We start from the raw sequence: 144,179 nt of genomic DNA, 5'->3' as shown, positions 1-144,179 counted from the left end.
CCAGGCTGCTGCAGCCATGCTCTCCCTACGACGATGGGGAGACACTCCGAAATGCTCGGGAATTGTAAGCCCAAATATACCTCTTCCCCCAGAGAAAAGCATCACATCCCCTCCCCCAGTAGCAAAGGGTAGAGATGGTGAATGGAGAAGGCTTGGAGCCATAGTGGATGGTGCTCAGTTGGTGTCCAGCTTTTGGAGTGTAGGATTACAGCAGCCACCTTGCAGGATTCCCAAGCCCAAAAACTAAGGGCACAGCATGAACAGACTGGTGGGGGGGTTGGGGGGGATGTAGCTGTGGGCTCTGAGCTGTGGTCGTCATAGGTTTACCCGATGCCAACCCTTGAGTGACCTACAAGGAGGCAGGCACTGGACTCCCAGAGTCCCAGTTATTGTCCCACCCTAATTATAACCACCTAGGTGTGGTGAGTCAGAAACTATAGGGTTAAATGGCTGGAAGAACCAGGTTTAAAAGGCACCTTCAGGAATTGGGCTGGGTGACTTTAGAGGTGCTTAAAACATGGATGGGGAGGTGCCAGGCCCCAGAAATGGCATGTGTCCCAAGTAGCTACAGCTTCCTGCACGTGTGGTCGGTCACCTCCCACACCCCTGTGCCACATCCTCCCACTCAGCTCCAGGTAAACAGAAGGAAGACACAGAGTGCCTAAAGGAGACGAGAAGAGAGAGGTGTTGGTGGCCATGTCTCTGTCCTACGCTGCTGCAGGCCCGCACTGGAGAATGCATTTGGTCCTCACTGTATGCTTGGAACAGAGGTTCTGTGATTGCCCCTCCCCGCCCCCCAGCCATAACTGAGCGAGTGGCAGAGATTAGATCTGGCATTTTGGAAGCTCGTTCTACATTTCTGTCCCCTCCCCCCGCCTGAGTATAATAGAAAGTTAGAGATGTAGAGGCGTAACCAGGATAAATCACCAGACTCTAGGCCCCAGATTGCTTCCTCTGGTGTTTCCAAGTAAAAATAACCCTAGGTTCTCCAGTGACTAGATAGACTGGTGTGGGGCTTCTAGAACTTCTGGAGCACAGTAGAGGCAGAACAGAACCCTAGGAACCTTCTCATACACATGTGCATATCTGGGCATGTATGTACACACATGTACCTCCCACTTCTCCTGTGTCTGGGCTATAGGCACAGACCTTGACCCCTGGAACCTTAAATCTACCATTTTATCATGGTTAATATATATATATATATATATATATATATATATACACACACACACACACAAGTCCTCTTAGCCACTTTTTAAAGAGTACAGTTTATTGGTGTAAAGTTTATTTGTTCAATTTTTATTTCCTTATGTATATGTCTGAATGCTTTGCCCACATGTATGTCTATATACCATGGGCATTCCTGGTGCCCATGGAGGCCAGAAGAGGGTGTCGGATCTCCTGGAACTGAATTTACAAATGATTGTGAGTTGCTATGTGGGTGCTAGAAACTAAACCCCAGCCCTCGGAAGAGCAGTGCGCTGCCCCATTGAACCTTCCCTCCAGCCCCGGTACTGTAACGTTTAACTGTAGTGTTAGGTATCCAACCTCAGAACACTTTCTTCTTGCCAAAGGAATCGAGTAATATTCGTCTTCTTTATACTTCTTATCTCTTGAGAATAGCTCTGAGTTTGCCTTTGCGGCTAGGTCGATAGGGAGAGAGTTCTTAAGGTTTGAGAAGTGACATTCTAGAGGGAAGTTTGAGGGTGTAGGGAGAGATTCTTGGCTTCTTCAGTGTATCCGTTTTGATTCCTTACAAGGGAAGATTTTAAGAATCCTCAGTGCTTCTCTGTGCAAACAGCGGAATGCTGAAGTTTGCCAAACACGCCTCTAGACACAAAGAGACTTGAGCAAGGAAGGAGGATGTAAGTAATAGAGTCACAACACTACTGGCTTCCTCCGGTGAGAAGAAGGAAGTAGGATGTGGCCAGCCCAAATGGCCCAGTTTGTCAGTGACAACCCAGTGGGAAGACACGGGGTTGCTGGCCGTGCTCCAGGCTCTCCAAAGATGTCTTCACCACCAACATTATCTTCTCCATCGCTCAGACTTTAAAATGTGGTGACGCTGAGCCCTGGGGGTTTGTGGGGATGTGAAACAGAAGCCGACCTTCAAGTTCAAGGTTGACCTGAGGTCTGAATCTTCTTTCTTCCAGCCTGACCTCAGTCATTTCACATGCTCAGAAACGGGGTGCCTTGTCTACCCCACTCACCCTTTTGGTTCTCTTGTGGACTGGTTCTCCAGAAAATAGACATTGGGGTGAGTGACTGACGGAGGCCAAGCTCCCAAAGCCAAAGCAGAGCAGAGAGGAAACCAGAGAGGGCCTCAGAAAGCCTCGGAGGGCTTACCTGAACCACTGGGACACACTTGAGCCATCCCTGCTGTGGGCCCGTCGCCCTTAGCAACCTGCTCAGGAAACATCTCACTTCTGTGGTCCATGACGGTAGGTTCTGTGGGTCTGGAAGTACTGATGCCCAGGAGGGGACATGTTCATTAGGTACAGAGCTCCTCAGACCCTTAACCTGTGGTAACCAGGGGTTTCTGGGGGCTTTTCCATCAACAATCCATCAGGCCAAGATAGACTTCTCCTGGGAACTAGGTATAACTAGTCCTGAAGGGCAGAGGGAAGGTAGAGCCCTGATCAGACCTGGATCACTTCCGGAGGGAGCAGCCAGTGGACATTGAATCAGCCAGGTGGCTAAGAGGGCAGAGAAGGGAGAAGTATTTTTGCCCCAGGGGAGCCACAGCTGGTGAAGACTGACCTCCTTGCTGTTGCCAGTGCCTAAGACAAAGACCTCATAGAAGGAGAGTGGGCTCATGTACAAAGTGTGAGGGAACAACCCCTGGGCCCCACCTAGGCCCCCTTGGGCCACTTTGCTGCCTGTGTTTGTACCTGGTGGCAGTGTTCTCTGCTGCCCGGCTCACCCTTCATGCCAACTGTCCTAACTCCAGGCTTGCCGTGTGGCTGGGCTGAGAGGAGAACAGAGCAGGTCAGGTCAGGGTCACAGGTCCCCATTCCCAGAATGCAACTCCAACCTAATCCCATAACCCTCCTGGTAGGAATGAAGATAATCTATTGAGAACTGTGCCCTTCCCTCCGGCTATCAGATATTGAAACAAATGACCCCAAGATCGGAACTTCCTCAAGAATCTGATGCTGGGAGAAGAGGCTGAGGCCTCAGATGCCAACCAGAGCAGGATCTCATCCCCCAGAAAAATATTTCACACAGTAGCAAACCATCTAACTACCTTACAGAAGAGACGGAAGTCAAGACTACGATGGTCAATGAGAAACTGGCTCACACCTTGGCCAGTTGTATGCAGCTCTTGCCCTGTCTTTAAACCCAAGTCTCATGTGGGGACCCTGAAGGCAGACTTGGAGAGGACCACTGGGCCCCTCTGTCTCCACTTCTTCCTAATGTGGGCACCCTGAATAAACCTCCTTTCTCTGCTTTCTCCTTTATCTGTCTGCTAGCTAATTGGCCTATTGAATGAAGCCAGGCAGGGGTTGAGGTGGATGGGGTGACACACATCTTTAATCCTAGCAATCAGGAGACAGAGGCAGGTAGATCTCTGAGTTTGAGGCCATCCTGATCTACAGAGTGTGTTTCAGATCAGCCAGGGCTACACAGAGAAACCCTGTCTCAAAACAAACAAAACTCAGCAGTAGTAACAGTCATAATCATAATTAATAAAACAACAACAACAACAATAATAATAATAATAATAATAATAGGTCTCTTAAGGACTAGTGACCAAGCAGGGCTGATGAGGGACACCAGGGTCCAAGCTCTGACCCTAGGAACTCAGGTAACAATGACACAGGTGGAGGAACGCTAAGGTATATATAGGTCAGGCTTCTGACCCACAAGTAGCTCCAGAGACCCCACCCCCACTCCAAATGCTGGTGTGTGTCAAAAATGGACAAAAGGTGGAAGAGGGCCAGACAGGGTGCTGACATTTGTAACAAGCTTAATTGCAAGGCTGGCTTTCTTAAGAACAAGGGTCAGCAGGAATAATGGGCAGACTTTGACCTGAACTGGACAGGAAGGAGCCGTTCATTCAGAAGGGAAGGGATCTGAGACAGTCCTCCTTCTAAAACCCTCCCTCTGGCATGGGAGAGAAGAAACCACTGGAGGCCTTTTCCAAAGCACAGCTCAAACACCCCCCAGACAGTAAGGTCCCTAAACCCAATAGGACATACACACCCCATACCAGAAAGAGAATTGAGATTCAAGACACAAAGAGTTATTTTTCTTCAAATTACACTTCCTTGGGTTTTGCCTGGGCTTGGGGTTGTTTTGAAGCTGGCTTTAGAGAGCTACCTTGTTCATTAGTGAGTTCATTCACAGCTTCCTCAGGCCACTTAGCCGGTCTGGAACCCTGCTGTGCAAACAGGCCTAGCACGTGCAAGGCCCGTGCTCCTCCCCAGCACAGAGAGGAAGCAGGCCTCCTTGATCATCAAATCAAGGCAAACATAAATGAACAGGAGAATGTGGTTTGTGGTGGGTCCTGGAGTCCTGTGATCCTGACCAGTAGGGAAACTGAAGGAGCTGATTTCCATCTAAAGAGGTGTTAAAAGGGGGAGTTCAGGCCTGAAAGCTAAGTCTGACTGGAGAGGGGATGGCGGGAGTGGCCTTCCTGGGCAGAGAGAGCAGCCTGTGTGCAATGCTGGGATTGGGGACAATGGGGGCTGATCAGAGAATCAAACTTAAGCAAACAAACAGAGCTGACTCCAGTTTCCCGTGGGGCAGGTTCTGTGTGAACACAATGAGGATGTGTCCCTAAAGCAGCAGGACTGGCCAGCCTGGGCACTGTCCTGTGTCTGACACTTGAAACAGGCAGAAATAATCCATAGTTCTGATAAATGATGAGGCAGCAGAATCCTAGGGGCCACAAACAGGCCACCACGTGGATAGGATCCCCATGAAAGGCTTCAACAGAAAACTAGGGAAAGAAGAGACGTTTGTTTGGTTGTTTGGTTGTCTGGTTGGTTGGTTGTTGTGAGTGGGTGCTTTGCCTACATATATGTGTGTGTACCACATGAATGCCTACTGCCTACTGTCCTCAGAGACCAGAAAACGAATTCTGATCCCTTGGACTAGAGTTACATCTGTGAACCACCATGTGGATGCTAGGACTGAGCCCCCAACTTTCTGAAAGAGCAGCCAGTGCTCATAACCATTGAGAAAGTGTGAAGGACTAACTGTGGTGGGGTCCGTACAGGTCTCACAGTAGAGGAGGTTGCGTCCCCAAGGAAGTAGGATAAGTTAATTCGGCAAAAGGTGGGTCGGAGTCTGGAAGAGGATATTCTAGGCATTGGACATAAGCAACACTCCTGTGGTAGGAACATCAGAAAAGTTAAAAATTTGGAGTCTGGGGTACGGAGAACATAGAGAGCAAGGGGATACCATTAGATTTAAACATGTCTTACTCCTTTATGGGAGATTGTCTTAGTTAAGGTTTTACTGCTGTGAGCAGACACCATGACCAACTATTATAAAAACATTTCATTGGGGCTGGCTCACAGGTTCAAATGTATAGTCTGTTATCATCAAGGTGGGATCATGGCAGCAGCATCCAGGCAGGCATGGTGCAGGAGGAGCTGAGTGTTTTGCATTTTGTTCTGAAAGCAGGTAGAAGACTAGCTCCAAGGAAGTTAGGATGGGGAGAGGGTCTTAAAACCCACACCCACAGTGACACGCTTCCTCCAACAAGGACATACTCTCTAATAGTGCCACTCCCTGGGCCAAGCATATTCAAACCACCACAGAGACAAACTGAGCAAACATAGAGGCTAGTGAAAAAAAAATGCTCATGAGAGCTTGTGGTAACCTGGACCAGGGCTGGGCAGTGGGACCGGGGAGATGTGCTGGGCTTGAGATGTGTTTAGCATATAGGTTGGCAAGGAGCCAAGAGACCAAGTGGGGCATGGATGTTAACAGGAAAAGAGAAACTAAAGGCTGAGACTAAGAGAATCCATGGGTATTTGGAGCTATTCATCAGTTTAGGGTACCTCAGAGAAGAGAGGGTGACAGCCAAAAAGTGGCGACTCAGATTTCAGACAATTTGCAGAATGGGTTCAGGAATTAAACCTTCTTGTTAGGCAGTATAAAACACACAATCCACGTATTTTACTTACAAGCTGTAAGCCTGGGTTGAGCAGGTTTTGGAGCTGTTCTAACTTACATCCCAGCCACATGTCCCTTGTTACCTGCTGTTTCTCCTGACTACATGCCCACGGTCCATCTCCTCTCATGGCGACCTCCTCCACCTCCATGTTCCCTTTTCTCCCCTTAGTCTCCTCTGAGACTCCTCAGTCGATCCTCAAGTCTGACCTTTCTCCCTCCACTGCCCAGTCACAGGCTCTAGCCTTTCATTGACAGGTTAGAATGGGGAGGGAGGTTTACATAGTGTCACCTGGTATACTTGAGGATCTGCTTGTGGGAGATTTGGGAGCCAGTACTTAGCATTAAATATATAGCAGCATCAGACCAGCCCACTACATTTCTTTTTGTCTAAATAAAAAGGCTCTCTCTTATAGTAATAAACAACATAGAACAGAAACAATTATGAAAACTCTTAGGTAAGAATTACATTTTAAAAAATCTAGTCTGTTTGTATTTGGCAACTCAGGAGAAAGTATTTTATTATCTATCCTATCCTGGTGAGTTTAGAGTTCTGTATCTAAATTGTTTTCTACCCTAACTTGTATTACCATTCTAAAAACAGCTTTAGACCTAAAACATGTCTTCTCATTTCTTAAACATCTTAAGCTTAACTGTGAGACTATAACTATCTAGTCTTCAACCCTATCAAAGACTTGAAAAGCAATAGATATTATCTGCAAATGTAGAAAGGGCAGGCAAGCACTTCCAAAATTATAAAAATGACAGATAGTTGGCTGCCTGAGAAGCTGCCTAGTATTCTAAAACTTTGGAACATCATCTTCAGCCTTTTGGCCCAGAATACTTGACAGACCTTTTGTGAAGCAGGAATTATGAAGGACCTGTTTTGACAGAGCTTGGCAGTCAATTTCCCTGTGTCCAGTTGTCGTTTCTGGACAGCGTTCTGCCTGCAGAGAAGAGGAGGGCATTTTCTTTGCCTAGTGACCAGGTCGTCACAATCGAAGCCATCTCCAAGTGGAAATCCTTCAGTGTTCATCATCTCCTCCCAAGTCAAATGGGTTGCTGTCAGAAGCTGACATGCCTCGATGTCAAGGAAGCTTTAAATTAACTTTTTAAAAAATCTCTAAGTGCCATATTTTGTGAGTCTCTGAGGTTTTTGAAGACCATAACTATTTGTAACCATCCCCTTAAATGACAATATATCTATAGCTCAACTTAGAGAAAGAGGACAACAGTCTTTTTGTATTTGTTTCTTGTTGAATTGGAGTGAAAAATTCTTTTTTTGGGGGGTGGGGGCTGAAAGAGATTGGGAAAGTGTTTAAGTCAAAAGAAAGCTAGCTAGCATTTGTCCATCTGTGGATGCTGTGAAAGTTCATTAATTCTTTATTGGATCAGTCTGGAAGGCTGAGCAAACTGAGGTCACCTGGGTCAGTATCCCTCCCTGAAGCCATTCTGAAAGAAGTCTCTTAAAAAATCAGCTTCAGGACTGGAGGGATGGCTCAATGGTTAAGAGCACTGACTGCTCTTCCAGAGGTCCTGAGTTCAAATCCCAGCAACCACATGGTGGCTCACAACCATCTGTAATGGGATCTGATGCCCTCTTCTGGTGTGTCTGAAAACAGCTGCAGTGTACTATAATGCGTAAAATAAGTAAATAAATCTTTAAAAAAAAAAAAAAAAGAAAGAAAGAAAGAGAACTTGTTTCTTAAATAAATAAATAAAGGAAACATTATGAGAGCTGTGTGAGGCGGGCCAGGCATCCTCAAGGGTCACCTTGTCAGGGCTGTGCATTTAGCCAAAGATGATTTTTCTGTTTTGTGTTTGAGTAGATGAAAGACATTTGTCTTTTTTTAACAGTTAGTTTAGACTGTATACCAGATTGTAATATAAATTTTCACCTATATCATTTAAAAGAATGGTATGAAAAGTTGTAGGCTTTACTTTTTCAAAATCTACTTTTAATAAGGGTTCTTAAATGCTTAAACCAGCCTTTCAGACCACCGCTCATCAGAGGTAGTGAAAAAGAAAGGTTATTAGGATCTGGGGGAAGTAAACCTATTTAGAAATACTTATTTGGAGTAATCTGCATTGCCGGGATATCAGCCGTTGGGTTCACACAAATCGGCAATGGCAGCTCGATCCAGAAGAAGTATCAAGGCTCTGTTTAGAAGCAGTTCCTTGGGGCAATTTCAATCTCCAACTGTCAGGACACCAGCAGTGCAGCTCAGTAGTGTGAGGATTGCAAACATGAATCAGCAGCAGTGGCACGGCCCAGCAGAAACTGCCAGGCCTCCACCAAATCCAGATGAGTCAGCAGGAACGGGACTAGGAGGGACTCCAGAAGTTCTCTGCCGTGCCTCTCAACAAAGTGAAGATCTTTAAAGACTAAGACTTGAAATCAATAAGCAAGTCCGCCATCACTGTCACTGGGTCCTATTTATACTCCCTCCAAACACCATGTGTCCTCCCACAGGTCTTGCCTCAGCAAAACACCATGTGAGTCTGTCTTAGCAAAACTTCACTTGAGTCTGTATCAGCTGACATATTCAGAAACTTCCACTTCGCTCTGCCAATTAGCCTGAGTCAGAACACCACCAGAGGATTTTTTTTTTTTTTTTTTTTTTTTTTTTTTTTGGTACATTTTTTCTATGAAGTCAGGACAAACGATGACAATTAAGAAATAATAAGGCAAACCGATACCATCCAGAGTCATCCATTGTCTGTTGGGTAATTTTATATTTATATCCCTTTTTAACATCATGCATCCTTTCGTGTGTTTAGCAAAACATCCTTTCACCTGTGTGCCCCAGCAAAGTATCATTTGCCATAACTGACTTCCCAAAGAAAACAGAAGTTTCCACTTCAAAAATTCCTGAGAATTTTGTAGTCAACAAGATCTATTGGTTTTGCAAAGACATTTTTCATATCGTATCTCAGCCAATCTCAGTGCTGTTCTCAAATTGCAGGATCAGTGCATACATTATCTGACTTATTGATCTTGCCAATCTCCCTCTTTAGTCTGTAGCCAAGACCTTCACAGGGGTCTTCCCCAGTCAAATATTATTTTCAATAATTTGGATGGAAGGCATAGCTTTTCTCTTTTGAAACAAATGTAAAATCTTCCCAACGAAACAAATTTCATTTCTTCCATCCTGTAATTAGGACTTCAGTGGGCTGATCTAATTCACCAGTCCTTTCTGAAAACCATTGGTTTTTAACAATTGTATTTACCTGTCTTATTGATTTTTAAAACAGTCGAAACCATCAAGGCATCCTTTAATCTACCCCTAGGATATTTCTTATTCCTCTTTTATTCTGTAAGCATCTCCTTTAAATTTTTGTTAGATTTTTTTTTACATAATGGCTTGACCTGTGGTTAATCTATGGATTGTATGCTATATCCGGAATGGGTTTTATGCCATAATGTCTATAAAATTGTTGTATTCTAATGGACATATAGGCCTGAGCATCATCAGCTTTGATCATCAAAGGCATTTCTAAAACAGTCAATAAGTGTGCAACCTCAGAATCACCCTTTGGAATTTAAGTCAGAAGCCCATTGGAATTTCAAATAAGCACCAATAGCATAATGAATCAACATATGTTCATATTTCAATTCTTCAAACTCTACAAAATGAAACATATTTTATTCATGACATTGTTTTAAGGCAGTGTTCATACAGAGATTCTGGATTTTTAATTTAATACACTGCATCTTTATGAGTTGTCATTCTAAATTATCAAGCCTTTGCACATTTTTTTTTCCAGTCTGGAACTACCTTTTTTTTGTTGTTGTAGGTCCAAGATCCTCTAGTCTCTGTTCTATGGCCTGTAATCTAGTATCTAATTTCTCAGTTTCTTTCTTTTTTAAGTTTGTCTTATTTTGATCTCTTTGTAATAGAATACATAAAATTATAATAATTGTTCTTATGGAGAAATAGTAAGATTATACATGATCCAGATGACCTGTGGCATTGTATCTCCTTTTTATTTTTAACATAGAAGATATTTTTAATGAAATTCTGTATTTAGTTTAGAAGTTTGAGACTTTTAAGTCCCCTTGTAGCTTTGAGAAAAGGTTCTATTGGCCTGTAGGCTCTTTAGATCAAATATGTGCCCATGTTATCTAACTCCGCCCCCTTAGTTGGAGCTGTAGACGTTTATCCTCTGACTTTTGCAGTTCTCAGCTTCTCAAATTGGGCTGGGGGCCATCATTTTGCCTGACTTGCCCCTAAACCTCAGCGCCAGTGCCAGGGGAAGGCTTGAGGAAGTGCAGCTTTGGAATTAGCTCTGAGCTACCCTGCTTGTGGTTAGATGACAGTCCCAGAGAATTGCAGGTCCTCTGCAAGGTACAGTGTGATTGCATTCCTAGGAATGAATTGGGAATCTGTGGTTGGAGGGAAACCCCCTGCCAGCTCTGTTAAAAGGCAGTGGATTCCCTTTATGGAGCTCACCTCCAACAGCTAGAACCCATTGGTTCGTTTGTTTGCTTTGGTTTGGTTCTTAAATCCTGGCTTATGTCTCATAAATGAATATGGAATTTAAAAGTTTGGGTTTATATCCTACATTGGGTGCCAACAGCAACAGGAATTAAACAGTTTTCATAGCCTGTATAAAAGACACACAATCCAGGTATTTTATTTACAAGCTGTAAGCCTAGATTGGGCAGGTTTGGAGCTATTCTAACTTATTTCCTGCTCAAAATGTCCCGTGTTGGTTGCTGTTTTTTTTCGGGCCACATGCTTATAGTTCATCTCTTTTCATGGCTGCCTCCTCCACCTCTGTGTCCTCTCTTCTCCCTCTGGTCTCTCCCGAGACCTCTCACTTGATTCTCCAGTCCCACCTTTCTCCCCTCACTGCCCAATCACAGGCTCCAGCCTCTTGTTGACCAGTCAAACTGGAGAGCAGGATTTACATAGCATTTCCAGGTATACATGAGGATCAGTCACTGCCGGATCTTGGGAGCCAATATTTAGCATTAGAATACATAGCAGCATCTGACCAACCTATTGCACACCCCACAGAGCAAATAGAGAAAAGGCCAGAAACCCAGAAGGGAGATTAGAACTAGAAATGCTGACCTGGGGGCTGGGGAGTAAGCATTTGTCCAGCATATGTTCACAAGCATAAGGACTTGAGTTCAGATCCCTAGAATCCACATAAAAAGCTGAGCACAATGATGTACCTCTATAACCCCAGTCATGACAAGATAGGAAACAGAGACAGGGGATGTCTGGAAGCTCACTGATCAGTTTGTTTAACTACTTGGTGGCTTTCTTAGCCAATGAGAGACCCTGCCTCAAAAAAAAATAAAAAAAATAAAAAAATTACAGGTACCTAAGAACCAATACTGGAGGCTGTATTCTGATCTTCAAATGCATGTCATGCATGTGAGTCTGGCTCTCACACATGTACACTGTCACGCACACACACAGAAAGAGAGAGAGAGAGAGTTTGGCAGTCCCTGTTGGTGTGGGGAAAGTGTGACATATAACTGTGGATAGAGATGTATCTAGGGGTGGGAAATAAGGGTTGGGGGATGGGTGTCATACAGAGGCTTGAGCAGTTATGTTGGTTTGGAAACACTGTACAGATACCCTTAAACTGACTTCTTCCATGCAAGACTCCTCAGAGCTGGTGTGGACGGAGCAGAAGGCCAGTAAGGCTGAGGGCTTTCCAACGGTGGTTGCACATTCAGAGATTCTAAATATTTCTCTTGTTACAGAACATGCCAGGACATGTCATGTACTAGATAAATCCTCCTGACCATCTGAGGTGTTAAGCAGAGCAGTCCCATCACCTGAACAATACATCATACTTAACTAACTTAACGAGACGCTTTTGTACCGTCGGAGTCAACCCGAAACGATCCGACAGAGGTAGACTTTACATCTCCATCCATTCTCAAGGCTCAGACATGTCTCACCAAAAATGACTTCATTTTATCATTATTATTGGTTTGGGAATGACTCTGTTTGCAAGTATTGAATTTTCTCCTCCTCCTCTTCCTCCCCTTCCTCTTCCTCCTCCTCTTCTTCTTCCTCTTCTCGCTGCCCTTTAAAGCTGTCACTTCACTCTTCTTTGGCCCCCATTGTTCTGCTGAAAAGTGTTGTATCTCTGCACATGCTCTGTTGTTGGGTTTCACTGAAGCTGCATTCACAGTTTTTGGTTTATGTGGTACGTGTGAATGTCTGTTTGCATGTTCACATATGTGGGAGTGCAGGCGTGTAAGCATGTGTGTCTGTTGCAGAGACCTAAAGTTAAGATTGAAGTCTTCCTTGGTAGCTATCGCATTTGAACCTACCTTTTAGTGAGTCTGGCTAGACAACTTGCTCTGAAGACCCCTTGTTTCTCTCTGCCTTCAAGTGCTGGAAGGCAGGCCCTCACACCTGCTTGGCACTGGAGGTCTGAGCCTCTGATGTGCAGGTCCTCTCCCATTTGCAAGGCAAACATGTTAGTTCTTAGGTCCTAAGTTTTCATTTGACTCTTCTCTTAAAAGTCTTTGTGCAGGCCAGAAAGTTGGCTCAGCAGTTAAGAGAATTGCTTTCTCGCAGAGGGCCTGGGTTCAGTTCCCAGGACCTACATGACAGTTCATAGCTGTCTGTAACTCCACTTCCAGGGATAAGACATTCTCTCCTGTCCTCCCCATACCACATATGCATGTAGTATACTTACAAACACGCAGGCAAACATACATACATATAAAATAAAAACAAATAAGTATTTTTAAAAGACTATATACAGGGGGTGGGGCATAGCTTAGTGGTGGAGTGGTTGCTGAGCATGTGTGAGAACTTGAGTTCAAGTCTCAGTATTAAAAAACAATAAACTCCTTTTAAAAAGACATATACATTCATGTGGTATAAAACAACATATATATAATGTGACCTCAAATTATAATGAAACTAAAAAGTTCTCTTCACTTGGTGTTTTTACTACATATCTTCTGTTTAGATATGCTTGGATGAATACATATGTAACAATCATGTTATAGTTGTCTACAGTATTCAATATAGTAGCACATTTCTTGGATTTGTGGATTAAGAACAAAAGGTTGTACCATTAGCCTGGGGGAATAGCATACTGTGGGTGAATTCACCTAATAATCCAATGGTTATTTCACTAAAGTGTCCCCATTATCACATAACACATGACTCTAAATTCTAATACTTTTCTCTTGGTTTTCAGTCATTTGATCTGAACTCTTAGTGTGCCTTGTAATGAAAGGCAAAGTAATTCCAGAGACTGTATGAAGAAACACAGTGATAGCTCAGGGCTGTCGATACGATCTCCCTCTAGACAAGATTTACTTTTGTTTATGACAGGCGGTTCCTAACAGACCATCTCCTTTAATTTAACCTGGAATAGAATTCTCAGCTAATAGACTGGGGCATTCACTAGGTTCTTGGCTCTTCACAAGAACTGAATGCTATTTTTTGTTCTTCTTAGCCCTGTAACACAGCCAAGAACTGCTACCTTGGTAATCAGTGTCTCTGTACTAACATGGGATCAGCAAATTCTTCATGGGGAAGCTGCACTTGCCCACCTGTCCACCTGCTTACCTGTCCACTTGCTCACATGTATACCTGCTCACTTGTCCACTTGTTCAACTGCTCATCTGTCCACATGCCCCCCCAACCACATGCTCACTTATCCACCTGCCCCCATCCACCTGCTCACCTGCTCACCTGTTCCCTTGCCCACCTCTCTACTTGCTCACCTGCTCCCAATCCACCTGCTCACCTACCCCATCCACCTGCTCACCTGCCCCATCCACCTGTTCATCTGTTCCCTTGCCCACCTGTTCCCTTGCCCACCTCTCTACTCACTCACCTGCTCCCCCATCCACCTGCTCACTTGTCTACATGTCCCCCTGTTCACCTGCTGCATCTGTTCATCTGCTCTCCCATCCACCTGCTCACTTGTCCACCTGCCCCTCCATGCAATACTCACTTATCCACATGTTCCCTATCTACCTGCTGACCTCTTTGTGTTTCTTCCTTTTAATGCCTCAGACTTGTCTTATTAGTTCGCTGGGGCTTCCCAACTGATGTTCCTCACGTTTTACAATTATGTCTTCTGGCTATTCTTGAAAGGAGATCTGATTAAAATTAATCCATAATGGCCAGAAGCAGAGGTCTCCCTCTAAAAAAATTAACCAGTGTGTTGCTGTTTCAGGTTTCACTTTCTGCCCTTTGGTAACTTTATTTTAAACCTCAGCTTCAGTGACTATAATGAAAATTCTCAAGGTAACAAAAATAACTGAGATTTATTATGGTATTATTTTTCAAGCCTTGAAGTCTTTTAGAGGGTCTCACTCTATAGCACAGGTTCTCCTAGAACTTCCTGTATATCCCAGAATGGCCTCAAACTCACAGCAATTCTCTTGAGTATTATAGGGTTAAAGGCATGGGCTACTATGCCTGGGTCTGAAAGCTTTTTTCAATTAATTTTTAAAATTAGCATGCAAAATAATGGTTTAATTATGACACTTTTATAAATGTGCATAATTATATTTTGTTTATATTCAGCCTGCTTGTTCTCCTTCCCACAGCCCTTTCCTCCTCCCAAATAGTTCCACATAAGTTTTCATCATTCATGCACACGTACACACACACATAAACACACACAAAGGCAGGCACAAACATACATACAAATTCATACTCACACATAAACACACACACACACAAAACCACTCACACACACAAACACGATCACACACACATACAAGTATACATACACACACCATATGAGCATAACACATTAAAGAAAACTAGCCCTGAGGCTATAGCTCAGTTGGTAAAGTATTTGCCTGGCATGTTCAAGGAGACCCTGGGGTCAATCCTCAGTAGCCCCATCCATACAAATAAAGATTCTGTGCATAAGAAAAAATGTAACATTTGTCCCTACTCCTATTGCCTTCTTTTGTTCCCTTGTCCCTCCTCCCAAACAACCCCCTTTTATTTTCATCACACACACACACACACACACACACACACACACACACACACACACGCGAGCACACATATGAACACACAGAGGCAAGCACAAACATACACACACACAGAGTCAGGCACAAACACACACCAACCCGAGATTCCACATATGAGAGAAAGTGTGATAGTTTTTGAAAACTTAATCATTAATAAACTGTGGTGTTCTGAATGAGAACAGCCTCAATAGGCTCACAATAGGCTCATGGATCTGAATATTTGGTCTCCAGGGAATGGAACTCTTTTTATAAGATTTACTGAGGTCATAGTGTCTCTTCACAGCAATAGAATACTAGCTAACACACAAACTAGCACATCTGGCTTATTTTATTAAGCAGTATCTCATAATGCTTAGGGCCAGGTATGGTGGTGCAAACCTTTGATCCCAGTACTCAGCAGGCAGAGAGGCGAGTTTGAGACCAGCCTAACCTATACAATGAGTTTCAGGACAGCTAGGGCTGTTACACAGAGAAATCCTGTCTCAAAACCCAAACCGAACCAAACCAACAACCAAAATAGTACTTGTGAGTGTTTAACTCTGGACCAGGTAGCATCTCATTATGCATGAATTAATTTATTTGACGGAATACAACCAGTGGACTTTGCTCTCCATATTCATCAGTTCCAGAATTTGTTCAAGGATGGGTCATAGATAAAAGATGGCATATGATTCGGCACACAAAGCCAGTGCCAAAGAGAAGAATTTAGGTGACAGTCTTATTAGGTTCTCAGATTTGATGGAACATAGAAGCAAAAAAAGCATATCTCCACGCCCTAAGTATAACTCCAGTGGGGCCACTAGCATGCATCGGCAGACACAAAAGGCTAAGAGTGGGCATGATTTCCTCCAGCTGCGGACTTCCTGGTGGCGGTGCAGAAATGTCTAGAGCAGGGAGAAGCAATAGGAGGCTGAAGAGGAGGAGAACAGGGGACGCTCGGGAGCTGGAGTCAGCTGTCTTTGTGTATCTTGATGCTTTATCTGGATTTTGCAGACACCAAGTAATTGCTGGTCATAGAAACTATTTGAATGGCAGGAATAAAATCAAAAAGAAACAAGATTGATGCCATGGTTAAGGACACTTGCTGTTCTTCTAGAGTACCACCTACTTCACAGCACCCATGTAGGGTGGTTTATAATGACCTGTAACCCCAGTTCCAGGGTATCCAACACTGTCTTCTGGCCTCCACAGGGATACACACTCACACACACATTCATACACACTCACACACACACATACACACACTCACACACTTACACACACACATTCATACACACTCACACACACATACACACACTCACACATACTCACACACATACACACTCACATTCACACACACATACTCACAGACACACAAACATACACACACATTCACACTCACAGACACACACACATACTCACACACTCACACACACAGACACACATGCACACACTCACATACACACATACACACATACTCACAGACACACAAACATATACACACACTCACACACACATACACACACTCACACATACTCACACACACATACACACTCACATTCACACACACACATACTCACAGACTCACAAACATACACACACAGACACACATGCACACACTCACAGACACACACACATACTCACACACTCACACATGCACACACACACGACTGACACACACCCATAAACGATTTTTTTTTAAATTTAAAAAGGGAGAAGGGAATGATGGGTGGCCCAAGACCCTGCAAAGAAGACAAGGACATGTAGACGATTGCACAGAAAGGTACCGAAGCTAGGTATGGAGCCCAGGACAGTCATCCTACTTCCACTGCAGCTTTCAGCCAGACCCTCTGTGACCTGGCACTACTCCCTCTGCACACTCCTCCAGCGCAGGCCGTGAAGAGTGTGCACTCTAGTCTAGCTACCGAATGAAGTTGTTACTCTCCCTTTGTACTCCAGAGAGTTGTGTTTCCTCCAATGGGCAGCATGAAGTGGACTAGGCATAAGTACCTCATGGATGTTGGCAGCAGTTATTTAATTCAGGGTGTAGACACAATGTTATTTATTTCAGGGTGTAGAGACATTCTCTTGTGTATGGTATAGAAGCATCGCCTGTCAATAAAAAGCCGATTGGCCAATGAGCTGAGGCAGAAAATAGGAGGTGGGATTTTTGGTAGAGGGAGAAGAATTCTGGAATAAAGTCAGGCACGGGAAGAGACTCACCCCGAACCCCGAGGAGTTGGGTGCATGAAACTGGTAAGAGGTAACCAGCCATATGACAGAATAAATGGGTTAATTAAATCAGGACCTAGTCAGAAAACAAGCCCCAGCTTATGGCCTAGGCATTTGTTCATATATAATTAAGTCCCCAGAGTTATTATTTTGGGAACTGGGGCACAGATGGGAAAGCCCAGGGTTACATCAGCGTCCTGGGGTGTGTAAGTAGGTCTTACCTAGTCTTCATTGATGAGTGGTTCCTTGGATATATGGATATATGAAGGGATATAAGTTCAATCCAACGGAAGTGGTGCTTTATGGCTGGCATCCAAGCCGTGAAGGAATGTTCCAGAGTACATGGATGTGGAAGGTCATTAGCAGAGTGGCTGTTTGCACCCCACCCTGGGAGGAGCTAGGCTCTCCCAAGGTCACTGGAAGTCAACTAGCCAGAAACACTGGGGCTAGATGGGCTTAGGTTGGTCATAAATGAGGTGCCTGTCCACCCTTAAAGTCAGAAGTGCTCCTCCTCAGAGCACAGTCACCATCGTCGTCATCATCACCATCATTAAAACCTCTGCCCAGTAAAATAATTAAGGCAATGATTTAACTCATAATGTATTATGTCACCCCACATACATACATTGTGGATTTTCTTCACTCTGGAACCAAGTCTTGTGCCTGCACAAAAGCCAAGATGAGACTGGACAAGCAGCCATCTTATGTTCCAAAAGGTTTCAACCCAGTTCCAGTTCTCACTGGCTGTGTGGCTTTGGGTGGTCCTGTTTCTTTACACTGTCCCTAAAACTCTTGATCAAGGACCTTCAGTGTCCTGTCCAGGTCTAAAATGTACTATGCATGGCAGTGGTTTTAGTTAGAAGACCTGAAGTGAGTCTAGAAATTCCCACTCATGCCTGATGCATCCAGCTTTGAAACCACAGTATCTGGCTCAGTTCTCCTGAGCCAGGTTCTGGGGTGCTGGTTCCCCAGCCCCACTCTGGTCCCACAGTGGAGGTTTCTCTAATTCCTTCACTTTCAGACCCTTCCCTGATTCATGCTGCTGCTCAGAGCAACAAAGACAGTCTAGAAACTTCCCTGCCCTCTTCCTCTTCCAACTGACTTATTTTAAACTGGCTCGATCCCAAGCATTTTGTTCTCCACAGCATCCTATATGTAAAAATACCCCAGGCCCCACCTCCCCTGATTGGAACATGGCATCAGCTTCCAAACCACTGGCCAGGTCTTTCCTGGTGGGCAGGAAGAAGGCTGCTCTGTGAAGCCTGGAGTCTAAGTAAGTACTGAGAAAACAAACCATTGGCTTCAATTTTAAGCTCTGAAAATAGCAAGAGCCCAGGATTCCTGCTGGCCTGAACTATGAGATTTGTCTCCCTCTGCCTATGGAGTGGGGGAGGAAAAGACTTACCGGACCTCTGCATTCCGAAGCAGAAAGAGAGAGAGAGAGAGAGAGAGAGAGAGAGAGAGAGAGAGAGAGAGAGAGAGAGAGAGAGAGAGAGAGAGAGAGACTCTCAAGTCCCAGGAGACTAGGTCCCTGCTTGGCACCATCATCCTGATTCTGGAATGAACGGCACAGTTCTGGACCCTGTTGAATGTTCCTCCGGTTATACCTTTGGATGGATGGGTCTGGTCAAAGCTGAAGCAGTCTCTGAGAAGTCAGCAGCATATGTCCCCATTCTGTACACAGCTGATCCTGACAGATACCAACAAATGGAGCCATGCAAACAGAAGTTCCTGCAAGTTCGCTGGATGTCTAGCTGGCCCTGGGCCACTCGGATATTAGCCCTGCTGGTGTCTTCCAGCGACCTCTTCTCTTGAATGGAGGGAAGTTAACTTGTAGGGACATCCTGGCATGGAGATAACTTGCCATACCAGTGGAGGTGTGTTTGAAATTGACTATTGGCTACTCACCTCCTCCCAGCTCTTCCCCTTCCACACGTGATGACCAACCATCGCCCTCGTTGAACAATGGGGCATAAGCCCTACAGGACAGGGCTCTATGGCATGTCCCCTCTGCTGTGTGTTTGCACAGTCCCTGGGATGAAGAAAAGACTAATAGACAGACAGAAAGGCTGGGGGTCTCTGATGGAGAAGCTGCAGCACTCCAGGAGTTCGGCGTACTTAGAGTATAGCTAACAAGAAGGTTGGCAGGAGCAACAGTACCATAGACAACTGAGAAGAGAGCTACAGCGGACATTTCTGCACACTCTGGCTGTCAACGTTAGCAGCTGGACTGTGGCAGGCTTTGCTACCTCTCTGAGCCTTACCTGGGAAGATGCTCCTCCCATGGGGCTGAGGCCTTGGTTCTTGACCTGCATCGACAATTGCTCATTCACCCGGGACCAACTCCCCAATATACGGTGCCTGGCCAATACACTTTACAGCATCACGTTGCCGTGACCTATGTGCAGCATCCTGGGGGAGGCATAAAGCTATGATGCGGAGTAAGCCAACTGAGCTTAGTAGAGAAACTGACCCAGGCTTGCATGTGCATGCGTGAGTCTGCACAGAATTGGTGCTAGACCTGCAGCAAGGTCTCTCAAGTTCCTGTGGTGTTCCATCTACTGCCCCTGGGTAGCCATTACAATGAAGAGAAAGTCAGAGGGCATGGGGGTTCTGCGTTCTTCCTGCTATGGCTTTGCAACAGTCTATCCATGTTGGCCAGGCTATCTCCTTCCTGGAGACACCTCAGGTTTCTGACTTTCCTCAGGAGCATTGAACTGCACTGCAGTTTGGATTTGAGCTCCTACTGCAGCTAGCTACCTGTCAAAACAGCTGCTGAGGGGCTGGTAGCCAGGACTGAGGAAAACGGGGGTCAGGCCAGAAGACCCATAGCTGTTTAGTGATATGGTGCTTCAAAGAGAGATATTCAGCCTTGGGGACCCCCTCTCTTCTCTCCTCTTTCTTGCTTCTCTGATGCTGTGGGGGACAGAGCTGCGGGAATACTGTTGACTCCCCAGGGTGCCTCCGGTCCCTGGCTTCTTTATTTTTCTGCACCCAGGAGCCTGACAGCTGATCGTAACTACCCTCTAATAAGTCTTTCTTTGATGAGCCTTGATCTTGTGACCTTCCTGCTCCAGCCTCCGGAGTGGCTGGGGTTAGGAGTAGTAGGTACTGTTACACCCAGAAAAAAAGTCGGAGGCCAGACTATGAGCCACAGCCACTCTATGGGACAGACAGGAACAGACAGGGACAGACAGGGACAGACACTGGTACAACTTCACACCAGACCAAAGCCCAGCCCAGAGAGAAGGGAGTGTCCACAACATTAACCCCTGATCAAGAAGCAATCGGTTCCTGACAGAAAATCAGGCCTGTCAACCACACTCTTGGGACAGTCATCCAACACAAAACAGACATCATGATGTGTGTGTGTGTGTGTGTGTGTGTGTGGTGGGGGAGGGATGGCTGTTGTTATAGTTTGATGTTTTTTGTTTCCTTGGCGTTCATTTTGTTTTGGTTTTGTTTGTTTTATTTATTTTTTTATTTTCGAGAGCCAAAGAAGAAACACAGCATTGGGTGGTGAGCGAGGTGGGGAGGACCTGGGAGGACTAGACAGTGGGGAGGGTGGAGGGAATGTGATAAAAGTATATCGTATGCAGAAATCTTAAGAATACTTTTAAAATGCAGTTGGAAAAAGTCCTGCCTGTAGACAAAGGGGTTGGGGCTGAGGTACACTCTCCACCCCGGAGCCTCACCCTGTGGGTAACCGTCCCAGCCCTGACTGTACTTGTGGAGATATATCTCAATGTGGCCAAACCAAACCACAGAGTCCCCATTTGGAAGATCTCCTTTCCTAACCACCCTGGCCCAACATCAATAGCAAACATTGCCCCACAAGTGGCAAGCCATTGGCTGTAGGAACCAGCCAGGGCTCACAAACCAAACTCACACAGGAGGAGGAACTTCCCCCTGGAGAGGAAACCCACCATCAGACAAAAAAAAAAAAAAAAAAAAAAAAAAAGGAAAACAAAAGTTCCCAGCTTAAGTTTCTTCCACTGGGGCAGGGCTCCTCCTCACAGCTGGGAGGCTTGCTTCCTCCTTCCTGGGCTGGCCCTCTCATTAGGAGCTAATGAGCCCCAGATGTGCCAGCTTCTGCTTGGCCTTGTTAACCCCTTGATTTCCTTGACCAAAAAAATACAGGGTCAGTCACTCAATTTTGCACAGGACTCATCCACCATCTAGTCAGTGGGGTGCATTAATGGGTTCTCCCGGGGAGACTTGGGGATGAACAACTGGTTCACCATACTCTCTCCTGAACCCTGAGGTGTGACGTTTCTCCCTTTGAGGCCATGCAGCCAGAAATGAAGGTGGGATTTAAACTTGGCTCTAGGCTCCTTTGGGCCTCCTATCACTTGTTTGGGTAAAGTTAGATTTTTTTTTTTTTTTCAGTGCCCAGATCACAAAGATCAACACCCTTGCCTGGTGCACATACTGCAAACTTGAAAAACGGAATTCTGGGTTGAAAATAGGAAGAATGTAGAAAGGAATTGGCTTTGGACCTACACCAATGTCTTTGAACTTCAGCCACCTTATCTTCAATGTAGAGCAAGAAAAAGTATCTGCCTCCACGCAGGGATGGAGCTCAGCAGTGATGCTTGCCCTAGGATTTATGACCCAAGTTCCATCTTCAAAATAGATAGAAGAGAGGAAGGAAGGAAGTCTCTCGAATTTATTTGAAAACTAAATAGATTTATTTGGGGGACAGCATTATAAACTGTGGAGCCTCCTCAAGGACAGGGAGGTTCTGTGACCCCTGATGGATTCAAGCACATTGTTTGAGTGACATTGGACGTTTCCTTTGTAAGAAGCAGGCTCTGAGAACTTCAGAAAACTGAAACTGGAGAGTATTTTTTCCAGAAATGGTTCATCATGACTAAATCCTTTATGCCACCTGAAAGAAACCAGGTCAGGAAAAGTACACGTGGTTATGTCTCCGAGCATGTGGTCCTGCCTGGGTCACGCTTTCTGGGTTTCTAGGAGGAGGTGTGGGCGTGTCCTGGGTGTTTCTACCTGTGTTCGTTGGGGAGGGGCATCCTATGCTGGTGGGAAGGCTCCTTTCACAGTTGTTTCTGTTCCTGGAGTTCTGGGAAGAGCCAAGTAAGCCATTGTCAGAGGTCCCAGAGCCTTAGGCTAAACTCCTAAGAGAGAGATCCTTTGGGTATCAGACTGTATTACATGGACTTCCAAGTGCTCCTGATGTGCAGAAATCTTGCTCAATAGCTGAGTGCTGTACTGTGGACAAGAAGAAATAGAAGACATGGGAAGGCAACCCGCAAGCCACACTAGACCCTAGAGCCAGGTGTGGACACGGGACTCACCCACATCTAGTGACATGGATCCAAATAGAAAAGGGGACATGAGTTTTCTACTGCTTCCTGTGACAAATTGCCACCAACCCATGGTTTCCTACCAAAACCCCACACAAGTCATTGTCTTATGGTTCTGGTCTGAAGACCAGAGTGGCCCTCATCAACAAGGTGGCAGCTTCCTTCTTCTAGAACCGGAAGCCAGCCTCCAGAGGCCACCCTCATTCTACATTTGCTGCTCCACCTCTATCTTTAGTATCAATATGGTGGCAAGCCCTTCTTTCACTTGCCTTTCTTCTAGTTTTGGCTCAGGTTCTGAAACTCCACTTATGATGACAGAAGGTCTTATTTTTAATTGTTAACCCTTAATTTCCCATTGCTGCATGACCAAACATTTACGGGCTCCAGGTTTAAGACATGAACATCTTATCCTACAGAAACCCAAGTAGACGGACACTTTTACCTTTGATCCCTGAGATATCTGAACTTTAGTGTACTTCAGGATCTTGGCAGGAGATGACATTGAGCCTCTGTTAGATTTTGACTTTGCTAACCCCCTCACTCCTTCCTGACCCTCACCATTAGACACCACACATGTCATTGAATTAGGAGTGAATATATTTTAGATACCTCATTACAAGGTCTGTGATCAGGGGCTTATTGAGAAATCCTACTGGGCTCATAAATAGAACAAATCTTGGCAAGCTCCTATCATGTGCCGCTAGGCTCGAAGGCATTCACGCAACCTCTCCTTCAATCCTCATGATAGCACAGATAAAATAAATCTCCACCTCTGCTTTGGCAGTAGAAACTCAGGGTTTAAGTAACCTACTAGCAAATAGTAGGCCCTCAATGAGTACTCATAGGGCAAGTCAAATCATAGGAGTGTGTGTGTGTGTGTGTGTGTGTGTGTGTGTGTGTGTGTGTGTGTGCAGATTAGCTCTAATTCTTGTCAGAATCCTCAAGGGAGATGTTACCTGTGCCCCCAGGAAACAGACAAGAGAGTTAAACAGGGAGCTAAAGCCCCAACGATCACAGCTGTATATGAGGTCCCTGTGCCTCTCACTACAGCCCAGGTTGCAGGCCATCTGTCCTCAGAAAGGGCTGGCTGTCTTTTCATCTCACAGAACAGTTGCTATCATAAAATGACCTTTGGTTTGAATTCTATTGTTATCAGGCGCTTCTATTGTGAAGGACCTAATTGGACTACATCAGGCACGTGTGGTGCGCACCACTCAGGGACAATGTTTGTATTCTTCCAGAGGTGGACCCAGCCTTGGGCATAGCCAAAGGAGGAGGCCTGGATCCTTATGCTAAGGGAGGCATAAACAGGGCAATTAAAGCTTAAGCTACCCCAGTAGCTCTCTTTAATTACATTCTTCCTTAAATACCAACAGGGCCAACAGGGCCACGGGCAGGAAGTGGTCCATCAGGGCCCAGCCTGGAGATAGCAACATCAGAGGGGACACACACACACACACACACACACACACACACACACACACACACATCACCACCACCACCACCACCACCACCACCACCACCACCACCACCGCCACCAAAAGGACCTTTTCCCTTTGTTATATTGGTGTTTCAATCTGTACCCTGCCCCTCCTCCCTCCAGCTTCCTCTCTGCATCAGGCAGCTAATCCATCTGGGCCACTGGGATGATTGATTAATATTATCAACTTGACAAGATCTTGAGTCACCTAGCAGATAAACTCTGCCCATGCCTCTGAAGGATTATCTAAGTCATGTAAACTGAAGTGGCATCCCATCCTAACTTGGGTGCCCTCATCCCAGACTAAGTAAAAGAGGGTGTGAGCTGAGCATGCTCTCCCTTCCCTCTCTGCTTCCTGTCTGCTGATGCGCCGTGACCATCTGCCTCATGGTCCTGACACCATGCCAAAACTGTGAGCCCAAGGAAACCCTCTCGTCGTTGGGTTGTTTCTGTAAGGTATTTTATGACAAGGATGAAAACTAAATGATGTAGGCATTTTCTCAGTTGAGGCTTCTTCCTTTCCAAACTAACAGAAACTTACCCAGCACACTCGGAGAGCATGGTTGTAGTCGACAGAGCCAAGAGAAGAGATACATCACTTGATGTTCTTTCCCAGGGCACTTAAGTCTCTTCAGTCTTGATCCACAGCATGGAGAAAGCCACCTGTGAATGTGGCTCTCACCAACAGAGCCTAGAAAGAAAAGAGGAGGAGAGGGACCTTACAAACTAGCTACCTCTCATTCTTCATTAGTATCCAATCAAAGAGTTCTAATGGACTCATTAATATTTGGTTCATTTTACTATGCGTTTAGAATATAACACTTACTTAATTTTATGAGCATTGATTGGTGTTTTTGCCTGCATGTGTGTCTGTGTGAGGTGTTGGATTGCCTGGGACTGATGTTCTAGGCAGTTGTAAGCTGTCATGGGGGTGCTGGGGACTGAACCCCAGTCTTCTACAAAAGCAGTCAGTGCTTTTAACTGCTGAGCCATCTCTCCAGCCCCCTTTGTAGAGTAAGAATTATCAATTACTCATGGAGAGAGGGTCTGCAGGCATGAGACTTTGATGCAGGGTTTACTCGAAACTTGCTGAAAGGGTAGACAGGCTTCTGGGCACCCTCATGGCATCCCTGTGGCCTTGCTTCCATCTCACCAAGGATAGTCGTCATGCTGGGGTCCTGGTAGAGCCAGGCTCAGTGGATCCTGTTCTAAGGCTGACCTCTCTGTTGACTCTAGCTGTGCGTCCCACAGAGGTGTGTGGCTTGTTCCTACCCCAGCTTCTTGTCTAAGGCAGCTGTGTTGCCAACTTGCAGGGTAAGCAGTGAGAGGGTCTTGTAATTTCTCCTTTGGAGGAGTAATGTCTCTTCCTTTTGGGAGCAGGAACCAGTGAGCGCCCGGGTGCTCCTGGCTTTGGGAATACCTTGCTGAGCTTCTGGAAACAGGCTGGCTCTGAGGGCTGGTGGATAGTCTCCCCTTTCCCCCCAGGAGTGCTCAGCTCTCAAGCACAGCAGAGTAAGCTTCCACCTGCTTGTGCAATCTTGCCGTGACGAGGTCTGCACGTGTGGTTCGGAGCCAGGGAGACCAGACAAGTTTCTTCTGGGGTGATAGCATCCCTCTGGAATTCTGGGAGATGAGGAAGCCCAGCTGTGAGGTTAGGCTGCTGGCCCAGAGGCCATGCAGTCCAAGCTGGTGGTGTGAGGAGGAGGAGACTGTAGTCAGACAGGATGGACAGGTTGCCAGCCAGAGACTTCCTTATGTGGTAGGTGACAACCTAATCACTCAAAATAGCTTCCCCATCCTAGTAGTGTTAGGTGACCCTGAAATGTCTCTTAAGTCTTCCACCCTTATCCGTGACTGTCCCTTGATACCTACTTGACCCTTACCTTACCTTAGGTGCAGACTTAAAGAGGTTTCCAGTATAGAGGGAAGCACAGCTTTATACCTGTCCTTTTAAAATGCCAACATTACGTTGGTGAGAAGAGAGACTCTCCTTGTCAGTGTGTTGTGCACTGGTTGGTCCATTGGAAGACAGCGGGGTCAACTTCTGTCAAAATTACTCATGTGTTCCTTTTGGTTCAGCAATTCAATATTTGGGCACTGGTCTTTCAGAACTTCTGGGACATGTATGAGCCAACACATATATGAAATTTTTTGTTGTAGAGCTGCTGAGAACAACAATGGTTGGAGTAATCCAGTGCCATGTCAGGGGAGGCCGGGTTAAGTCAATTATGATGTAGCAACACAGCAGACGCCTGATGGGTGTAGTGTCTCACAGAGTAACCAGGATGGGAATCCTTCCATTTCTGCATCGTACCTTGTGTTACTTCCCCCTAGCTAGCTTTACATTAGCACATACTATTTGAATTCTGCATTTCTCGCTTTCCTTTTTCCCCCAAGTTCAATAGATCCATTTATTATACAATCTAGGGTGCAGACATAATGGAGAACAAAGGGAACTCACCAGCCGTCTGTGCAAAGCCAGTATGCATGAAACTTATCAAGGGTCTATTTCTACTTGTTGTACTTTACAGTCAAATAACTCATTACCTCAGGAAGTTTTAGAAAGTTGCAACCCTACATGACTAAAACCATGACTAGCTTAATGAAAAACAATCATCACTTTCTGCTCACTAAAAATTTCCAAGTTGCTAAAGGTCAAATATACCGTATCACAGCAACTCACAAGACTGAGAGGAGCCTCAGTAGGAAGCCACAATTTTAGGAAAAGCACTGAACCACGCATTTCATTTTCAGTAGCACTCACATATAGTGGGAAATCTGTACATCCGACTCTAAGTAGCCAGTTAAACGCTACATCTTCCAAAAGCAGGGACAGTATTCTTAAATGTCTTCCTCAGGCTGGGTGGAGATAGGTCCCAGAGTACAGTCTGCTCACCCTAACAGAGGTGTTAATCCTCTGACAGGAAATGAGGTACCACACGGCCCGCCTGGAACGGTGCTTCCAAGGGTGAGCACAGCTTTTGCTTCTGTAAAGACTTATTTATTTTATTTTATATGAGTACACTGTCGCTGTCTTCAGACACACCAGAAGAGGGCATCAGATCCCATTTCAGATGGTTGTAAGCCACCATGTGGATGCTGGGAATTGAACTTAGGACCTCTAGAGGAAGAGCAGCCAGTGCTCTTAACCACTGAGCCATCCCTTCAGCCCAGCTTTTGCTCCTGATGCCTTGGACAACTGCTTTTATATTATCAGTCTTTCCCTTAGGTCGATGACTTTCTGTTGGAGGAATGTGATATCAAAACCTTCAAGTTTCTGGACTAGAAAGTGCAGAACGCTCCCAAGATCTATTTTCTTTGTCAAAGGCATCATCTTGAAATGCAAACGTCTGTTTCAGTGCATTAGATACTAAAGACACCGGATCCCATTGTGAACTCTGTCCTTAACTCTTCCAAGGGCTCTACCACCTGCTGACCTTTCCACAGGCCGCCGTTTGACCTTAGTCATGTCCTTTAGAACATCCAGCATGTTGGGAACATCACCAACCCTCCGGCTTTTTGAATGATGGCCGTCATTGGTCTTCTTAAACCTGTCATCTGCCTTTTCATTTCAGTAGCCAGATTCTCTATCAGAAGATCCAGGTTGCATGAGGAGAGAACTTGGAGGCTGTGGAGAAAACTGAGGAGGAAGAGGTGGGGGAAGAGGAGGAAAGGCATCACACTTAGAATGTGGTCTGGTTCCACAGTCAGACCAGCGGTCGCCAATGACGGTGGCACTTGCTCCGTGCTGGGTCCATCACTCAAGTCAATGAAGCCAGTCTCTTTGCTCTCCCTCAGGTCCTGCATTGCAGCCATCTGAGACCAGAGAAAAGTCAGCTCATCTTCAAGGGTGGCTATCTTTTTAATTGCAGCTTCACTTACGGGAAGACCATCTGTCACCATTTTGTTCTGTCTTAGAGCAGGTGACGACAGATCGCAAATTAGTTTTGAAGGATGAAAAAGAGCAGCTTCCCTTCCTCCTTCTTCCTTTCCCATATACTATGTCGAAATCTGAGACAACTGGCTTCTTCATTTGCTACACACAAAACATCAGCAAAAGATGGAATTGTAAGTTCATGACCACCAGACTCCTTAGAGTTCACGTGCGGGATCAACTCAAAACGAGGTCTTCGGCAAGGCTCTAAGGGAAGCATTCTCCCAATAATACAAACAATACTGACCCATAGTCTTTATTTTTGACAAATCAGCAAATCCTGGTCTATAGGAGCACCAAAATATGCCAGCATGTTTCCTAATATACTCAGAATGAAGGACATTGGCGAAGCAATATAAGTACGTAAGATTATAAAAGTACATTTGCAAGTGCATTTGATATGAGCATTTTCTCTGTATTTTCCCCATGCATTCTTTGTGATTGTTGTTTTAATAGCTGTATAATATTCCTTTGTTCAGATCAGGCTCTTCCTTATTGTGGCATCTAAGATGTTAGCAGGGAGAAGTTAAGGAGACTACAAGGACACAATGTTGCCACTGCAGCTGTCATTTGGAGGTTACATAGTTGCTGTGTGGTGGCTTCATTATTCTCTGTTTCTAGTCCCCAGTACCTTCTCCCAGCGTATTATCTGATCCAGTCTTAGAATCAAAGCCACTCTACCTCCATGTTTTTAAAGCTATTTACAAGAAATAATACGTGCCTTCCATAGTTACAGCAGTATATAGTGAACCAACGGCTCACAGAAACCCCCTTGCCTTCCTTCCCCAGACTCAGCCATGTGTCTCCTAAAGTCTAGGTCACAGCCTCTCACCTTGGCTAGAAAGAGGGACATGAGAGACTGACAGTTTAGTCTTCTGAGACCTGAGGCAACTTCCTCCTCCCCTTTGACAGGCCACAGAAATGGTACTTCTCTGGGTGCCATGTTGTTATGGCTTCTTATTTGAATACTATCCTATGTTCTGCCAGAGTGCAGCCGAGGCCTGGCATCTCTAGAGGCCAGCTTTGTTCACTCTTCACTCTGGTGAAAAGTGAGGCTCATTGGTCTGGATATTTTGACAACCCGCTTTTCCTTCTTGGAGTTTCTTCTGCACACTAAGTCCCAAATATGCCCACTCCTCACTCTCCTGAACCAGAAGCCTCCACTTGTGGCCTGAGTGATGATGTCAGCTAGAATGCCCAGCCATCTGTCCTTCGGGCCATCTGTCCTGCTTGCTTACTGACGTCTGCTGGTCCAGCTCTGGTTCTATTGCGTTCCACTCTTCTGTGGCACTCATGGAACTCATTCACTGAGGGACTCAGCCAGGGCTGGGCCTGAACATTCACCCAACTTACTACGGGAAGCAGGATGTGCCAATCCAGAACAGGCACCGGGCTCTTCTCTTCAGACACAGAGAGGCACGTTTGCTGCACCCAATCTTCAGAGGCAGTAAAAGCAGCTGAGCCATTAGCATGTGCCGGACCCTAGGCAGAACCTCAGCATGCACACAACTCCTTCAGGGTTTCATGCTCACAGCATGAAGCATCTACTTCCTTTTAAAACTGTTATTTTTTAGATTTGTGTGTTTGGGCACCATGTGCACATTTGGTACCTGAAGAGTCTAGGTGTTGGATTCCCCTGGAACGAGAGTTACCATGTTGATGCTGGAAATCAAACCAGGTCCTCTTGAGAGCACCCGGTGCTTTTACTCCTGAGCCATCTCTCCAGAACCAACTTCTACATTCTTCTTAAAAAGATAATTTATTGAATTTTAAGTGCATTGGTATGAGGGTGTCAGGGCCCCTGGAACTGGAGTTACAGTTGTGAGCTGCCGTACTGGTGCTGGGAGCTGAACCTGGGTCCTCTGGAAGCCAGTGTTCTTAAACAGCCGAGACCTCTACGTTCTTGAAAAGGAAAATCTTGAGGAAATTGTGTGTGAGTGGGGCTTTCGGCCCAGGGCCATTGCTCTCTTCACTAGAGTGGACCCCATGACTGTTCCCTCTTTGCTGCTATGCCTATTCCTGGCTGAGCTGAAAGATGCCCAGAGCATCATGGGCTGCTTCCCAACAAACCCAGCTGCCTCCCTTCCTCCATGATTCCTACGAGTGGCCGTGTGTTTGGCAGCTCCATTACTGCCCAGAAACTCCATTTTCCTCTACTACTGTTCATTAAACGGCAGCTCTGGTACCCATCCAGGGAGCCTTTGATGGCTCAGAGCCTCGCTCAGGCTATCGGACTAGGAACTGTAGTAGAGACCCAGATTTTCCTTTTAAATCAGATGTGGAAGCAGGGCCAGTCACCCAGCCCTGGGTCTGCATTGGGGCAGAGCAGGGACATCACACCTAGTATATATCACAGCCAGGGCTGGGGCCAGGTCATGGTTCTCTTGGGGCTGTCTCAAGATCTGGCTACTGCCACAGAGACTCAGCGATCATTAAAGGGATTTAAATTCACTGTTGGCTGCATTCTGGCCTGGCTTTGAGAACTCAAGTCTGGAAGCAACTGGCAGTAAATGTCTCATCTTTTGGGAACAGAATCTGGATGCACAGGTAAAAATGCCTCTTCGAGTTGGATGCCAGGAGATGCTAAGGAATTTCCCTTTGTAAGGGTTCAGTCATGGGAGAAGAAACAGACTGAAAGTGGGGCTTACCCTGCCTTTTAAGACAGCTCACCTCAAGGGCCTGACTTGTAAATCTTCTATCTCTTTAAACTGGAATATGAATCACTCTATGTCTTGGGACCTTTAAACCAGTTCCTGGATTTTTCTTCCGAGTGCAGATAATTTTTATAATCTAAGAACTAAAGAAACTACCCAGACATCTAAGGATAGTTTTACAATGCTCTGTTTCTCCCCTACAGTCCTGTATCAGGCAGGACTTAGCACTGATACAGTTGGTGTTACACATTAGCACCAGAGGCCTGGAGATGGTGTTCGGTGTTCAGCATGTGGAAGGGCCCTGATGTTGGCCAATGGTTATTCACTGGACTCACTGGAGGGGGACTTCTTTAGGGCCAGTCACCCCATGAAAACAGAGTCTGATTCCTGCCTTCATATTTAACAGTTCCTCCGGGGCTCTGGTGACACCACACATCAAGCCCAGCATGAACAACTCTGTAGATGTGTTTTATTATTGTCTGCAGGTCTATGGAGATCAGGAGCGGGCTGGAGAGGAAGTTTACTAAGTTCATTCAGTTTCGAGGACAGGCCTTGGCCCCTCCCACAGGAAGACTGCCACACAGACCCAGCCATTTCTTTCCTGGGGACACAGGACAATGATGACAGACTCGCAGGCGTGAGATATAGAGTGTCATCAAAGCTTTATTTACACGCGTCATCTCCTTTACAAACTAGATTATGGTTTTAAATGGAATACACAGGCAATATCTACAAACGCACCTCCATTCCACTGGGAAGGGGCAGATTCCCAAATCAAACTGGTTTTGATCCTCGAGGAGAAAGGCGGCAGGGCTAATTCATGGCAATGTATGGTTAGACAAGGTCCTCATACTCAGAGTGCAGCCTGGCAGTCTCTGCTTTGGAAGGACGAAGGACTGCTTCACAGGTGTTTAAATATGGCCATGAGCCACACTGAATTCTAGTTTATGTGGCACAGAAGCAAGAAATCAAAACAGGCCATTCTTACAGATACTGTATACAGAGGTTGTTTTCATTCATGCAACTTCTTTTCCTTTAAAAGAAAAAAGTTAAACATGTGAAGCCCAAATGCACAAGACATTTCCCAATGTTCACTGATTCTTTTGGTCTCCTTCACACCTGCTCACATTTCCCACATAGGTGATGTGCTAGGGCAAGCACACAAGAGAAGGCCGATGGCCAGACGATAATTGTAGAGGAAAAAGTGACCAGACACACGCTTTTTAAAAAAAGCAGTTGCACACATGTCCCTAGAGTGTGGAGGAGGTCTTGTAATCATTCATGAAAGAAAAAATATGAATGAGCAAAATTGAACAAGGGAAAAGTACTCCACCCATCTAATCCGTGTGTCACACACTTGAGATTTGGTTCAACACCACTTACGTCTGCCGGTTGCTTGGGCATCTGCTCTCAGGTCCCGTTTGACGGATGTGAACCCACAGACATGTCTCTCACCTCATGCCCCGTTCCCCCTGCTGCTACCACTTCCAGAACTGGCTTCTTTGTACCCCTGTATTAGTGATTGCTTTTCTACAAAAGGTCTGCTTTAATTTAAAAAAAAAAAAAACCAAAAAAATGGAACATTATTCCGCCTAATTGTGATGGTCCCCAACTGCGTGAAGAAAAAGAAAACAAAAATCAGCTCCTATTACCTTTCCTTTGCTTTCAGAGAATAGGTAGCATTTTGTTTCCCCTTAGTCTGGGGGGACAACGGAAGGTTTGCTTTCTCTTTGCCTTATTCCTGAAGCTCTTTCCCAAGAGATGCAAGTGCTGCTTGTTCATTCGGTGGATGGAGTGCTTTAAGAAATGCTAAAGTTGTCTGTCCCTACGAACTTTAACCTGTATATGGGTTTAGAAGTTGGCTGAAGTCACACCCGAGATGGGGTGTGCCTCTCCTCAGGCTCATGCTGATCACCAACCCCCAAAGTCTGCTTTGTGCTACACCTGGCACACGCTCCTCCATTAGCAGGAGACGGAGAACAGTTCTATGTGCTTCAGCCATCATTAAGTTGCAGAGGGTACAACAGAGAACACGCCTCTAATGCAGTCACAGTTTGCCGGTGTGCTGAGCCCAGTCAGTCCGAGTGCTAGGGCAGCGGAGGCTAGCCACACGCTCTTCTCTATCTTTGGTACAAGGTTCTAGAGTCTGAAGGAAACCATGGAGCCCAAGAGAACTTCCGTGTCCGACACGGGCCTCCTGTGTTCTATATTCCTGTCACAGGTCTAAGGGCTCCTCAGGAAGGTTCACCATTTCTTTCTCATCAGTATCCCAGGGCTGGTCCTAAGCCTGGGAAGCCCACAAGGTCATCTGCTCAGATGTCTCAACAGAGCAATGGTTAAGACACCGAGAATGCTACTTGGTGACCCTGAAAGCAGGGTTCCAACAGAGGCTATACCTCTGTCAAGTCTGACTGACACAGAATCGGGCTTAGTAAGCAGCTTGGCCTCTCTGTGTGGGGAATCTGAGGGTGGCTGTGCAAATGCCCCAGCAGGCATCACTATTCAAAGTTTGCCTGAGCCTCTCCAGGGCCCGGCAGACCTTAACTCTCCACACGTTCCATGTGTGGACTCTGTAGGATTTTTTTAAAGTAAAGTAAATCAAAACATTTTGCCTCTGCTTTTCTCATCTGCTGAGGCTACTCTGGCCTCGCCTCCCCTGTTCCCACTTGAGTTTATAATCTATTTCTAGAACATTCTGTGAGACTTGGTGCCCGAAACCCAACAAACACCGGGAAAGAAAATAAACAAGCTGTGATGCCTGAAAGGAAATCCAAGTTTTAAAATGAGGGGGACACACTGGAGGGTGGCCCTTTCCACTCCCAAGGCCTGTGAACTGCACCAAGACGCTACCTTGTGCACTGGGCTGCGTCTCTCTGAGCTCAGGGCCCTCGTGTTGGAAGCCCTTGAGGTTCTCCCTTGTACCTGAGCTCTCCCTGCTCCTTCAGCTGCCACCCCAATACACCTCCCCAGGGAAGCAGCACTCTGAGAAGCCAGAAAGCCAGCCCTCTGCCTAAATGACAGCTGACTACTGAAGAATCAGGGTGTGGCTAGCATCATCAAGGAATGGAATAAGCAGTATGGGCTCACTGGCCAGCACGTCACATGACTACACGTTTTCAAAACTGGACTTTAAAAAAATGAAGATTATAAACATGTAGCAATTTGGAAAAGGCAATGTGCTACGGGCCTACCAGGACCACAACTGCATGACAATGTACAGAATCCATAAAAGGCAGGGTGAGATCAACAGGGCCATTGCTCAAACACGAGAATGCAAGCACGGCAGGAGAGACAGGTGACAATTCCAAATGGAACTCTCATTATGCGAGGGGCCATGATGGCCATCATTACCGCCCCCAGAGCCGTCATGAAGCAAAGGTTGATGAGGGGGCCAGTGTTGAGGGCAGGGGGTTTGGTGGCACCCCTGGGTTGGTGTCCAGGGCCATGGTGCAAGCAACGGCGAGAACTCAAGCAGGAAAGCGTGTGCTGGAACATTAGCCCACATTCCTAACGCCATGCACAAAGTCCCATTTTTGCACTGTACATGATAAAATCTACTGTACACACTTATGTGCCTAATGATTTTGATGCAGAGAAGAGTCTTCATATGTCACTTTGGAGAAGTATATGCTGTGCTGATCAGAGCATCGCCACACCTGCCCTTCACCTACCAAGGTGTTCCCAGCTATGTCACAGAGTCACCGACACACTCACTCTGCAGGTTGAACAGAAAGCACCTATAGAGTAACCGACACGCTCACTCTGCAGGTTGAACAGGAAGCACCTACACAGCACCACAACATGTGGGAAACAACAACAACAATGAAAATGAGATCCACAGAAGCGGAAAAGGTTTTTTTTTTTTTTTTTTTTTTTAAAAAAAAAAAAAAAAAAAGTTTAAATTGACTTATCCTGTATTTCCATGAATCACTTGAACAATTACAAACTAAGCCTATATATAGATGTATATATATATCACCTTTATGCTATTGCCTGTCACTCATACATCTAGAAAGATCAGCGTACACACAGCAAGGTTGAAAAAGAATCAAAAGATATGTATGTTTCCAAACCAGTGGCTTTGGGCCTGCGAGCGCAGCCGTGGTTTGCTGATCTCACACGCGGCTCACTGCACGCTTAACAGCTCACCAGTAACTGCACGTCTTCTAGGAAGCAAAATACACACACATTTCTTGTCTCTTTTCTCCTTAAAACTAAACCCATTAGTGGCATTTGGCAACGAGCAGAGGCTGAGCTGAGGCTTATCCTGAAGAGGCCCTAGGTCCTAGGAGCAGAGCAACACCGTCTACCGCTGAGAATGGCAGGAGGCCATGGCCCCGCGGGCAGGGCGGCCGGAGAGCGGGCACTGTGGTCCCCATCCACCGACCAGAACTGGAAACTACTGGGTCAGACGCCTGGCTCCGTTTGCTTCACCTACGCATAGTTCAGTCCTGGACGGCACGCAGGGCAAACAGTTGTGCCATTGTTCAGGTTTTAGAAAAGGATAATGTCCTACCAAACAAAAGAGGAAAGAAACCCCCCCTTGAGTTTATGTAACGTGTTAAGTTTGTGGGGTTCCACAGGCTCAAAAGCTCGTGATGCTGAAGGCCAGACTGGGAACCAATACAACACCTTCCTTCTGCTTGTAAGTGTGCTAGGGAAAGGACAGCTGACATTCTTAACAGAAAAATACTGCAGGTTACATGTGTAAAAAAAAAAAAAAACAACTCAGAGGGTTAAAGAAAACAAACACAAAATAACACTTAAAACATCCCCTAAACCATCCTGATAGCAAAACACTAGAGAATCGCCGAGGGGCTCCTGTGCTCTGAAGGGGTGGGGTGCTGATGGGTGCTGTCCACGCTGGCAGGCCACTTGCAGATGAGTTAGATTTTGCATACGTTATAGAGTTCTGTTCCACGGGTAAGGGCTTCACCCAGGGCCAGGGCTGCTAACAGTCTCGTCTGGGTTAGGAAAATGCTGTGGGAGTCACGAAGGTGTCAAGCTGTAAACGCGATCACTGTCCACTTGCTGAGATTTGGCAAAGGGTTTTCTCTGTAGGTCTTCGGTCAGTTTGAGGGTCTGAAAGAGAAAAGAAATCCAGAGTTATTGAGGGCATTCAGAGAGCAACAGGGAGGTCGCTAGGGGTTGGTCAGAACCTGCCTGTCTGACCTCGGAGCCCAGTCTGTACACTGATGCTATTTTGCGAAGTATTTCAGGTAGGAAATCTAAGGGTAACAGAGAATTAATTGTTTACCTTAGTTCCTATTATAGCTTCCTAAAGTTAAAAAGCCCAAAGGAAATGTCATCTTGCACTTTGGGATGATGATCAAGAAAGGCACACTAGGGGTGTTGTTGTTGGGTTTTTGTTAAGGGTCAGCCAGGTACAGACTGGAGTTTAGTCTACGCTTTGGAATACAGCATGCTTAAGATACGTAAGCTGGTCCCCCAAAGTAGACAGTGGTACTTCTGTGTTCTCCCCATCAGCCCAGGGGTGAACTGATCTTGCTTGGCAGCCAAAGCTTAGTGAGATTCCATGTGGGATCTTGGCTTTTCCACTGTGGAAGAATCAAGTCTTAGGAATTAGACTGTTATAAAAAGTCTTGGATTAAAAAAAAATCAATAACCATGCAATACATATAGATACTCTGATCAGTATTTTGCTAATGACATGTCTCCACAGCTGTCACAGAAGTCTTGCCACAGCATCTGAATCCAGGGAGCTCAGACAAGTTAAGAGAATTAACACTAAAAAGTATAGCCAGAAGGTCTGGACAGACAGCTTAGCAATTAAGGGCGCTGGTTGCTCTTCAGGAGGACCAGGGCTCACTTCCCAGCACCCATGTGGCAGCTCACTCCCATTCCAGGGGCTCTGATTCTCTTTTCTGACCCCTACAGGTACCACCCACATGGTCCACTTACATACATGTATGCAAACTCCTAACACATAAAATAAAAATAAATTTTTGCAAAAAGAAAAAAGTACACTCAGAGATGAAGCTACAAGAATCAAGCTGAGGGTGTAAAATCTGTTGTCTGTGGTGATCCTGCTGGTTGTCCTGGTGAGCACAGCAGGGGTAGGCATTGGAAGCAACACCATAAGGTCACCCTCCCAAGGGACACGTGACTGTGACTGAGTAACAGAAGACTGTAAGCTCTGGCTGCTCAGTGTGGTGCGTCCACCACCTCCTCCTGAACTCTAAGACTCTTCCTGTGACCTTGCAGGACTGAGTATCCTGTCTTATCTACTTTGGTGACAGCACTAGAAAGCAGAAGGAAGGTTGTTTTTCATTGGCGGTAAGAACTATAAACCGGGGAAAGAAGGCCCTTCTCTTTCTCTAGACCCCTGGTTTGGCTGAGAATTTTTCCTGGGGGAGTATTCTGTTTTGTAAAGCCACTAGACAATCTTATTTTCTGGCCTGTAACTTTGAGGGAGAAAAAGCTAAAAACGAACAACAAAACCAGGAGCTTGGCCTGGTAGAGATGACACCACTCTAAGTTTTCCATGTGGGTCCCTGAACGCATGACCCAACATGGCCTCCTTTCAAAAGGTTTCGGTCCCCGGCCCCACAATAAGGCTAATAAACCACAGTCTAACATCACTATGCCATTAATCATCAGGGGACTAAGTTCCCCAAGTCCCAATCCTGACTTTTTCTGAGTGCCTAGGGAGAACTGGTAAGGTATTACCTAATTCAGACCCCTCCCCCATTCCCTCTGGTGCCAATTACTCTGCTGTGAAAACCAGTGCATGATGGGAAGATGACACACTTCATTCCTAAAGAACAAAGGCTGAATGTGGTTCACTTTGATCCTGGGGCTGGTACAGACTGGGAAGGAAGCATCCAGGGTGTAGTGAGGTTCCCAACATGTCATCATCTGGTTAGGACTGGCCTTGGCCTTGAGATTGGAACAGAAGCCTCGCCATAGCAGTCCAAAGCCACACCAGCTACAATCCCCCGGCTGCCACACCCCCATTCCCTCAGTAAAGCCTGAGCATCTTCTGGGGAGTCATCATTAAAAAGAAGAGGCAGTAATCATCGCTCTTCCCTTCTGGAGAATGGGGTGGGGCCTCCTGTGACACTATGTGCTGGGGTTCCCTCAGGGTCTCTGGCGAGGCCCTTGGGAGGTCTGTGCAGGAAGCTGCCTCTGTGCCTATGGGCTGAGCCAGCAGGGCCAGATCGAGCTCCTACAGAGGGCACACTCAACAAGAAACCCTCACATCACCCCTTACCCTCCCCTTACCCTTGGGACAGAAGGAGAGGCGCCATTAGGGACCCAGAGGAAGATAGAAACAGTCACCCTGGAAAGGCAGGCATGGAGGACTCAGGGGAACAAAAGAGTCAGTCCCTTTGATCCTCAGCAGCTTCTGCTGACACCTACCTGTCCATCGCACAAGAGAAAAAGTCGGGAAGCAAAGGGACAGATCCAGCCTCTGGGGCTTGGATTGGTGTGAGTTTCATGGGTTTTATGCACACTCACATTGATTTGGGTGTCTGTGAGGCTTCTGTAAGGGTTGAAGTTCCCAAACAAAAACATCAGCAACCCCCCTCCCCCCAGCCAGCCTTTAGAAAAGATGCTGTGACCCCCCCCAAGCTTCCCGATGCTGCACCTCTGCAGTCACTAAGCAAAGTACCAGTTTACCAGACACAATGTCCCGCTTTCACTGTTGACCTCCATGAGGAGGAGGAAGACACCTCCTCTCTCCTAGATAAAGTTTAAACATTCCTTGCTGAATCAAGGGAAACGAAGTAGGAGACCACAGAAGTCAGAAGGTACATTCTAAAAATATCGGGGGATGCTGTCATCTGCCAAGAGGTAGTCCCTTTGTAGCTCTGGCATCCATGGGAAAGGCAGCTTTCTGCCTAATTATCACCATGAAGTCACACGATGTTCTAAGAAAGGGAGATACCTCCGAAATGATGCCAAACAGAGCAACCCAATCAACGTGGATTGGACTCCCACTGCTGTCCTCCCACAACCTAACTCCACCACGCGAAGCAAGCCCTGTCAGCAGCATTTCTATCTTCTTGGCAGAGAAGAAATGAAGACCCTGATAGCGAACATGATCCGAGAACTGGGGAGGAGGGCTGGATGAACTCCACAGACCCACGAGGCTTAGTTAACAACTAGTCCGTGGCTGGAATTTTAATTGTCTGTGGAAATGCAAGGTTAAAGTGAGACACTGTGGTCTTCATGCTTAGAAACAGATCATTTCAGGACAGCCTGTAACTCCAAGGTCAAGCGGGGGACCAAGCATGGAACATTCGGGACAGACAGGGTAGAGAGCCTCTGACGGGCAGCCTCTCACAGATTCAGAGAACAGTTGTGGGTTGCGGACTTAATGTTTTTTGCTGGAGCGCAGTGGCAGCCACATCTATTTTTTTTTTTTTTTTTTCTTTTCTTTTGAGATAGGTTCTCAAGTAGCCCAGGCTGGCCCTGAACTTTTTATCCTCCAGGGCCCACCTCACAACCTGTCACTGTGCCCAAATGCTACACCATACTTTGAAACATTCTTGTGGAGTTCAAGTCCAAAGGTGAACACAACGCACCACAGGAAAAACCATGGGAAAGCTGGGAGGTATCAGCTTAGCTTATCACATTCCATCCCAGACCTAGGACTGCATACAAGGCTGGCAGAGAGGGGACTTAGGAGGTGCCATCTGTAGAAAACTCCACCTTGGCAAATGCTGCTTTGCCAAGGCGCTGTGACAGGCAGCAAGGACTCTGAGGGACAGGCAGGCAAGGAGGTTCTAATTGCAGGGGAGGGAAGGTTTCTATTTGGTGACAAAGCTCTCCAGAAGGAAACCTGGACATTGTGAAACCAATCTGTCTGGAGGAATGGGTGTGTTCTAAGAGAGGTTTGTGCTGTCTCTTTGGCTGACTATTGAGAGACTGGACCCCAAGAAATTAAAATCTCCCCAGGAATCCCTAGGAGAGAAAATGCCCGAAGACCCTGGGGTCAGTCAGGGAGGAACCTATCTCCAAGAGGAACATTTCCAGGCTGGTCAGAGACATTGCAGGGGAGACTTGGCAATGAGACAATCCTGGGTAGGGTCCAACCCTGACTGGGCTGCCGAGCAGTACTTCCTGTTTGAACCCTAGCTCCACTGTCAGCATCCCCGGGGAAGTCTCTGGATCCTTGGTCCCTCTTCCTAACATGGCTTCAATGAATAATCTGCCCCTTTCTGCTCTTTACTATTATTTGTCTCCACTAGTTGGCTTGTTGAGGACAGATGGCTGAACCAAGAGAGTAAACAGGAGGAGGATTGTAAACCCGGGGAAAGGCACTGATCCACACACACCAAAGACACACACTTAAAGACAAAAAGCACAGCTTACAGAAAAGCAAGCGAGACTTGTGACATGCTGGGCTGGACTGTGATGTGCTTTAGGGTGTCAGGGAAGACTTCAAGGCTGGGAAGGCCAGAGACAGGGCCTTCCAGAGCCTTTGGCTTCCAGGACACTTGATGCCCAGACCTATCCGGTTAGCCAGCCTTTGTACTGAGCTGACAGAATGCAGCTGAGGAAAAACTGAGAGGAGCAGCCATCTTTGGACTTCACAGCCGAGGACAGAGAGCTGGAGGAACCAGTGATGGCTGAAGAGGGCAGAGGACACCCTGCCTTGAGGAATGGCAGGAACCTCTCCGTGCAGACAGGACAGCAAAGCCGCAGACTGCACATGCTTTTGATTCTTAGATGTCTCTGACTCATAGAATAATATGCAAAGTTTGGGATTATAGTCTTTTAAAGAACCACTTTTGCCAAGTGTGGTGATCCACGTACTTAAATCCCAGTACTGGGGAACAGTGGAAGGCAGATCACGGAGTTCAAGGATAGCCTGGTCTACGTTGCAAGTTTCAGGCCACCTACATACTGAGATCCTGTCTCAAAAGCAAACACCACCAACAAAACCCAAGCAGACCAAACAAAAAGAACCACTTTTTGAGGGGATGTGGGAGTGGTAGGAGTTAATTATCCTCAACCATCATATCCAAAGTTTAACTGACAAAGACCTGTGGGAATTGTCCACTCTCCACGTGTGCTGAGCATAAACCTCAGTCACCGGTGGGTGACCTCAGGGACACTTTGCCCAGCCTGCTCTTTTCCTATCCAGGTGACCCTCCACAGCCTTTGCTCTGTCTCCCCGGATGTTCACCTCACAGCTGTGCCTTGCATCTGGCACATAAGCCATTTAGCGCCCAGAGTGCCTACCCACACTTGGAGCACACCTTTTCACTCTTTATGACTGTTGGTCTGCGTCGCTTTCTGATCATTTCCAAACATACAAAGGATCAATGGATACTCCAGTGAACCACCGGGCCATGTTTATGATCGGAGGCCCCACAGAGACAGTTAGGACTTTGACTCTGAACCTAGGTTTAGGAGAGCCTATGGCTGGGGTCTCCTTGGCCATTCACTTCCCTAAGGAACCAAGTCAAACACTCCGCAGAGATAAATATTTAGCTGGAAAAAAAAGAAAGAAAATGTACGACCTGGACTGTTTTCACCAGTGAAAGAATGGGAAAGGGGAGGAGGAAAGAGGGAGGAGAAAGGAGGGAGGAGGGGAAAGGGGGGACACGCAGCACAGAGAACGTCAATCAGCCAGAGACCTACAATTAGAGCGTGTTCTCTCCAAACACTGGAATTACTTGGAGACATCATGACCAAAGACTCTTGCCCTTCAACAAATGAACACCATGGGCTTAAGAGGTCACTAAACAAATAGAAGACCTGGGGTTAGAGTAAGTGCCACGTTTCTCCCTGGGAGGGGAGAAAACAAAAACAGACCAGACCCTTGCAGCCCAGTTCCTCAGTCCTCAGAGTGGTGCTCCAGGCCTTGTGGAATGGTGCTCCAGGTCTTGGCCCACACTTAGCACTAGGCAACACCTGGAAGACAGCCTCACCTCTCACACGTTCACTCAACAAAGACCTGCCAGAGCCACAGCATGATAACTGGATTTCCTGTCATTCTATGGTGAACAAGTAACCGCCAGCTTTTAGAGCCAGACCCCCTATGAGTATCTGCCCACCTGAGCCTTTCTTTCTGCTTCCATAAAGGCCCCAGGGGGCTGGGGTGCCTGTCAGGATGGGGAGGACGGCAGATCCAGGTTTCTTTCCTACAAGCTGTGGACTAGCTCAGGAAGGCAAGGTTTCTTCCATAGTGAAGACCAACAGAGGCCTAAGGAAAGGTGTGGCCTTGGGCACTCCTTTAGAGATGCCAAAGAAACACTTTGGTGAGGCCCAAAACCTCACTGGTCCATCTGTGGCAGATTTTCTCTTTGAAAGTGGAAAATACCAGCCTCTTTGATGTGTACCCCACAAATGGCAAGCAGGGCTCTAAGGGCAAAGCCCCAGAAGGCAAAAGGTTTACCAAAAACAGGCACAGAAAGAAACCCAAACTAGTTTTGGTTGTGAAGGGAAGCAGCTGCCTTCTGCAAACAGTGGAAGGCTGACTCAGTACTTCCTGTGGGCTGCCTCAATTTATGGGACCAAGTGATGGCCCTTAGAAAAGCCGGCTCGGCAGGGGTGGGGGGGGTGGTACAAATGTTTGCCACACCAAGCCTGGTGAGCCAGGAAACCTGCAGCCTTCTGGGAAGGTCAGTCTTGTCTGCCATATCAAGGAGCCCAGGGACGATGTGCTGATGTGGGTGCTCAGCTGGGAAACTGGCCCTTGAGAGGCCTTGCTGGACTTTATCACAAGGAGCCGGCCTCTGGCTTCAGCCTGACCTTTGACCTTTGGAGCTCCCGAAGTAGTAGAGCCTTTATTTTTATGCTCAAAGTAAAAATAAGTGGAAAAGATGTAACGATGAGATTATCAGCAGGGATGGCCAAGAAACTCCAGCATGCTACGGCAATCAGTCATCTAGCATGGGTGTTTAAATTCATACCAAAGGCACTCTGCCAGGGGATAAAAGGTTATTGCTACCACTGCCTCCTTCTCATCCGGGCCTGCAGCCCTGCAGGGAGAGACCCAGGCTGATTCACCTCCTTCTCCCAGGAAATACTCAGAAAACTTCATCCAGTGTGTTCCGGCTGTTCTTGACCCTATATAAGACTGACCACACTGCAGGGCTGAGAAAGCACACAGTGTGCCAACACCTAGCAAGTACCAGGAGAGTCCACTGTCTTCCAGACAGCTGCTGACCCCATCAGAAACACCCGCGGGTAGAGTTTTCTAGAACTCTGGTGCGGTGGTTTCCTCAAAACAAAACAATAACAAAAGATTCGATGCAAGATACTGAGGACACTTAGGAAACCTTGAATAGTTCTTAATTTACCTTTACTGTCAACACTAAAGATCCAGTAGCTAAAGATCCAGTAGAAGCCGGGGGGGGGGGGGGGGGGTGGCAGTGGGGATGGCATGTGGCTTTAGGGGGCAGAGGCAAGTGGACCTCTGAGTTCAAGGCCACACCACACAGACCAGCAAGGCGAACTCCTGGTATACTACATACAACCAAGGCACACACCAGGGTTCTTTCTCCACACAGCACACAATAGATCTGTGTTTGCCCTATGCTAAACAAAGGGATCAGTGTCAAAAAGAAAAAAACACGCCACAGCCAATACTGACTATGTACATTTTGTTAGAATTATTTTCTCCCAACATACATGTTAAAGGCATGACAGAATCACAATAATCATTAGTGTAACTCCTATTTCTACACACGCATAGCTCTTTCTAGTGCCACCCTCGCTGTTCACCTGAGCAGGATCATTTTACAGACTAGTTAGGTTTCAGGTTGAAACTATGCGTTTTCCACACATTTCAAAATGCTCCGATTCTGCTTTCTGTGGGCAGATAACAATGTAATATCCTAATAGATAGGGCGGTCTCTCCTATCTCCACCTAGCTGCCCCTAGTGGATGTTTTCCAGTTTTACCATATAGTAATTGAAATAAAAAGCTACATTCTGAGTTCTCCCCAAATGCTAACGGATGAAGAACCTTGTGACAACCATGGTGAGAATAAAGTAGCTTTCGTCTGCGACAGGATGCTTGTCAAACTCAAGAAGGCTCACTGGAAGCCAGACTACAGCCAGACTACTCCCACTCCTGTACATGGCCAAGTCCCCAAGCTCTCCCCACCCAGGACCTGACTCTCCAAGCACATGCTGTGCTTCTCTGCAGGGAACTCTGCAGCTAGAAGGTTTTTACCCAGGCCCTAAAATGCTACACCTGAGACTCCCAGCTCTTCAGAGGAGCCTGTCATGGAGTTTCTCCAGCAAGATGTCACCTGGTCAGCACTGCAAGTGGGGCCACATGACTGTGGGTTGGCACACTGCAAACCAGTCTGGAGAGATAACAAGGCAGAAGCAAACGAGGACAGGGCTTGGGAGCTGGGGTGACTAGTCAAGGAAGGTGAGGCTGAGAGTCTGCCTTTAGGCTTCTTTTCCAAATTTAAGAGAAGCCTGTAATAAAGTGGAAACAAGCCAAGCTTCAAAGTTAAAAAACAAAAAACAAAACAAAAACAAAAACTAAAGCTAAGACCAACCCCTAGTACTTTTGGGGTCACACTGTGCTCATGATGGTCAACAGATCCATCTAAAGGAAAATGAAAATTATCTACCAGGAGACAGGGTTCCCAAAAGAATCCTCTTCCCAACCCCACCCCAATGTTCCTTCTCCTGCCCTATGACCATCCCAAGATGCACTGTTCTCAAGAAGATTTGGGAAATTTATCTATGGTCTATTTTGTTTTGTAGAAAGGGTCCACTATGGACCTCCATGTTGACTTTGAACTCTTGATTTTCCTGCTTTAGCATCTCAAGTGGTGGGATTACCAGTATGCCGTAATTTTTACTTATTTTGTAGCCCTATTATGTTTTATTTTATTGTGTAAGTTATTTATTTTAATTTTAAGTGTATAATTATGCAAGTGTGGGCATGAGTGTGTTACTGTGAGTGTGGAAGTCAGGACAACTTTTGGGGGTTGGTTCTCCTCTTCCGTTATAGGTTCTGGGGCTCCAGCTCAGACCCCCCGACTGTCTGGCAGGCACTGGTAAGCCATCCTGCCAACCCTGACTTTATGCTAACAGGAAAAATAAAAGTCCTCTCGAATCCACCTCCTGTAAAATGTCCTAAAAAGCTGTACAATAACCTGAAGTCCCACTGGGTATAATGATGAAATGCACTATCCCAAAACAGAAACTCATCACTAATAAAATTAAAGGCCATCATAGATTTAAATCTCCCTCAGTAGATTTTCATAATTAAGTGCTTGTGCATACACACACATGCTAGCAGAAACATACATGTGTACGCACTCACAGCATGCTATTCAAATAGAAGGAACACCCAACTGAAACAGACAAAAGCTGACAGTAAGTTTAGTCGGGAAGTGGTCTCTATTTACGTCAGGAACCACAGCCACAGTTTTCCTCACTGAAGACAAACCTGAGTACCTGCCTATGTTTCTAACGTCAATCCCCCAAGCCCATCCGGTCTGGGAGTAATCGGCCAATGTGACACTACTCAGCTTCCTTTACGGTCTTCTCCCGGCTCCAGGCTATTAAAGGTCTACAGTGAGGTCTTGGCTTCCACTGGGAGCCTCCATGTGCTTGGGAAAACTGAGATGCTTTAGACAGGGATCCTCTGACATCCCCTGGACAGCTACCCAGGAGGGCTTCAGTGAGCTCCCCATAGAAGACCCTTGTGATGCCTGCACCAGGGAGGGTAAGGAGAATGGGTGGGGTTTCGGGCTTGGGGTTCCTTTTCTCTTTTGTGCCACCTGAGGGACGAGGGAAGTACCTTGCCAAGACTGAAATGAAAAACAGAAGGAAACAGGAGCTAAGGGTGCAGAGCCTTTAACACCGGGCATGTGAGGCACACACTGAAACAAAGCAGTTGGCAGAACAGCCAGATTGCTCTCCCCAACCCAGGACAAGAGCTCCCAGGAACCGTCCACCACTCGCACTCGCGCTCGGTCCAGAGCGCCTTTTTAAACCATCTACAGAAAATACGCATCAAGCCACGTAAGACGTGTCGTGTGTGGGACAAACTGTGTGACCTGGGCAAAGTGCTTAGCTCTGTGGTTCCCGGCTTCTCATTTGTCAGCCAGTGTGCTCACTCAGTGCCTTTGGTGCGCTTCAACTGGGGTGGTTTACAAAACCCTTTCACACTCTTCTGTGCACCCGATTCTTGCAGCAGCTGTACAGACAGCAGGACCATTACCCCCACTGTATACACTGAGAGACTCAGGAGCTAAACAGCAAGCCCATCACTGCAGCCTGGACTGGACCTTCAGGGCCTATGTAGCCCAGGCTAGCTTCAAGTGCTCTGCCTCCAGGTGCTGGGATTATGGGTATGTCCCACCTGTCCAAGTCCACGGCTTTTTCTCACAATATCTCCTTCTATTACGGCAGCATTAAAACACTGCCATTTAAGAAAAACTGCCATGCCCTTCCCATAATTCCTCATGTCCTTTCTGCAAAGGGTGGCAAGAAGAATCCTCTGCTAGCAATGAGGTGGTGAGCTAAGAACATACTATTACCACTTTTCTAGGGCAAAACATTACTTTCTTAGGGGGTGAAGAACCATCACACAAAAGATTAAACCAGTGTGCTTTATGTGATAGATGTGAGTCTGTAAGAAACTCCTTGGGCTGGTATGCTTCCCCGTGACCTTTGACCTATGACCCAAGCGTCTCCCTTCCTTATCACCCACCCCCACACAAAGGTAGGCGTCACGGCTCTGTGAGGCAGAGGATATAAAGAGTGAACTCTGAGTATTTGAGTGTTCTTTTTATTACTGATAGCTGTGAGCCCTGCCTCGCTTACAGGTCAAGCTGAAGAACAGGCTGGGAGTCAGGACTGCTGTCCGGATGGCAGATGGCCCCGCCCCCTCTCCACCCCGCCCCGCCCCGGCCCCGCCCCGGCCCCGCCCCGGCCCCGCCCCCGCCCCGCCCCGGCCCCGCCCCCGCCCCGCCCCCGCTCCACCCCACTCCACCCGCAATGCTCGCACATGGCACTGGGCACTGACCTGCTTTGCCCATTTCCCCTTTCCTCAGTGATCCTTCAGCCTGGCACCCAGCTTTGAGATGAGGCCTGCTTAGCACCAGTGAAGTTCCCCACGTTCAAACCAACAACGTTCTGTGTGGAGATGAGGGAGTCAAAGTTAAAATCCAACCCGTCAGCATCCATGAGTTCACTACGAATGATGGATTCCATGTCACATTCCAAGCTCCCGTTGAACATGTCCAGGTCCAAGTCACTGGGGAACTTATCGTGGCCCATGACAGGAAGGTTTGCACTAGCTGAATACAGTGAGGAGCCTGAGAGAGAGTCCGAGAGGGTTTGCATAGACTGGCTGACGGGAGATTGCTGCTGGTGTTTGGCTGAGCCAAGGCTGCTGGAGTCACTCAAGCCCATGCTGCTGACAGAATTTGACAAGGCACGGCTGCCACCAAGAGCGCCCTGGGTTTGGTGCTGGTGGTGGAGCAAGTTCTGATTGACCAAACTCCCCTGGGTAGGCTGGGCGGCGAAGGACATCATTGGGTCGTTGCGAAGCATCACGTTCCGGCGGGCATTCTGGGCGGACACAGCGGTGCTAGCCTGAGACATCAAGGGGTCTGACTGTGTCATCATGACATCGCTGTGGCTGAGGGAATCCGAAGTGAGCAGGTCTTGGAGTGTCTGGTTGCCGTAGTGTGACACGGAAGAAAAGGTGGCTGGTCTGTTCTCTTGGATGGTCTGCATGGGCGACTGGCGCAAGGAGTTGAGAGAAGAAGGTCCAAACACGGTACTGTTGAAGGAGCTGGTTGGGGAGCCCAGGCCTGAGCTCTTGGCGGTATACGGGAAGCTAGAGCTCCGCTGCATAAGTCCCCCAGGAGGGGACGGCTGGGACGCCGGGAGCGTGATGTTATCCAGCAGGTCATCCATGAGGTTCTCGGCCAGCCCATCGTTGAGATTCATGGTGCCTGCCATGTCGGTCAGCCGTGGCAGCTCCACGGTACACGGCTTGCTTACAGAAGGCGACAGGCTGGCAGAGCCGCTGTAGAGCATGGGGGAGAGGGGCCCGTCACTGTCCTGGACGTCATCCAGCTCCGTGCTCGCCAGGATGGGTGACAGGCGGCCGCTCACTGTGCTGGCGTTGGAATTGGTGCGCGAGCGGAAGTCGGTCCACGCATCCAGCTCGTCGCTGCTGCGGGATGTGGGGCTGCCAGGCCACTTGGAGAGCTGCGAAGGGCTGTCGTCTGCCGACTCTGGGGCAGACTGCAGGGCTGCCTTCTTCTTGGCCGCCCGGCCTCGGCTCTTGGTGTACTTGTTGCTGTTGTCCATGGAGACCGCCCGCCGCCTGGGGGCCTTCCCACTCTTTCCCCCGTCGGGGTTGATGATCCACCAGGAGCTCTTGCCAGTCCCTTCATTCTGAACGCGCATGAACCGGCTGTGCAGTGACAGGTTGTGTCGGATGGAGTTCTGCAGAGAAAGGGAAAGGGACATCGTGAACAGGAAGGTCCAGTCCAAGACAGACACTCGGATTCTTCAGTTCTTAAAGACCTCTCAAGTTACCTCTAAAATACAACCAACTGACCTAAGAAACAAACAATATTTCTTGTGATTTTGGGGAGGGAAAGGAAGGTACCACATACACACACCGTGACAGAGGACAGCTTGTGGGAGTTGGTTCTTTCCTTCCACCATCAGGTTTGGCAGCAAAGGCTTTATCCACTGAGCCATCATGCCAGCCCCGCTTCAATTTTATAGGCTAACACTTTTATTTCTTTTAAAGGACAAACATCTTTCTGAGTTACGGAAAGCTTCATGGGGCAGCAGAGACAGTCCTATGAAGGAATTTTGGGGAATGTGGGTGCTCACGGACACTGCCCAAGTTCCCAGGTTATAGCGTGCTTTCTGTAATTCTATTTCTTATTCTGCAGTTCACACTGATAATTTATGAGCACACCACCCCCTCTCCATACTTTGCAACAAACTTCCCAGCTCTCCGAGAAACTAGTCACCTGGGTGTAAATACAGAGCCAGCAGCTAGCTCGTAAAGGCTTCTGTCAGAAAGTGTGACGTTTTACCTGTTCCCTCCAGGGAACCCTGCCACAGTTTCACACTCACCATGTAATTTTGGCAGACAGGAGTTGGGCAGGGCGGACTGTCAGGGACAGTGAAGGCACAAGAGTACCCTTTAGAAGAACTTGCATCATTTACACACTGATCTCTTCAGGAAGTGTGGGTTGAATAACTTCCTCCCAAAGAGTACAGAAGGAAGATGGGAGAAAGAGTACCGTGCAGTGGAGAAATCTGAGAGATGCTGTGTTGCCTGGGTGACCAGGACCAATGTTAACAGTGACCAGCACGTTGCTAGCGTGTATCCTAGATAAAAATGCATGGAAAGTGGCAACTTTTCCACCAGTGTTTTCTTCCAAAACCCAAATCCCAGATAAATCATAAGAAAAACATGAACTCTAAGTAAAGGGCATTTACAAAAGCTGTTAGGTACTCCCCAGAACTGCTGCAGCCAAGGAGTGGCCAGGAAGGATAATGGCTGAAGCTAATGCATCCTGGACGAGATCCCATCACAGAAAACCAACAAACAAACCAAATAAATAAATAAGTTGAAAAAAAAAATCTGGAAGCCTGATTAGCATTATAGATCTTCGCTTATAATAATGATAATTAATTACTGGCTCATCCGCGCTGACACTCACACTAGGGCTGTAGGATGTTACCAGGGGACACTCGATGGTGGATCCATGTGGATTGCTGCTAATTCCACACATTTCCTATATATCTAAAACAATCCTTCTCCCGTTAAAGTAGGACAAATCCCCTTAAGAGTCCTAATAATCTGCACCCACTGCAAAAATCTTCCTCCTGGCTTAGCAGATATATCCAGTTGTCAAGGATAACCAGACTCGGACTTCTCTCTGCCACTGGCCAATCCCATGAACCCATACAAATCATTTCGTCTGTCTGCAACAACAGCTGGTTCCCATCTTCATTATGGTCCTGATAAAATCCAACCACCCCTCCCTGCTAGGATGATGTAACAGTGATGAATGATAATGCTTGAGAAGCTAGTCAGGCTGTCAGCCGGTGTTTCTCTCCTGTGCTGTGCAGGTCCACTGTGAGGAGTGCCCGGAGCCAGGGAAGGCCTGGTCTAGGCTGTGAAATGCCTTCAGTGAAGCAGGAAAAGAGCTGACCATGTTCCCCACATCTGGAATAGCACCTGCAGGCCAGATGAGTTTTTATTGGCAAGTAAAGATGAAAGACGGTGCCTAGTGCCTCATATTAAATAGGAACAATTCTAAAAGTCACATTTAGAAAGAACTGGCAACCATCAACTGTATTCATGTAGAAGGCACAAGTACATGTGTTCTACCAGATTGTTTTTAAAACACAGAGTCAACAGAATTTTGTCAGAAGTAAACTACTTAAAATACAAAGTATTCCTGATATACATCCCTATTCAAGAAGGGGCTGCAGTTCAGGCCGGGCAAAGAACACCTGCAATTCTGGTCACAGCTGTTATTTTCTACAACTGCCTCCAAGCCAGGTAAGATGGAGACGCCAGTACCTGAGGACCCAGTGAAGCAGGTGCTGCCCAGGAGACAAGCACCGTTTCCCTCTTGTGTTTGTTTGTTCAGAATGGTTCAGAAACTGTTTCTCTGAAACAGGATGCTTTCTCCACGCTGTGGTAAGAGGCACATTCCTAACATGCACTTGGCAGAGAAGAGCAAGGCCCACTGTGAGTACATAGATAATTCGATGTATTTAGTAAAATGTAAAGACAAACTTTAGGGTGAAAAGTAAGCTGGTCCCCACCCCCTAATTATTCCCAACCAAGTGTTCATACAAACACCAAACGTTTACAAAATTGAGCAATCTTACATATTCAGTGATCTTGATCTTTTAGGGAACAATATTTTTTAAATGTATTTCACTGTTCCTAATTCTAAGCCTACTAAAAGACAAAGGAAATCTTTTATGAGTTCTCTGATAGCCATGTAAATACCATGACTCTATGTCCCCAACAACACATATGTATAATTTTATGCAATTGCAAGTAGCTAAAATTAGAGACAGATACCAAGCTTCTGCAAGGGCCTGAAGCACCTGGCAGGGAAGGCTAGTCCCCAGGGAATCAGCAGGAATGGTCACGAAGACTGGCCTCCCGCCCAGGTCCCCAACTGCAAAGGGAAGATCTGAAGGTCTGCCAGGTCATAGCACTGCTGGCTCCTGAACCCTGGGCTGTAAGTTCACTGCCTCTAATCCTCGTAAGGCGGCCAGGCAGTGTCTTGATTGCGCATGTCAAGTCTCAGGGCCAGAGAGATCAAACAGCGCAGGCCGCCGGCTAGTGCACAGCCCTGACAGCCCAAAGTCGGTCTCCCAGCTTCCGTGTGACAATTTTTCTATAGCTCTTCTCTGGCCAGTTACTCAGATGTCACCATTTAATGTCTTTGTGAAACAGTTTAAGAAAGATACCCCCAAGAAACACACATAGAAATAATCTTGTGATTTTATTTATTAAATACTTGGAAATTTAGAGGCCTTTCCCCAATTTTTGTAGAAATTTTGTAGAAAAGTATTTTGTCCCTCCCAAGGAGAGATTATCGTCCACACTGATGATGGGACCACCACAGGCTCTTGCACAGAGCCCACCTTAGGAAGAAAAGTCTCCACTGGCCTCTCATTTTAGAGGGTTATTAGTGGTGCAACACAGTTCCGAGGCTCATTATCTACAGCGCTCAGACAGGTCTTGCCAGCTCCTAAGACAACATGAAAACTGGGCCACCATCTTCCCGACTGGCCTCAGGCCCAGCAGCCTCTCTTCACGCAGACTGGCTGCCGTAAAGTTCACAATCTGAAGGAGGGACAGACAGAGACCAGTAAACACAGCTCACCTGTCTGCCACCACCTAAGTGCCCTGCAGAGCACACACCAGCCATAAAGTATTGCTGTGTTCAGAGGCCCAATGTCTGGCTTTTCCACTTCAGTTTTATTGAAAACAAAAAAGTCAAAGAAGAGGAAGGAAAGAAGGAAGGAAGGAAGGAGGGAGGGAGGGAGGGAGGGAGGAAGGAAGGAAGGAAGGAAGGAAGGAAGGAAGGAAGGAAGGAAAAGAGAAGAGCTAGGTAAAACACCAGCCCTGAGATAATTTTCTCTACACCTTTTCTGGTAGCAAGTGAAAAGGGAGGCAGGTTCTGTAAGACTCTGCAGGGTCCTCCCCAATTTCAGTCTCTGGAAAACCACCATTAAAAATATCCTGCTGTGCTGGGGGAGGGGGAAGGGTGGTACAAGCCTTTAATCCCAGCACTTGGGAGGCAGAGGGGAGCGGATCTCTGAGTTTAAGGCTAGCCTGGTCTATAGAGTTCCAGGACAGCCAGAGCTACAGAGAAACCCCATACTGGAAAACAAACAAAACAAACAAACAACCCCCTTCCAAAACTGTGTCTTTCCACTAATTTTATGTCATCACCCTAAGAAATAATCTAAATTTCTAAGGTGTAAGTGGAGAATGATAGTTTGGTAAACCTCTAGTTCTACCAAGTACAGGGTTACTAACCCTACTCACGTATACACTTGAAGTCCACCATGAAGTTCACTTGGCTAGAAACCCATGCATTTTCCTCGGCTGCTCTGTCACCGAGGTTGCCCATGAGCCACCCCATACAGACCTTGTGAGCAGCTCCAGTTACTTAAGAGTCAGGTCTAGAAGAAACTGCTGCTTCACGTGCAAGCACACCGACTTCCCTCAGCTCAAACTCGTATTTATAAAACCTTGGGAAACTCCTACAGCTTGTCCAAAGTGGGCAAAGCTAGAAACAATCTCCCTCTTTTCCCGTTACTCGTCTATGAAATAGCCCACAGTGAACAGGTCTGCACAGGGGCCGAGCCCCCACGAGCTGTGGTTAATTAGTAACCAAGCTGGCAAACTTGATTGCGGACCAAATTAGTGGCAAACCATCCGGGAGCTGTGCAAGAGGTGTGTGGAGGAGGCAGCCTGTTGGGATTGACATTTCAGTCTTGCTGACTTCACTGTGTGGGCCACCACCTAAAGATCCCTTTGCCCCCGGCCCACTTAGAAGACATTAACATAAAATGACTGATTAGAATTTGAAAATTATTTTCTTCACGTAACGAACAGGTTTCTGTTACAAAATGCATTCACCGCAGAGGCTATGTATCCATGACCCTTAACTATGCCATACCATTATGAGGACAGGTGGAAACAACAGAATGGGAGTCGGTGAGAAGCTGCCCAGAGCTGGAGAGAACTCTGAGACTCATTTGCAGAGTGGGTGAGTAATAGAGCAAGCAAGGGAGGGTAGCCATGGAGGAGCCGGCCACGCTGAGTCAGGCCTAGCACTGTGTGATCTGGACCTCAGCCGCCCTTTGGGGGAGGCAGGATCACACGCACTCTCTACACCTAGGACTGGAGGATGCTCAGAATGCAACCCTACTTAGCTGAGGGCCAAGTACAGCTCTCGGCTACAGATCCCACACACAAGCAAACATCTCGGACCTTAAATTACCGTTTTCCAAGCACCGTTGTGCTTTAAGTCAAAAGGTGAGAGGGTGGTGCCTTCCAAGAAAGGATTACGAACTTGTAAACGTTTTTTAGGGTGCAGTGCCAGTAACGGAGACTTCTTGACGGCTGTTTCACTGCATCTGCTTCAGCTCCTTCCGAGCCATGTTTACCCTGTGGAAACTCTACTAACCCAGACACCAGCTGCATGTGCTCTCTCTGGGACACAGAGAGGGTTTGTCTGGAAGTAACATGTGGTATCAATTTATCCTTCTCAGCAACAGAAAGAGAGTCTACTCACTTTAAAAATAAAAAGGTTGTGCAATTTAACTCTTAAAAGCCCCGCCTTTTTTGGGGGGAGGGCACAAAGACAAGTCCGGTTCTTCCTCCTCCTGTTTTTTAATTTATGTGTATTTCCCGGGCTGTATAGAGAATAAGAGAATATGTAATGGTTGTCACTCTATGAGCCCATCATTGCCCACTAGACTCAGGAGACACTGCAAATGGCTGGTTCCCAGCTCAGCGCTCACCTGCCTCGCATGCAGAGCCAGTGTTTTCCGTTTGTCTCAGCGTTAGACTCGTTTAGACTCGTTGACGACCTAGAATGAAGCTGTTCGATACCTGGATTCCATTATTTGCTCCTGGTGAATTACAGGTGGCAATGGTTGCTTGGACCATTGCAGATGTGTAAATGGTCAGTCTCTGGGGCCGCAGAGGTTGGCGTGCCACATGCAGAGGCAGTTACAGGAAGAGCTGGTTGGGCTGACAGGGCCTCTCAAAGGTTTCAGACAGGGCTTTCTGTTTTTACTCAGAAGCAATTCTATAGTGGAGCTGCCCATCTGATTCTCCCAGGGGACATTTTCCTCACCCACGTCCCTTCCCAGAGTTCTGGTTGAATACTTATGGCGAGGCCTAGGTATTTTACTCTTTTTTTTTTTTTAACTTTTGCTTTCTCAAGACAGGGTTTCTCTGTGTACTCCCGGCTGTCCTGAAACTCTCTCTGTAGATCAGGCTAGCCTTGAACTCAGAGACAGCTGCCTCTGCCTCCAAGGTGCTGGGATCAAAGGCCTGTGCCACCATTTTAAGTTGAGGCCTGGGTATTTTAAAGCCCCCCCCCCCAAGTTATACTAATTAGTATTCAAGACAAACCCCACCGAGGTCCCCCTCCCCCTATAGCACTCCACTGACTTGAGTCTCAGTGCCTCAGGTCTGGTAACAGTGCATTGACTTCCTCTGAGTCCAACACTGAGAAGTTAAGGGCAGGAACGGGGGTCAGAGGGTTCAGTGGGGAGTTAAGGTAATTGAGAACTGAAGCCCAGATTGTCTTTATTTAAAGTGTCTGGGTATGGCGAAGGATCGTCCACCTTGTTCTGGTGGCTAGCAGCAAGAGAAAAGCCAGAGTCTCACCCGACACTGCCCCCACGCTGCAGGAGACCAGTCTTTGGCTGGCTCTGCCCTTGCCTGCATTCATCTCCAGACTCTATCTCCTCAGGACTAACACCATGAGTAAAAGCAAACACTCGTGTCAGAGCATAACCCTGACGTGTGACAGCAGGCCTGAAAGTTGAAAAACATTTTTCATATGTGCTATGTATAGGGGCCAAAACCCAAGCCTTTCAGCTTGATAAAATGTAAATAAACCTTCATTAAAAGTATTACACAATCAGCTCCAATGTGCAAGAAAAGCTTGTCTGTTTCTAGTCTTACTCTTGTCTAAAGTCTTAAAAGTTTAAACCATTAAAGGGCCTTGAAAAACAACGATGTTCTAAAATAAATGTTGTTGGGAACTTGGCTGAGGGGTTGTATTTCCAGCTAGAAACAAGACTTCCCGCTAAATTTGCTGACAGTAATTCCCTACCCACAGATGTCCTCTGGAAACATTTAAGTTTTCATGCAGACAGCCAGTGACAGCAGGATTAAGACAGTCATCAGATGAGCAGAACAACTGTCCGTTTTCATCCTCGACACCCCCCTCGCCTTTCTCAGGTAGCAGCTGGCTGGAGAAGCAGCCGAGAGAAAACCCCAGCTGTGGAGCAAATTCTCCTCACTGTGGAACGAGCCCACATGCCGCTGCATGGTGGTGTTGGGCTTTCTAGTGTGGACCTCACTTTAATACAGTAATGATAACATACATTAGTTGCTCACCAAGCAATCGTTTTTGCAAGCTATCCCACAGCTGTTTCTGCTCTCGTAGGGCAAGAGGGAACATTCCATTCCTCCCAGCCAAACTTGCACTTCCGGCACACACAGAACCCTGGCAGCCTCACAACCTCTGCCCACACCCACTGCTTGCAGCCCAGCCCTCCTCCTCCCCCCAGGCCTTGTACTTCCCACTCCACGGTCCAAGCCCCAGACTGAGGAAACAGCCACAGGTACACAGGCCACATGACTCCACAGAGCAGGTTAGACAGCAGCTTTTGGCCTGCCCTTCTCTTCAGTGTATTCTCCCCTGAGGTTTTCAAACTATTTCCCTCTTCCGAGAGAGACTTGATAAACACACACTACTGAAATTCCCGTTAAAACCAAGCTTATCCAGCCCATATAAAAATCAATGTATCAGAGAATTCAAAGCCAAAGGCTCACAGAACATTCTTGAAATTTATTTTGCAGTGTTTAACACGATAATTTTATTAACCTAATCTTTACCCAAGATTTTTAAAAAGCTACATCTTCTTCCAGTTTGGAAACGTACTGTGTATAGAAATGGATGAAAAACAGACATTAGAAATTCACATCCAGAATTCAGGGGACATACCAGAAAGTTTAGAATCACTTTAGTGACCTTACACAAGTGATCAGGGCAAGAAGCTTGGTATAGCATAGGGGAAATATGATGCCAGGAAACGTAGACATAACTCTATAGTGCAAGAAAATGAGGACGAGGCCATAAGGCCACACTTGAATTCAGTCAGCCAGTAAGTGGTAACAGGGCTGAGGCAAACTCGTATCTCCTAGTCTTGAGGCATAAAGGTAATGTCACCCACCCACCCACCCCATCCATCCACCCACCCACCCTACCATCCCTCCCTCCCTCCCTCCCTCCCTCCGTGGGACCTGGTCTACAGTGAGTACTCAAACTGCTTTCATTTAGTCACGGAATCCACGGGAAGGGGGCAGGAAGCACAGACAGGTCTGAGCTGCACTTCAGGATGAGCTGTGAGCGGGCTGTAGAGTAAGCATCCTTCTACTGGGTAAGGTAAGCAACACTAAGGTTGCTATGGAGTCCATGGTCTCACCCAGGGTATTAGGAGATGAGACACATGCTGACCCAGCAGAAAGTTCTGGCAGAGCGATGGGAAGACCAACAAATGGACAGGGTGTAGACTGATCAGTGGTGCAAGACCTTGGCAGGAGGCAGCTAAGATCTAGCTGGGATGGAGTTTACTCTAGTTCATCTTGCAAGGCTTTGGGGCCTTCACTACTCACTCACTCACTGGAAATCACAAGTAACAACCTTGGCTCCAAGCAAGAGCACATGAAGGGAAACCCACAACTGCGTGTATTTTACCAACAATCTGAAGGAAATGCATGGATTTGCGGCCTGCCAGGACCTGTGCCCGGCAAATCTCATTTTCCTCCCACAAGCAGGAAGCTAAGAGGTAAGGAAGCTTAAGAATGTATGTGGTGAGCATTGGTGCTGTGAGTCTGGCCTGTTGGCTCACTCCCCAAAGCTCTTCAGCCATGTGTTTTTCCCAGTTAGCACACCCACTGAGGAGGGAGGCCAAGCTGACAGGGTGTCTGGCGGCTTCTGTGCTGAGGGAAACTACCCACTGAGTCCAGGCAGTATTACCTGGCTGTCCTTGGGAGGTCGAAAATCAGGTCCTCAAAGAGCTGGTGTGATGCCACATTTCTCATGCCAGACACGTCAGGCAAATGTCTGCAAGTGCCCTGGACCGCTAGGATGAGTCTTAATCTGAAACAGGGACCCTACTTTATACTATTTAAAACATCTAATTAGCCTATTATTAAGCCAGAGAGAGATTAGCCTGTTTCAAAATTACGTGAATCTTAAAATATGATGTCTTCTGCTTGCAAGTGAGAACAGACAGGGTGCTTCTGTTTAACCTCACTCAAAAACTCCAGAAGAAAACTGTTAGTGTTGCAAATGTGACGACTCCTCTTTCTGCAGCAGCAGAAACCACTGAAGTACAAGCACACCAAAGGGATGGGTGTGGGGTGTAGGGTAATGGCTTAAACCTGACAGCCCCATAGCTCAAATCCAGGAAAACCGATTCCTGCTCTGTTTGCCATCACTCCCTTCCCGGGAAATCTGCTGGCTTTAGCACCCCACAAACACGACTGTTTCCAGCTTTTTGGATGTCACAACTCAAAAAACCTGTTCCCTGATATCTTGTTATTTCAGAAGTAATATGCTTTTTGGAAGCTCTGAAATACATGCCAACGTGTGGGTTCAAACAGTTCCACATGCTGGAGAGGCAGAGGGAGAAGGCAGTTTTCTGAGTTAATTATTCTAATACCATGAGTTCAGGTGAAAGAAGCTGTGGACAGAAACCAATACCGCATCCCACATACCAATGTGACAATTACAAACAAGCAACTGAAGAAGTTCCTTCATAGAACAAGGAGTCCAACCCGCCAGTTCTGCAGTGACTCAGGCCAACAGCGTCCCAGTCTCCCCACTGAAACTCAGCTAACGTGGAGCCTCTGGGGAGCCGCCTTCCACACTACAAGCTCACCTGTATGTGCAGCTTGCTACTCCCCACACTACAACCTCACCAGCGTGTGCAGCCCCCACATACACACCATAACCTCACCGTGTGTGCAGTGCCTCACTATACTGGTTTAACAGGATTTTCTCTCACGCAAAACCACAGGATGCAAAAGCGGCTGATGACCAACATAATGATATTGCTAAACATTCAAATGAATCAGCCAATGAGCCCAGGGCACTGCTGGGTACCAATTACAGACAGAAGAGCACCAGACAGCTCCAAAATCTACATTAAAAAATCTCCAATGAATAGATTAACTACACATTGGCATTTCATCTTCTGTAAGAGTTTCCACTTCAAGTCTAGGATGTCTAATATGAGACTGCTCCCTGGGCTACGATGAGTTAGGAGGTTGAATGTGCACGGGATTAAATCAGTTTCTCTAGACTACATTCAACAGAGGGAGCTATTTTAGTATTAATATATACTAGGTCTTAATCCATTTCATGTACTGTAGAGTAAACATACGTTCCTAAAACGAGAACACCAGCAGTAGTGTACTATCTGTTGCTTGAAGGGGGACCAGGAGAGTTGTAAGAGAATCCACCAAATAGAAACATGATCCTGCACATCCTTCTCTAGAATCTACCTCGGCGAGTACAGTTCTCATCTCTCATCAAGTAAATAAACGTCTCTTTGGGACAGATGAAGCCCTTCAAAGAAAACCACAACCGGTCAAAATGCAGAGTTGTGAAGCCTAGGCCCAACTGATACATCTATAACACAACTCCTTCATTCAGGTTCAGGGCCCATTACAGAAGAGAGGGCATAAAAATGTGAGTCAGAAGAACAGGGAGTTCACTGTGAAACCGTGTCTCCTAGAAATGTCAGAAGCTACACCCATGACGTCTCTTCAAGATGGTGGCCTAAGCATGAGCTGAACAAGGACAACAGACAAGCTAGTGTGGGAGGGGGAAAGCCTGCCAGGCCTCACCCTTACACGAACAACTACAGGTAACCAAGGAACATGAGAGGAGAAATAGTCTTCCCCAGGAAAGAGCAGACCAACTGGTTATCTAATATGAATGGTCAGCCCTGAAAACACAGTGTAAGTGACATACAGAGCAGGATGTATCTATGTATTTAGGAATATAACACATACACACATACAGATGTGAGCACACACATGTAGTAACAAAGAAAAGGAGGCTATGAATTGGGGAACAGGGGAGGATTTGAAGGGAAAAGAAATATGATGCAATTATGATCTCAAAAGAAAATTATAGATGTATTTACTACATCTATTTTTAAAGAAAGGTAAGCATGTAGCGTGAGTGGGAATCACAAACGGGCACTTCACAGGCTGAAGAGATTTAGGAATCTGTTCGTGCAGGTGAAAGAAAAGAGGCCACAAGAGCTGGGGAAGGATCCACAACTCTGCTGCAGGTTTGACAGTTCAGCAGAGTTTACGGCTCGCAGGTGTGGGCTGTCAGTGGGTCTAGGCCGTTTACAGGCCCTGGCATATGACGGCTGCGTGGGTAGAGTCTGACATGGCAGGTTAGCCCAGGCTCTGTCCTGCAGTGAAGTCTATCACTTGGATCACCTGACATTCCCAGCTTGTTCTGTTTGGGGTGCTCACCTGCTAACAGGAAATGTGTTGACCCCACAACTCGACCATGTGTGAAAAGGTAAGGTCTTAACTCTTTAACACCCTTTTATCCAGACAAAACAAGAAAAATGCCTAGGAATAGATACCAAGGAGGCAGTCTCAGGTTCAATGGTATCGTCGAGTGACGTAGTTTCAACATTACCCCATTCCATATTGCTAGCTAATCCTGCAGAAACAAGTCCTCAGAGTATGTATATGTCTTCTCAAGTAAGAAAGACTGTCAAACCCCAATAGTGATTGTGGACAAAGCAGTGAGGGTGTCATCTTGTTAAAAAATGTAACAACCTAGTCCAGAAGATCATCCATCCCACCACCTGGAAGCCTTGTTTTTACATGTCTTGCAAACAATTATATATAGCAACTCTGTTCTGGACCACCATTCAAGGAAAAGTTTATCTGTCTAGTTAACAGCTTGAGACTGTCTCCTTCAAAAGCAGGGAGTTCAGTGCCTATTACAAAAGGCTTAGGAGCCCTAGCTCAGGTTTCTGCAAGCTTAACAAATGTGTGGTCGTCAACTTCAGCCTGTGCTTAGAGGGAGCTGGAATAGAATAGAATAGAAACAGGAAGTTCCTGTACCTCTCTCCCTTAGGCTCTCAACAGTTTCAGCTGAGTCCTTAACTGCCAAAGGTGATGCTGAGCAGCCTTTCCCAGCCAAATCTCTTCACCTTTTCATGAGACAGAATCACGGTAGTGAGATGCAGATGCAGCACTAATCTGGCTCTCCTGAGGATACTTTAGGCTCGGTGACAGAGAGCTATGAATAAAGGACAGCAGAAGAGTCCTGAGTTACCGTCCTGTAGCTGCAGCGATCTGCACTCATCTCATTCCTGCTGCTGCCGTCTGTTTAGGAAGAGGACACACGTTTGCAGCTTACCTTCCTCTATTAGAAGATAAAGAGCAACCCACCCATGACCTCAACACTGGGCACTCCGTCTTAGGGCAAATCTCACCTGTCGTAGTCACTGTTCTACAGTTGACAGAGATACCATGACCAAGGCAACTCTTAGAAAGGGAAGCATTTAACTGGCGCACAGCTTCAGAGGCTTATTAGTCCCTCATCTTGGCAGGGCGCGTGGCAGCACACATGGAGCTGGGCAGCAGCTGAGAGCTACATCCTGATGGGCAGGCAAGAGAGGTAGAATCTGGGGGTGGCATGGGCTTTTAACCTTAAGACTACCCACAATGCACACTTCCTAATCCTTTTAATCCTTTCAAACAGTGCCATTCCCTGGTGACTAAGCCCTCAAATCTATGGAACCATACTCACTCAAACCACCACACCACCCTAGCATATATCAAGTGTTCTACAGGGTCTACATATCCATTCTAGAACACTAGGCCACTCTAAAGGGAGTCTTTTATTCTTGATTTATCCATGGCCTGGTTAGAGTTAACATTCATCTTATGACAACATCCCTATGACATGTCATGAATGTGGAAACCCAGGATTCCCTTCTTTCACATAAGCATACTTCCAGTAAAATTACTTTTCATTCTTCTAATAGAATTTAGTAATCTGGGATCTAAAGAAAAATGCACAGGAAGTTTCCATAAACATATAGTATACATAATAACATGTAACACATAATATATATTACATGCTTACTGAAGGTTTCTAAGAGATTAATTTTCTAGCATAAACCAGGATCTTCTGCTACTAAAGAAATAGAAAAACCTCATGATTTTATGCACCAGTTTTAAACTACTGACTTAAGTGTTCTGGTTCAGAGAAAATTGGTATTTTTCTATTCTTCCCTTTCCTCTCAATAGCCAACTTCCACTTGGCAAAAGGAAGGGTACATTTACTACAGTGATCACATGCACCTGCTTGTCCAGTGCCTCTGGAATGATACTGGATTGCTGCCATATAGCCAAATAATGTGCTCTTGGAGAAATAATTATCAGTTAAAATGCCACAAAATGGGCCAGCATTTGCACTCTGCTTGTGCTGTGAGATACTCTGGCACCAAACTCTAACTTTCTTTGGTTACTCAGAAAATTACCTTAATTTGCTATGATACTATTTGTGGACACTCATGGAAAAGAAAAGCAGGTACCTAGAAGAAACCTAGGTAAGGTCGTCAGCAGCCGGTCAGAAGTCAGACCCCAGCCTATGCTGTGTGACAGAGGCTGCAGAGTCAGAGAAGAGCCACAAACTGCAGGCAAGTTGTCAATATCTATTGCTTCCAGCCGAAGTTAACTGCCAAAAGAGTTTGGCAAAGCACCGGCTTAAACCATGGAGAGGTAGATTTCAGTTTATCTCTACCTATATATGAGGTCTAAAAATGGGGGAGGGGTTGTTAAGATTTAGATACCATTTGGACTTTTACAGAAAGAATCCTATGGCTTTCCTATATCCCACATGCCAACTTACGTAGTTACTAGAGCATTTCTGGGAGCTGGGGAGAAAGGCTCAGCCAGTAAGGTGCCTATCACCCAAGCATGAGTGAAGCCCTCAGCTTGATCCAACACCCAATGGGCCCTGGTGCTCAGTGGCAAGCTCCAAGTCCATGAGAGACCCTGTCTCAAACAGTAGCAGGCGAACAAAGAAGGGAAACACCTGATATAGACCTTTGGCCTCCAGACCCTTGCATGTGCATGCACATATGTGCGCGTGCACACACACACACACTCACTATAAAACATGGAAAAGCCATATGAGCCCATGCAACAACAGGAAGAATTAAATAACCACCACAACTATCCACCCCCAGTCTTCCTGGTGCATTCAGGGCATGTCACACACCTTCTTTCGGAGTCAATGACCTCCTCCTTCCCCTCTGGACTAAGCAATGCCAACGAAATGACGTGTAGAAGGGCTGGCATCAATGAGGGAAGCCTGTTCCCAGAGTCCCATTGCCAATGAACCCACCTTCTGCAGTGGAATCAGTAGCAGATCCTCAGATTACACGGTTCATCTTACCCTTCAGAAAAGCACATTTCAAGCATGCAGACATAACCCCAGTGCTGGAAGCAGACACGGGATGCCTAGACCTTAACGACCAGCTTGCCTGACCTAACTGGTGAGCCCCAGATCTCAGCTGAGAGACCCTGTCTCAAAAACAAAATGGAGAATTCCTGAAGAACGGCACCTAAGGTTGACCTGTAGATACCACACACACACACAATGAAGTGAAAGAGACAGGTGCACACTGAAACCCAGCAGCGCCATGGTTAGAAGCTTAGCACACTGACATGCTTCTGCGTGTGACATAAAGGCATCAATTTCTCTGTGCATATTCTCTTGCAAATACATTAAATTTGGAACAAGCTAATTATAAAAGCTAAAGTGTCTGTAACAGTGATTAGAGGTTTTGTTCACATTCAGACGACACAGAAGGGACAGCAAGCAGAGACGGCTTTTATGTGCTGAACTCCCCCACACACATCACGAGGGTCCTTAAATTCCAGTTCTTGGGGATCCAGGGCCTGCTGACAGGCACCAGGCACACATGTTGGTGCACATACACACACAAAGGGAAAACATACTCGTAAGATCAAATTTTAAAATAAACAAAAGGTGGTTTTTAAGGAATAATTGTGTAAGTGCTAACACTGTCATCTGGTGGTACAAGTGGCAGGATGTGCTGTAATCCTAAAGGTGCCTCAAAGCTTCCCATGTTCGGACATAGAGGCCGCTGAAGACAGACTTGGGAGTACTTGCAAATAGCAGGCAGGTATGCAAACAAGAACAAAGCACAAGGCCAACTGCTCTCTCATGGGTTGTCATCATAACTTCAATGCCCAACAAGCTCCTTGCTCCGTGCCAGCCAACATCAGTAGGCATGTGGACAGTGGGCACGAGCTTTCAGGATCCCAAGAGTCTGAAGCAAGTGACTGCTGTAAATTAGGGGACTGGTCCAGTCCCTTCTGCCTCCAGCCAGCTGAATTAAATCCGGAAAGGCCAAACTAGTTAGGGATGAAGAAATTACTGTATACACAATAGCACTGTAGGAAAGAGCTAAAATTCAAGTTATACTCTGTGACTTGGAAAAACTGAAGTAGGGTAAGGTTTCCATTAATAGACTGCCAAAAAACTGGGGGACATGAGAATTTGTTCTGTTTTGAGACAGGGTCTTACTGTGTAGCCTTGGAACCCAACATGTAAACCAGGCTGGTCTTGAACGGGTGAAGTTTAAAGGCATGCACCACCATGCTCGCCGTGAGAAGAGACTCTGAAGTTGGACATTAGTATGACTTGGTGTCTTTGGATTCAGAAGTAAAGGACGCATACGGCCTTCGTTAAGATCCATTTTATTATTAATGTATTTATTCTCTGTGTCTGGGTGTTCTGCTTGCAGTATGTCTGTGCACTATCTGCACAGGCCAGGACAGGGTGTCAGAGCCCCTAGAACTGCAGTTACAAACCGTTGTGGGGCACCGGTTACAAGTTAAGAACTAAGCCTAGGTGTGCTGTTGGTGATTCCAACCCTCGGTTACTTGAGCCCCTACATCTACGTTCTTAAAGCTAGGAAACAGGTTCACTTGTCAGACACTGTAAAATTCTTGCAGATGAACTCAAACTGAAGCAAGCGGTAACATTTAACAATTACTGACACTGCACTGGAGAGGCGCACGGACGGACTTCAGCTGACAGGACACATACCCTATGGCTGGTCTCACCGCCATCCAAAGTCAAATTTGTAGTTTTATTCATTGCCACACACACACTTTTCTTATTTCTCAAGACTGCCACTTGCAAGCGTTGTACTGGGGAGAAACACGGAAGGTTTGTGAGGAGCAGAAGAAATAGTGTCTGGTTCACCCCTGCGCACAGTGGGCCTGCTGATTTTCTGTAATCATTTATAATCAACAAGGATACCCTGTGTGCTGACCTGAATCAATGTCCCCCGAGTTATAATTACTATAAGAAGTTCTGCGTAATTTCTAAAATGTCAGTGAACCACACTATTGTTAACTATGCCGCTCTCAAACCCTAACTTAACGAAGGAATCAGACTTCAAGTTCTGTGTATCCTTAAAGTCTTCAGAATGTTCTCCCTGTCAGCCCACTTGTGTGGGTCTTGGGTCTTTCTGGATTTTTGTCGGTACAGAGGATTGAACCTAGGGCTTTGTGTATGCTAAGTAAACATCCGCATCTCTAGTCCTCTATTCACCTTTAGACAGGTCTCATTAAGTTGTCCAGACTGGCCTTGAACTTGTGACGTTTTCTGCTTTTGCTTCTGGAGTGGCTGAAATTACAGACTTTGCCACAAAGCCTTAATATGATGAATAACACATGAATCTATGGTGTTTGTACCATAGATTCATATTATTTCTCAAGAAAACACGACAGATTTTGATTGCCAAATGTTCCTTATCCTGTTTGTTGGGTGGCAATGGCTGTAGCCTATTTTTACACACATCATACACACATGTCTCATACACTTGAGGACATTACTCAGATACTCTTATTTTAGCGGCTGCTTAAGGACTCACCAGTGTGCACATACAAAACTGTTTGTGATGGGAACAGCCAGGTCATAGAGAAGAAAGTGCCGAAACTCAGTAAAGCAAGCTATACTTATGTGAGAAATAGTTGCCATCTCTCTCTGCCTGACTGAAAAATGCAATGCTAGTATCTTGACTGATTCAGAAATAAGATGGTAAAGGACGTCGGCAGTGTCTTTGGACAGGAGGTCTCAAAGCTCACCAACCACTGGTATTCTAGAGACTCGGGCTCTCAAGAGAAGCAGACGAACTTACCAAAATCTGAAGCGTAAGATTTGCTAAACTGGTTTCTTTCAAAAGCATCTGAATAGTGTTAATCAGGATGTCCAGGCTGTTACTAATAGAATGCTTCAAATTAACTATGAAGAAATCAAACTTAACCAACACAAGCTCTACTCACCAAAACGTCCAGTTTCCAGGTCAGTGACTTCAGTATCAGTGCCTACAATGGTGCTACTGTGGAACTGTGCGAACACTTGTAGGAGGAACTTACAGCTACATGAGATCCATAGAAGGGCAAAAAGCGGTAAGAAGGAAAATGCCCACAAGTTACTACTAAGTGATTAGTCAGACAAATCTGATATATACTGTGTATGAAACTGTGAATGATCAAAGCCCCAAATTGATTAAATGTCCTAAATATGCTACCTAGTGGGTAATAAAAAGGTCATAGAACCAAAAATGATGGATTTTTTTCTAATATCTGGATAAATAAAAAATACATTCATATGGAAAGCTGATATGTATTGCTGGTGAAGTTTTTATTCTGTATGCACTTAGTATTCATAGATGAATATGGTTCAGCATGTGTGACCCAAACTGAATGCTGCTATTACAGCACTACATGCCCTAACATAGGGACCTACATGAGAAGTGCATGGCTAAGCAGAGTAGGTTTCCCTTTCAATTCAGCCCACAGATACTTCTATCCTAGATCTGGCACCTGGAAAGTCTGCCTGACAGTGCTGCAGTTCTCTTGTCTCAGCGAATGACCCCGCCTTTCTCCTCCATGACAGATGGTCTACACTGACTCTTACCCTAGCGCTGCCCTAGCCTTAAGACCCCTACAGTGCCAGCATCTGGAAGCAGGCAGCCATGTTAGGGGCTTCTGCTCTGAAGTAGGTCACAGGTGCATGCACGGTGCATGGTTTTCTGTTTGCTGTTGCTCTCTGAGTAATCTGTTGACTCAGAGACGGTGGAGTAAAGTTGCTACTGATTCTGTACTTCGGAATGACTTGGTAAGAGTTTGATGCATATACCTTAAAGTAGTATTTAGAGAAACTGAAATCCATGGCTTTATACTATGGGGCCAACTAAAACCATGGTGGACTCATTACTCAAATCTGTCCTCTAACAATTGACATTTACTTTTCTGGGTTAATATAAAGTTAATATAAAGGAAAGCATTCCTTAGGTTCTAGTGGCAGTAACTGGATGGGATGTTGAGAGTCAGGGGGGATAGAGGACAGGAATGTTCAGATTAAACTGAGAACAAATCCACACATGCCTGAGGTAAAGGGTCTGGCTGACCCGTTCTTGTTACCCGAAGCCATCCGGCGCACCTACCTTAAGCTGAGTCAGTTTGGGCTCTGACTACAACAAGAAACAGTGTTATCTAACTAGTGTTCACCCATTTCATCCCAACACACTTATGACCAATAAAATGTTGGCTTTCTTTCTATTACTATGGCAGACAATAAATATCTAGAGATGAAAGCGTGTTCCAAAAGTCAAAAAGCTAATGTCGCATGACAGCCAATGGGAGTTCCTACTTCCCTCCCCAGACGGGATGAAAAAAGATGTACTATGTGAGAAAGAGGCAGGATTTGGACTTCACCCACCAAGGTTGTGGAGAAACAGGTCAGGCTTCTGTACAGATTAAATTCAGGTGACCCGGCTGAGGTCATCCAGACAGCACTGATGTGTGGGCCAGGGTTTCTGACTGTCTATGGAACTGAACACACCTGATGCCATTTAGCCAGGCCATGGTGCCCTTTTCTGCTGTTTTTCTGTGTTGGTCTGATTAGCAGAAACTCAAGGGTAACTGTAGGATGAGAGGTCTTCCATCTGCTTTCTATGAGGAGCCTGAACCCCAATCTAAAAACCATACTTTTAAAAAGCCACACGCTGTTGAGTCCTCTTGTTTCTTGTCTACACAATAAAGAATAGAGTTAAAGGGACAGCAGGATGCTTCTGGGGCCTTCTGCTGCCCCCCAGGAAGTGCTGGAGTCCCCCCCCAGGTCTCTTTGTGTATCCACTTCTTTTCAACACAACCCAAATAAAAACCTAAAACATAGGAGCCTTAAGTATCTTTTGACTGTCCCTAGCTCAAATATGTCATTTCAGATGCAGGGCACTGGGCAGTCTCACTATCAAAGTGGCCTGGAAAGCTGTGTACTGGACCCACGGTCTTGCCCGTGCCCCAAGGGGTATTCTTTTTCCTATACTACTAATTTTCAAACTTTATCTTCACTTTTCTCAGTCTTCGGCAATACTTAAAACACAGAGCAAAGAAAGTGGAAATGTTTTGGCTCAATCGAGTAGGAACAGAAGGTCCAGGGTGCCCCAAATACCAGTCTTCTGTTACGGGGTCCCAAAGCCTCTCCAAGGGCCTGTGGAATTTTTCAGGACTGCATATGAATTACCTGTCCACCCCACATTCCTCTCCACTCCCGCCCCACATACCTACAGATGCCATGTGAATGTGGGAAAAGCACGACCAGAAGCATGTGTAGACTGACGTAACCAAGAACATGAAAAAACAGGTGACACTGATTCATATCCCACTCTTGAATGGCATCTGTACGTGCAGATGTGTGCGAATGTGCATATGGAGGTCAGAGAACGGTCCTGGCTGTCATCCCCGGGCATGAGTTCTATTTCTGTTTGAAGTTGGAGTCTATTTTTTTGGCCTGGAGTGCACATACCAATTAGGCTAGACTGGCTGGCCAGAGAGCTCCAGGGACCTGCCCGTCTCCACTGCCCCAACGCCGGGTTCCAGCCCCATATCACCATCCCCGGCGTTTATGTGGGCAGGGTCCCAGGGACAGGAGTTGGTTCCTGAGACCTGTCTCCCCAGCTCCCCAACTGAATCATTTTACCACTTTTGCCTTTTTAGTATGTTAACCTCATATATTTAAAACAATCTCCTGTCCTGTTTCACTGCTTTAAGTTGAACATATATTTACTTAGAAAATAACATTGTATTATATTCATAAAATGTCAGAATGTTCTTTCTGAGAACTGCTGAAATACGCAACAAATTTTTAACATTATAATCAACTGAAGTGAGAAAAAAAATGAAGACAGTATTAGCCCTAGATAAAGAAGATGGAAGATTAAGGGAGCTGGGGGCAGGGGCCATATAAGCAAGACAGCAGGAACATACCCTTAAGGAGAGGCGAAATCTCACTTCTATACATTACATCAGAGTCTTGATTATGTGTGATAAACCTACAGGGGCTCACCCATCGAGCTGTGATTGTTATGTGTACATGCATAATTACATTCAGAGTCCAGTCACACATCTGATTATTAACTAGCTTTGCTCTTCTCCTATTCTGGGGAAGAGAAGATGGGGGGGGGGGTGCTGTTCGTTTGTGTAGCTTCTCATGATACAGCACCGGCAGGCCTAGAACTCAGTCTGCTATCCGGGTCAGCCTCGGACTTGCGGGCTCCTGCCTGTGCCTCCTAAGAGCTGGAATCAAAGGCATGACCATGAACTATAACCAGCCCTGTGCTCACCCCAGTTCTCCCTCCCGCTCACCACTGCCCAGAGGAACCACGAGAAGCTACGCCCCAAGGGCATGTATTAAACATAAGTGTAAAATAACAACAAAAGATATAAAACAGGTAATGAGGTGGGGGCTGGAGAAATGGCTCAGTGAAACAGTTAAGAGAAAGCACTAGAACTGTGTTCAGTTCCCAGAAGCCGCATGGTGGCTCACAACTATCTGTAACTCCAGTTCCAGCGGATCTAAGGCTTTCTTCTGGCCCGTGGTGAAACCGGGCACACTCAGGGTATAGAGACACACGTGCAGACAAACACACACATCGAATAAATTTAAAAATCGGTAACAGGACAGTAAGCTCGGTTATACATGTAATAAGATAGACTAATACTTCGGCTGGCAGCCTTACTAAGGGAAGACAGAAACCTATAAACTGAAATGCATCTGACAGAGCCTATGCAACACTCTGAACCCTGGCTCTGCTCATTCTCAGCATGTGATTCACACCGGGTGGTTCCCTCCAAGTGTCCAGGACACTGAAGAGCTACCAGGTTGCCTAGGCTTTGTAAATTCCCGAACTCTTCCAGGAAGTACAAGGCTGGGGAAAAACAGTTTGAAGTATGGCTCAATGGGGGCCAGGAGAGGGGCTTCCCAGGGTTTCAGCAATGAGGTGTACCATCGGGTAGTACCTTACTCTAGCCCTCCTCTCAAACACTCCAGAGATGTCCATGCATATTTACCCAGCATGCAGTGATAAAAGGCGGGACTGGATTAGTCCACTCCTTTCTCAGAGTCTAAGATATCAAAGACCCTGTGCTCAGTTTGAAGCACCCACACCGAGCAGCTCACCACTGCCCGAGTAACCTAACTACAAGGGGATATGAGGCTTCCACAGGCACCTGCACTCACTCACATGTACTATCTACATTCGATATCTACATGACTACATGTATGTGTACATGTGCACATACATGTATAATACACACATACACATAAAAAATAAGTAAAATTTTTCTAATAAAGTAAAATAAAGACACACGGTCTTAGGAGGCTTAATGTACCCTCTACTCCCTGACCCCAGGCTGGCTCAACATGGGGAGGGGCTATGATCAGAGCAATGTTGAGACTATGGGACAAGCATGCTGTGTCCCCACCCCCAGTCTTCTTTAAAGCTTCTCTGGAAAGGTCTGGTGGAAAGACAGCTGAGCCTCACTCTGCATTCCCTGTGTGACAGAATGAAGCTCGACACGTGTGGTGCTTGAGGCCCCGATACCTGTAAGGGCATCGAGTCACACAGACACCAGGCGGGAAGAAGGTGCCCATCAAGTTTTAGAGTCAGCCTATCTGAGCACCAAGCTGAGGCCTGCAGGAAAGTCAACACGGCTAGCACACAACGCACCCAGCCAAGCAAGAGTGGGAACCAATTTCTTCTTCGTGGAAATTCTCATGGAGGGAACTGGGTGCCATACATAGAAGCTCTGCTTTTAACACCCCTCCCCTCTTACCTAGCTAAAGACTTGAGTGGTTAGGACCAACCCACTCCGACCTAGCTCAATCTCTGCAAAGGTGCTAGGTCAGCATGTTCTAGAAAAAGAATGCTGTATCTAATCTTGTGATACATTTTAAACAAAAATAATTACACATTATGCATACCCAAGTACCCACCTCTCAACTTTTAACAAGCCTTAGTATTTCGCCACATTTGTTTCAAATATTTAAAGAAACAAAGCATTACAGAGTCGCCCCATCTAGCCTCTATTCACTCAACTTTTAACTTCCTTACAGTTGGTGACCATCCTGAAGTTGTTAAGTGTTCAATATTTACTGAGTATATACATTCATAAAAGTTAATGCTACTTGCATATTTTAAAACTTCTATGTAAACATATCACACTATTGTTAGTGTCTTGCAATGTACATGTTTATTCAGTTTTAAAAATTGTCTTCTCATGGAAACTCCTGACATTGATCAAGCTGGAATCAGCATCAGAATAGCCTGTGGTCTCCCCGTGGAGCCTCCCTCCAGTCCTGGAACCTACGACAGCCTCCACGGCCATCCCCGACCCACTCGTAGGCCTCCCGATACTCTGGAACAAATCCTACACACACACAACTTTTCCGAGTCTAGTTTCTACTGGATCTGGCAGTTTCTCTGAAGAGAAGGCAAAACAGAAAGGAAGCAAAACTAGGTCCTTAACCTCAACCACTCCTGAACAGGAGGTGAGCAGACAGGTCTCTGCCTGAGGTCACCACTTCCTTACCCCTCAGCTCAGTCTTATCTCTGGAATCCTGAGTCTCCTGGGGCAATATCCTCTTATCAGCTAGAAAGAACCATCTTCTCTTCCATCCTTCCACCCTCAGAACCTGAACTATGCCTCTAAATGAACTTACAAATTGGTACTATTTCATTTTCCCCATGTCTCATTCTGAACTATTAACTAATTTTATTGAGGAAGAAACCAACACAGGAGTGACATTACTTCCCAAGGTCAAAGGGTTAATAAACAGAGAGCATCGTGCTCAGTAGAACCTACTCCAGCGGTATGTAAAAAAGTCACAGGCTTTCATCCTAGTGGACAAAATTCCTGTGTGATAAAAATGTGAGTGGCCTAGTCAGATGGCGGGCTGTCTGCAGTCTGCCCAAGGCAGCTGGTTCCCAGATCTATGACATTCAATTTTTCTTTTAAGAGGTTGCAACCAAATTGACTCCAGTGTAGTAAGAAAAGCAGGGGGGGGGGGGGGAAGCACAAAAGTATAAACAAAAGCCGTTCATTAGCCTAATCTCTCCCTCAACAGCCATTTAAAACTGGAAACAGAGAAAGGATCATGTTCTTAATGTCTGAAAAAAGAAAATGCAACACGTGACTGTCCTCCACATGAGAGTGTGGTACCCGGTATCAAAGAGCTCATTGTACTGCACGCACCACGGGGCAGAGTTGCAATGACGCAAGTATGTGACCTCCAGGCAGCAAACACATTGTCTGTTGCTCTAATAAGTTTCAGCATTTATAGTAGAAATTGTTTCTTGAAGAAAAAAAATGAATTTTTTTCCTTAAAATAAAATAAAAACCCCTATGCAGTGTGCTCAGCACCTCTGAGGCTCTATGTACCTTAAATACTATCTTGTTAAACAGAGACTGTTTTAAAGTCAGCTAATCAGACAAATTCCTCTTTTCTCATCTCTTGTACTTGAATCAGTTTCTTACAAAGCTGGGCTCAGGATCATTTGCTGGGATCACTTTGTTTCCTCAACAATGACAAAGCGCACTCACTGTGTATCTGCAGGTACAGAGCACAGGGCATGTAGTAAAGAACGGGGCACTGAGCACAGGGCTCAGCAGGCGCCATTCACAACAGGAATTTCCTCCTATGTTTAAATTCCCCGCCAATGACTTGAGAGAGGGTAACATGTTAACAAACCATCTTGGGTGTTTCCAGCTCCTTTAATAAAACACGCACAGCTCCATTTCTGGTGAAACGTGGAACCCCTCGACAACCCATCATTCCAAAAGAAAAGTGCTGGGTGTCCTGTCCCCCAGGATTCCCTGCCTCCCTATAAGTGCTATCGAAGGCTCTTCTGCCTGCAGCCCCACTCAGCGGCAGAGCTCTGAGGGCCCATCCTGACTGAGAGCACTAACAGGCACCACCCTGTCAGAAGACGCCCAGTGGGTAAAGAGGATTTCCAACAGACTGTGACAAAGCGCTGTGCAGGAACGCAGCAGCATGTGGCAGTCTGGGAAGGTACATTTCTGCACCGGCTTTTTTCCGGACTGCTAACCCTCGAGGCTTCGTGGGCAACGGCTCCTGATGTGAGCCACGGCCACTGTATTTACCCACCCTCCATCTGACTGCCCATCGGGATATACTTCCAAAAGGCAACTCGAGGTAGCTGAGACTAGAGTTTAGTCATCTGTTGGCCCAGTGCCCAGGAGTATTTGTGAAGTATATTTAATAAGGTTTATCCTGTGGTTCAATGGGACACACACATTGTACTCAAGGCTAAACTTGACTGTAATCAAGCTTCTAGAGTTCATGCCTAGTGTCAGGAAACTCAGGTGAGAGAGAAACATAATCACCACACAAGAAAACAGATCCATCCAGAATGTGGGGCATTCTGCAGGACAACTAACCTGCTTTCTGAAACCCGTCAATGGCGTGGCAAAGAGGGAAGGCGGGCATGTAGCTGGGAATTGTTCTTGATGAGGAGAGAGATAAGTTTCCTGCACCAAAAGTGGCCTTTAATCCTTTTCCTTTAAACTGGTGTGATTAACAAACAAACTTTACGGTATTTTTTTGTCCAGGTGTAGTGGTGTACACCTTTAATCTCAGCATTTCGGAGGCAGATGAAGGTTGGCCTCTGTGAGTTTGAGGCCAGCCTGTTTGGGGGACTTCCAGGACAGCCAGAACAATACAGAAAGGCTCTGTCTCAAAAACACACACACAAAAAAAATGTATATATTTTTCTTGAGGCAGAGTCTCACTATCTAGTTCTGGATGGCCTAGAACCTACTATGTACACCAAAGACCAAGCTAGTCTCAAACTCAGAGACATCCTCTTGACTCTGCCTCCTGAGTGCTGGTTTAAAGGCACACATCACCATTTCTGGCCCAAATTTGACTTTAAAATTATTAGATATTACATTATACACATTAAAAAAGTAACTATGGGTAGTTGTTAAATGGCAATGTGACCACTAAAAAATATAGCCATTTTTTTCAATGTGCACATAATTCAGATAAAGTAACTCAGGCCTAACATTTACTTTAATTTAAAATCCATGATAAAGGAAAAACAACAAGAGGTGGGGGTTTAAGCATATGGGGCAAATCTTGATAGCCTTTTTATACCCAAAAGCTTTGTGTTATCCTTGAATGTTTTAAGGAAGCTCAAAATATACTTATACATTGAAACTGTCAAACAGCTAATACAGTAACACCTTGCTTCTGAGACCTGGGAGAGGGAAATTGCTGGGACAACCAAGTCCTGTCAAAAGCAGAGTTGGTGCTGTGAGACGGGAGTGCTTCAAATAAAAAGTCATTTTCAATGGCACAACATTTGCTTCTGAGCCAGCTCACTGAACAAATGCTAGATCTAACTTTCTTTTCTGTCTCTACTTCATATTTTTCAGACTATTTTGCATAATGTCAGATGGGCAGTAAAGCAGTGACTCCACCAGATCCACTTTTTAAGAACCCTGAGCTGTTTCCTCTGCAGAAATCTGGCAGGAAGGACAGCAACTGGACCCAGGGCCCACAGGCAAGGCAGAAGAACACTGCTGCAGGAACAGCAAAGAAGGAAATGCAGGACACGGGTCTGGAAGGCTCTTCAGGCAGATCCCAAACTTCACAGGGTGATTATCAACTCCTCTGACAGGTGTCTAAAGACAAGTGCTACTTTATTCCTTAACAGCCCGAGGAAACCACATAAGGGGTTTCTCATGTTTTATGCCTTTGGGTTTGGGGGAGGGGGGATGGAAGGTGGGGGGACTGAGGGTGGGGGTGGGGAAATGTTTCCTTTAAAGGATTATAGGATAAGCTTTACAAATGTAGGAAAATCCAGACGCACACAGTTTATCTTCAATGTGTGCCCATCTCCTGCCTCTTCCTTCCCTGAAAACTACTGAGAAGGACAAACCCTGAAACTGCTCATAGTTTTGTGGGGCTGGAAGTGGAAAACCCTTTAAGGTCCTGAGGAAAACAAAACTCTACCCTAGGCAGCCAGAACAGGACAGGGGTACTTTCTACGAAGTCAGAATGGATGGAGGTGAGCACTGTACCCCCCACAGCCTTCTGAAGAGCAGATATTTAGAAAATAGTGAAGGCTCATGACAACAAAGTAGAATCCAGAATTACTTTAAGTTGCACTATTTTGTGATTTTAGTAAGAATGTCATTAAAAGGTCTAAGCCAGACATGGCGGTTCTACCTGTGATCCTAAGCACTCAGGAGACAGAGGCAGGAAGATTGAAAAATTGAGGGTCTACTTGGATGAGATCCTGTAATCTACCAACCAGTCATAGAAGCATGTGCACGTAGGTTTAAAAGTAACCAAAAAACCCCTCTCCAATGGAAACATAAAAGATCACACTAGTCAAGATTGCTTTCTGCGTTCTAGTAAGTTAGCAGCAGTTTGGGGTAATGATTCCTTAAGAAAGAATACAATGATTTTGGTGGCAAGGGGAGAAAAAAAAAAAAAAAGAAGCAAGGGTTTAGAACAATATAATATAAAAGAGTTTACCATGCTGGTAAAATTTAATACCTTCTAGGAAGGACTACAAGGCCTCTGATGTATCAATGGCCGTGAGGAAGAATTTATATAGCCACACAAATACATCTGAATCCAAAATCCCACAGAGCTTTCTGGGTAAGAAAGTCTTTTCACTGGTTTATCAACTGAGTTCCTATCAGAAGTACTGAAAGACTAACACTACTTTAATCATGAAGGAAAAGCAGCTCGGCAAACCCTATTGGAAAGTGAGCACCTCCCAGAAGAAGGGCATTTAAAGACTATGAAGCAATAACCTGAAGAAGAAGTTCTGCTCTGTGTTACCCAACTACAGCTTCTGCTTCCTCCCAACCCTTCTGAAAAGACAGCATTTGCTTCGTTCAGCACCTTTGACTTGTGAATCCAATGGCTGCTTACCTGTGACAGCCGCAAAAGAAACCAAGAAATCTCCTGAAACTGACACCCAAACTATCACCCACCAGGCCTCTCTGTGGCTGGCCTTAGACCCACGGGAAGAGGGCACCCACCAGACAACTGTACAGCCTTTCTTTTAACTGCACACAACCCCCACTCAATCCTTAATTCGGATTTTACCAGTGAGAGATGGAGGCAGAGAGTAAGTTACAGGACATGTTCAAGGTCCTGTAAAGGACACAAGCTCTCCCTGCACTCTGGGTCAGAGTCCAGAGCCCCAACTATTCCCCACCACCTGACCTGAGGCAAAAGGACCTCTCTGGTCCAAAGGCCAGCAGCTGCCAGACAACACTGGAACTGTCAACACCTAGGGAGGGAGGAAAAAGGTGTCCTTCCCACCCACCCCTAGGCAGTGCTGCCCCTTCCTCCCTGGCTGCAGGGGGGGGGGGGGGTTGTCTGCTTGGAGTGTCTCACTTCGTGCCCTGAATGCAGCAAGCTGACTTGAAGAAGAGGTGTGACCAAACTCAATGGTGAGACACTATTTAATCTGTTCCCAGTCCCTCCCCCAAACCTCTAGCAACCGGACATCCATGAACTACCCAGTGTCTGCCCTTGCTTTTCTGCCCAGGCCACCAGCCCATACCACAGCAGACACACAGGAGAACCCTGACCAGTGTGGCCATGTCAGTGTGAGGGTGTGAAGACAGGTTTAGGCTGAAAACAGTCTACCAGAAGTTTCTGATCCTTTGCTCTTCATTTCTAAATTACCAGACAGCACTCAAAGCAACCAGCCTAGGACACACACACCTTACTCCCTCCCCTGCCCAACTGGCCCCAGGCTAGAAGGCCTCCCTGCTCTGGGCTCGGAGAAACCCTATCAATTGGCATCCAAGAATGCATGAGCATCAAGACTGCTGCTCTGCAAAGGAACAAACTCCTGGTGACTCTCCTGGACTGTACCTTCTCAGTCTGGTTCTGCCTTTCAGCGCTTACTCTCATCAAGTAAGGGTGCTGCTTACTGGCTTGCTCTCCAGGACTTGGGGGATACAAACTTGGATGTCAGTCCCCAAGTCAGTGAAATAATTTCTCCCCTAAAGCATCCTCAAAACGTTAGCAGATCCATGGAGAACACGGAACTCCCATTTCCACTGCTGGGTTGGTTAGTGGGGACATGGAACACCGATGCTCACACTATGTTATGAAGTCTACATCAGTCTGACTATAATCCAGACGCCAGAATCTCGGAGGCAGCAATCACTGCAAGCTGCCCAACAACTTTAGCTATTTCACCCAAGGATACTGTCTTTCTTTATCACTTCTAAATCTCGTTAACAGAGAATAAAACCTTCCTGGTTCTTTATTCTTCAGACTGGGGAAAGAACCCATTGTGTCAACCAGAGGAAACAACCGCAGAGAACCGGCATCAAGCAGAGGCAGACGCTTGCTGTAATGCCCAGCTGAGCGCCACGATCGGCTGCCCCCCCCCCCCAGCCATCTAATAGTTGTGATTATTTACCCCTCAGGGGAACAGACCGACATGGCATGTCCTTTGATACAACTTCAGTGGCATTTTCCACCGAAATCATGGGCATGTTTTGTTTTGTTTTCCGTCTCCCTGAAAAGAAGAATGTAATTTCAGTCCAGTAGAAGAGCCATAAAAACAAATGCCTAAGAACAGAAAGTGTGACAGAGCTCACTGCAGGGAAAAGGCAGGCTTTTCCAGTGCTAAAGGAGCCAAGTCGATGGCCCCAGAGGAGCCATGCCAGAGCCTGTCAGTCTTAAGCCTGAGACAATGTGGGGGCACAGATGGAGAAGGTGGAAAACCAAGAAGGAAAGGGTTGCTTGTACAGATGGCTCCCCTAAAACCAACCTGCCCAAGTATTTCTACTTACTCACAGAACATCCTGTAGCTCTTACCAAGTCGCCACTGACCCAGAAATCAAGAGGCTAGCTCATACTTGACCAGAGAAGGCTCCAAAACATGTGAGGCTCTTCATGTCTGCCACTTCCCAGGAGCTGGCCTGGGACTTCCGTCAGAGCCCTTCCCAACCTCAAATGCTAAAACCAGATCCTGGTGCTGGCTAGAAAGCTCAATGGGTACAGGCACTGGCTGCAAGCCCGAAAAACAGATCCCTGGAACCCAAAGAAACTGCCAAGTTGTCTTCTAATCTCTGTCAGCATGCATACACACTCACGCACGTGTGTACTCACACAAAATACTGAAACATTCTGGTAGGTTTCTGAGCATATTCCAGCCCTCCAGGATACCGAAGACGGCCACAGAACTGGGGTAGACACACCACCCCGCAACCCAGCCTGCTTTCTGCGCCTTCTCCCTCCTGCTGGTTCTATTACCACTCAAGAAGGGGAATACTTCCAATCTTGTTAAAAGGATCTTATGTTCAATCTTCTAAAGAATATCCAAATGACAGCGACAGCTCCCAGGTGCCCCAGTGCTCACCGACATCAGACAGTGTGAAAAGTTTAATCTGCGCCTGCTGTTGTTGCCACGCTTACTCAGAGGAAGCAAGAAAGACACACAGACCCACATGGGATCTGTGGCAAGTGTAAGATTCTCACAGCAACAGGGTGGGGAGCCAGGAAGCACCCCCTGCCTCCTAGGCGTCCCTCGGTGTGGGAGAGCAGTGAGAATGGCAAGGAGAACAAGAAAATAATATGAAATCAAAAGAAGCAGAGATGTTAAAAGGGAGGGGGCAGCAAAGTAGTGGGGGTTAGAACTGAACTCAAGCAAACCCACATGGTTCTCCAGGGAAACTGCAGAGGTGAGTGTCACCTACTCCTGATTTAAGACATCCAGCAGTCCTCACAAGGATGGACAACTTCCTCTCCAACAGAACATGTACTTTCAACAACTCCTTCTGCCCCAAACATGGAGTAGGTGTCTGATTCCTGAATTATAGCCGGCTCCCAGTATGTAGCAGAGACAGACCTGCATGGAGCCCGAGGCTAAACTCTGGAGGCCTCTTCTCATTACACCCGGGCACTGCAGCCTGTAAGCACTGCAGGGCCAGTTAGGAATTATAAACATCACCCGTTGTGCTTCTGGCCATACCTGCAGCACCTGCAGTAGTTCCTCAGTCTCTAGGTTGCTGACGTGTACTTATTTGGGAGACGGACTCTCACTACGAAACCTTGGCTGGTCTGGAACTTGCTGCGTGGGTAACTGCTGCTGGGCTGACCGTGGATACCGTGCACTGTACTTCAGAGCTGTCTGTCACCTCTTCCTACTCATCAGTGTGGCTGCCAGCTTCCAATGACCCCGGGGACAAAACTGCAGCCCCCCCACCCATCCACCCAGAGTCACTGGCTTATGATTCCACTGAATTCCCTCTCTGGAGGTTCTGCATACTGCCCTTTTCCTCCTACAGGGCTGCCTCGTCTAGCCTTGATATGAGAATATATACCTGGTCTTACTGGAGCTTGGTGTGCTGTACTTGGTTGATGACCCTGAGAGGCCTGCTCTTTTCTGATGGGAGGAGGGGGTATATATAGTTAGGGGAAAGGGGCAGGGGAGGGGGACAGAACTAGGGAAAAAGGAAGGTGCATGACCACAGTTTGAATGTAACATATAAGAAAATAATAAATAAAAAGGGGGGGGGAAAGATTCCATATTCTGAAAACGAAGACCTGTAGTTTCTAACTAGTAAATCTTTGGTGTGAATTTAGCTATGCTCCAAAAAAGAACACTCTTCAAGAACATGAGTAACCAAGAGGCTTGCCGTCCAGGGTAGGGTTGTGGAAGAGAAGAGAGAGACTCTCTTGCAGAAAACCAGGGCAGGAGAAAATCCAGCAGCTCCTATGTAGAGCTGATGCTGCCTCTGTCCCAATTTACGGGGAAGGAGAATGGAATCCAAGGCCTGTCTGAATCAGACCAGAGATGTGAGACTCCAGAACTCAGGATCTCAGAAATGCCAACCCACTGCGTCAAACTGCACCTCAGAAATGAGATGAAGTTGAGAATCCCAGCACTTCTGCTGCGGAAGGTCCTTAGAGCATCCGGCCAAGCAGCCTGGGGCCCCATGCAGAAAGACTAAAGTGGGTCAGAGCAAGTTTGCAGTACCTCCTGACAGGGAGTGACTCTGTAGGCAGCCTCACATGGGGGAGGGGGAGATCTAATTGGTACACAAAGGTCCTGCCCTCTAGTTGTTGACAATCAAGTGGGAAGAGAAAAGGCTAATTACCCACCTAGCACACCCTTGTCATCACCTAATAGCAGCAGCTGACGTTTATGGGAGGTTATAATTCGCCAGGCTTCATGCCACCAACTTTATAACCACAATCACCTTTTTACTCCAACCATGAACCTTCTAATATAGGAAGATAGCTCTGTCTCCATGCTATTTAAGAGGGGGGTTAGGAGGTGCCAAAGAGACTGACTTGTCCAAGGTCACAAGCTGATAAGTGACACTTTAATTCCATGCCGATGGCTACTGGGCAGCATTACATAAGAGACATCAAAGCTGGCACAGTACAAAGGACGGAGACCCGAGGCTGGACCTCAAACCAAAACTACAGATCGGGATTGGCAAAGGAACAAGTGTCTCTCCGAAGTTGGGAGCTGGTGCATGCCTTTAATCTCAGGCGCAGGCAGAGCTCTGTGAGTTTGAAGCCAGCCTGGTCTACAGAGTGAGTTCTTGGACAACCAGAGGTACAGAGTGAGACCCTGTGTGTTGGGGGGGGGATGAGGTCAGGCCCGCATGAACCCAGACTTTGGCCCTCTGTTTGGGTTTCCTGTCTCAGCCTGTTGCCCTACCATTAACTTCTAAGAGGTATGTGCTGGGCTGAAGAAAACTTATCAATGGGGTCAAAGGTTCCCTCCTAGATTTTTTTAACTGCAGTAGCTGATGTACAGCCTGTACTGTAAGCACAATAAACTTCTCCTGGATGCTGCCTTGTGCATTACATTTTGAACTGTGCCTACAGCCATGGCCTTAGCAATGACCAAGGAAGCCCTTGGCTTGACCTAATGACACATGAGGTCTTGTGACTCAAAACTGCAAGCAGCCAGCAAGGCAACCCAGGAGCAAAAAGCACCCAGAGTCACCAGGGTGACCGGTACCTGGAGGAACTACTCTCCCTCACTGGAACTCCTGGTTTTTCAGGCAGGGCAAGGGTATACCAGCCTGGCTCCCAAGTGCTAATGGCCATTACACCAGTTTGGTGATTAAGTAGTACAGGATGTACCCAATTATATACTCTATTTTTTCCAATCCAATTTCATAAACCTAATTTCACAAGAACATAGGTTCTCTATCCAAACAAAATAATCCAACCTTAACAATTGAAACATTGGTTTATCCTCAAAATTCCTTTTGGAAGTATGAATAAAACATCTGAATAGGCATATTAATCTTTTTACTTGTCATTCGTTTGAAAAGCCAAGAAATACATTTCAAGGCTGTAGGCAGAGTCCTGAGGGTGAGAACTAAACACCACACAGTGAGAGTATCCATTAGGCCTGTATCAAATAACTTCTGGGTCAAGTAAAAAACTTTTACACCACCATGGTTCTCCTGACTCCCACCCCAGACTAAAAATTACAACGTGAAGTCTTTAAGCAATACGCTGCCGGTGGCAGCTGCTCTGGCTGAGGAACAAATCACTATTTCTTTCCACAATAAATAACACCTTGAGGTTCTTCTGGTCCTCAGCATTGAAAACTCCTGTGGTCTCCTACCACACAAACGACCCAGCTCCATCAGAAAAGCGCCATGCTCTCACCTAAGTCTTCATGTCCGGGCCCTACCACCAATCAGGAACCACAGGAGAAAGCACACAGAACTGCCTTGCACAAAGCAGGACACTTCTGCTTTTAGGGAAAAATCTCTGTATCCCACACAGAATAAAATGACACCATCATCAATTCATTTTTCTCCTGAAGAAATCCTCCTGTTTAAGGAAAAGCACAGAGCAACACCAACTGCCACGTGCTATTCAAAAGTTAAGGGCAAATACGCCACACACACAAAAATCAACAGGTGCACGACAGCATCTCAAGGCCTCTAAGGCAGGGGTAAGTTAATGGCCCAGTGTGCTTCTGAGTTTCTCAATACAAGAACAGCCTGTTTTTCTGACCCAGAAATTATAATCAAAGGCTATATTAACCTAAAGGTCTAACAGAGGTCTCTGTTAAAAACATGGTTTGCAGAATGAGGCACACTCCTAGATGGCACATTATTTAACTAGGCACAAAGAAAGACTCGTGGAGACACCCTTTGACTCCAGGCAAGCCAGCCCTACCCTGCAAATCTAGTCTGTAGGAGACGAAGCCTAGAGAGGGTGGTACCAGGCTCTGAGCTTGGCACACAGAAGACTTATTTGTCAGACTTTACAACCGAGCTTAAGGGAAACTTAAGAGTAAGACGTGCCAAATTAAAGCTCTCATGGGCTATTAATCACCCTCATGACTTCAGATGCGGCGATGTACTGTGGGTCTTAGGTAGGCCTAGCTCTTTGTTCTTAGTCAGGGGAATTAGCTTCCTACTGCAACACAGTACAGGAAGATTTGTCTCAAAAGTGGGGCAAGTATGCTTCTGCCCACTTATTATTTTTAGTAATTAAAAAAAAAAAAACAGGACTGGTAAGACGGCTCATCGGGTGCAGGTGCTGGTTGTGGGGCACACTGAGCCAAGCTGCACCTAAGTGTGCCACAGCACACTTGCATACAAAAACTAATCTCGGGTCTTCATTTTTACATACAAATGACTGATTATCCTCTAACAGAATAAGTCAGATGGCTAGGGACAGAGAGAAGAGTCTAAAAAATCCCAGCTTTGTAACCAGAAAAGCAAAACCATTTTTCTTGTGTTTGTCATAGTCCAACTGCTAAAAAGCCGTGACAGAGAGGAGGACCGTCTGAGGACACGAAGCACTCGGGTGCTTAATAAACATTTCTCGGATGACTAAACAAATGGGGAGCAATAAATCAATACTGGATACTCAGGTGTTGCCTCTTCGTATCTCAAACACCCTTCGTCAGAAGCAAAGCAGTGTGAAGACTCGGCCGCTCAGCCTCTCCGCCACACAGCTGCCTTCCTCCTCCCACGGTGGGCCCTGCTGTACAGAATCAATATCGCAGCAGAATTCAACACTGACTTCACACTTTGAAGGGATTCTCCCTATCAAGGGTGGATTAAAAATACCGAGTGAGGGAAAATGTAGGAAGGAACCTTGTACAACAGGCAACGCAGGGCCTGATTCCTAAAAACAAAAACAATGCAGCAAGGATCCAGAGTATTCTCGTATCAACCGGCAACCCCACTCTCGTCATATACCCCAAACCACTTCCATAACGCTGCAGCAAACATAGGATTAGTAACAGTCAAAACACAGAAACAATGCGAATGTCCTCCAACCGATAAGATGCATTTTACAATATACTTTCAGAAATGAATGTATGGGTGTGAGCAGTCACCCTTGTGTGTGCCTGTGCACTAAGCAGAGGCCTGGTACCTGCAGATGTCAGGATATGGCATGGATCTCCCTAAGATTAACCGTCACGTGGTGCTGGGAACTGGACCCAGGTCTCTGCAAGGGAACATACACTGCTGAGCAATTATTATGGGGCCCAAAAGTGGAACACAAAAGATGACTACATTTTAAAGTTTCTCTAAAACTATTCACCTTCAGATCCAGGAATTCAGTTAACTCCCAACTAAGACAAATATAAGGAAAATTACAGACACCATAAAAACAACAGCAAAAACCAACAAAAACCTAGCAGAGACTGTGTAAATTGAAAGCGATCAGAGGAACATCCATCCCTAAAGCCATCAAGCCAGACATCAATTCAAAGCACAATGTCTTTCAGAGATGAAAATAACTACACTCGTAAGCCCCATGCTCAGGGACAGAGTGGGGAGGACCACAGCTGGCCTGAGGCCAGCCCGGGCTGTAAAGCAAAGCCCCGTCTCAACAAAGGACTCTTTTCAGACAAATGAATCTGAGAATTCAGTGCTGGGGTAGTGGGCCATGGCTTTAATCCCAACAGTCTGCAGGTGGAGGCAGGAGGATTAGTAGCATGAATGTCAGACTTGACCACATGGCACATGAGGCCAGCCTGGGCTAAGGAGGATGTGGAGATCAGGCTGGCCTGGAACTCAAAGATCCACCAACGTTGTGTGCCACTACCACCTGACACAAGTAAGTCCTTTAACCATAAAATACGTTAGCTAGAAAACAAGACTAAAAGGTATCTGGAAAACTCTCCAAACAGAAATTAAATAATTCACTTCTGAGAAAGTTCATGGGTTAAAGACGTTTTGAACTGGATGCAAAAGAACAAACAAGCTTGCTGAAGGTGTACGTGACAAGAGTTTACTCAGCACTTACAAGGACTGACTTGGATCCCCCAGCATGGCAAACCCACAGCCAAGAGCAGGGACGGTGGTGCAGGCCAGTAACACTACACCTAGGCGGCTGAGGACGTTCCGGTCTGACAACAGTGATATAGTGATGATGGTTCTAGTAGTTTGACTAGAAATGGCCCCCAGAGGCTCACATATTTGAATGCTTAGGAGTGTGGCATTCAGAAGTGTGTCCTTGTTGGGGTAGGTGTGGCCCTATTAAAGGAAGTATGTCACTGGAGGTGGGCTTTAAAGTTCTAAAAGCCCAAGATAATACCAGTGTCCTTTCTCTCCACTCACTCAGTAGACCAGGTTGGCATTGAATTCAGAGATCCACCTGCCTCTGTCTCCCTTGAGCTGAGAGCAAAGGTGTGTGCTGCCACACCGGGCTCTCTATGCCTATAAACTTGGTAACACGCAATACAGAATAATTCCTTTAAAAATGAGAGCTATCAGAATTCACTACCAAAGAAACTAAGTAAACAGCAGTGCTGTATCTGTTATATACATGGCACGGATGGTCCAATAACTGGAAATGACAATTTTCAAATAATATGTACAAAGGCATGAAAATATAAAGTTCTAGGCCAGTGAGATGCTTCATCGGGGAACAGTACTGCTGCCAAGCCTGGCAACCTGAGTTCCAGTCCCCAGATGAACCCACTTCCGAAAGTTACTCTCTGACCTACACACACACACACTGCCCCTCCCCCCACCCACACACACACCGCCCCCTCCCCCCACCCATACACACACACATACTTGCTGTGGAGCACAAGTGTTGTACCCAGACCTACATCCACACAAGTGCACACAAAACAATAATTATCTATACTATATATATATATATATATAAAGTTTACCTGATAGGTAAATCCAGACTCTTATTTAAATATTAAAATCAGCTCCAAATGGAGCAAACACATTTAAGAGCTAAAAGTATTTGGAAAAATTAAAACTGTGACTATTTCTAAAACAGAACAACAAAGCATTACCGAGACAGAACCTAAAGTTTGTTCTTCAAAAAGTTAAAAATGAACAAGCAAGCCAGGGTTGATGGTATGAGCCTTAAAGCCCAGCACTTGTATGTGGGGTGGGGGGGCAGAAGCAGGAGAATCAAGAGTTCAAGACCACACTCTGGATAGCTGGGCTACATGAGAGCCTACTTCAAAATTCAAAACAATAACAGAACAGATCTTCAGACCAACAGGACAAAAACTTACTTTTGACAAAAATAATTGGTGTTCAAAATAAGGAATAATGAATTCCTAATAACTAAAATCATGTGAACCAAAACCATTTTTTAAAGGCTTTAAGATTTACATAAGCCAAGCAACTGGAAGGCTGAGACCAAAGGAATGAAGTTCAATGCCAGTCTGAGTCACATAGAGACTCTTCCTCAGGACAACAACAAGAAGAAAGGTAAAAGAAAGGTTGTAAGGAGGGAACATAAACTACAAATAAAAATATAAAAAGCAGGTCATCAACACGGCTCAGTGCCTGTAGCCAAGGCTAATGTCCCAGAGGTCACCTCTGGAACCACAGAGGAGAGAACTAACTCCCACAAACTGTCCTCAGACATACAATGAACAGTTTAAAGACATTTAACAGATATTAAGCAGATGTTCCAAACACTCCACTGGACAGAGGACTGCTCTGAGCACAGTGAGTGTGGAAAGACTGCAGGGCACAGTTGGCACTGCTGGTGGAAGGTAAAATCCACTCTGGAAGAGGCTGGAGGTATCTCAAGAACACATGCTGTGTCTATAGCACAGCAATCTTACAGCCAGAGGTTATTTCCCCCAAGTGAATACACATCCAGAAGTGTTCATGGGAACTTACTCATAGCGATCGATAAAAAGCTCCAACCTAGTCCGATGCCCATCTACTGAGGGATGGACAGAGCATACTGGTGAGTTATGTAATGGAATGTCTAAGATGGCAGACTTCTTAGCCATTAAGAATGATCTACCAATAAAGGGCATGCAAGAATCTCAAACGCTCCAGACTGAGTGAAAATTGTTACCACAAACAGCTACACAGAGCATGACTCCATTTGTGTGAAATTCTAGAAAGGTACACCTCAGCTGCCAGTCTCAGGGCAGCAGGAGGGCAGTGACGCCAGCCAAACAGACAGACAGACATGTTTGCGATGTTTACATCATAACGGTAACCTTAGTTACACCACTTTGTACTTTTCAGAACTCAAGCTGTATCCTGAGTGGCGGCACAGGCCTTTATCCCATCAGATGGGAGGCGGAGGCAGGCGGATCTCTTGAGTAGGAGGCCAGCCTGGTCTAAAGAGGGAGTTCAAGGACAGTCAGGGCTACTTGGAGAAACCTTATCTCAGAAAACAACAAAAACAAAACAAAACAAAACAAAAAAACTCAAGTTGTATCCTTGAATTGGTTGTTTTCAAATTATAACTTAATAAATCTGATTAAGATTTATTGGCACTGGTAGACTTCCAAACATATTGTTCTCATTTAAGAAGAAAAGCAGTTTTATTTCACTACAGTATTTTCCAAACGCCCCCAAACCAGCCAACTTGTTAAGGACACACCTTTAACCTTTACATGAGATGGGGGAGGGGCGGTGACTGACACAAGCACTAGTCACAGGAGGGGACTGCCCCTCCCCCAGCCCTAAAGGCTTCAGAGGAAGCCACTCTCCTACACAGACTTGCCAAGCCACAGAATGAATTCTTTAAGAACAAAACACCACACACACAGACCCCATTCTTGCTCTGACTCTCAGGACAAAGATGAGGAGGCTCAACCCATTAGGACCACTCTCAAGACTCATTAATACTCGAGAACACTTGTGAGTCTATTAAGCCTCTTGTGTGGCAGGTTCCCTGGCTATTCACTAAGAATTCCTGGACTGGAAAGCAGTTAGAACGAGAGCCACTTATTAGATCTCTTAGATTCACCCCTTTGTAAGATTGTTTGTGTGCATGTTTGTGTTGTGTATAAATAAGCTGATAGCAAAGATTACTAATTCTCCAATAGAAGAACCAACACAGCACAGATCCATCTAGTCCTTGCCCTATTAAAGCAACTCATTTAAAATACTCAGTATTGTATTTCTGAGGGAGGGACACACACAAAGAGCAGAAACTCTCACTGCTGCTAAGTAAGTATGTACAAACAAGCCTGCAATAAACTCATCAATCAAGGGAGTTAGGAAGTTTCTTAAGGAGAGGGAGGGAGAGAGGGAGGGAGGGAGGGAGGGAGAGAGGGAGGGAGGGAGGGAGGGAGAGAGGGAGGGAGGGAGGGAGGAAGGGAGGGAGGGAGGGGGAGAGAGAGAGAGAGAGAGAGAGAGAGAGAGAGAGAGAGAGAGAGAGAGAGAGCGAGCGCGCGCAAAGAGGGGGGAATGGGCTAGTTTTCAATCTCCTAGATTCAATGAAAGAACTCTCTTTGATTTATAGTCTAGAGCAATTAGTACTTTGGATTCAAAGATGCTCAGCCTCACAACAGCTAAAACTGGACTAGAACTCATCAGTTCTTGCTTCCTGTCCATCCATGGCGGACAGTACTCCAGGAGCCACCAGAACCTTCTGTACCTCCTGCCATCTCCTACAAACCATCAACCCCTGAGAGCTTGTTAGTCAGCAATGAAACAAAAACCTTTTAGAGGTGTTTTGGGGATTCACCATTCACGTTTGGGGAGACAGGCTAAACATAGCAAGGCTTAGCAGTAATGCATTTGCTCAGCTCACCAGCTATGGAGCAGAGCTCTACAGAACGTGGATGACAACTGCTGATCTTAAAGACAGTTAAGAACTAATCTCCAGCAACCTCTTCTGCATCACGTAGCTGTCCATTTGGATTAAGGTGACGCCAACCTAAGATATTCTCAACAGCCTGAAGTCTGGCTAGCACACCCTGGGGGGTGGCAGCAGACACCACCCATTCCTCAGCCTTTGTTGCTTTAGATATTTTTTTATTTGTGTGAGTGTTTTGTCTGTATGTATGTATGTGCACCACGGGCATCCCTGGTGCCCATAAAAAGCAGAGGAAGCACTGGACTACAGGTGGTTGTGGGTCACCATGTGGGTGCTGGGAACTGAACCAGGGTCCTCTGCAAGTACAATGTTCCCAACTGCTGAGCCACCTCTCCAACCTGTGGCTACCTCAGTTTCACCAAACAGCCACACTCTAAAACAGCTGTACATAAACTACTCAAGCAGCAGACGTGGGAGGGTGATTGGTCCTATTTCTCCTCACAAAGAGTTGACTGTTAGAAATGCTGTCTACTGAAGAATCCAGAGCGCCTGCACATCGTTCTCCCCTCACACAGTGTGCTGGCTAGCTTGTAGGATAATGTCTGTTTCTACTAAGGGTATGTTTGCGTCTGGGTTTTGTTTTGATGGAGAAACTATAGTCTGGCTGCAGCATCCCTTTGACATCCTACTTTTACAACTGTACTCTGGTCCATGTTCTATTTCCCTTTGGAAATGTGGAAAAAGAGACTCCCAAGACAAAAATTAGCCCTTTAGTCAGAACTACTTATAGGTCAGAAACCAGTTCTGAGAGCTAATTCTCAATGCTTTTTAAACTGTAGTATGCCACTCTGTTTACCCAAACACCAGCTTTCTATGGGACAGAAACTAGAAATGTTGCTCCATCCACTTGATTTTGAGGTAGGACCTCTGTGGCCCTTGCTGAAACTGGAACTCACTATGTAATTCAAAGATGGCCTTGAATCTTTGACATCCCCCCCCCCCCCCCCCCGCCTCAGTCACTGGAGTACAGAGATTACAGTCGAGCATGAAAAAGAAATCTGAATGGGCCTTACACAGACTGAGAGTCTAGAGCTGATGCATACAAGGAAACTCTTAGAACTTCCATCTGCTGCTACAGAACATGTGAGTCTGACCTTAGGTGAGGGTATGGGGAGGTGCTACCTTTTCTTCTCTAATAGAACCCTTGTGCTTAGAACCTGACAGATGGCAAGCATCATTAGATATTAAATTAATACATTTTCTAATTAGCTTCTAAGGTGAAGCATCATATATTAATCCATGAGCCCCTAAAGGGAGAGTATGGCTTATAAATCAGTATTGTCAGATAATAGACATAGACCAACACCCATGTACTTTACAAACTGAGTAGAATTTACCTACAATCATCCAAGCACCTGAAAAGAGACATATTTTTCAAGCTAGAAACATGCACATTTCTCAATCCCAATTTCAAGATGTGTAATCTTTCCACAAGGGAACCAAGGGGGTAAGCTTCTCAAGACAGAAAGCAGATAGCACCCCGTGGGGATTTGATTAAAAACAGACATCCCTTCATCTCCGTACACCCTGTCAGATACAAAAGATAAAACATAGAAGTTCAGGAATTCTAAGTTCTGTGACTCTGAGAACCAAAGACATCAGGCTTCTGAAAACTCCGATAGTCCCAGAGTTCAGCTGACTTTTAAGTTGAACAAACTCTGATAGTCCCAGAGTTCAGCTGACTTTTAAGTTGAACATAACAAACGGTAAAGCCAACATAGAGGCCAGCACTGTCCTCTACACGGATTCCCGACTTATTTACCTCCTGCAGCTCTCTGGGTCCCCCACATCCCAGGCTGGTCTCTATGTTGCCAAGGGTGACCTTAATTTCCAGTCCTGCCTTTACCTCCCTGCATGTGCCGCCATGCCCAATTTAGTGTGGTGCCTCAAACCCAGCGTTTAATGGCCGCTGTGAAGCCCACTAACTGACTGAGCGACATCCTCAGTCCACAGCTCTATACAACCCCAACGTGAAGGAAAACTGTATGCAACAGTAACTAAACAACCAACGTAGATGGAGGTTTTAGACTGTCCTGTGCGGACGGTGATTACAATACACTTTCCCACAATCTCCTATTTGTGACCAGTCACTACGCCTTAAAGTAGGGCAGGCTGGTAAAAATTCAAGAAAGCTTTCTGCTTCTTCTGAATTCTGTTCTACCAGTGCCAGGGCCTGTGTGTGTCAGATTCCAAAGAGTCTGGGATAAGAGGCAGGGATCTCACCACTGCAGGGCCCTGGTTACTATGCAGAGGACACTACGCTTGCCCGAGACAGCCTTGCCAATGAACCACTCTTTCGAAGAGGAGCCAGGGCAGGCGTTGTGCAGTCAGGAAGGAGGACATGCGGTAGTCCGCAGAGAGCATCAGAAGAAATTCCTCCACTCCAGCCTGTGGATTGGTAGGCAGGAGCATCGACTAGTCATCACCAAGCACACTGCTGACAACTGAGGATGGGGCTCTGGGGGGTCTCGAGCACAGGACTCCAGTCTTTAAACCTACCAGCAACCCGGCACCGCCTCTTTAAATGAACAACTGTTCTCATTCATGCAAAACTTCCTTTGTGGCACCATCTTAATTTTCTTTATTCTCTTCACGAGCCCATCCCTCCCCCAAACCAATAACAATTTGTGATACAGTAAATAACCAAGTGTCATACTCTCATAGTATAGGCTTAAACGGTTTTTGTGGTCTTTGAAGAGATTTGAAAGTACCACACCTCCTTCTACCAGCTAATTGGTCTCATGGCCTTTTCCTTTAGTCCCATTGTAGTTTACTGGCCCATGAGTTAATCTGCTTCCTGCTGGATGGACACACACACACACACACACACACACACACACACACACACACACACACACAGCTCTTGATTCCAGGCTTTGTAACTTTAAACAGGTAGTCAGAAGGATATACCCCAGTATGTCCTGTGATTAAAACAAAACCTAACATTATCTCTGAACCATGAAGTAAAAATCTAACCCATGATTCAATGGCCATGTTTCTTCCTCCGAGAAAGAAGCCTCTCTCCGGTGCAGATTATAAACAGTGCCTGTAAACAGTACAGGAGTACCTGCCCTGTTTGGGTATAAACGAAAGGATCCAGTGATAAAGCATATGATCACAAACTTCACAGATTTCAACGGAAAAGTCAGTTTGGCCAAAGCCAAAATCAGGAACTCACACGGGGCAGGAATCTGGGGGCAGGGATGATGCAGAGGCATGGAGGAATGCTGCTTACTGGGTTGCTCTTTTCGTCTTGCTCAACCTGCTTTCTTATAGAACCCAGGACCACTGTCCTGGGGTGAAGCCACCCACAACAAGCCAGACCCTCCACACCTATCACTAATTAAGAAAATGTCCCACAGTACAATCTCACAGGGTGTTTTGTCAATTGTGATTCCCTTTTTCGATATGCCTAGTTTTGTGTTAGGTCAACAAAGCCAACCAGTATGGTTCTCGGCATCACCTTCGTTCAGGGTGGCTTAAGAATCAGCCCCTCAACCAAGTTCTTATTCCACTAGCTCTTAGACCCACAGGCATTTTTAAAATCATTGAGTGTGTGTGTGATGTACACTGCAGATAAATTTTTATTTCAAAATCAAGACTGAACATGACCCTTAAAAGTAAACGTTCAAGGCTCATCTATGGCCCTGAAGGAAGTGACTAGCCAGTCTGAGAAAGACAGCACAGGCGCTATTATCTCGCGGCCAAAACGGAACCCCGCTCCCTGATTAGCAGTTTCTTTTCTGAGTCTTCTTTATGTCAAAAGTTACGTTTTGGAAATCAGACTTAAGAACAGTCATCTTGATATGCAATATGCATTTTATTTTCTGTGCCCAAACTCTTGAGAGAGTGTTCTAGACATTGGAATGTTTTCATCAACCGGTGCTGTTAAGAGTCATGGCAGGCAGAAGCAGAGGTCCTCCCGAGCCAGTGCTTGAGTCATAGTGATCACGGATGGAGGTCTCAGTGGCAGCATTCAGAAGGTACTGAGGAGGCTGATGAACAAGAGTTTCTTATCCACCGTAAAGCACTTGAGAAGACGGAAAACAGAAAGACAGGAAGAGGTGCATGGATGGGAGTGAGTTTCCTCTTGTTGGGTATAACGAGTCAAGCACTGAGTCAGCAGGTAGACAGAGGGGCCACTGCTTGCTGTAGGCCATGTCTTCAAACACCACCCAAAATGTGGTACCAGGCAGAGGCAGTCAGCTATCCACATCTGCATTCCTGAAAGCTGTATGCCTACTGAACCAATTCCATAAATGGGGGCCTTCCCAGAGCACACTTTAGAGTTCTTTCCCTAAATCTATTTCCAGAGTGTGTTTCCAGCAAGTCAGTCACCACAGACTAAGTATCATACTCCGCTCCCAATCTGCACTGCCTCAAGCCTTCTGGACTCATACTTCTAATTCATTCTGCACTTGATTTTGTTCAGGGAAAAACTTCAGCTTGATTTCATTCCTTCTTACCAGCAACCCTCTGCACAGTTGGTGCAATCACCAGTGTGTGCCCAGTGTGTGCCTCATCTGAGCTGTCACTTAGCAACTGCTTGTTAATCCCCCGTCATCCCCTGCTGCACAGGTCCTTATCAGCGGAGCTGAGCAGCAACAGTCAGCAGAACCTGGCCAATCTAGACCCTAGGCTGAGTCACTCAAACTCCCAAGTTGGTCTAGGACAGGAAGACTGGGAACAGCAAGAGGTTTCGCATTGTACACTGGGAGGAAGACTCTCCACCAACTCCTGAAGGGGAGTTTGCCCCAAACTGAGCATCAGAGAACCTCAAACTACAACAGGAAACGGAGGTCTTTTTTTTTTTTTTTTTTTTTTAAGTCTTGCTTGTTTCAGGCTGAATATGCATAAATTTGCTTTGGCAATGATGAGTTTAGGAAAGACTAATAAATAACTTCTTATCAGTATCAGCAAAGGATTTTTTTAATCTGAAGTATGAATTCTAATTTTGGTCACTCCTCAGTGCTCTGGTAGATGGCATGTAATGGAGTCTGATACATCAAGAGTCAGGCAGCCCTAAGAGCTTATTAAAAATTACAGAAACATGAGGTTCCTAAAATAGCTCACTGGCTACCTCACATGCCGTAGCTGGACGCGACCACACAGAGATCTGCAGAGTCAGTCACAAAAGCCTGCAGGATGGCTGCATTGAAGAAATCTTCAAACAGGAAAAATCGTCTTGCAGCTTAGCCTGAGAACTCCTCAGTGCCACAGTCATTATCCAGAGGGGCCTCGGGCCCTGGATTTAGTGAGGACAGAGAAGCTGCCATTGTTTCTTACTGAACACACTAAGGTTTGGCTCTCTCTCACCTCCACGTACAGTAAGAACTTACACAACCCACGTCGGATGTGTGTCTTACATAACCCAGGGGCAGCAGGCACACACATGTTCCTTCAGTTCCTCCCTACAGGGCTCCGTGTGTTCTCCATCTCTGACCCTGGGCTTCTCTCTTGAGGAGTCAGGAGGTGTCTCACACTTCAGAAAGGGTCTTCCAGTGGGAAAGGACTCCCAGAGATGGCAGCCGAGCATTTCCTGAAGTGTGCGCTGCTGGTTTCCTGCCCCACCCCACCCCCAACTCCTTTCAACCTGTTGGGAATATGCTAAATTTTACACTTTGCAAAATGATCCCGGCTTCAGTCCCAGCCGCCGTTCACCAAAGCTCCTGTAGCGTGATTTAAAGTTATTTTCCAAATTCACACAAACACAGATCACTGTTTAAATAAAATGGGTAATTAGGCTAATAATCTCAGAGATTCCCTCAAAATCCCCATTACTGCGTCTGCAGAAAGACACATGTTGGTCTTCCTGTCCTCTGGCTGCCCCTTAGCACACATCTCTAATTTCCTCTCCTCACTCCAACCCTCAATTCCTCTCTGCAAATACGTTTCTTCCCTGCTAAAAATGCACTTGATGGGAGTTCATTTATCAACTCCCAACTTGTCAAGTAACCTGGACATTTTCTATTACGGCTCAGGAGACCACATTCCTAACAAGGAGCCCATGGATAATAAACAGAGTCTGCAGGCCCCTGGAATCACAGGCAAATCATATACAAAATGGGCTGTGGACCCATTGTTCTTAAAATTGCTTTCAGAAACTGTTTTAAGATGTAGCCAGTCCAACTTTCTTAATTGGGTCCATTATTCTTCAAAACTCATTGGCAAACAATATCGAAAATGGTGTTACAAAATATTTTCCTGCTGAGGAGGAACAGGATAGAGAGGAGAGATGCAGAGTAAAGTGCTGGCCTTCAGAGCTAAAATAATATACACTCAGATCCTAAGCTTGGGGGGCATTCGGGGGGCATTCTTCCAAGTTAAGGAACACCTCGGGAAAGACAAACAAGGACTGACCTGGGAGAGGAACCTGAACTGCCGCCACAGATACTTCCCTTTACTTTACGTGAATCTTCAAGCATTTGTCCCCCTAATGCAAAGTCAACTCCTGGCCAGAGTACGATGCTTATGCCTACACTATAAAAGGGCAGGGGGCAGACATCATGTCTGTCCCCAACACAGCCAACAGAAGCCAAGCGCAGTAGGGCATGGCTGTAACCTGGCACTCTGGAGGCAGTGGCAGGAGATTCTGAGTGTGAGGAAAGTCTGGCCTCACACAAAGAGGCAGCATGCAAAGGGTGTGGGGGGATGGGGTGGAGAGGGTGAGCCAGTGGGGAGCCAGATGTTTAGCCCCTGGACCACTCACACCCACGTGCAGAGGTGTGTGGGGATGAGAGGGGAGAGGCTGCCCTCAGGGTGGTTTCTGCTGTCTTGCCTAGGGCCAAGTCTCCAACATCAGGACTTGTTAATGAACTGCCTTCCCTCCTGAAAAATATACTTCTGTGAGAAAGAGAGAAAGTAAAAGTTACAGGAACTATAAACACTTCCTTAAATAGCTTCAATGAAAGCGGGGAGGGGGGACGGGGCCCTCTGGCATCTACTGGTCTCCATTGGGTCCTTATAAAACAAAACCTGAGGTTTTATATATACTTCATGCAAAACAATGGACGTACTTAGAAAATTAATGCAATCAACTTTTTTAATATGAGGTGACTGTTATAGTGAGAAATATCTTTTTATTCTCCCTCCTTTACAAATATTCCTGAAAATGAATTTACATTTCACAACTTTACCTAAGAACACTGTGACCATACTCCTCATGAACTCAGCATAAATAGGCCAATAGTTTTGGACTCATCAGCTTGCGACTAGGCAAGGTTTTGCAAATCCCAGCTGCTTAGGGAAAAGGAGAGGGGGATGGGCAGAGGTGTGGCCCAGAAAAAGATGTCTGCCCTTGCATAGAAATAAGCTGTTCTCTTTGCTCTTGTTAGTGATGTCTAGAGACTCTCCATGAAAATGCCTTAGATTATAAGTGATCGTGACAAATCACACATTCCCTGATACAGAGTCCAATGTACATACTTTGAAGGTTTTATAAGGACATTAAAAAAAAAAACAACAACCCGGAGCACCACTGGCTCTACAAAACTTGGCTACAGCCAATCCTTGCCACACAGCACTGGGCTGGCAGCAGTCGTGTTTGGAAAGAACTAGGGCCCTGCCAGATTCAACAGGGCTGAAGTAAGGACAAACAGGCATGCCAGTGCCTGGCTGTCCCGCTCTAGCCCTTCCCCAGGTCAGTCAGCTGAGACATACCAGACCCACAGGCTCAGGAGATGCATGGGTCTGGCAGAAGACCAGGGCCAGCACTGCCACCGAGGGAGGATTCCAGATCTATAGAGTTCAGAAAGCAGGAAGACAGAAACAATATGCCTCAAACCCAAGGGTACAATCAGGGAGAGGCCAGGGCAAACCTGGAGAGCAGACTGGGGTGGAAAGGTCTACCCTGAGACCCCTATCCTGACTGGGAGAAGGCCATCCAGAGGCGTGACAAGTTACTTGTATTCTTTATCTGACTTCTAACCCTGGGCTCCCTAGTTCCACAGCTCCCGGAGACAGACAGAGGCAGGGATCTCTGCCTTTTCCTTCTTTCTGAAGTTTTAAATCTATCTGCTTTCACCTTTTTATAAAACAAATATTCTGCTTAAACTGGGAACCATAAGCTGCCCTTTGATCCCACTTAAAACTAACTTTTCAACAACTTTGGGAAAGGCAGAAACATGGAAATGGAGGTCTGCCATCTTTCCTTGGAACTCTAGGAGTCTGAAGAGAAGTCAAAGGACATCCACAGGCCTGAGACAGCCAGGGGGAACTGTTAACTTTCCCATCGTGTGCCAACCTTGAACTTTCCTTAAAGACAATTAACCTTCCAGCGACCTCCTCTCGCTCTTCTCTATTGAAAAACCAGTTAGAGCTAGGCTGTCCACATGCCTGATTTCACAACCAGCATCTTTTGATAAACTAGGAAATAAAAAGAACGTCTTGTTACTGGTGTGTGAGCCTCTCTTCTAAGAAAAAAAACAGTGCCCCGAATCCAGCCAGCGTGTCCCACTATGAGCAAGCTGGTTCTTTATAGACGCTAATGGTGACTGGACACACAGGACCTGAACTTTCAAATAAACACTCAATGATAGTATTCCCAATAACTAGATGTCCAAATTGCCCACTAAATTATACATTCCTAAGCACACATCCATCTCTCTGTGAATGTGCTGGAGGAATGCTCTGAGTTCCAACGGTGCGGGAGTGAGCCATGTACACAGCACCCTTCTTCCTCCCGCTCTCTCAGTTAATACCATGCTGACCACATCACAGTTCCAACAAATAGCTTCTAAGAGACTCAGGCTGCACACGGCCTGTGTGAACCCACCCCAGCTGTGTCACACAAGTGCCAGCAGCTAAATTCATGACATTTTCCTTCAATACTCGCAGTTGCTTAGACAGCTGAGACCAGAGCACCACGGTCTAAAGACTCCGGAGAAGAAAAGGTCCTCTTTCCACCCCTATGCCTACAGAAGCCCGTCCTTAAGACAGAAACCGGAGGTCAATTTAAGATAAGCTACATTCTTACTTACTACCAAGGACTGTACGTGTGTGCAGGAGAGATTCTATTTAAATCATGGTAACAAATGAAGTTAAAATAGAACCGTGAGCACCAGCCAGCCGACCCTGCAGAAAGAGGGATGAGCCCCCTGCTATAAACAGTCTTAAAACATTCTACTTCTTCAGTTACGCACACACAAAAACTCAATTTCTAAACTTTTTCTCCCCCATTTTAGACCAGTTTTCTGGCGTGTACTTTATACAAACAGAAAGCAAGCACTGTAGGCCTGTAGTCAGACAATGGTAGCAAGTTACACACGCCAGAGCAGCTGCCACCACACTATCACACTAGATTTTATTTCCCCCACAAAATGCCCATGGGGAGCCAGCCATCTCCCACCCCACCCCTGCCGACCACAGACCACGGTTAGCTCCAGCCTCCTAGGGTCTCACAGAGACAGCTGCAGGAGCACACATCCCACTGCGTCAGACATCTGTCAGTGCGCTTCCAAGATCTGTCCATGCTCCAGTCAGTGATGGGTTCCATGTTACCCTGCCGAGGGTTGTTCTCTTTATAATAATAGTCCACGCTTTCCCCCCAACCCTTTCCTAATGAGAAGACAGTGCTTTAGTATGTGTACAAGTTAGTACGAATACCATTTTGTCTTTATTGCAAGGCAGCTGACGCCAGAAGTACGTCTGCGTAACTTCAAGTTGCTTGATTGTGCTTGGCTTCCCTTAAAGAGTAATCTGCTCAACCGTAGGGAAAACCTTGGTGACCTGAAGGCGCAGTTAACTGCCAGCTCGAGGCGCTATTTCAGCTGCCGAAGAACTATGAGGAAAACTGTGGCCCAGTCATTTTCATGTGCTGCCTGCATGCTTGAACAGAGTAGACTTGGGAATTTCAGTTCCATGTGGGTTCTGGCCCTCCCACTCTCTGCTGAGTCCTGTGGATTTGGGAGTTCCCACTGGCTTCTGTGTTGCCATCAGGACGCAATGGAATTTCTCTTGAGTGAGAACTGCCCTGAGAAGTTCCGTTTAGCAAAGAAAATAAACAGCCACGTAAAGATTGTTTAACCTAACTGCCATATCATGCCAAGACCTCTAAGATTTCCAAGGAAAAAAGATACACCACATGCCTCACATGAGGCTGACATTTTAGGATGGCTGCCTGCGTACGCTGGCACCATTACCCCCAAAGGGAAACAGACCACCTTTAACTTAATGTGACTCTTCCTTCTTCTCCTCCAAACATGTTTTGTAATGAGTGCTATTTTATTTGTAATTGTTACAACATTAATAAAATAATAAATTTCATTCGAAAGAGCCCTAATGGCTGTAAACATGAGTCCCAGCTTCACCGAGGTTTTTAAATAACACACTCTAATACTTCAGGCTCCATCCTCATTCCCAACACCACATCTCTAAGCATCCCGGGCAGGCCTCCCTTCTAACGGTGCAGGAGGAGCTGTAATCCTTCTGACTCCTGACCATTCTGCTCCCAAGGCATCTTGCCATTCCTGACCCCACTACCAGCTTCCCTGTGAAAACAGAAGGCTAAGCTAGAATAATCCAAGATCCCCAGAAGTCTAAACACTGCAACACAATATTCATAAATGAGCCACAAGTTTCAGTACCAAGGTGAGAAAAGCTGTAGGTTTCCTGAACTATCATCGAATCTGTAACACATCTGACAAATATGTCTCGATTCTTCATAATTGTTTGTTGCTGCATTCTCCAAATAAATGTACTTCTTTCTTTTCCCACATGCGATTGTTATTTCTCTAAACAGAACTTAAATTAAATCCGGATAACGAGTCCCGGCCCTCATACTAACCTTATGCGCCCATTCTGCACGAACACTGATAGTTAAGGCTTACAGCACTAAACAGAGCATGACTGAGTATAAAACTCATAATGCTGGTAACACCACAGCAAAGCAAAACTTCCTGCTTGCTGCTGCAATATTATCCTGATAATAGCCAATGTTTTAGTCATGAAACTACAAAGCAGCATTCTGAAACTGCACCAGCAACCCAGGAGGCTCTGCCTCACAGCCTGGGAAGGCAACACTGCATATAAGGAAAGCCCTGCCTTCCAGATGCTAGTCACAGAAGCCCACACTACGGAGCCACAACCCCTGCCTGGCTCCTTAAGTTAATGGCAGCTATAGCTGAGGTTCCAGCCTGGACCAGAGGCAGGGAACTGCTTCCAAGCCCGGACTGGAACCCTGCACTGTGCACTCTAAGAGTGAAGGCCTGCCTGAGGGATGCTGTGCTTTCCAAGACAGGCGGGAAGCAGGGCCTGAGAGGCTGGCAGGAGTGTTTGTGCAAGCTCACGGCGCTTCTTAGAACTGAATGTCCCAGCACTTGGAGAGGAAGTAAACAAAGATCCAGGTCATGCCTGTGTCTGTGGAGCCCGGGGCAGCCAAAGCCCAGCCTGGACAAGAATCCAGAACCCATGCAATACGAGCCTGCTTACATCACCAAGCTCTTAACTGTGGGCTGCCTGTGACCAAGAAAAATTACAAAAAAGTACAGCCCATATTTCTTTCGGCCATTTAGCTGGCTTTAAAAAAACAAAACAAAACAAAAAAAAAAAAAAAACTGGATCAGAGGAAAGAGCTACTTGTGGGCTGGGCCACAGTGGACTCACAGGGCTATCCTTTTCCCCTCAGGTCAGCTCTAAGGAGAACCCCTCCCATCCTCCCAAACTCAAAGCAGGCCCGAGGAAGGGCTGGGAGGAAGGGCCTTAGGGAACATGCATGACATGTGTGCTTCACAGTAGTAACACCCACAGCAATCTGTTCTCATGATAAACATTAAGGGACAAGGTACTGTCGTCACAGTCCGGCAAAAGTATTAATTGTTCCTTTACTCTCTTCTACATCTAAAGCAGTGAACTCCAGTGAGCAGGGTGAGCAGTCAGTCTGTTCACCTTCCTCCTCCAGCCCTGAGCTTTAGAAAATAATCCCAGCTCACCAGAAGGCCCCGGCTAAGCCCCACTACCCTGAGGCCTGGCGCTGGGGCAAGGGCGAGCCAAGCTGAGGCCCAATTCTCTTCCAGCCTACTTCTAAGCTTTCGACAGTCCCAGGGCGCTGCAACATGGTGTTAAAGCTCCATCTAAAGAGGGGAAACTAGGGACTATAAAAGAAGCAGAACTGACCAGAGAGAAGGAAGGAAGAAGGCATGTCTGCATATAGGCCTGTGCTTCATTTTCTATAACAACTGCATACTTGTAAAGTTATCCACAACTGAATGTCTGAAATAGTAAAACAACCATTCATTAAAAATTATAAGATGTAGCAGCTCATTAAAGACAGTTTAATTGTTCAACAACCTCAATTTATCTTTTTGTAAATCTTAATTTTTTAAATATAATTTAATGGGGGAAAACACCTATATCCAGTCAGTGCAAACTAATCAACAAACTAGCAAAAGGAACAAGCCAGGTGCTGAGAAGTTTACAAAATGCATTTTTTTCTTTCTCCAGGATCAAGTCTCAGGCTACAGCCCAGACTGACTAAAGACTGACTTGTGTAGCCCAAGCTGCCTTTGAACTCAAAATGCTTCTGCCTCAGTCTCCCCAGTGCTAGGTAAGAGACGTGAGCCACTAGATAGGCTAAAAGATGAATATTAATAATTTAAGATAACTTGCTTTAAAGGACATTTTATATTTGCCTTTACTGAACTTATCACTTTAAAAACAACACAATACATTATTAAATGGGGTCACAGCAATGCAAAGGGTGAGCAGACAAAGGTGGTGGAATTTAGGACCTTGCTCTCTGTTAAAGTGACTTTAAAATCTTAGAGCCTCCTGCATTTAATGCTGGAGTTTGGAAGCACTGGTCTGGGTCTCCTCAAAGTGCAGGAATCCTTAAATTTCCATAAAAACATTGAAGGTCCCATATGTCTGACAATCCATCACAGGTGGGCAAAAGGAAAGTCCCAGGTTCTAGAACCAAATGTCCCATCAACCAGTCAATTACGTACAGATAACCTCAGAGAGATTCAACTCATCAAGGGCTTCTGATGACAACGCAAAAGCAGGCCAGCACTCTGCTTTAAACAATGCCTGCCTGCCTGCAGAGACACATTCTGGTCTAAACCTGAGAGGAGAAAACCACAGCCTTAGTGAGCTCAGCCCTCACCAAGAACAAATGTAGAAATCTTCCTCTCTCCCCTGCCTGCTCCCACCCCTGTGTGTGTGTGTGTGTGTGTGTGTGTGTGTGTGTGTGTGTGTGTGTTTGCGTGTCCCAGCATGCATTCACATACAAACTCATACTTTGCCAGCATCTGCATCATATGTGATGGACCCACAGAGCTGTCACTAGCTACCTGACACCTACATGTGTAGCAAGGACTGCCTTGTCTGGCCTTAGTGGGAGGACATGCCTAATCCTGTAGAGACGATGCCCTAGAGAGGGGGATGCCAGGTAGGGAGGAAAGGAGGGATGGGAGGAAAACTCAGAGGGGAGTAAGAGATGGGAGGAAGATTTGGTATGTAAATAAATAGACTAATTAATAATAATAAAATTGTCAGAGAAAAAGAAACTACTGAGCTCAAGGTAAAGTTCAAACCCACACTGCCTCCTGGGCCATTTTCTAGATGCCTCCTATATCACGGTCAGGGTCTGGTCACCTACTGTGGCCCAATCGAATGCTGGTGCTGGTGCCACCACACCCTAGTCCCCTCTGGCATCCTCCTGAGCAAGCATTAGTCTTCTCCCAAACCCTCCTCAGCTCCTCCATCTGCACACCCATTAGCAGGCTCCTCCCTGATCCACACTGCTTCCCCAGTTAAGACTCAGGCACTAAAGTCTGGATCCATACACACTCAATCAAGAGTGTAAACCACAGAGGGATGTTCAAATGGACTGGACCACTACCTCAAGACAATCAAAGTCCCAAAATGAGAACTGCACCTCTTACATCAATGTTTGCCTTAAGATGTATTAAGGGGACACCTCAGCAAGAGACGGGGCCACGCTGCTGCTCTGCTGCTCGGAAGCGCTGTCACTCAGAGGCAGTTAAAAAGTTCAAAGCAGATCCCGCTTGTTCCTGACAAAGTTAACCTAACTCCAGCATGTCTTCAAGACTACAGTCCTCAGCTCTTTGGCTTCTGCAGCCAACACTTCCCCAAGTTACCATGTGGTATAATGCAGCAGCAGCGGCAGCAGCAAATAAGTTTGAAATTAACAGCACCTTGGAAAAGTGCTCTCTGCTTTTCCATAGGATGAGCCCACACGGGAATGGTAGATCTCTTCAGCATTTGTGACAAGCTGCTAAGAAAACGGGGAGGGGACGAGATGAAAACCAGACATCTGACCCCCACCTTTCTGCCACACACCATGGAAGGACACCTGAGGGCAGGAGCCACAGGAAAGACACTGAAGTCAGGGATAATACATCCCCCTCCACAGAAGCCTCTGGAGTTTAGATGATACTGAGATGGACGTGTATTTAAAGTGGTTCGGATTTTCATCTGACTAAAACCAGGGAGGCTGCAGGCTAACAGAACAGCCATGATAGCTTCTCTTAATGTGCCCTGAATAGCCTCTAAGGCTCTAATGGGAGGCAGAAAGACATCTGTGAAGGGAGAAATGCACGGGGCACACCTTGAGAGGCTCCTGACTGTCTCGGGAAAGCAGCTATTCTCTTTCTGCTGACGTGCTAAGAAGGGATTCATACAGTCTCTTCCAGACTGAAGGAGCCATGACCCCACACCACCTGGTCTAGAGAGCACTGTGTTCTTGTGCACAGGTCACGTGGCCTGAAACCCCTGCACTGGGTTATCCTGAGAACTTTGAGGCTTTGGGTTGTAAGGGTTCTAGGCAGAATGTAAACCGTGACGGGGAAACCTGTTATCCAAAAGCTGACACAGTAAGCTAGCCAAGATTCTTCAGGGTTTGAATATTCTGGCAAAGACAACTGCCAAACAAGAACCACAGCATAGATTAGGGACCCAACTTCTCGTTTCAAATGGGTCTGTCTTAGCAACTCTGTACAGGGAATATGCTTCAAGATCAGTGCCTTTTGCCTCTGCCATTGGCCAGGATTCTTTGGGAAAGTTGTTTCTTCTTCTACTCTCCTACAACCTCTTAGGTTCTAGCAAGATGGAAATCTAAACTATTCTCCATACACACTGGACTTGGGATCATCCAAAATTGGCTCTGTATCCTGATAAATACAAGTTTCCAGACAGTAAGACTACAGGTACAATTCCCCACACGCTACAAAGTGCCTGGTGTTGTGATCCATCTTCCACTCCTTGATTCACCTAATAAGGCATCTGTTAGGATGAGCCAGGTCAGCTCATTTCAGAAAGCAGACTCAGTATTCATCCATGGTTATACAAACAAGCAACAGAGATGAAATAATGAGAGCGAAACATCCAGGTCCCAGGACCCCAGCCACGGAGCAGGTTCTGTGCTCTATTGCTTTTCCTCAGGAGTCGTGTAGGCTCTGTTCTTCACTGTAACACTCTCATCAACAACAGAAAAACACTACACTGTGTAGTCAGAAATCTAAATATCAAAAGAGAGAATAACAAAAACTCGACCTGACTGCCCTTCTTCCTAGCCAGTGAGAGCAGTCTCCCAATGAACACTGTGTGCTCAGACTGTACTAGTCAGAATGCACTCAGGAGGCTAAGGTAGGCAGATCTCTGGGAGTTTAAGGCTAGCTGGTCTACATATAGTGAGTTCCAGGCTAGCCAGGGGTACATAGTGAGATTCTTCATTTAATAAACATAGAATAAAACAGGCAGAGCTCAACGAAGTGGCTCCAGCCACGCAGGAGGCTAAGGTGGACATCACTCGGATGCAGAACATTAAGAAAGCTTGGACATCACAGTGAGGCCCCATATCGTGCCTATTTCTGAACCTGTACATCTTTCTGAGGTGCACATTCCACATCTTGCTGCCTGTTAGTAGAAATAAGCAGACAGGCACCAAATCTCTCGTCCTGTCCCCAATGACCAATTCATGAGAAGCCTGGACATGGGCACTTTCCCTTGGCTTTAGGTTTTGACCTAAGTCACACTGCAGAACATAGTGTCAGTGCCACCAGCCACTACTGAGGGACCAGACCATCTACCCATCTGTGACTGACAAAACTATTCACAGGAGCTGAATCCAGATAATCTGATGTACTGTCATTGTCCTTTCAAGCATCCATAGATTTAATTCATTAGACATCTTGTTGGCCACAAGCCTCTTAATAATCAGCGTTAAGGCTGAAATCCCTCCTGACATTAAGTGGCGCCGTGGCTCTCGGGGCCAAAGAGTTCCCACAGTTCAGAAAAAGCCAAACGGCTCCAGTGTCTAACAACAGTTCAGCAGTATCAATCAGGCTTTACGAGTTATAGAAAATCATTTCTGGGGGCCAAGTTCCCAAAGAAAACCCATAGGCTGCCCAGAAGTAAGACTGAAGCAACTGCGGTCAGTCTCAGAGCACTGCTGGCTACAGACATTAATCCCAGTCACTACGCCCATGCCTCAGGAACAGGCTTGTCGATTTTACATTCGGGAATTCAGCCTCCACAGTGGGCACAGCAGAAAAGTCTTGTTCTTCGCTAGAGTACAGGGTGGTGGGGTCTGCAGGAAGACTGCTGTTCTGGCGAAGAACTGTCCCAAGTAAGTAAGAATAGAGCCCACCTAACCCATGAAAGTTAGGAGCAGCCTCGCTGTGTGGTTACAAGCACATCTTCACACCTCTGGGCTTTGATTTCCTAACGGGGTTGGGAGGGTAAGCAGATGTGCGGCACCCATGCCTCGGCTCAGGGTTTTCATCATTAATTTAGCATCATTTGCTTCTCAGGTCAGGCCTCCTGAAAACTGGGGTCACTTGAGATGAATGGGGACATAAGGAACACATGTGAGAGTCAGGGGAATACTCTGGGCTGACACATCTGACCCTGGCCTGGGTAACCAGCTAAAGGACAAGGCATCAGACATGCTTCCTCATGGGTCAGGCTGGGTTTTCCTTCCTTGTACTTGGCTATACAGGCATTGGAAGAAAGCAAAATACCAAGTTTGCCCAAAACTATCTCCTCAAAAACTAAGGACCCAGTGCTAACTCACCTCCACAATGGCACAATGGGATGATGCTAACCCACAGGATGGAGGCATCATCCCCCAAATGGCTGCTTACTCTGTCTTAGGTCTTTAGGGCGTCCCTATTTGATATACAAAAAGCACATAATTTTTATTTTAAAAAGTCCAATCATTTCTAAAAATGTTACTCTGTGGCTGACAAAAGATGTTTCTGAGTTCCTGTAACTAGATCCAAAGCTCTGCAGGCCGGAGGGCCAAACCCTGACTGTTCACCTACCCTGCACTCAGGCTGTGGGGCCAGCTTCCCTCAGAAAAGATGCCCAGGACCCCAACATCTGAGTGGATGGTGCTTGCTCCCTTGTTGCTTTCCTAACAGGGAAAAGGTTGATTTCTTTCTCCTGACCGGATTGGGGGGTACTGCAAAATTTACCTGCCCCCACATAATTGTTGAAAAGCCAACAGAGTGTCGGCAGCGAGCTGCAGATCCTTTCTCAGGGAGGACGGGGATGAGGAAAGGTGGCGCAAACAGTTCCCAGTCCCTTCCTCTTACTCAAACATCTGCTAAGCACCAAGGACTTGGTGAGATTTAGTTTGTAGAAAGAACTCTTTTTCCACCTTGACAAAAAAAAAAAAAAAAAAAAAAAAAGACTCATAGTTCTGAACTCCTTGGAAGGTAATTCCGGAAATAGAAGACCTTACAGTTATTTATTCCAAGCCACCACCACACAGCTTAGCTTCCTCTTCTTGCCGGTCTGGGAGAGCTGCAATGGGTCATGGTGCCTCCAGAGGCTGGAAGTCCAACCTGCACTTTAATTACAAAGTGGGGGCATTGGTGTCAGCACCTGAGTACACACTGCCTGATTATGTTCTTGGGAAAAATTATGTAAGCATTTAACCCTTACACCACTAATACTGGCCATCACTAACAGTCTGTCAGTCACACAGCATGCCTTCGGCCTCTGCCATGGAGTTTACCCTGGCCCGTCCGCCATGTTGTACACTGGGACTGATCTTGTCCTCCGCTCCCTCCTTCAACATGGTTCACTGCAGCCACTACCACAGTGTCCTGACCTACAAGGAGGAGAGCCAGAGCCAGAGGCTCTAAATGTCTCAATGCCTTTTGTGCTGTGTGTCCAGTCACTAAAATATGGTACTCAGGCCTCTTCTACGGGGGAGAGCAGGGGAAAGGCAGAGGGGGAGCCTGAGAGAAATGAATGGGGAGGAAGGAAAGTGAAAGAGGTCGTCCAACTCGAGCTTTGATGCAATCTCGAGTAAACATACCCGTGTCCCATTTCCAACCCTGCAAAGGTGACCAGGCTTCTCTTCTCACACGCTACATTTGCACTGCAGTCTCAAGAAAAACGGCCACCTTGGAGAGTGCCATCCCCAAGAGTCAGCAACCCTGCGTCACCAAACTGCAAGTCTGAGTGACATTTGTCTCCATCCCAGCAGATCCCGCAAACTCCCCTCTCTTCTTGAGAAGCAGGTTAAGAATTTATATTGGAAAGGCTCACCCGCTGATCTCAGGCAGTTACTGTAAAGTCAAAATCTCTGAGGCGTGGATAAATGACTGAAGAAAAGACTGCAGGTAACCCATGTGCAACGTCTACTGGCTCGCTTCCCTACTCTTCCTCACGCCTCGATGGAAGAACAGCTAAACTCTTACTGCCGGCTGTCGTGAAGATGACTGATAACCCAAAAGGCTTTGACTGCACACTCACACCCTCTCACTGCACACTCACACCCTCTTACTGCACACTCACACCCTCTCACTGGCTGCACACTCACACCCTCTTACTGCACACTCATACCCTCTCACTGGCTGCACACTCACACCCTCTCACTGGCTGTACACTCACACCCTCTCACTGGCTGCACACTCACACCCTCTCTCTGGCTGCACACTCACACCCTCTCACTGGCTGCACATTCACACCCTCTCACTAACTGTACACTCACACCCTCTTACTGACTGTACACTCACACCCTCTCACTGGCTGTACACTCACACCCTCTCACTGACTGTACACTCACACCCTCTCACTGGCTGTACACTCACACCCTCTCACTGACTGTACACTCACACCCTCTCACTAACTGTACACTCACACCCTCTCACTGACTGTACACTCACACCCTCTTACTGCACACTCACACCCTCTCACTGGCTGCACACTCACACCCACTCAGAGTGAAGGTCTGTAATGGTTGTACCTCCTCCCCTTTTAGTGGGGACGGATAAAAACTCTCACCTACAACTCTCTAAAACTTTTAGACATAGGGACTCAGGGACCTTCCCCTGAGGCCTCTGACAGAGAGGGATGTGCACATTACTTCACTCACTGGATCTACAGTAAGTTCATGGTCTCAGGGTCCAACGGGGATAGAGGCTGCCAGGCAGGCAGGCATTCTATGAGCCTGGGTATTTTTGAAGGAACCTAATTCCACAGTAAATGAATCCTTGGTGCCAGAAGCTTTTAAAACATATTGCTTTCTTGTTCTCAAAACATGCCAGCAGAGGCCTGTGTTTTTGGGAACCAAATGGAAGCCATGTTCACACATTTCATCTGTGAGCCGGGTAGCTTAGGAGGGAAACATCTCATTGTTCCAAGTACTTCAGGTTTCTATGCGCTACATCCACCTTACTTCTGTTCAAGGTCCCTATGACTCTCCTAGAGTTCCACTATAAATGTTGCCAGCAATATTCATAACACACTACTGAAGACTCCTAAATTCTGCTCTCAGATTTAAAAAAAAAAAAGTGTTGCCTGTCCCTTCTGACGGTGTTCAACATTTCAAGCTATCTTCCTGACCCTCTCAAGAACCGTGCATGATAAAGAGGACAGTGAGTTTCCAGCCCTTCCCACTCCCTTAAAAAACCCAGGGCAAAGTCCTCCGGGAGCACGGGATTCAAGCCACATCCTCAGGGCTATGACCTCGCCTGCTACTAAAACAATTAGTCTAAACTAATATGGGTAGTTCCCCCCAGTGTACCAAATATGAGTGTTTATGAATGCCATGTAATATTCTCAAGCAGCAGCTAAGAGGTCCTGAAATGAATTTCTAGGCCTGGCCAGCCAACAGTTCTCCCCATACTCCTGAAGCCATCAGCCGTGTCTGATATGGCTGCTGCTGAGGCCCTGCTTAATGGACTACAAATCCAATGAAACTGGCAAGCAGCAATAATTCCATCTACCCCTGGCTTCACCTTGGGGTGAAGTCGGCCAGGCACCATTTAGAGTGAGCCAAGACAGACGCCACCTGCCGGCTCCGTCTTCTTTGCCAGAGCTGCCCCTCTCTCCCCTTCTCTCCCTGATTACACCCAGCACATTTTAATCTTATCTTTCTCCCACACATCTCGAGTCAGTCTGGGGATGAGTCAGAGGCTACTCCTCAGCTTCACGCTGGTCTTGAGACTGGGTACATTCCCCAAAGGCAAAAAAAAAGCCAAACAAACAGGGAAGATCGTTAAAACAACCAGAATCTCATCGAAACACAGGCCCTTTGAAAACATTATATATCTCAGGATGAACATTGGTTTTTTTTTTTTTTTCTTTATACAGCTGAGTAGGAGCTTTTATTCCTATCTGTTATCGTGGAGGGAGACTGGCCCCTGCCTTTGCAGAAAGCTAGAGGGAGAGAGGGGCTGTTCATTTTTCCCTAGGTCAGGATTCATATCATATGAAACCAAGGTGGCATATGAATTATGATTCTGACTTCTTAAATCATTACAAGAATTCTACACACTTAGAAAAAGAGTTGGCTCTGCAGTTAACAAAGTTGGCTGCTCCTCCAGAGGACAGAGGTTCGATTTCCAGAACCCACATGGCAGCTCAGAAACCATCTGCTGCTCCAGTTGTGAGTTACCTGGTGCTCACTCTCCTGGTATGTGGCACATACACACGCACACAGGCAAGCAAGGAAAGCTCATAAACAAATCTTTTTAAGTGTATGATAATGTCTTGTAAAGCCCAGTTCTGAAACCTCAGCTCGCAGCAATATGGCCAGAGAGCTTGTTAAAACTGACAGCTGTTGAGAATTTCTGACTTAGTATGTCTGGGATGGGGTCTGAGGATCTGTATTCCCAACATGTGCCTACGTGATGTCAACACAGTTGGTCATAGAGGCACACCATGACAGTCAATAGCTCAGGGAATCAGAGTGATGGATAGAGTATACACAACAGTAGGTAGGCTCTAAGAAACAAGTTAATGTGCCTCAATTTTCAAGTCTTATACAATGTTTCCTAACAGCACTATCTCTTCTTACAAGTTCCTACAGACTTCAAACTAAGTTAAGTCAGGTCCAAAAGAGACAAGGAAAAACAAGTGGGAGGTGGGAACTTTAAATAAACCACTTACAATTAGACAAAGGGGAAAAGAGACTGTACTAAATATAGCTCATTAAGGAATGATGCTCTTCTTCCAAGGGCCTTAGCTCCAACTCTTTCCAACCACATTTATTTTCATTCAGAGTTAGGGTGGGGGATGGGGGTAGGGGGGAGATCAGAGACACAACAGGGGAGACAACTCTGTCTTGTAATCTTCCCACAGAGTAAAGGAACCCAAAAGCCATTACCAAAACAGTCCATTAGTTCCACAGACATCTCTCTCACTTCCCAAAGACTGTGGTTCTCAACCATGGATATACACTATAGCCATCTGAGAAGCTTTAAAATGATGGCTACTGAGCCCCTCATTTGGGGACCCTACCCTAACGTACGTAGAATGTGGGCATTGGCATTTTTAAGGCTGTCCAGATGATTCTAAAACACAGGAGAGTATGCCCTCATTTGCCAAAAGCTTGGTAGCAGTCCAAGGGCCTATCAGGATACCCTTTTATAACAAGGTGTACTTTTCCCCAGGAGAGCTAACAGTCACAAACCAGAGCCAAAGGAGCTCAAACTTTTTTTGCAAATTATCTAAAGGTTCAACCTTGAAACCATGTGCCAGAACAATAAAGTTTCTTCCTCAGCAAAATAAAATGGTTTTGTTGTTGTTGTTTTGTTTTTTTAAGGGGGATGCAGAGAATAAAATAGATTTTAAAACTGTGCAAACACTTGGTAGTTTAGATGGTCATCCAGCAATACTCTGATAAATTGGAAGTTGTCAAACCACATGATGCAAACAGTAAAATAAACATGTTTTCCCTCTTGAGCAGTAAAGATACACTTGAGATAACAAGCAGGCGAACATCTTTTGTCAACTTCATGATCATGGAGGCAGAACCATGAGCTGAAAATAACCTGACCCCAAGAACAAGACACCAGGTCAGTGGGCAGAGCAAAGACCTGGGGCCACAGAGTAAATCCTGGAAGCCCACTGAGAACGCTCCAGGTGTAGTCATGCCTCAAAGCCAGCACTTGGAAAGCTGAGGCAGGAGGACTGCCAGCAATTTCAAGACCAGCCCAATACAGAGTTAGAACCTGTAGCCAAAAACCAAGACCAATAGCAAACAAAATTCCAGGCATACTTTTACTGCACGAAAGGTTAAAACAGGTTGATCAATTAAAATTTGGTTAAAGAATATAGATATCTTTAAATGAGATCTTTAAATCTTTAAATGAGAATTATAGTATTTTATTTTAAAAATTACTTGGTAATTATTTTTAACCTACTTAAGTAGCCAGTGTTTCTGCTAACACAAGCTATCCAGCACACAGAGTCTCACTGTCTCAGGGTGGGTACCAACAAGCCAGCACAAGACTACATCCACCACAGGCTGTCTCCACAATCAGCCCCAGGACACTTGCATGGGTCAGTCACTGAGGCTTGATTCTCCAGGTCACACAAATGATACGCCTGCTATTTTTTTTCCTCTAAAGAAACCTAGACAAAGCATAACTGTGTCCCTCAACTGGAAGCATGCTCTGATTTTATGAGATTATTGGAATAAACCTCTCCCCGCCTATCAAAGAACACCAAGTATCCCTTGTTCAGAGCCAAATATTACCTCAATAACTATATGTCATAAAGCCTAAAATCCAGCCAAAATCTCAAAGCCTTTCCATCCGAAATAAGGATCATTCTTGGAAAGGGAAGAGTCACCAGGACTGATTGAGATAATTCAGTTCAGCAGAGGACACTATTAGAACAGGAGGCTGTAAATGTATCTTTATTGGATGGGGTTGGAGATAGAAAGCCTGATCTAGGACACTAATTTCAAGAAACAGTACACCAGCTCACCTAGGAGGTTATCTACCTGAGCTTAAGAGCCCAAGTGCACTGAAGCCACACCAACAGTACCTGCTCCCACTGTTCCCGTTCTCAATCGATCTGGACCAGAACGTTTTCAGTGGCCAGTTCCGGGCCTGCTTCTCAGATTACATAAACGCTGCAGCTGATTTAATTTTTCCCCCTTATTTTCCCTAAAGAAATCTAGTCAAATGCTTGGACCCGTGGCTTCAATTTTACTTAAAAATGACTTGCTTCAAACTGTGTTAACCTGTGAGCTGCTATTTATTTTATAAATAGATAGATAGATAGATAGATAGATAGATAGATAGACAGACAGACAGACAGACAGACAGACAGATAGAGACAGATACAGAGCGAACTAATGCTGTTCATGAGGCTATACAGAAAAAGAACCAATAAAGAAAGGATGGCTCTTCTCAAGTTACCAAAGGAACAAACTTCTAGGGAAAAGGAGAAAAAGCACAAAGCAACAAACAGAACAAGAAAAAACCAGAACCCGATGGAGCAGTGTGAAAAGTGAGAGGGAGCTAACGCACTCTCAACTTGGGAACGGAAAGTGGCCTGGACCAGGGTAACTGGATTCAGAGAACTGGGGAGTTTTCATGGTGTGAGCGCATGTGCTCAAAGAGTTTATCGGAGTGAAGAGTTCAAAGAGCAGCTGGGAGTGGTGGTGCAAGCCTATAATCTCAGCACAAAGGGGGCCGAGGGAGCAGGGCCTCCACGCGGGGCCGGGATGAACTTAGTAAGATTCCAACTCACAGCTACACGCACACACGGACACAAACCAAAGAGCTCCGATGGAGACACCTAGGACACAGTGTTTTACTTTAGAAAACTCTTACAAGGAAGAAAGCTAACATGGCTGAATATTAAATAAACTAATATTAAGCGGAATTAAAATGAAAAATCAAGGTGGTGGCATGCAGGCTTTTCAAACATCATTCCGCACAAGTACAGAGTAAAGGCAACCATCTGGATAATTCATAGTGGAAGATATCAGTTTTAAATGTAATAGAAGGACCTTAGGGATAAAGGCAGTTCTGAGATTTGTGTGGCCTGCATTAATACCGTCACTCTGGGTTGGTTGGTTTGTCTGTCTTTGGTCCACTAGGAACGTACTCCAGCACTGACAGACCCCAGCCCCCCATCTGATCCCAACCCGTTTCCAAGGAGACACTCAACAAGTTCAAATGCATGGAATTTTGTGTAAACGCCAAGTTTACACCCAAAATTGTACTCTCTCTTAAAGGCTACCTCAGTACTGCCACTTGGCGTCTCAACTGCCCTCCGCCCTTCACCCCACCCTCTCTGCATGCTGGCTACTGAAGTTATCAGGCAGAGGCAGCCTGTACACTCACACTTATCAGGGGGTTCAGTCTAGCATCCGGAAACTCTCAGACCTCTCTCGCCTACCTTCCCCACGAGAGCCACAGTGTAAGTTTTCTCCACCGAGTTTGGAATGACATGTGAGACTTGGCTTCCTATTTACCATTCAACTCTAAAAAGCACATGGCTAATACAGTCCTGTGGCCAACTGAAACTAAAATCTGGGACCTACCTTGAAGAAAAAAGCAGCGGGCTCTTCAGTAGAGAGAAACACTAACCTGGCTGGCAATGTGCATTATGCAACATCCCTGTGTCTGTCCTGGCAACCTGCCTCTAAACCCACTAATAACTGCGCTGCACAGAGTCAACCACCTCAGAAAAATATTTTTTTAATGCCTTTAATTATGAAATCTCATTTGGCAGCCAAACTTCTGCCAGGAACTTGTAAATGTTTTTTTTTTTTCCTGAAACCTACTTTTTCTTAGGGCTGTGTCGTCATCTGTCTACCTGCTACAAAAGCACAGAGGTAGTCCTATAGTCTGGAGGCAGAAGCACATCAGAGCCCAGCCCAGACAGCCTCCGGCACGCACAGGCTTCTTCAAGTTTTCAGGCCATGGAAATATCCAGGCTAAATCATGGGCCCTCTCCGCTCCTCACCAGCTGTGGTGGTTTGGGTGAGAGCAGCCCTCGCCAGTTTGTAGCTATTTAAACACTTGCTTCCCAGTTGGTGGAACTGTTTGGGAAGGAGTAGGAAGTGTGGCCTTGCTAACGCATGTCATTGGGGTGGCTTTGAGGCTTCAGAAGCCCACACCATTCCCAGTTAATTCTCTCTTTGCCTATGGCTGTCTCTAGATACCAGCTCTCCAGCAAGATTCTGCCTGCATGCTGCTGGGCTCCCTGCCAGGCTGGCCACACTCACCCTCTGTGGGCCCCCATTAAAGGCCACTTTAAACCACTTTCACTAGTCTTACCCACTTCCTTGTCCTGGGATTTACTTACCCTGCAGGACCAGTGTGACAAAAAAACGCAAAATAAACAAAAACCCCACATAGCTGAGCAGTTGACACACGGCAAGTACTCAGCAAGTCACAATTACTCGCTCCCAATAAGGTCAGACTCTGAGCTTCCACGCAGACATGAAATGTAGGTGTCAACCCACCACAATCGCCAAGTCTAAATAAAACTACCATCACAAGGAGGGGACAGGAGCAAAAGGAAGCCTGAAGGCCTGTCAGAGCACTGCAGAGCTGTAAGAAGTTAACTCTCCCCAAAGGCGTGACTGACAGGACTCAGCTAGAAATGGGCTCCCGGCTCACAGGACTCTGGGAAAGCTTGGAAAATATCAGAAGTACCGCAATCGAAGCAGCACTAAAAATATTCTGTGGACTTTTAACATGATCTCTCCAAGGCTCCCATTAGGTAGATTTCTTGACCATCCTTTTGTGTGCGTATGCACGTGTGGTGACAGAGGTCAAGCTAGCCTGTCACGTTTCAGGGGCACTGGACCAGCTTTTTGGTCTCTTGTTTACGGAGTTAGGATCTCTCAGTGGCCTGGGGCTGATCTAGGGCTAGGCTGCCTAGCCAGAGCGCTCTAGATCTACCTGAGTCTACCTCCAGTGCTAGGACTCCAAGTGCCCACCACACACCAGTGTGCACGGTGTACACACCAGAGGGCAGGTATGTATGCTCATAAATGCACACACAAGGCCAGTGGAACATACCAGCAGCTGTCCTCTGTGGCTCTGGCTGCCTCAGGGCAGGGTCCGTCACTGAACTAGAATCGTACTGTTTGTCGCTAAGCTGGCCAGGGAGCTCTTGGAATCCTGTTTCTTCCGAACAAGTCTATGGACACAGGCAACCATGTCTTGGCCTTTTCCTGGGATTTGACCTCAGATCCTCGTGCTTGAGAGCAATTACCATGCTATTCCCCTAGACTACCAAGATGGCTTTACATGAATTCTGGGCATCAAATTCAAGTCTTCCTGCCTGTGTGGTAAGCATTTTACCAAGTATTTCCCCAGCCCATGTGTATTAGGTATAAGTAACTATTCCCACAAATATCAGGACCATATGTAAAAGAACAAAAGGGACTAGGAGTTGCTTTTTGTTAAGATCAGACTCTTGGAGAGAAGCAGCCAAGCATGTAGCTGAGTTATGAGGATTGCAAGTTCAAGGACAGCCTGGGACACAAAGTGAGACACTCAGGAAACTAAGTAAACTCTCACTTAACTATTTTAGATAGGAAGTGATCATGGGTCTTAGGGAAGCTAAGGTTTTCTTTAACAAAGTTACTTTTAAGTATTTAAACTCCATCTTGGTACTTTTTCTAATAATGACATTTAGTTGTGGAAGCACTATCTAGCAGAATTCTTTAAATCAAGACACTTAGCTTTATGAAGAAAGATTTATTCAAGATCAGCTTAAAGACCTGTGGACTCCCTCTGCTGGTTCTGAATTTGAAGTAGATTTTTCAGTGGCTTCGGGAGCTAAATTACCATTAGTTAAGAGATATATATAGACTGAAAACAGAAATATTATATGGACTCTCCCTATGCACAGGCCTTCAAAAAAGTGAATAAACTTCAAAACAAGCATCGGGAACTGCCGAGCAGATCCCCATGGGCTGTCAGAGGCTGTTGGTTTGAGAAGGGCTTGCCTTGGCCTTGTCTCAACTGTGCCTTGTCCCTTCCTTGCCCTGTGCTCCTTTCACTACTAGAACAGAGTGCATCTGGCATCGAGGGTTAGCCCCCCCCCCCCATGACCTGGTCTCCTCACCACGGGCCAAGCATCGCACAAAAGCTACAAGGACCATGGCCAAGCATGGAAGTTTATCTGTCTCACTGTACAGTGTTAATCTCACAACAGTCACTGGGCACTGAGGAGGAAAAAAGAAAAGAGATCTCAAGATCAGAAGGTCAAACCAGCCCAGGTTCTTAGACCATCCTGGGCTGTGCACTCCTCCAGGCACATTCCTGTGCCCACCAAGACAGGCCCAGTGCAGTCTTTCACAGGCTGACAACTCTGCTTGGCTGTCCTAGGGAGGGGGGGGGTGTGTGAAAGTGGTCTGAGTCATGACTCTGGCGGAGAAGGAATCAGAATCTGGGTCTTAGATCTAAGTCTCTTGCCTGATCAGACTCCCAACTTGGACAGGCTACAGGCTAGCCCTGCAATGGCCGCCTGTAAGGATGGACTGCTAGCCACCCTTCCTTCACAGGTGACTTACTTCCTGGCAGGTAGAACTGTAGCTGAAGTTCTACAATAGAGAAGACTACAGACAACCTCACTCCACCGATCAGCTTTCTCCTAATGGGAGAGGGAAGAAACTTTCAGCTAACACACCGGTTAGAGAGCGCACGCTAATGCTGAAGACAACGTGTGCACAAATGGACAAACCCGATTTCCTCTTTTCCAACCTCCTCCTCCCATTTCTGGTGTGAGTTGTAGTTTTCAGGGACATTAATAGTAAGAAGCCAACACCCCCAAGAAACTCTGTCTTTGCACCCTATCAGGTTACACAAAGCCAGGAGGGGTGAGGCTGTGGGCACCCTCACACCTGCAAGTATCCAGGCCTCCCCACCAGCTCAAAATCCGGAGTCATGGTCTCAACTTTCCCCAGCAAGAATGTCAGCAGGCCACCCTCATGGGTTGAGGTCACAGTGAGCCAAAAGCCACCTCCAAGTATCAGAGTAGACCCCTGCTGTAGTCTAACACTGAGTGTCTGAGAGTCAAGGGAAGATGTATAGAACCTGGGGTGGGGTGGGGAATAAAGTCTGAGGGGACTTCTTCAGCAAGGTGAACTGAGAGTTTCCGGTGGAGACTAGTGGGGTATGGGGGGGACACAGCCACTCCTATGAGAGTCAGCTTAGAGGAAGGGGGAGGAGCCAAGGAGAGCCAATGAGGTAGGAGCCTGCAGAACTGGAAGCCTAGGCAGAAGCAGCTGTGAAACCACAGAGGCCAGCAGCACTCTCCACAGCAGTGGTGCCCTGTACTCCTGTGAACACACTTTAACCACACCCCAGCACGCTGTGAAACCCTGACCCGGTCACTTGTGCTCCCGGCCTGGTACTTCACCAGAAAGAAACGAAACAGACCTCTCGTGACCCCTTTTAGTTATGAGTAGAAAGCAGAGCCGATGAGTCAGCTCTATCCAGCCCCACAGGCCCCAGAGGCCTGGCCTCCCTGAGCGAGGCCTCATCCACAGAACTGAAGAGCGCACATCTGTGCAGGGATGCAGGTGGGCTCTAGGACAGGTGGACTTTGGGAAACTCTAGGCCTCTCACCTATGCAGCCATCTCAAGGTGATCTGCAGATAGCCAAAGGGCAGCTCTGACCCAAGAGCAATGCCGAGTCTGCCATCTGCAATAGCCTCTCAGCAGAGGTAAGGCACTGAGGAAAACAGAAATACGGATGCCAAGGGTGAGCAGAATAACACGTTCACAGAACAGCTTTCCTGTTAGCCTGTCTCTGTCCTCTGGAACTTAAACTCCCGTGAACTAGAATTTTATTTGCCACATCCGACCATCAGCACAGGGACTGATGGAAGTAGATGCAAAGGGTTTTCCCTGTTCTGCCTCCAACTCACTTGCGACCAAGCGGGGATGGCAGAGGGTATTAAGACACTGTTATATGTCTGTTCCCCAGTTCTTTCTATAGCAGCCATAAGAAACTCCCTCCATATGTGACACCTATAAAACAAATCAATAGGTCAAGAAGAGGATCAAGTGCGTCTCCCAAAAGAAAGATATTACAACAAAATAAACTCCATTTCCTCTCCAGCCCTAGAAATCCAAACTCTGAGACACCAGCAACGGCTAAGAGGTGAACTCACTAAGGGCTTAGCAGGCTTATCTCTGCCTCATCATCGAGTTTGGGTGGATGTCTACTAAGTTTTTTTTCTAGTCCAAGTAAATGAATTTTTCAGTAGACAAAGTCTTTTTCATTATCTTACAGATAAACTATCTGGTATGTTTATATATAAATCAGAAGCAGAACACTAAAAAGTTTATCTTCAACATGTTCTATGGTACCATTTCCTTAAAATAAAACCCTCCTGAAGTCTCCTAAGAATAGGTGTGCTATAGTTTCATTTTCTGGGGAGATAAACACATGAAAAAGTACACTCAAGCCTCGTTCTGAAGAGTCTTTCTGTTACATGGGGTTCAAAGATCAAAGTCTACAAGGCCCAGTTTCTTCACTTCATAGGTCAATGACACAGCTTTGCAAAAGAGGAAGACAGTCACCATGCAGGCGGTGGGACAGAAGAAAGAGGAAGAGTGTTGCTGAGAATCAGGGACAAAGACAGTCTACCCAAGGAAATTACGAAACAACCAAGGCCAAGCAGAAGACAGATTCTTCACACACAACTCTAACTGGCCTTCTGGTATTGGAAGGGGGACAATGACCAAACTGCAAGCCACATGGAATTACAGCTCTGTCATTTTGAAATTTAAAATGAAATTTGAAAAAATAACTAAATAAATAATAACATTTTCTTAATACAGTATGTTGAAGTCTCTCCAGGGCTCCTTCCAGGAAGTATCATGGGCTGGTCAACTCTCATCTGTTTCTTTTTACCTTGCAACAATCACGAAGGCAGACTTCCCCATGGAAGCTTCACACTTGGAAGACTGGCCCTATGCGCTACAGTAGTCGCATGGTAGGTACCCCACACAGTAGGAACCCCCCAGAAACGCATGGCTGTTTAGTATCCTGCCCTAACCCTTGAAAAATGAGTGAAGGTGGGAGATCTGTTCAACAGAGTAAATGATGAACGAGGGGCTCCTGGGAGGTCCTAGAGTGCACGGGGCCTCCCAACAGATGGGACTCACGCTACATTAACTGCACTACACTCCAAGTAAACATAAGCTGAATAAAGGGACCTCCCCTCACCCCCCCACACACACATCCACACCTGGTTGTTCCCTTCACTCTAATGCCCAAGGTAAGGGACCTTTGAGATAGCCATCACCCACCCACCCAGCCAGCACAGCAAACGCTGAGCAAGGGCTTCCTCTTTTGTTAAAATACTGTCTTTTGCCATTTGTGCTACTTCAGGCTTCCTAAGCAACCACACCGAGGACGACATATCCTGCAGCTACCCAAGCATGACGGGCCTGCCCCTCCTGTGTGTCCAAATGACTGCCAGTGCTCACAGGCTGGGGCTGGGGGTGGGGTGGGAGGTAAATGTGCGTCTCAGGAAAGCAATCTAAAGAAAGCAGTGTGATAAGGCCGGGACAGAGACCTGAACACCTGTAGCTGCTAATTAGCCTTGTACTGCCTGTGATCTGAGAACAATCTTTAATCTCTTCGGCAACGAAAGAATGGAACTATGTCAGCAAGCTGCCGCTTGGCTATACATTAGGATCGCCTGAGGAACCAACGCAAAAAGGGTGGATGCTAAGGTGAGTCAAATTCTACCAGATTCTCGGAGCGCCAGTATTCCTCACCTGTCCTCAGGTTATTCTAAAAAGCCAACCAATGCTGAAAATGACTGGTCTAAGTTCCAACTTCACGGTGTCGTTTCTATTTTTTTAATTCTGTAATTTTGGCTTTCTGAGACAGGCTTTCTATTATGTAGTTCTGGGACTCACCGTGTAGACCAGGCTGGCCTCAAAGTCAGAGACTGCCTGCCTCTGCTTCCCAAGTGCTCTGATTAAAGGAGCCTATTATTAAACCCTGGCTTCATTCTGTAATCTTCAAGTGATATTTCTGGTTATAGACTCACATCATGTTCTGGACCAAAAAGCCGCAAAAGTATGTCTTAAGACTCGGCATTTCTGCCCTGTGTGCAAACGTCTGCAGGTTAACCTGAATTCTAGACATTTTCAGAAGCTAAAAATCCCAAAGTATAACTCACAAAGTACTGTGGCTAAAGCACAGGTTTCTAAAATGGCCACACATCACAGGAGGCAGTTCCTAAACTCAGATGCACAGGTGTTGGTCACATTAGTTCCCAACCACTCTTACCCCATCTTCCAGCCCCACTAAACCAGCAAACAAAACAGGCTGGCATTAGTCAAAGCCAGTGTTTAAACCAGTCAGCCTCATGTTCAAAGGGCCTACCCCCATCAAAAAGATATGGAAGTGCCTACATGGTTGCTTCCCTTGATGAAGGTCACCGTACAAAAGCTTCAACAAAATTATATTCCTTCAAGGGTCAATGGCACAAAGCCTTAAAAATCTCAGCAGAAATAATCAAACATATGCCCTAAATTAAATATAATAAGCTCTGAGATATTCTATCTGCAGTATCTCATATGGCTTTAGTTGAAGCAAGACAGTAAAAGAAAAAAACCTGTGAGACAACTCAACAATTATAAAAGGCCACACAGGACTGTGTCCCCTCTTCCTTAGCCCTGCTGAAACCCAAAAAAATGTTACAAAAATATGGACCAAACTCAACTTGTGGCTTCTTTTAGTAACCACTTTCAGAAATAAATCTAGAAACAAGTATAACCACAAACATACAAAACTGGTGTTATTTTTCATAAACACAATAACAAGAGACACTACTTACAGAATAATTAAGTTACTTTTGTAATCCTAAAACATCAGAAGGCTCAGTGGGAAAAGGTACTTGACACCAAACTTGGTGATCTGAGTTCAACTCCTAGGATCCACTTGTTGGAAAGAAGAGAACCACTCCCAAAAGTTGTCCTCTGGCTTGCTTACACACACACACTCCTTTATTCCCTCCCTCTCACCTCCACTCTAATATGTATATATATTTAATTATATCATTTACACACACACACACATATTAGGAAAAGTCAAAGCCTTTCCTCTGTTAACTTGGAAAGTTGAGTAACCTCCTTCTATAGCAAATTCAAATATGTAGAATTTAATTTCAAGTGTGAAATTGGTGAAAAATATTTCAAACTCCCAAATGCATTTTGCCTGACTCTACACACCCTGTCCAGACAGTGTACACTGACATAAACCTTCCCCATCTGCTCCAAATCAGTTTCCTAAGCTATCGCTTTAGTCAGACTTCCAAACAGAAGCCTCCTCCTTCTGTAAACGACCCTAACCTCACACACATGACATTCATTCCTTTGGAAATCAACGAAATTAGATCAAATATAAGCTTGTAACCTCAGCGTTTGCATCATCTGAAATGAGACACATGTGTGGAATAGTGTCAAAGCACACATTTTGCTTTTAAACCACTTACACAAGACTCCAGTATTAGACACTTTTCTTTTTCAAGTCACTTTATCTGCAAAGCTCTTGCAGAGGCTTCATTTCAGCTCTCCACAGAGATGAGCTGTTCTTATTTATACCTAAAAACCTGGAAGCCAGAGCGCCACAATGGCAGCAAAGTATGACAAAAGAGGAGCACCTGCCAAGTGACATAGCTCCAGTGATGTGGGACTCTGCTGCCTTCAGGGGACTGGGCCTAAAGGTGCCCTGAAGAGCAGGGTAGCCCAGCGGGGGCCCAGGAGTTCATCTGTTTGGATGCCCAACAGCAGGAAGTCATTACATCACAGGCCTTTCCTTGCCTCTCTCCTACCACGTGTGAGGTGCCCCAGGAGGCTGAAAGGGAACAGAAGAGCCTCTCCTGTCTCCTTTACAGACAGAAGCCATTATGGCCCAACCCTGCTATCAGCCTTTCCTTCCTTCCCTCCCTCCCACGTAGGTAAAGCTCACACCGGAGTCCCCAGACACGTGACACCCGCCTCAAACTCGGCCTACAGCAGCATAGGCCTCCACCGGGACAGCAGGTATAGCCAGTACACTTTCCGATGACAAACCCGACCTGTTCCAAGCCCCAGAGCATTTCTGAGGCTACCTGCTGGCAGGCTTGCTGGAGCGATGTCTCCAAAGAGTAAAAGGTGTGTGAGGAAAAGCATGAGAGCCGGCCAGGGAACAATCTGCAATCATTGCTTTTTCTAATAGGATCGATTTGCCTGTTGGTGTCAACACTCACAAGCACAAGTTGAACCCAAAGAGCCTCACTCAGTTTGCTAGTATGCTCCTGCCACTGACTGGAACGCTGTCCCAAACACCGCCCCCCCCCACGCCTTCCCTCCACCCACACTGTCCTCCAAGCATCCTACTTCCACCCCCTGTATTCCAAAGTTGGCCGCATATCTACCTCCTCGCCTCAGTCGAGATAATCCAGCAAATACAAACGTTTTGATCCTTCCTTGTTAAAGTCCCTAGCCCAAGCCTGCTCACCTGGGCATGCCCAAAGCTTGCCTAGGACCCTCCCTTCCCACTCTGAGGTCATCATCTCCAGGCTTCCCTCCTCTAAGAGTGAAAAGAATCCCCCTCCCCAAAGCCTCCAGACAGAAGCTCCTCTGCCAACCCTCTCCGGGCTTGGGCAAACCGACCGCTTCAATACGCGCTTGGCGCTACGCAGGCCTAGCAGGTCCGGCCGCCAGCCCCAGATAGGCACGCACCTTCCAGCCCGCAGAGCTGTTGCTGTCGCCCTTATCCTTGAAGTAGGGCACACAGCGCACCATCCACTCGTAGATCTGGGACAAAGTGAGCCGTTTGTCCGGGGAGCTCTCGATGGCACGGGTGATCAGGTCGGCGTAGGACAGGTTCCCCCAGGCATTCCGCCGCGAGGAGCATTTCCTCGGTTGCCCGGAGCCCCCAGCCGCCCCCGGCTGCGGCGGTGGCAGTGGCTGCTGAGGCTGCAGCTGCGTCTGCGTGCCCCCACTCAGCGCGCCTGCGGCGGACGCTGGCCCGGACCCGAGGTCCTGCCCTCCGGGAGCCAGGAGCCTGGCCGAATCCTCGAGGAGCAATCCGGAGCCCAGCGTGCTGCTCACGCCGCCACCGATCACCATGGCCGAGCTGGCTCGGCCGCCGCTGTCCTCGTCGTCTTCATCGTCGTCCTCCTCCGGGATCATGGAGTCTGCCGCCGTCTCCCCCGAGGGCTTAGCCGGGCTCGCCTGCAGCTCCGGCCTCTGCAGGGGCCACGTACAGGAGCGTGGCCGACTCTGTGGCTCGAACTCTGGGTCCAGCTCCACTTCGAGCGGAGAGAGCGGGACCGGGGAGGCTGGTGCCTCTGCCATCTTCGCCTCCTGCCCGCCGCCCGCGGCTTGGGCTCTGGCTCTCTCCTCTCGCGCCCAGGCTGGGTGGGGCGGGGGAGGGACGGGGCGCCGCGAAGGCTCGAGCTCCAGCTGCCTAGGGAAGCGCAAAGAGAGTTGGTTATCCCGTGCAGGAGCCCAGTCCACGGAGACTCCTCGCCCGCCGCCGCCTCCTAGAACGGATAGACCAGGGGACTTGCGTCCCGCGAACCAGGCGCAGCAGACGCCGCCCCCTGGCCCGGCCGCCCCGGAGACGCGAGCGAATCGACGGCCGCGCGCGGGGCAGCCCCCTCCCCCGCTGCCGTCGCCAGAACGGCAGGTCTCTCCCCGGGCTAGGTGGCCGGGCGGAGGGGGAAGGGCGCCCCGGGGGAAGGGTGGCCGCGCCTGTGGGAGTGGGCGGCCTCCCGACCCCAACAGCACCGCAGTGGTCGGAGGGCGTGTGTGCGTGCGTTTGTTTATGTTTGGCTCCGGCCCGCTCAAGTGCTTCCAGCGGAGGCGCAGTTGAAGTCAGCAGAGTCCTGGGCTCCGCTCCCGTTCCCCGGCCCTGCGATCCCCCCCCATCCCCCCGCTGCACACCCCTCCCAGACGAGTCCCCCCCCCCCCCAGGGCTGGAACAGGCAACTCCTGCCTTTTCCCTCCACCCGCGGGCCAGCGGGTCTGGGTGCAGATCAGCCAGGGTCACTTCCAACGAGAGAGAGAGGGCCGACCCCGCAGGAGCCGCTACTAAGATCTAAGGTGTATTTTCTCGGGGACGTGGGGCCCTCCGCCCCCTTCCAGGTCAGAAACGGGAAGGAGGAAGCAAGTGGGAACATAAATCTTCCAACAGGTCGGGAAGCGCCAAATCTCTCGTACTGCAAGAAAACCCGGACCAGCACGTTCATCACCTCCTTGCTCCCGCTGCTGCCATCTTGACAGTTCCCCCCTTCCCTCGAGTCCTTTAAAGACACTAGCGGGAGAGAAAGGGGGGGGGAGCACACCGAGTCACGGGGAGGGAAAGGGAAGCGCCTGGCCCAGCTCGGAAACAGATCCGGAGTCACTGGAAAGGCGGCCGCCCCGCTGCACGGCTCCGGCGCCTACCTCGGCTCCTTCCCTTCAGGGACGAGGCGGGAGGGCGGACGATTCCGCGCGAGCCCGGGGCACCGCGACGAGGGGACGCTCGGGCCGCAGCCCGCCAGAGGAACCGCCTGTCAGCCTGTGCCGCGCCGCCGCCTTCCACATTCCTCCTCCTCCCTTCCACGAGCAGGGCGGCCGCGGCAGCAGCACAAAGTTATAGCCACTCGCAGGGAGCCTCAACCTAGGCTGACGGCGGGGCGGGTCCCCGCCCAGGGGGAGGGCTGGGGCGGGGGCCGGGAGTGCTGCTGTGCGTGCGTGTGGGAGTGCGCGCGTGTGCGCACTCGCGCCTGCGCGGGGCTGCGGGAGTGGGGGTCGGGAGCGCGCGCGCGGGCCAGGACTCGGCCGGCTCCCGCAGCCCTCCGGCTGGGACCCTCCACTCTCGGGAATCTCTGCAGCCACGCTGGCCCCGGACCGGAGATCGAGTCCGAGCACGCCACAGTGCGCCGCCGCCCGCCCTCTCTGCCTCCCGGCCCCTGTTTTTGGCTCGCGGGTCCCTGGCCTGCCCGTGGGTGCGTGGGCTCGGAGCCCGCCCCAGTGTCGGGTTCCTCCTTAGAACCTGACACCAGGTAACACCCGAGATTAAGACGCCGGCTGCAGAGGACAAGGGTTACCTTGCCGTGGAAACGCTGGCCGGCGAAGATGGTGGTGCCTTACCTTAGGTACCGAAAGGTGTGGACTGGACCCTCACCTGGGACGCCCAGCGACAGCCGTGCTTCGCTTTTTTACGGATTTAAAGGCAAACCGGGAAAAGTGTAGCGCAGGAAGAAAAGTGCAGTGCGCCCCAGCCCTACACGCAGAAGCAGCAGATACCTAACTGGAAGCCGGTAACAGTTTTCGTAGGATAAAGCAGCTACGTGCTTGACTTTTCCAAGTCTTTAGACTTCAACTAGCACCTTCACAATCCCTAATCCCAGGATCCGTGCCTCTAGGCCGAACGTGTGTGCTTTCCTGTGCCACAGGCGACATGCACACTAAAAATCTCCCCATTCTGATTCATACCCATTTCTCAAAACAAAACCCTCTCAGTCACTGAAGCTAAAGTCTGGGCTCCGCAACAACCAAATACCTCCAAACAGCCAGTCTGGAAGGGCCCGCAGGGGCCGCCCACCCCGGAACTCCAGCCTCCAGGCTTTACACGCGACCCGTCACTCAAGTGACGTGAGGCCCCGCCCCTGCACCAAGCTAGTTCGACGCGTACAAACAGATGATGTCATTGTCTCTACACGCGCGTGACCCCGGAGCCCTGCGCCGCGTCGCCATTCGCTGCGCGGCTTCCTCGTCAAGCCACGCCGCGCGCTGACTGGCCGCCGCCGCAAGTCTCTGGGCTCCAGACGCCCCTCTCTCTCCCCTTCGCCCCCGCCCCCAGCAAATAATAAACAATCGAGTAAAATTGCAGGGACAGAGGGGGAGGGAGAGCGACGGCGCTCCGCGAGGCAGCCTTCGGCGCGCAGACGGCGGGAGGACTAGAGGAGGACCGTGCGGGGAGGAGGGAAAGGAGGCATGGAGCGGACCTGGGCGGCGCGCTCCATCAGGGCAAGAAACTTGCAGAACCGCGGCGAGGCCAGCCTGCCAGCGCGGCGGGCGCTAGGACCCCAGGGCCCTGGAGAGGCGGAGTGGGCGGAGCCTGGCGGGCAGGGGCGGGGCCTGTCTGCGCAAAGCCCGTGGGCGGGGCCTGGTGGCACGTGCGGGAGGAGGGGGCGCGTTGCAGCGGCTCGCCCGGGACGCGCGGCCCCGGCGGCTGGCGCGCTTGTTTACCAGCACACGTGTGTGTTATTTTTGAAATGGAATGTGGGGCTGGCGGAGCGGCTGGCGCGTGGGGCCGCCCGCGTCGGCGGAGGGACGCGGTGAAGCCCGCGCTGCCGCGGCCTCCCCGGGCACTGTTTGCGAGGCAGCGGGGCTGGCCCGTAACGCGCTTCCCGCGTAGCCCGGGGGTTCGGGCCACGCATCTGGACGGCGAGTTCTCGCACTAGCCAAGCAGCTGCCGAGACCAAGGGCGCCGACCTAAAAGCGCTGCCTCCTTCGCGTGCTCTTCGGGCTCCTGCCTTCACCAGAACAAAGCCAACAGCCTTGGGTACACACCACTGCACACAGCTAGACCACAAGAGGGACTCTTAACACCCAGCGTGGTCTGTGCCCTTGCTCCGTATATTCCCAGTCCTCAGGTGCAGGTTTTCGGATTGCATGGTTCGGCCCATTTATGAATAAATACGTTTCTGTCACCTCGGTTTGTCTTCAGAAAGGAGAGCTGAAGAAAGGAATTCTGCCTTCTAGGGTTGCTATGCTACCTTAAGACCCACCCCTGTCCTTTCTTGTCTGCTCCATTAAGAAGCCCGGAACTTGATTTTGATTTACAGCCTGGCAATGTGGGATCACAAATTCAGCTTCGAGTGCTTGTACCCCAAATATGTGGGGATTTATGCAGAGAGGTTAGGGTTTATTACCAGGAATCTGGTGTTGGGCTGTATGCCCAGATCTGACGCTTTGCACTGTGCAACACAAATGCGAAAGACTTAACTGTTTTTAAAACGCAAAAAAAAAAAAAAAAAAAAAAAAAAGCTATGAAAGAAACCCATGCATCTCTAAGTCTAAGCCGTTCGTCCCATTAGAGAGCACAGTCCTACAAGAGTAAAAAGAATGTCTTAACACTGGCTCTGAACTATTAGAATGTCACTGTAAACACGTTGAGTGTTCATTTACAGAGTGCATATCCTAAGAGCATGCAAAAACGTGGGACTTTATAAGAGTTTATGGATTCATTGAGAGCATTCTGACCCTGACAGTAGGGAATGGGGACAGGCCACTCGATACCATTTGTCAAAAAGACGAAGTCTTATTTGGTGCCACAAGAAATATATAAAAGTTCTTTATTTCAAGAATTTGAAATCAGTGCAAGACAAACCAAGGACATGTGCATAATGTTAGTTAACTGTCAGATGTATGTGTTTCGCCCAGGGGATTTATTCCGGACATTAGTTCCCGTGGGAAAAGCTTTGACACACACCCAGAGCTTTATGCACTGTTCCTCTGCTTTTCCCTTTGCCTGCTCTTTGTAGACCTCCTGATCTATCTGTTTCTTCCCACGACCTCTGTTTTCACCTAAACTTTATTATTAGAGGAAAACTGAGGACATTTAGTGAGTGTTGGCCCAGTCGGATGCCCACGTTATCTTTAAGGTAGATTTCTGGTTTTGCTGTTAAGAAGGGGTGGGTCTCATGTGATCCAGGCTGGCCTCGAATTCACTGTGTAGCTAAGGTCAGCCTTGAATTTCTGATCCTGAGTGGAGATGAAAGATATGTGGCACCAGGCCTAGCTAAGGTATAAAAAGAGAAATCATCAAAACTTTCCCCACTTCTTACCGACAATGTTTTGTATATTTTTTGTGTGTGATTTAAGATGGTGGTTATCCATTTTTCTATAAATTAGGTACCAGAGGAACAATATTTTAAGACTTTAGCCTGAGTAAGATGGATAAAAGCATTTGAAAACCTAGCTGTGCCGGTGTTGGGAAGAGGTTCAGGCTCAGCCCCCTTAGGAACCACTGTGGTAAACTTAGCCCAGTCTTCCCACTAGGCAGGCCCTGTTGCTCCAGGACAACCCAACCCCACCGCCTAAATCCTTGGTGCTGAACATGCTGCAACCAGAAAGTGCTTCCTTGTCTTCCAAGTTGGCTCCTGTGTTTTCTCAACAAATAGGTGACCCAGCTAAGAAGGAGAGAGCCCCCAGCATGGAGACAGCTCCCCAGTCCCGCCCTCTGTTCTCCCAGCAAACTGGTCATAGTGGGATGTCTGTTCAACACTGGGGAGCAGCACATATAGTGAGTGTCCTGTAGGATGTCATCAGGCAGAATTTTGTCCTCACTTGCTCCCTGAGAGAACCTACACCTCCTGTCTAGCTTCTCTTGCCCTCATGACATGCCCCCCAACGCTGCTAACAGTGACTGCCTGCAGCTCCCTTGGAGGATGAATACAGAGGACCTAAGAAGACAGAGTCCCTCCGCGGGGCCAGCGTGGGAGGATGCTAAGTGGAGAGTTCTGCTTGGACATTAGGAGCCCTCAGTGTTAAGAAGTGAAGAGTCCAAACTCTTGAGCTCAGTCTGGCTCCTTCCTTTACCAGCTCCGAATTCTGGGAAGGTTTTCAGCCCTGGAGTCCCAGCCCCAGACTGGGTCAAGAGATGTTACAGATTGAAAGCACAATGGTTAGAATTACTGTGGTAAAGAGGTGTCATAGATGGAGATGGGGTAGGGAGTGGCTCAGCCTAGAATGGTGATTTCTGCCAGGTCTGACGGCCTTTGGTCCCTCAAACCATGCAATGAGAGGAGAACTGAGCCAGTTCTGAAGGTGCATGCCTGTCATCCCTGCACTCAGGGAGGCAGAGGCAGGTGGATCGCTGTGAGTTCAAGACCAGTTTAGTCTATAGTGTGAGTTTTAGGACAGCCATAGGTAAACAGAGAAACCCTGTCTCAAAAAAGAAAAAACTGATTTCCACACATTGTCCTCTGACCTCCACATGCCCACCATGAAAGGCTTGTTTTATATATACATACATGTGTGTGTATATGTATGTATGTATGTATGTATGTATTTTGTGTGTGCACACACGATCTGTGGACAGAGTGGCTTTGAAGATTTTTTTCAATGTTTGCCAGGCAAACCAAAGGCAGGGATGCTGGAGACTCCTGACAGGGGAACCACTCTGTCACATGCCCCTGTGTTCACTCACTGTAGTGACTGACTCCTTCGAAGCAGGAAGACAGAGCATTTACCAGAGTCCATCCACTAACCACCTGAGTTTCCAGAACAACCTGCCAGGGCAGAGACAGTCCCTCTCATTCTGTGGGACTTCGCCTCAGGTCACACGTTGAGTGAACAAAGGGGGGAAGAAAAGAAATTCCCAGATCTCCCTGAGATCGAGAATCTAAGAACCCAGAAAGCTGCTGCACTCTCCAAGAGCCAGAGATGAATGTGAAATTTACCTGCTTTGCAGAAGACCGAAAGGGGAGAAAAGACCCTGTGCTGATGTTAGTACAGAAAGATCCTCCTGAGGAGCCACGCCTACGGGGTACCCCGCTTGTGGGATGAAGAGTCAGGGTCGTGCATGCCGCTGTGGAGTTATGAGGCATCTTCAGGCCTGGTTTCTGAGACTCTAAGCAACTACCAAAAGCAAGCACAGACCCTGTCTAGGAAAATATCCCGAACCCAGGCCTCAGTGAATTCTCACAGAAAACATGTCAATAACGGGAACTCCCATTCAGAAACCAAAGCCCGGGTAAGAGCCAACAGAGACAGTAGTCATGGTGAGACAAGCACAGTGGGCACGAAGGGGCAGGAAACAAATGTGCTTATCTATTTAAAAATTAAAAAGAAGCTGGGCCATGATCGTGCACGCCTTTGATGCCAGCGCTCAGATAGCAGGAGTTCGAGGCCAGCCTGGTCCACAGAGTGAGTTTCAGAACAGCCAGGATTACACAGAAGAAAAGACAAAAACGAAGATAAGAGCCTGAAAGTATAAGAAAGAAACAAGTATCTTTAAAATACTGAATTGTTTTGTTTTGTGCCAGGGTCTAGCTACCTAGCCCAGGCTAGCCTCAGACTTGCCTTTCTCCCTGTTGGCCTGGTGAGGCAGGGCTCGGGCCACCACACTCAGCTCTAACTTAACCCTTGTGTTTGCCAGCTGGGTTTTAGGGGTTCTTGAGACACGGAGTAAGTACGGATCAACACATTCTGTTTGAGCATCAAAGGGAAGAGACCAAGGGCTCATTCAAAAAGTTCCCTTTAAAAGCCAGAGACTGTATTTACATCTTGGAAATGTAAGTGTCAGAACCTTATCATAAAACGGGAGCTGAGAAGGTGTGACATTTATGTGATGCCAGGACTGACCCAGCGGGTGGTGGGCTCTGTTGGTAAACTGATCTTCTATTACATTCTCGACTTGAGAAATGTGAGAGATGAGCCCGTGTTTCTCGTCCATCTGTCAGGCAATCTTACATGCCCAGCCACTGGAACCTCAAATACAGTTACTCCATGTGCTACGTGAGTCAAGACCATATGGATCTATTTATTGCTCTTCAGGATACGGTGCGTCTCTTTAATGCAGTTCGCTGCAGGCAGTATGTCAAGTTTTCTGGAATCGTCTCATACTAAAGCCCGTGGGGTGCGATTCGGGGCTCAGAGATCATTGAACCCGATTGTTGCCCGTCCTGAACCACAGCTGGAGATGGAGTACGCCTGTAAGACAGGAAGATGAGGGGAAAAGTGAAGTTTGGCCGAGTCTTTATGTCGGATGCTGCTGTCAGTTTAAAATCGTCGAGACTGTTGAGACAAAGCCCATGCCTATGTGACAGCAGGCCCTGGCACCGGCGTGGAAGGAGTCACCAAGCGAGACATATGTGAGGAGGAAGTGTCAAGACCTCCTAACCGGGGGTGTTTGTGACAGTACAGTTTCCCATCTGCGCACACACAGCACCCGCAGTCCCTGTAGAATCTCACCACTCAGCTCCAGCATTGGAAGGCTTAGTTTTCTGTTGGAGGTGACGTTTTAAGTCTATATTTGAAATGGACAATGAAGCCAAGTGAATAGTTATATAAACGGATGCTCTCCTGGGGCCCTCAGCCTGTTTAAGGACTGACCATTTATATCACAAACTCCCAGATTCAAGCTTGCTGTACTCTTTCTGTTTCTCTCTTGCTCTCTCTCTCTCTCTCTCTCTCTCTCTCTCTCTCTCTCTCTCTCTCTCTCTCTCTCTCTCTGTGTGTGTGTGTTTCTCTCTAAGCTCTTGGAATGTAGGAATTTTGTCAACCATAGAACAAGTTGGGTCTTTTAATTTCTTCACTTGTTGACCATAAAAATACATCACTAAAGAGGGAGTGGGTTGTCATGACAACTTTAACCAGCAGTTCCCACATGACACACATGGATTTTGGAAGGGAGAGACCTGCGGTCCCCACAAGCAGACCTTTCAGCCAAGGTGACAGGCTAGTGAATTTGGAAACCAGTGTCATCCGGCACCTGAGAACTCTGTTACTGACAAGACCCAGATCCTTTAAATGCTACATTCAGGCTGGATTTGGAAGAAACCTGAGTCCCACTGTGAAGGAGGTCTCCTCCCCACTTTGGCTTTCTACCCCATAAATTTGATATTATCAATAAATTGTTCTTCTAAAATAATCACTCCCCAAATAAACAATTAGACCAGCACTGCTTTCAGTAAAGAAGAAAAACAACTCTTTCTATGTGTGAAGTTAGGCGTGCCTCTGGGTCACAACTGTAGTTACCGTATTCAAGTGATCAAGTCTGTTTAAATCAATATGTTTTTACCAAGTCAAGGCAGACTCATTAAATGGCAATAAGATTTCTTTCTCTGAAATATGAAACAGTTTATTGGCTTTACGTCACAACTTACCCAACATAAAACAAAGATACCACACTATTTTTAATGTTTGTTTTTAACCATCTTTTACATTTGAGGAAGGTCCTCTGTCATCAGTACCCCTCCCCTACTTGTTAAGAAGAAACACAGCATACATATAAAAACTTGCAGAATTGCTTTCAGTTTATGCTAATGAGGTGCTTAAGGACCTCGCAGAAAGCACAGGCGGGGCCTGTGAGACAGCTCTAGACCAAGGCACCGGGTGCTCGGCTTGGCACTTTGATTGGTTCTTGGGACTCATGCAAGGGTGAAAGGAGAGAACCATCTCAGCCAGGTTGTCTGATCCATACATATCACACATCAAACACATATACCACATATCACATACATACATACATCACACATTACTTATACCATGCATCACATACATACCACACCACATACATCGCATATATATATACACATACCACATATCACAGACACACACATCACACACACAGCAAACATACACATATCACACACACTGTAATAGTTTATATATGCGTGGCCCAGGGAGTGGCACTGTTGGAAGGTGTGGCCTTGTTGGAGGAGGTGTGTCACTGTGGGTGCAGGCTACCCTACTCCTAGCTGTCTGGAAGCCAGTATTCTGCTAGCAGCCTTCAGATGAAGATGTGGAACTCTCAGCTCCTCCTGCTCCATGCCTGCCTGGATGTTGCCATGTTCCTGCCTTGATGATAATGGACTGAACCTATGAACCTGTGAGCCAGCCACAATTAAATGTCCTTATAAGAGTTGCCTTGGTCATGGTGTCTGTTCACAGTAGTAAAACCCTAAGATACACACATACCACAAACATCACAAATACATGCATGTATGGGCACATACACACCATAAACACACACTGTACAACATACCACACACCACACATACAAACATGTACACACTGCACAAATTTTTTTTTCTTCACTTTTGTATTTTCTTCTCTCAGTAACAATGGGTCAAAACAATTCATAGCTGTTAGGTATTTGACACCTGCCCAGAAACAGCTTGTAAAGCACATCTGTATGTCTTTAATCTTGACAAAGTGCAGTCTCCCTAGGAAGGAGATAAGGCTTTCCTCATGTCGTAACCAAGAAACTGAAGGTCTGGCCAACCACATGACCTCACAGCGACATCCCACCTTCTGCTTCCTCATCATCCTCTGGCCAGGTTGGAATGTCACCTGTGGCCCAATGAGCCCCTTGCTGGGGACCAGGCCTGGTGCTGGCCTCATACCTAGGCCACTACACTTCTCTTGTCATAAAAGGGTTTCTCCCAAAGATTTCCCATGGCTTAAACCAGTTGGTTCTGTTTCGTTTCCTTCTCAGAAGCCCACTCCTCCTTCCGCATCCCCTCTCTCACTGGGCTTACTTGAAGCCAATGGCAGTGTCTCCATCACTTTTCAAAAAGCATCTGTTGAGGCCAGGACAGGCCTTGATGCAGGGGAGAATTCTAGACTGGAACACCTGCTGGGCCCTCTGCTTCACCCTCAGATCACCTGCTTTGTCCCAGTCCTGAGTCACAATGTCCTCCTCTTCAAAAGACAAGGGCTGCACTAAAGGCTCCAGTCCTGGGATCTGGGACTGTGTGCCTCGCTTTCTTTGGGGCAGGATGTGGGTGGGGTAGACCCCAAGATCCAGCCCTGGGATCTGGGACTGAGAGAGTCGTTTCTTCAGCAATCATTGTCAAGCTCCTAGGAACTCTGACTCTTCACACTTGAGCTATTTCTGGTCAGTAACTAGAGGTCTCCTTGATCAGAACCATCGTTACTGTCCTACAGACTGGAAGCTCTGCGCAGTCAGGGACAGTGCGATTGTCTATGTCCGCTCACTCACAGCAGATGTAGAGTGTGGGAAGAAAGGAGGGGACGCTGACCACTGGACTCTCCCCACACCTGCGATGTCACCAGGTACCGAAACTGTCCACTGTTAAGACACAGGCTCTGACCTGAGATGCCCCCAATAGCAACCTGTGACCTTTTATCAAGCCAGCACCTCATGGATGGGAGGCATAGACAGTTACATACTTGTACTAGCCCTTTGCCGGTACCTAATGCAATCATGACCATGATATAAGGTGCTGAATATGTCTCCCTGCAAAGAGCTGAGAAAATGTTACAACTGAGTTAGGAGAAATCGGTGTGGCTTTTACGCTTTTAAAACTCTTGGCCGCAGGACAGCCTGGTTTCTGCCCAGCCAGCACTCCTGTGAGGTGACCTGTTTGTGTTCCTTTCCCATAGTGTACTGGGGATGCTCTCTGGGAATACCTCTTCTTTATCAGGGTTCAATTCTGGACTCTGCTAAAGGTCCTGATGCCCTGTGGGATCCTTGCACATCTGTGCTGTCTGTGTTTGGCCTGGGAGTTCACCTACATCCCACGCCCCTCCTACAGCTGATGCCCCTGCCTCCAGGGAAGCCTTAGACAGTCAGTCTCTCCTGGGGCCAAGGGACACAGACTGTCCCTCCTCCCTACTATCCAAACTCTGGCTCCTGGCTAGACTGGGTAGTCAGGGAAGGACAGCCTTGTTCCTTCTAAGGTATACAGGGTGGAGGGGCCAAGTATGTTTTCTGTCATGCTGAAGTGATAAAGTACCTCTAACCTAGCAAGTGTGCTCTGTTATGTGGCTGACTCTGAAATGTTCCCCCCAAGCTCATGCTTAGAGTATTTGTCCCCTGTGAGGCCTAGCTGGCAGAGTGAGTCACTGGGAGTGGCCTTTGACAATTAGAGTTCAACCATGGGGTCTGGTCTTGACCTCTGCTGCCTGGTCTGTTCAGATAAATGGCCACCTTTGACACTGTTCCGAGAGACTTCCTGGCTACCCAGCCGTGGTGGGCTTGAAAGTGAGGCCATCAACCAAACACTTTGGCCAGGTATGACAGTCATAGCTCTGCGAGGGTACCCAGTACAGATTACTCTCTTTGGCTGCTTCTGCCTCCAGGCTCTGGTTTCTCAAGTGCATGGGGGCTGGAGGGAGCTGGGGCACTGAGCTGCCCACAGCCTCCTGCGGCTTTCACTGGGCTGGCAAGACCTTGGGTAGGTCTGACTATAGTTGAGCTTCCCTTTGGGTTTAGAGGGTGCAGGGGTGGAGCTGTACAACCAGGGGCTCTGTCACCCTCTTCTGCGTGCATGCGGTATGCAGACAGACACGCAGGCAAAGCACACACACACACACACACACACACACACACAAATAAATAAATGAATAGACAGATAAAGTTAGAAAGGATTTACGTCTGAAGATAGGGGATGGGCTGTCTCTCCGTTTTGCCCCAGTCTGGCGACTCAAAGCTGCTGCTAGTCTGTCCGTCTCCATAGCTGATTATGGTCCTGTCGTCTTCCCCTCTCTCCCACTATCCCCAGCCCCACCCCAGTTTCTGCTTCCAGGGACAACTAGGCGGAGGGAAAGTTTCAAGTTTATATTTCCCTATCGGTGAATATAAAAATGTCAACAATGTTGGGGTACTGAGCATCCCTTAGCAGCAAAATGGACCCTCATATGTAAGAAAGAGTTGGAGAAACTTCCCAAAGGACAGTTTTCTACCTGACCTTCAGGTCTCTCGGTTCTTACATCCATAACTCTCTTTTCAGAGAATAAAGCTAAGGAGAAATCTGCCAACTCCTCCTGCTGGCAGGGAATTCCACCTTAGCCGATACAGGTACTAATCTCCTTTTCCCATTAGCTGAAGCACCCACTGTCCCCAGGAAGGATGAGCTGGAGAAGAAAAGAACCTCACTTACTCTCTATGTATTTTGATTTTTGGAGGCAGGGTCTCACTATGTAGCCCAGGCTGGTTTCCGCTTGATATGTCCTGCTTCAGCTCACCACATGACTAGAGGCATGTACCAGCACGCCGGTAGAATCCCCCTTTTGAAACAGGCGTGCTGTGTGAAGTCCCCAACAGGCCCTCTGGGTTCTACAACCAGTTCCACCACCTCTCCATTCCAATCTTGCATACCTTTTAAAAGCTTGAATAGCTACTCACCCCGGGATGAATGAGTCTCACAGTTGGGGTCTTTTTTCCTGAAAGTATCAAACTTCAGAAGCATCCTGGGAGGTAAAATGCCCCGCCCCCCAGCCAGTGGAGGCCTCAGCAAGCATTTGCTTTGCTGTTTTCCCCGGGTGAAGTTTCCGAGGGTGGGTTGGTCTGGGTGCTTTGCAACTACATCCCCTGTCCTCACTGGTTGGAAGCATCCAGAGACGTCTCTCTCTGGGCGTCCCTGTGGATCATCATTAACCCTTAGATGTTTGTCCCCTACCGTTGCTGCAGCCAAGTGCCACTGACCCTGGGTCTTTGCAAAATGGCCAACAGACACGGCATCTCCCTGAGCACTCAGCCACACAGCAGGGGCCAGCAGGCTGTGCTGCCTGGCTGCAGCTGGTGCCAGCATTTGGTTGCAGCCTTTGGAACCTGCCTTGCTTGTTACAAAGTGTCACACCAGTAATATGTCCCCACTTCGGTTCTTCGGTCCTTTCCTTGTAAACCGCCAGGCTTGCTCAAGATGACCATTCCAGAAACCTCTCTCACAGATAGAGCCCAGAGTGCTATCCGGGTTTTTGTGCTCCACCACAGAGAGCATCACAGCTGTTCCTGGAGCACTTTAACCCCCAGAATAACTGAGCACTTGACCTCCTTCTCTCTAGTGTCCTCCTGGTAAGCCTTGCCCCTTTGGTTTTCTACCTTCTGGCTGTCACCAAGGGAGGGACAGATGGGAACAGAAAGGCTCAAGAACGGCAGCAGATAGTTACATTGCATAGCTCCAGCTTCTAGTCCCATGAGCCACCTCGAAAACAGGACCCTTAACTTGCCCTAATGGGAACACTCAGGCACACTCAGAAGGGCTAAATTCTTGCCGATGGGCCAGGATAAGGAAGCCATTATTTTCACAGGAAGCTGTGAAGGTTTCTGGACAGACAAGCGCTTCTCACATTCACCCACAACCCCGGAGGCCCCCCAGGTCAACACTGCCTTGTTTCCAACTGACAGGGAGAGGCCGAGAGGGCCAGGCTCGGTGGAAAACATTCAGATCTCAGCCACGCCTCCTGGGTCCCACTGTCCCTCGCAGGGAAATAGGTATTTAGGTATTTTAATTGACTGGCACCTGCCAAGGGTTGGCTTAGTCTGAACATTGGTAACCCAGCTGGGGACACTGAATTACCGAAATGGGAATGACAGTGGATCTCAAACATCCCAAAGTCTACTGCTAGTATGACACGGGGACACTTGCATGTGTGCTACAGGGCGGGGACAGGCAGCGTGGCACAAGACACGCTTATATCTGCTAGCCTCAGTCTGACTGGCTCTATCACAGTGAGGCCGACTGACAGGGCCCAGCTTCGCAGGTTCACTGGCTTTACCTGCACCTCCAGCAGCTTTACCAGGAACACTTGAGAAAAGAAAGGAAGGAGGGAGAGAAGGGGGGAGGGAGGGAGGGACTGGGGGGGGGATTTTCCTAAGCAGGTGCCTTGGCGCCATGCTAGGCTTCCTCCAGGGCACAGTGTGTGCTTGAATCTCTGATCTTCTCCTGCCATCTTGTGGCTGGGAGGACGAGATTGCGCAGAACACCAGGAGATAAAGGCAGGGAAGAGAAAAACAGTGCTCCTGTGGATTCACTGCCCACCACTCTACAGAAATATATCACTATTCCTGTGTGCATGTATGTGTGTGTGCATGTATGCATATGTATGTTTATATGTGTTATAGATGATGTATATGTGTGTATGCATGTATATACGTTTGTGTACACATAGTGTATATGTATGTGTGTATACATGCATGTATATGTATGTTTGTATGTGTATAGATGATGTATATATCTGTATGTATATGTATGCTTGTATGTATATGCATGATGTATATACATGTGTGTATGCATGCATATGTATGTTTGTGTATGTATTCATGATGTGTATGTATGTATGTGTGTATGTGTGTATGTATATTATGTATGTGTATGCATGGTGTGTATGCATGTATGTGTATGCATGTATGTATGTGTGTATGTATATTGACAGGGTTTTATCATGTACCCTAAGCTGGCCTTGAACTCTCAGCAATCCTCTGGATTCATTCCCCTGAGTGTTGGGGTTACAGGTACAAGCCAACACACCCGGAAATACACCTTTGGACTTCACACTGATTGTAGCAGCAGCAGCAGCAGTGTTGAACTAACTCTGCAGTGAGAAATGACCTTGACCCTCAGTTCTACGGTGCTGGGAATCGAACCCAGAGCTTCAATAATTTCCCTGCGCTATTACTATAATCTCAAACCCAAGGTGCTAGGTAGACACAGTACTGCGCACCTGTGGTCCTAGCAGCACTGGAGAGGCTAGGGCAGAGAGTGAAGACTTCCAGGCTAGCTTGTCTAACAGGAGACCTTGCTTCCAAGCAAGTTAGCATTTCTGCACTCAGTGTCCCTTTCTGTCTGTGGTGGAACCAAAAATTCCTTCCCCGGAACTGATACCCACACACCTACAGAGCTGTTTTCCTTCCCTGTTCACCAATCCCAACATTCTGAGACAGGATCATACTATAAAGCCCTGGCTGGAGTGGAACTCACCACATAGACCAGGCTGGCCTCACAGACATGCTCTGCTTTCGGAGGGACGGGATTATAGGCGAGCATCACTACGCCTGGTCTAACACATTCTCTAACCATTTTTGTTTCAAATACAACGTTTAGAAAACATTTGTTTTAAATTTAGTTTTTTAAAATCAAACGTTTGAGATGTGTTCATTAGTGTGCAGTAATTGTCTGAGCTTTCCTGGGTTTCCCTTCGTGACACCTTGTGAAATGTCAGTGATGGGATGCTGACACTGACCCAGCTACCATACTGAACAGTGCCATCATCGTGACTTGTCTGTGCTCTGGGGGAACACTGTGACCACGGCACCTTAGAGAAGAATGGGCTATTTGGGTTTGCTGTTCCAGATGGATAAGAGTCCATCACCGGGCCAGAGAGATGGACAGAGGTTAAGAGCACTGACTGCTCTTCCAAGGTCCCGAGTTTAACTCCTAGAAACCGCATGGTGGCTCACAACTATCTGTGATGGGATCTGACGCCCTCTTCTGGTGTGTCTGAAGACAGCTACAGTGTACTCATATACATTAAATAAATAAATAAATATCTGTGGTATTAACAGAGCAAAATGTCATTAAATAAAAAAAGAGTCCCGCACCATTGTGGCAGGGAAGCATGCCAGAAGCAAGCCTGATGTCTGCAGTGGCAAACTGAGATCTCACCTCTCGTGCTCCAAGCAGGAAGCTGAGAGTAAGAACTGAGAACGACAGAAATCTTTTAAACTCTCAAAGCCCACCCCTAGTGATGTACCTCCTCTAGCAAGGCCTCCCCAAACAGTGCCATCCACTGGGGGCTACATGTTCAAACACTTGAGCCCATGAGTGGGGATATGGGAGGGGCATTTTATTCAAAGCACTACAAATTCTATATAGATTCCAGTATAGATGGTTATGAGTCACCGTGGGGTTACTGGGAACTGAACTCAGAACCTCTGGAAAGGCAGTCAGTGCTCTGAGACCTCAGCCCTCCTGTTCCTTTGTAACTGCGCTTCCCTCACACCAGGCCCATCTTGCCCCCAACAACTATAACCTAACTATTTCTGTAATCTTAACATTTCAAGAATGTCACGCAACTGAAATTTCCATATATCATGGGGATGATGCTTTTCTCAGAAGCCCATTTCTCTCAATCACTGGGTAACCCCACAATGTGAGTGTACTATGCATTAATCGTTCCCGCTTTAAAAAAAAACATTTTGGTTGTTTGTTGGGGTTGACATGAACATAGCTTCTGTGAATATCAGTGTGCAGGTTTCTAGGTGAAGACATAAACATGCAGGAGACAATTGCTGGGTGTGTGGCAGTTTTCAATGTTGTTGCCTTTCCTCCGTCTGTTAGATTTGTAGTGATGCTTCCTGGTGGTTTTGATCTGCATTTTCTCGCTGGCTCATGATGCAGAGCATCTTTTTCTGAAATCTACTCATCTTTTCCCAGTTTTCTAGACTTGGGTTTTGTTATTGTTTTATTTATGCGCATCAGTGTTTCGCCTGCATTGGTCTGCGCGAAGATGCATGCAGTGCTCAGAGAGGCTAGAAGATTCCTGAGAACCAGAGTTGCAGTTGGTTGTAAGAGGCCATGGATCCTGGGCCCTGTAGAAGAGCAGCCAGCGAGCACTGTTAATCATTGAGCTGATCTCTCAGCCCCTGTTCTGTTTTATTTTCGAGACAGGGTCTCAAAAAAGGGTCTCGAATGCAGCTCAAGCCGGCCTCCAATTCACAGCAATTTCTGTGCTACTTGCCCCGAGGACTGGTTTTTACTGCTGAGTTTTGAGAAGATTTTTAACAAGAATCCTAGACTAGAATCTAGCCTTTGTGACTGTGTAGGAGGGCTGAGTGTATGGTGTGTAGGGATTCCCCCCAACTCTTCAGCTCAAAGACAAACGTTTCCATCTTGACGAAGCTTAGCTTATTACTACTTTCTTTTTGTGTATTTCACCTTAGGTGTCGAATCAGAGGATTGTTGCCAAGGCCTAGATTCCAGAGACATTCTGTAAGTTTTCCCAAATGTTTTATAGTTTTTTTTTTATTTGTTTTATATGCGTGTCATGATTGGTTTTGAGTTAAATTTTGTAATAATATGGTGTGTTTGGATAGAGATTTGCCTGCTGACACCTTCAAGACACCATTGCTCCAAGCACTTTGGAGGGTCCTCACACTGCCATTACACCGTTCTCAAAAATCGTCTGAGCATGTGTGTGCCCCTCCCCCTCCCCTCCTCCTCCTCCTTCTTCTTCATTCATTCATGAGTCTCTGACCCACTTCCCACCACTACCACGTGGTTCTTGTCTGGTGATGGCAGTTCTGAGTCTTAGAGTTGGCTAGAATGAGTCTTTCTCCTTCATTGATATTTTTCAAAGTTGCTCTGGTTTTTCTTACTTCCATTTGTCTTCCCATAGCTATCTGAGTGTGCCAGTTCCTGCCTGCAGTTTGATAAGGAATTCAGTGAGCTCATGTATCTGTCTGGGAGAGTCATCATGCCAGCTTTGCTAAGTCACCTCTCACATGAGCATGGCGTGTCTTCCTGGTGACTCAGCTCTTTTGCCTTTGGCCATCAGTATTTTGTAGTGGTCGTCATTTAAAGCATGTACAGGTTTCGAGGTTCAGACAAAGGTCTTTCTTTCCTCCTCCTCTTCCTCCTCCTCCTCATCTTCCTCCTCTTCCTCCTTTTTTTTTTAAACTTTAGAATCTATAGGAAATGATAAAAAAAATAATGTATAAGCAGATAAAAACCACAACAGAGGCAGCACCATCCCCACTGCACCCCGGTGCACATATCCAAATAGGAAACAAGAACATTTCCTGAAGGATTTTAAGCAATAAGGGACAAGAGGCCTTTGGGGGTTGGCTGTGAAGAACAGAGGTTTCTGGGTAGCAGCAGATCCTTGAAGAGGGCTAACAGGCAGGAACATGGGCGTTGGCTGGAATAGATCCCAGATGCAGAACTGGAGTCACCACACTGCCATCCATGTGAACAACATGGTCCCCTCCCGTGCATTTCCTGTGCAGCTGCAGGGTGAGGCTGGTCTGTTACACCATGAACTTGTTACTTAATCTTGTTCGTTTACCCGGAGACCTTAATTATTCAGCAGAAGCGAGTAACTTGCAATCTCTAAATGAGCACATAGTGATTACCTTCCACACTGCCTACCTGTACCCATGAACCTTTGACTGGGTAGTGGGTAGAAAGGGACATTTGGGCCTCTGACCTGGGGGCTTTTGAAGGTGCACTTGAGCCGTAGTACTAAAGAGCTTGTTGCTTCTTTTACCTTGGTTAGAAGCCTGGGTGTTTTCCCTTCCCCTTTAGCACTTACTTGGCAAAGCTTTAGTTTGTAGTTTTCCACATTTTATTTAACTTTTATGCCTTAATAAAGAGTAAGTGGAATTGTGTCCTGTTCCCGCCCCCATGTCCCATAGCATGTCTGCCAAGTGACATGATCACAGCTCTCTACCTCATTAGGACAAGTGACACCAGTTGAGGTCCGGGGATATTTTGGGGGGACTAGGAGTGAAAACAAACCCTCATCCCTCACAATTCATTTCTCTTGAACCAAATGACCTGGTTGGCCAAGTTCTGCTTTGCTCTCATTCCTGTGGTGGGTACCCTCCACATCCAACCAGAGGGACACTGGCCTAAGAATGCTCTTCTAGTGTTCTGTGAATGGCTAATATCACTGGTGGGTACCCTCCACATCCATCCAGAGGGACACTGGCCTAAGAATGCTCTTCTAGTGTTCTGTGAATGGCTAATATCACCGTTCACTTGTAAAGGTCAGAACAATGGCCAGGATGAGCTATCCCCGGGAAGATGCTCCTCCTGTCCGAGACTGAAGCTAGATGGTGTCCTTGACCTTGGTCTTTAGTGGGGCTGGAACCTGTTTCATTGATTGGCTGTCCATCAAATGTGAATCAAGACAGCCTCCTTGTCTTTCAGAGTTGCCCTTCTACAGTTCCTCAGCAGGGTGTGCACCGCCTGCCCTTCCTGCCCTGCGATTTCGGATTTCCGGTGGTGATCCTTGGTTGTCTCACTCTCCTCTTGGATCTCTGCTGGGCCATGGCTGTACTGCAGAGGCAGGAAGCACACCAGGAACAGTCTGGAGAGAGCATCAAACTCCCTGCCTCCATCTGGCCTCAACTGTGTAGTCTTTTAGTTTCAGGGTATTCATTACTAATGTAAGGAGATATAATTGGCTTTAATGTTTATTTTGTATGTTCTGACTCTGCCTTTTCTTTGTAGACGTTTCCTTCATAGATACTCTGGAATTTTATCCTTGGGCAGTCAGAGTATTTAAAAGCAAGCTTTAAGCTCTTCCTTTCTGCTCTGTTCTCCTCCATTTCCTTTCATTGCCCACTCTGCCAGCAGAACTCTAAATTAAATAAGAGTCAGGAGCATGCAAGAGCTTTCTCTTCCTGATCATCAGCTACCACCAGCTTCCCACCCTCCAATTCCTCCCACCCCCACCCTTCCCCACCCCAACCCTTCCCCACCCCCACCCTTCTCCCTCCCATCCATCCCTGTGAGGAAGATAGTGACAGGTTTGCTCCTTCTTCCAACTGTTTTCTTAAATTATTCTTAAAAAGGTTCCATTCTTTTTTATTTTGTGTGTATGGTGTGTGTGTGTGTGTGTGTGTGTGTGTGTGTATTGCTGAAGATTGGGCCAAGTATTCCTCTACCACTGAATTATACTCCCAGCCCCACGGAATATTGTATATTGAATTTTGTCAAATACTTGATCATAAATGTTTATTGAATCTTGTCAAATACTCGCTGTAGTGTGTTGGCCTAATGCTGCTTGTATTCAAATGTTAAATTGGGGTCCCCACGACTGGTGCCCCAGAGAAGAGAGAGGACCATAAAGAGGGAGGGAGGAGGAAGAATGAAGGAAGAGCATGCATGGGAGAGGTCGGCAGCCACGAGAGAGAGCGTGGCTCTGAGGGCGGCCCAACTGGAGCTAAGAGCAGCCTAGAGAAAACATAGTAACAACCCGAAGTTATTGATAGGAAAGTAGACTCTAACAGCATGCAGGGTAGGTATCTACCCAGCTACTGTGTTGCCTAAGGCTTATTGTAAATATAAAGGCTGCGTGTGTGGTTTTTATCCGGGAAACCCATGGCCTAAGGTGGGGTAGAAACCCCCACACTGGGATTGTAATAGTTTTTATATCACTTGTTATAATACATTTATTAGATTATGCAAAATTAATTTAACCCTAATCCTGTGGGTTGTAGTCACTGTTTTCTTCAAATCCTGGATTAGCTTTACACCCTGACGATTTTTTCTTGACTATGATATATAACTGGTGTTTTGTTTTGTAACGAAGTCTATGTGGTCCAGACAAGCTTTTAACTTGTGATCCTCCTGCCTCAGATTCCTGTATGCTAGGATTATGACAACACGTCACTGTACACAGTTTACAGCTCTTTTATGTGTTGCTGATTATATTCGCTAGTGCTTTGTTTACAGTTTGTGTTTAGACTCATGAGTGACATTGGTCTTTATGTTTTTATGTATTTTTATTTATTTAGTGTATTGCTGCTGGTTTTGATGTCAGAGTACCGCTGGCTTCATGAGTCTAGGGGAATGTCCTCCCTACTTCTGTTTTCTGAACATGGTAGATTTCCCCAGGGAAATAAATCTCCTGGGCCTGGAGACCTCTTTGCCAGGAAGTTTTAAGTGGTACTTCGTGGTACTAACAGCTCGGCGCCTGGGGGGCAGCCCCGGGGACAGCAGGCCAGGCAGCCACTGCCACCACCACAGCAGCCGCCCTCAGGGAACAACCTCAGGGTGGGATACCAGCAGCCAAAGGTACTCCAATGTCTTCCAGCCGTCCAGCTTCCCCAGGGCCACACCATGGGGTGGCAGCAGAGACCAGGACAAACCACCATTCGGCTCTTTAGATTCTGGAGCTTCTACCGGCAGAGGCTTTGGGTCAGCGTAAAACCCTTTGGCTTCACCTCTCTCTGATGAGCAGAAAGACGAAAAGAAACTTCTGGAAGGAATTGTTAAGGATATAGAGGTTTGGGCGTCGTCGGGGCAGAGGATGTGTTCTGTTTACTCACCAGTGAGGAAGAAACCCAACACTTCAGTTTTCTCAGACATTTCAGCAGAAGAGCTGAGGCCCGGATACCTTAAGTTCTTAACCAGCGCTAACTTACAGAGCTATCTGAACTCTGTTCCACAGCCAGCCGGGACAGGATAAAGGAACTGAAAAATCTAAGCACATCGACCAAAGGAGCTCTGCTCTCTGGTGTAATGGGTGGGGTCAGTCGATCCAAATACAGCTGCATTTGGATTTTGTTTGGGTCACCAGGTTTTCCAGTGCGTAACAGCAGCAGTAAAACTGTTCAGAACTTTAGTTTCCAAACGAGCCCCGGAAGTCACTGGGGCTGAGCCCTCTGTCTCTCCCTCTGCTCCAACCCTTGGACTAGGGAAACCTGAAGCTACATCCGCTGCCTCGTTTTCATTCAAGAGCCCCGAAGCTCCCGGTTCTTGGATCACCTGGGTTTCAGGATTTCCAGCTCCCACGGCAGAGAGTCTCTTTTTGTCCCTGCAAGAGCCCCTGCCTTTGGAAGTGGCAGTTCTGTGGCTGGTTTTGGCAGTCCTAGCCCACATCCTCGGTCTGTATTTGCCAAACCTTCCACTGACGGGTTTGGAGGTTCCGGCCTCCAGTGGCATGGATAACACACTGTTCACACCCAGGATCAGATGACGAAGGAAGACCTGGAACAGTTTCAATCCCGGAAATTTACCCTGGGAAAAAATTCCCACCGAACTCACCCCCTGCCGAGCTTCTGACTGTACAAAGCTCAGGTTTAAATACAGAAAGAATGCCTTCAGCCTGGCTTGCAGAGCATGTCTGCAGTCTGGGAAGCGGCGCAGGCAGAACGCCACAAACCCAGGCCGGTGTGGACAGTGCAGAGTGAATAAGAGAGCAGCAGCTCTGTGTGGGACCCTCCAAGAGAAAGATCTTTTAAAGCAATGCGTTTAGAGTGCTGAGGGGT

At 47.0% G+C, this 144,179-nt stretch overlaps 1 protein-coding gene and 2 pseudogenes across 4 annotated transcripts; 1 reads left to right on the top strand and 2 right to left on the bottom strand.

Annotated features, from left to right (window-relative positions):
* Positions 1 to 27,408: 27,408 nt before the first annotated feature.
* Positions 27,409 to 28,416, bottom strand: LOC308437264 (mitochondrial fission regulator 2-like; annotated as a pseudogene). The gene has a single exon. The product of its transcript is annotated as a mitochondrial fission regulator 2-like (transcript).
* A 2,961-nt stretch (positions 28,417 to 31,377) lies between these two features.
* On the bottom strand, positions 31,378 to 123,301 carry FOXO3 (forkhead box O3). 2 transcript variants are annotated; one of them, XM_080937979.1, is made up of 4 exons: positions 123,161 to 123,301; positions 121,451 to 122,180; positions 46,709 to 48,144; positions 31,378 to 35,809 (listed from the first exon to the last, which is right to left on the bottom strand). In XM_080937979.1, exons 2-3 carry the CDS (start codon positions 122,066 to 122,068, stop codon positions 46,744 to 46,746), a joined length of 2,019 nt encoding a protein of 672 aa, XP_080794105.1. In that variant the 5' UTR covers positions 122,069 to 122,180; positions 123,161 to 123,301; the 3' UTR covers positions 31,378 to 35,809; positions 46,709 to 46,743. The 2 variants fall into 2 exon arrangements, with proteins under 2 accessions (XP_080794105.1, XP_080794106.1); XM_080937980.1 differs by lacking the exons at positions 121,451 to 122,180; positions 123,161 to 123,301 and adding an exon at positions 77,262 to 77,311.
* Positions 123,302 to 129,305: 6,004 nt separating this feature from the next.
* Positions 129,306 to 143,973, top strand: LOC308437145 (nucleoporin NUP42-like; annotated as a pseudogene). Its single transcript has 4 exons — positions 129,306 to 129,423; positions 132,383 to 132,511; positions 136,695 to 136,779; positions 142,875 to 143,973. The product of its transcript is annotated as a nucleoporin NUP42-like (transcript).
* The last annotated feature ends 206 nt before the right edge of the window (positions 143,974 to 144,179 follow it).

Source organism: Micromys minutus, assembly GCF_963924665.1.
Source record: "Micromys minutus genome assembly, chromosome: 25".
NCBI classification, from domain to species: Eukaryota; Metazoa; Chordata; class Mammalia; order Rodentia; family Muridae; genus Micromys; species Micromys minutus.
Note: the sequence above shows the minus strand (reverse complement) of the source record. Positions and strands in the feature narration are given on the sequence as shown.

Bases quoted from the DNA above. Each gene is read 5' to 3' on its own strand.
- FOXO3 (XM_080937979.1), bottom strand. From the start codon at position 122,068: ATGGCAGAGGCACCAGCCTCCCCGGTCCCGCTCTCTCCGCTCGAAGTG. The intron at 48,145-121,450 runs GTGCGTGCCTAT...CTTTCTCTGCAG, and splicing joins ACAGCTCTGCGGGCTGGAAG to AACTCCATCCGACACAACCT.